This window comes from Erinaceus europaeus, chromosome 1, assembly GCF_950295315.1.
Source record: "Erinaceus europaeus chromosome 1, mEriEur2.1, whole genome shotgun sequence".
Taxonomy (NCBI): domain Eukaryota; kingdom Metazoa; phylum Chordata; class Mammalia; order Eulipotyphla; family Erinaceidae; genus Erinaceus; species Erinaceus europaeus.
This window is the reverse complement of record NC_080162.1, coordinates 73,763,755-73,907,394: the sequence shown is the minus strand read 5'-3', so window position 1 is coordinate 73,907,394 and position 143,640 is coordinate 73,763,755. Positions and strand designations below refer to the sequence as shown.

Here is a 143,640-nt window from a genome sequence, read left to right as displayed (position 1 = left end):
AAAAAAAAATGCAAGTTTTGGGACCAGGAAGTGGTACACCTGGCACACACTATAACACACATGTTATAGTGCGCAAAGCCCCTGGTTCAAGCCCCTGGTCCCCTCCTGTAGGGTGGGATGGGGGGGAGCTTCTCAAGTAGTGAAACAGTGCTGCAGTTGTCTTGTTCTCTCTCTCTACCCCTACACTCTGAATTTCTCTCTGTTTCTATTCAATAAGTAAATAAATAATTTTTTTTTAAATACAAGCATCCAAACCATGAAAATAATTAGAAGTAGGACCGTGTGTCCTTGTCCTTTCGGTAACATGCCAGAGGTTTGTTTGTCAATCTGTCAACCCATGAGTTAACTAACTATAGGGAAACAGATCACACAACATAAAAGTGTAAGTGGAGGTAGGAGAGAGGAGGTATCAACCAGAGTTCTGTCTGGTGACTGGCTGTGCAGGAGCAGGGAGGAGAAGTCATCTCCCACCATAAGCCATGGGAGAACACTGGAGACTAGGTATCAAATTCAGTTCAAAACCCGTGCCTAGACACGACCAGAGCTCCTCTTGTAGAGGGACCTGGTAGAAATCATTGCTGCCAAGCTGTGGAGAACCAGCTTGCTGCTCCTGCCACACAATCCACCTTGACTGGGCGCTCTCTAGACAAGGACTCTCCCCACCATGGATGCGGCTCTCCACCAGGCTAGGACCCTGGCAGAATGCTTGGTGTATTCAGGACAGCAGCATTCCCCAGCCCTCCCCCTTGAAACACACACACCCCACTTCTGTTGGGCCTGTGGGGAATTTTGGTTCATTGGACTCCCAGGGTCCAGTTATCTGCCTCTGAAGTTAGAGGTGAGGCCATGTCCTGGCTTTGAGTTAATAAAAGGTGGTGGGGGTGGGGGGAGGAGACAGAATGAATGTGAATATGAGAATGAATGCATGAAAGAATGAGTGTCAGTGATTGTTGGAGAATGTGAGTGTGTGAGTGAATGAGTGTGAGTGTGTGAAGAGTGCAGACCATGAACATCCCTTCTGCCCAGTAGAGGCAGCTGCCCTAATGGTCCATTTCCCCCAGCCCATCATTCTTTTCCAGGGCCCAGCTGCCCTGGTGGGCCAGGTCAGACCCCCCCCCAACACAACACACCCCCACATAGGAGCCCCCAGCGGCTCCCCACTCAGCTTTCCTTGTATTGTGCACAGCCTGGTTCCTCGAGGAAATGGGGCGGCTGCTGGGTGCGGGGGTGGCCACCAGCTGCCCCACCCCCTTCCCCCCATTGTCACTCCTGGCTTTGGCAGGCCAGGCCTAGCCCCTGCTGCGGACACTGACACTAAAAATAGGCTTGTGCACAGGGAGACAGCCGCACCCTTGAGTGGGATTCCAGGACGTGTGTGTGGTGGGGCTTGCCAGACAGAGAGGTCCCTGAGGGGGGTGTGTGTGAGGCTCCCTCCAATGAGACCTGGGTCAAAGCAGTTTTAGGCTGTGTGACCTCAGGTCTCCTTTCTGAGCCTCAGTATCCTTATTGGTAAAATGGTGATAAGGATAGCTACATGTTAAGGTTGTTCTTGAAGGCAAACAGAAGCCTCACTGGAGCTATCAATTTCCCTCAAAGGAAGAAGCTGTTGGGCTGGAGAGGTGAATGTGTGAATCGAAAAGCATCTGCAGGTGGAGAGCTGGCAGGTGCCGCCTTTCTGCATCTGACATGGATGTGAACTCACACAATGACTTATGTGGTGGGGCTGGAACTCGAACTCATATCTCCTGCCTCTGAGGGCTGTGTTTTTTCCACTTCTAGGGTCTGCTTTCATGTTGATGATTCTAAGGACTTCCCGACTGGGATAATCCTGTCTTCTAGTCCACAAACACATGATTCATCATCACAAAGGAAGATGCTGGGCAGTAGGCACTGAGCTCTGACTTGGGAGCTGGGTTGGAGTTCACAAGGCTGGACAGCTGCCCTCAGATACCATTGTTGGTTCCTGAACTGGGCCCTGCAGAAAGGCAGTTACCTGCCTGTCTGTCAGTCTGTTGGGTACTTTCTGTTTCCCTTTATACTTTTTGTTAAAGATTTATTTGTTTGTTTTGTTATTTTGTATTTTTATTAGTGATTTAATAATAAGTCATAAGATTATAAGAGAATAGGGGTATCGTTTTTTTTTTACATGTTGTTACCTTTACTTTATTTTTTTTAAGTAGTGATTTAATAATTAACAAGATTGTAAGATAACAGGTACAATTCCACACAGTTCCCACCACCAGAGTTCTCTGTCCCATCTCTTCCATTGGAAACTTCCCTATTCTTTATCCCTCTCTGGGAATAGGGACCAGAATTCTTTATGGGGTGCAGAAGGTAGAAGGTCCGGCTTTTGTAATTGCTTCTCTGCTGGACATGGATGTTGGCAAGTCAATCTGGGTATAGTTTTTCTATTATGATATATTTCAAATGTGGATTCTTTTATTTCAAATATGGGTTCTTTAAAAGTTGTCATGATTTATTATTATTGTTTTTTCAGAGCACTAATCAGCTCTGGTTTATGGAGGTGCTAGGGATTGAATCTGGAACCTCTGGTGCCTCAGGCATTTAAGTTTTTCTTTTCTTGAGGTGGGGATAGATAGCATAATGGTTATGCAAAGAGACTCTCCTGCCTGTTTCAGGTCTCAGGTTCAACCCCCCGCACCACCAAAACCCCAAGCTGAGCAGTACTCTAGTAAAAGAAAAAAAAATTTTTTTTCTTTCCTTTTTCTTTTTTCTCTCTCAACATTGTGCTATATCTCTGAGCCACATGAGTTCTTTTATATGTTTTCTGAATTTCAATCTTTAAGACTTACTCTTGTCACACTTTCAATTTCATATGCATATTTGTGATTATCTGTCCCCACCCCTCACTATGCTGGGTCTTAGAACAGGTGCTAGAGGCTTTATTCTTAGTCCTCCTACTTTCTTTTTTTTTTTTTTAAATTTTTTATTTAAGAAAGGATTAATGAACAAAAACATAAGGTAGGAGGGCCACAACTCCACACAATTCCCACCACCCAATCCCCATAACGCACCCCCTCCCATGATAGCTTTCCCATTCTCTATCCCTCTGGGAGCATGGACCCAGGGTCGTTGAGGGTTGCAGAAGGTAGAAGGTCTGGCTTCTGTAATTGCTTCCCCGCTGAACATGGGCGTTGACTGGTCGGTCCATACTCCCAGTCTGCCTCTCTCTTTCCCTAGTAAGGTGTGTCTCTGGGGAAGCTGAGCTCCAGGACACATTGGTGGGGTCTTCAATCCAGGGAAGCCTGGCCAGCATCCTGGTGGCATCTGGAACCGTTTCCAGAAGAAGTGATCAGAGAACACGCTGTTAGCGGCTTCTCAGTCCACCATCTTCCCCTCCCTCCAGTCCTCCTACTTTCTAAGCAAATTTTCAGTGTGAGTGTTTGCCCACAGACCATGCAGAGTTGTATTTTGTGGGGGTACCTTTTTACCAATTTTGCTTTAGATCTTGTCATGGGGTTTTGGCTTGCTAAAACCAAAGATGCTTAATCTGTCTTTATGTGGGGATTTAGGGAGACTCAAAAGCTATGTTTCTACTGCAGCTGATTCCTTAAAAACACTTTCTCAATACTCATCTGTCTGAAAGGACTAAAAAAAAAAAAAAAGGCAGTACTCAAGTTGTTACATGATAAGTTTTCCTGAGACTCTAGAGAGGACCAGTTTGGGGATCCTTACAGGTATTTTATATGCATCAAACAAACTTAGGTATAAACAAACTTGGTTTTTTTACAAAGACATTCATGACTTCTGCTTTTTGGATTGCACTTAGCATTGCATTCTGACAACATTCCACGTCAGTATACTGTGTACTTACCCCCCTTTTGATATTTATTTATTTTCCTTTTTGTTGCCCTTGTTGTTTTATTGTTGTAGTTATTATTATTGTTGTTATTGATGTCGTTGTTGGATAGGACAGAGAGAAATGGAGCGAGGAAGGGAAGACAGAGGGGGAGAGAAAGACAGACACCTGGAGACCTGTTTCACCGGCTGTGAAGCGACTCCCCTACAGGTGGGGAGCTGGAGGCTCGAACCGGGATCCTTACACAAGTCTAGTAACGCTACCGCCTGATGCCCCACTTCCCCCTTTTAAAAGTAAAAATGGTTACATGTTAAACAGGGACTTTTAATTTTTTTGCCTCAAAGGTTATTTCTGGGACTTGGTGCCTGCATTATGAATCCACTGTTCCTGGTGGACATTTTTTCTTTTCTTTCTCTCTTTCTTTCTTTTTTTTAGTGGATAAGACAGAGAAATTGAGAGAGGAGAGGAGAGATAGAAAAGGAGAGAGAAAAAGATGACACCTGGAGAGCTGCTTCACTGTTTGTGAAATGACCACCCCACACAAATGGGTAGGCAGGGGCTTGAACCAGGATCTTTGTGCTGGTCCGTGTACTTAGTACTATGTGCGCTTAACCTGGTGCACCACCCTCCAGGACTTTTAGTTTTTTTTCTTTTTTTAAATATTTATTTATTCCCTTTTGTTGCTTTTGTTGTTTTATTGTTATAGTTATTATTGATGTCATTGTTGTTGGATAGGACAGAGAGAAATGGAGAGAGGAGGAGAAGACAGAGAGGGGGAGAGAAAGAGAGACACCGACAGACCTGCTTCACCAATTGTGAAGTGACTCCCCTGTAGGTGGGGAGCTGGGGGCTTGAACTGGGATCCTTGAGCTGGTCCTTGCACTTTGCGTCACCTGTGCTTAACCCACTGCGCTACCGACAGATTCCTAGGACTTTTAGTTTTTGTACCCCTTTTGTATCTGATGATGGGATGAAGTCCTTCGTATAGCCCTGTTTTAGAAGTGCATAAAGTGTTAAGTGTTCAGGATTGATTACAAAGGAAATCAATTACTAATGAATGTTCTTTTTGCAATAGTAATAGGATTCAAGATGGGATGATAAGTGAGCTTCTTTATTAGCACAGTGATTGAAGCAACTGTTGGAGGGAGGACTCAAGTCTCAATGAGTTTAAATAATGTAAAGTTGTATCTCCAATTGCTTTAATATCAGGCATCTTTTATTTTTTATATAAATTCTTATTTTTAAATTTTATTTATATAGTTTGGATTGAGAAGGAAGGGGAAGATAGAGCTTATGAAGCCCCCCCCACCCCCACAGGTGGGGATTAGGAGCTTGAACCAGGTCCTTGCACACTGTAATTTAAAAAAAATATATTTATTTATGGGTGAGTCAGGCAGTATTGCAGCTAGTTAAGCGCACGTGGCACAAAGCACAAGGACTGGTGTAAGGATCCCGGTTTGAGGCCCCGGCTCCCCACCTGCAGGGGAGTCCCTTCATAGGCAGTGAAGAAGGTCTGCAGGTGTCTCTCTTTCTCTCCCCCTCTCTGTCTTCCCCTCCTCTCTCCTTTTCTCTCTGTCCTATCCAACTATGACGACATCAACAACAATAATAATAACAACAATAAAAAACAACAAGGGCAACAAAAGGGGAATAAATAAATATTTTAAAAATATTTATTTATTTATTCCTCTTTTTGTTGCCCTTGTTGTTTTATTGTTGTAGTTATTGATGTTGTTGTTGTTGGACAGGACAGAGAGAAATGGAGAGAGGAGGAGAGAAAGATAGACACCTGCAGACCTGCTCCACCGCCTGTGAAGCGACTCCCCTGTAGGTGGGGAGCTGGGGGCTGGAACCCGGATCCTTACGCCAGTCTTTGCGCTTTGCGCCACCTGCGCTTAACCCGCTGAGCTACCGCCTAACTCCAGTATACTGTAATTTTTATGTTTAATCAGGTGCACTTCCAGCCGGCTCCCTGTCTTTGGCCTCTTTCTTTCCTTCCTTCCTTCCTTCCTTCCTTCCTTCCTTCCTTCCTTCCTTCCTTCCTTCCTTCCTTCCTTCCTTCCTTCCTTCCTTCCTTCTTTCTTTCTTTCTTTCCTCCAGGGTTATCACTGGGCCCTGTGCCAGCGCTAAGAATCCACTGCTCCTGGAGGCTATTTTTCCCATTTTGTTGCCCTTGTTGTGGTTGTTATTGCTATTGTTGTTATAGCTGTTGTTGTTAGGACAGAAAGAAATCGAGAGAGGTAGGGAAGACAGAGACACCTTAAGACCAGCTTCACCGCTTGTGAAGTGACCCCCTGCAGGTGGGGGGCGGGGGGCTCGAACTGAGATCCTTAGGCCGGTCCTTGCACTTTACGCCACGTGCGCTTAACCCACTGCGCTACCGCCCAGCCCCGTCTTTCTTTCTTTCTTTTTTGTTTAAAGAAACTTTTAAATTTTTTCCCTTTTGTTGCCTTTTTGTTATCATCGTTGTTGTTGTTGTTATTGCTGCCGTTGTTGCATAGAACAGAGAAAAATCGAGAGAGGAGAGAAGACGAGAGAGGTGGAGAGAAAGACACCGGCAGACCTGCTTCACCTTCTGTGAAGGGAACCCCCTGCAGATGGGGAGCCTGGGGCTCCCACCGTTGCGCTTAACCCACTGCACCACCGGGCTCCCTCTTTTTTTTTTTTTTGACTCCAGGGTTATCGCTGGGGCTCAGTGCCTGCACTACAAATCCACTGCTATTGGAGGCCATTTTTACCATTTTTGTTGTTGTTGCCCTTGTTATTGTTGCCATTATTGTTGTTGGATAAGACAGAGAGAAATCAAGAGAGGAGGGGAAGACAGAGGGAGAGAGAAAGATAGACACCTGCAGACCTTCTTCACTGCCTGTGAAGCGACATCCCCCGCAGGTGGGGAGGGGGTGGCTTGAACCCTGTGCACTTAATCCACTGCGCTGCTGCCTGACCCCCATCTTTGATTTCTTTTGTGACAAGATCGTTGCCAAACTTGTTTTGGTTCCTGACCCACATTTGTGCTTGAAGGAAATGCTGCATTTCAGTCATAGTCTAGTGACTATAAACCTGTTATTATTTTTTTTTCCCTATTCAAATGCAGAGTCCCTGAGATCTGTAACCCAGGTTAAAGAATCCTTGCTAGTGCTGGGGAGATAGCATAATGGTTAAGCAAAAAGACTTTCATGCTTGAGGTTCCAGAGTCCCAGCTTCTATCCCCAGCACACCATAAGCCAGAGCTGAACAGTGCCCTGGTAAAAAAAGGAATAGAAAACAGAGCCTTGTGGTGGTGTATTTCATAAAGCACACACATTACCTAATGTGTAAGGTCCTGGGTTTGAGCTCCCACTCCCTACCTGCAGGGGGAACAGTTCATGAGTGGTGAAGCAGGTCTGCAGGTGTCTCTCTCTCCCTCTCTACCTTCCCCTCTCTTCTCAATTTCTCTATGTCTTATAAAATAAAATAAAAAAAAAAAAGAGGGGAAAATGGCCACTGGGTGGATTTGTAGTGCCAGTACTGAGCCCCAGCCATAACGCTGGTGGCAAAAAACAAACAAACCAAACCCTCATTGAAAAGTGATTCTATCTCTTTTTTCTTTTTTTAATATTTTATTTATTTATTTATTTATTTATTTATTCATGAGAAGATAGGAGAAAGAACCAGACATCACGCTGGTACATGTGCTGCCGGGGATTGAACTCAGGACCTCATGCTTGAGAGTCCAATACTTTATCCACTGCGCCACCTCCCAGACCACATCCTTTTTAAATTTTCCTTTTTTAAAAAAATATTTTATTTATTTATTCATGAGAAAGATAGGAGGAGAGAAAAAGAACCAGACATCACTCTGGTACATGTGCTGCCGGGGACTGAACTCAGGACCTCATGCTTGAGAGACCAATACTTTATCCACTGTGTCACCTCCTGGACCATGATTCTATCTCTTTATTCAACTAATCTCTCTCTCTTTTTCTTTTTACTAGGTAGAGAGGGTGATAAACAGAGAGGGACAGACTAAAGGAGAGACACATCAGCACCTTTCTACCACTCATGAAGCTCCCACCCCATTTTTTAGGGATTTAAAAAATTTATTAGTGATTTAATATTAATTTACAAAACATGTCAACAGGGGTATAATTCCATACTGTTCCCACCACCAGAGTTCTGAATCACCACTCCCCCCATTGCAAGCCACAGGAGTTTTCCCAAGGTTGCAGTCTTGGGTTATCACCTCTACAACTATCTATCTGCGTAATTGCTCCCTTTTTCTTCCAGGTCCTGTCCTCTCTTCCCCTCTAAGCCACACATAACCCCATTACAGCCCTCCCAGCTTCCCCTTTGCATGGTGCTTCCACCTAGTAACTGAGGGCTCAAATCCAGGTCTTCTCACATGGTAAAGTGTGCATTCTACCAAGTAAATAATCTCCTGTCTTTCTTTCTTTTTTTTTTTTTTTCTTTAAAGAATTTATTTATTTATTCATGAGAAAGACAGGGAGGAAGAGAGAGAGAGAGAGAGAGAGAGAGAGAGAGATTGGTACATTAGTCTGGTACATGTACTACCGGGAATTGAATTTAGGACCTCATGGCTGAGAATCTCATGCTCTATCCACTGTGCCACCTCCCAGACCACTCTCCTGACTTTCTATTCAACTAATCTCTTACTGAAAATCTCTCTTTCCCAGCATTTTTCCAAATCTTGCTATCACATAGATGAGGAAACCCAAGCCCAGGCGAGTGAAGGAATCAGGGTGGCAGGTCCAGTGTTCTGATGACCAGTGCAGGCTGGTGGCAGGGAGCCAGTCTGCCTGCCAGGAGCAGGTTGGCAGCTGGTGTCCTGTCCTGAGAGTGACCCAGCCTTGCCTGCACCCTGCACCCCACCCTGACTAGCACAGCTGTGGATGTGATGAGGAGACTTGGCTCTGACTCACTCAGGCACATTCCTGGCCCAGTCACTATATATTTTTTTATTTGGTGACTCTTTCTCCCACCCCCCCACCCCCACCCCTTTTCCTTAAAAATGCTCCTTGTTTCCCCAGAGGGTCCCTTTGGGCGGAGGCTCCTGTAGGGGAATGTGGCCTGGATTTCCTGGAACATGTGGAGCTGGAGTCCCAGCACTGGGAGGAGGGAAGCTGCTGGCAGCAGAGCCCCATAAATTGAGGGGTTAGGGGTAGGGGTAGAGAGGGAGGAGGCTGATTTCTTAATATTCCCCTTTTTCCTGTGCCCTTTGATTAGGAGGGCTGTTGTAGAGGCTGGGGTGGGATGTCAAGAGATGCCCCTGAGGTCACTGGGTTCTGTGACTTTGAAAAGCCACATGCATTCATAAAGTGTTTGCTCACTCCTTGGAGTGGGTTTTGTAGTCAGGTACCTGCCAGAGCTGGTGTGTGTGATCAATTTCACTGAGCTGAGGTGTATATGAGTCTTCTTTCTAAGCCCGAAGAGAGGTGTTTGAAGAAGTAGGGGATGCGAATAGGCCTGGACTATCTCTGATCCTTCTTTCAGCTGACTAATATTTGCTGAGCACCTACCATTGGGCTATGGGACTCAGTGTGAAACAGACAACGAGTTTGCATTGTCCTCTTGGGGCTTGCAGACAAGGGCAGGCAGGGATGAGTCCTGTGAGGAATAAGCAGTAAAGCAATAAAGCATGGTGTGGGGATGTTGGAGTAAGCAGAGGCCTGAATGAACTACGAGAGCCTGTTGCACTGGAAACAGAAAGGGGCTTGGGGTCTTAGAGGCAAGGAAATGACATTGGCAAGAAAAGTTCTGATACTGTCAGATACAGATACTGTCCATTCAATGACCTTGCTGAGTGTTTGTGGGACACGAGCTTCGTACCTGGGCACAGTTCCTTCCTGAGTGTGTGGGCAGGATGCTTCTCTTCCTTGAATCCTATAAAATGGGACCATAGCACTTGGATGGTTGAGGACCATGAAGGATTTGGCCACTGTGCTTCATGGTGGAAGATTCCAAAGATGGAAGTCACTCACTTAAGGGCAGGTGCTAGCAGCTGAAGCAAAAACTGGTTATTTATTATTATTATTATTTAAGAAAGGAGACATTAACAAAACCGTAGGATAGGAGGGGTACAACTCAATTCCCACCACCCGATCTCCATATCCCCTCCCCTCCCCTGATAGCTTTCTCATTCTCTATCCCTGTGGGAGTATGGACCCAGGGTCATTGTGGGTTGCAGAAGGTGGAAGGTCTGGCTTCTGTAATTGCTTCCCCGCTGAACATGGGCGTTGATTGGTTGATCCATACTCCCAGTCTGCCTCTCTCTTTCCCTAGTAGGGTGGGTCTCTGGGGAAGCAGAGCTCCAGGACATATTGGTGGGGTCGTCAGTCCAGGGAAGTCTGGTCGTCATTATGCTGTCTTCCGGAACCTGGTGGCTGAAAAGAGAGTTAACATACAAAGTCAAACAAATTGTTGAACAACCATGGACCTAAAGGCTGGAATAGTGCAGATGAAGTGTTGGGGGGTACTCACTGCAGACTCTTGTGTACTTCTGCTTTCAGGTATATATGTTTCCCTGGTTTATGGACACGTGTGAACATATGCTCTATCTCGGGGGACCTGGTCTATATCTAGGTTTGAGGACTTTATTGGGGAGTGGACCACCTGGAATGGAATTAGAGAATACTATGAAAGGAAAGGTCTCACCCGAGTGATGAAGCTGAAGGGTTGTCGTTCCACACCTGAAGTCTCCAAAGACTGGTTTTGAACCTGAGTGTGAGTGTGGCTTTGACAGTGGTTGCTCAGATCTTAGAGGTCATGTGGGTCATGACCTGAGATGTTCATATCTCCAAGTCATCTGCAATCCTTTTCCTTTTGAGTATAGAGCTGGATTTAGAGGATCCCTGGTTAGCTGCAGTGAGCAGAAGTTAGTAGTGCTCCTGAGTTTCTTTGTGGTCTCAAGATGGCTTCCCAACCAATTCCCAATAGGGAATTGAGACCCATATAGTGTGCTCATTCCACTTACCTCTCTTCCTTTCCCTGAGCCTCAGTTTTCTCATTGTGAAGTGGGCACAGAAAGTCTCAACATTGGTGGTGATAGGGAGGTTTAGGGAAGTAATGGTTTGTTATACATGAGGACCTTAGATAGTACCCTATTTACTGAATACTATGCTGAGTGCTCCTATGCATTAATCACAAGCCCACAGGCTCATGTCACTCTACTTGGACCTTCAGTGACTTTCTTTTGTTCTCCATATAAAGAACAAACTCGGGGGTTGGGCAGAAGCACACTGAGTGAAGGGCACATAGTACAAAGTGCAAAGTCCTGCACAAGGATCCCTGTTTGAGCCCCCATTTCCCCACCTGCAGGGGTGTCACTTCACAAGCGGGTAAAGCAGGTCTGTAGGTATCTATCCTTCTTTCTCCTATCTCCCTCCTCTGTTAATTTCTTTCTGTACTATCCAATAAAAAAATTAAAACATTTAAAAAAAAGAAGAAATGTCCACCAGGAGCAGTGGATTTGTAGTGCAGGCACAGAGTCCCAGTGATAACCCTGGAGGCAAAAAAAACAAAAAAACAAAAAAGGAACAAACTCATATGCCTAGTTCTCCTGGATCTTCCTTATTAATGCCAACTTGATTCCAGCCTTTGGACCTTTTCAGAGCTCTCTACTCTTTCCCCTTGGCCTAATAAACTTCCACTTCCAGTCGAACTTCTTTTAACTGCCTCTTCCTAGAGGAAGCCCACCCTGACCTGCAGACAAGGTCGTTATTGCGCATGGCCTTACTGGTGCTGTCTCTTGTCCTGGTTACACCCACTACTGTTGTCATTGCAGGTATTGTTGTGATTCCCTGATTATTGACAGTCTCTTCCATGTAAAGATTGTATTCCAGGAAGGCAGGGACATTGTCTTATTGATGACCGTACCTCCAGCTTCCACATAGCAGATGCTCGGTAAGTGTCTATTAGATAAATGAAGAGAGGAAGTCATTTTATTCTCCCCTTTAACACGAGCCAGAGACACAGAAATATTAAGTAATACACCTACAGTCACACAACAAGTTCACAACCAGAATGAGATGGTGTCTGAGAACATCTCCCCACCAGCAAGGCTCTGAAGGTAGGCAGATGGGGTTATGCAAAGAGGAACTAGGACCATCTGGACAGGGAAGGGGTGTGGATATGAGCCCCACCCATCCGTGTTTTCACCAGGAGGATGGTAGACTGTGGCTGTTTTCCTCAAGAGCAACTCAGGTGACCTTCAGGTTGGGGCCTATGAGACTCCCAGGGGCAGGCTGGGTGGAGGGCCCAGTCTGGCTGGGGCTGCTTTTCTCGCCCCTTTGCTGGCCCGTTGGCTTCATGTACAGATTACAACTTCCCTTCCTTGCCTGTCTTACGCAGGCCACCTCCGGCTCACCATTGTCTCATTGTTTGCAGAGGGAAGCTCCAGGAGGAAATTAACCTGCTGCTCACCCCAAGCAGGGAGTTTCAAACCCCCCCCCCCACACACACCACAGTCCCCACTGGGAATGAATGGGGGCAGGGCAGGAGGAGGTGGGGCACAGAGCAGACAAGGCAGCCTTGTAAGGAATGAGCTCCCAGGGGGGGAATCTAAGCAAGCAGAGGCTACATTCACTGGCAAGTGTTTATTAGGTTCTGTCATGGGCCAGGTTGCATGTCAAGTAACTGGAGATAAAGTTATAAGAAAAGATCTTCTTAAGGACCCTGTACGGGGCTTCAAAGTCAAATGCCTCTGAGGCCCAGGCAGGTAATAGATCTGAAGGCATATGAGCAGTGGGGAATGACAACACATTTGGCAAAATAAAGACTTCATAAGCCTCCTAAAGGTGTTTGGATTCCAATTAAAATCGCTTTAATTGTAGTAATGCTTATTAACAGGGCTCTGTGTAGGTTTCAGGTGTACAGCATTGTAATTTGACATCTGTATATACTATGCTATGATCTCCACAAGTCTAGATTCTATCCATCATCTATAGCCCTTTATCTGAGTTGCCTACCCAATTCCAATTTTATTTTACTTATTTTATTATTTTTTTTCTTTCCTCCAGGGTTATTGCTGGGCTCGGTGCCTGCACCATGAATCCACTGCTCCTGGAGGCCATTTTTCCCCCTTTTTGTTGCCCTAGTTGTTGCATCCTCGTTGCGATTATTATTGTCATTGTTGACGTTGCTTTGTTGTTGGATAGGACAGAGAGAAATGGAGAGAGGAGGGGAAGACAGAGAGAGAGGGGGAGAGAAAGATAGACACCTGCAGACCCGCTTCACCACCTGTGAACCGACTCCCCTGCAGGTGGGGAGCCGGGGGCTTGAACTGGTATCCTTATGCCGGTCCCTGCACTTTGCACCACGTGCGCTTAACCCACTGCGCCACCGCCCGACCCCCTCCAATTTTATTTTAACAAGGTGCTAATGAAATAAAATAAGCCAGCCAGACTGATTCATGTTTTTGACTTCCAGTCTAGACCATTAAAATTTTTTTAAATTTAATTTTTAATTTTTATTTATTTGATAGAGATAAAAAGCAACTGAGAAGGGAGAGGAAGATAGGGAAAGAGACAGAGAGACACACCTGCAGGTGGGGACTAGGGGATTGAACCTGGGTCCTTGTGCACTGTAATGTGTGCACTTAGCCAAGTGCATCACCGCCTGCCCCCCTCCCCCACAGTCTAGACCTTTAGAAGAACATTCTTGTAGGGGGCCAGGGGGTAACACAGCGGGTTAAGTGCACATGACATGAAGCACAAGGACCGCAAAGCACAAGGACTAGCGTAAAGATTCCCGTTCGAGTCCCAGGCTCCCCACCTGCAGGGGGGTCGCTTCACAGGCGGTGAAGCAGGTCTGCAGGTGTCTATCTTTCTCTCCCCCTCTATGTCTCCCCTCCTCTCTTGATTTCTTTCTGTCTTATCCAACAACAACAGCAATGACAATAATAATAATGACAGTAACAAAGGCAACCAAATGGGAAAAATGGCCTCCAGGAGCAGTGGATTTGTAGTGCAGTCACCAAGTCCCAGCAATAAGCCTGGAGGCAAAAAAAAAAAATTCTTGTTCTGCTGTGAATTTAGGTTTGCTGTTATTGGTGCTCTATTACTGAATTTAACTGCAGCTGTGCTGGACATTTGGAGGTATATTGATTGCATTTCATATACAGCACCAGTCATGAACTTCTCTGAAACTCTGGGAGCTCTCCACCAGGGCCAGTTCATACCCACAGGGCTAACTCTTAACCACTGAGGAATGGGAGTTGGTAAACAGATGTATCAGCCTTTTGCTATTGGCAGCAAATCTCCTTGGTGGCTCAGAAAGTCTGTAGTGAGATAGGACAACAGTTACCCATACTGAAACTGATTTGATAAGTAATCATTTATTTATTGCCTTTCCTCCTTTCCCTGCCTTTCCCTTTCCAGCTTCTTGGGATATCGGCACCCATGTCCTTGTCTCAGGCTTTGTTTTTAGGGGAACCCCAACTATGATCTCTAATTGTTTGTTCTAAATACAGTTTATAATTCTTTTTTTTTTTTTTCCCTCCAGGGTTATTGCTGGGCTCGGTGCCTGCACCATGAATCCACCGCTCCTGGAGGCCATTTTTCCCCCTTTTTGTTGCCCTAGTTGTTGCAGCCTCGTTGCGGTTATTATTGCCATTGTTGACGTTGCTTTGTTGTTGGATAGGACAGAGAGAAATGGAGAGAAGAGGGGAAGACAGAGAGAGAGGGGGAGAGAAAGATAGACACCTGCAGACCTGCTTCACCGCCTGTGAAGCGACTCCCCTGCAGGTGGGGAGCCGGGGGCTCGAACGGGAATCTTTACACTAGTCCCTGCACTTTGTGCCACGTGCGCTTAACCCACTGCGCCACCGCCCGACCCCCATACAGTTTATAATTCTAACCTTTTGTGGGCTTTTTTTTTTTTCTTACCCGAGTACTGCTCAACTCTGGTTTCTGATGGTTCTGGGGACTGAACTTGGGACCTATGATGCCTTAGGCATGAAGGTCTTTTGCATATTTCCCCAACCCTAATCTTATGTCATTCTAAGACTGAATGACTTTAACTGAATAACTCTGTGACTAAACATTTTCATAAATTAACCCATGTGACTCTACATCGATATCATTCTGATAAGACCAAAATAATCTTATTTCTTCTTAAAAATTATTGTTTGATTGATTAATGAGAAACAGATTTGTGAGAAAAATTCTGGCACATGTGGTGCTAGGGATCAAATTCAAGACCTCATACTTGAGTATTCAGTGCTGAGTCCACTGTGCCAGCTCCTGGACCTCAAAATACCTATTAAATACTTTATTTATTTATTTATTCATTACCAGAGCACTGCTTACTTCTGGTTTATGGTGGTGCAAGAAATTGAACCTGGGACTTTGGAGCCTCAGATATGACAGTCTTTTGCATAATCACTATGCTATCCTCTCCCAAAGAAAACCTGACTTTTAAATCACATACTCAAATAAGCAAGAAATGTAACCTTCATTTCTGTAAATGAATTTTAATTTCCTAAGCTATTTTTCCTAGTACTATAAAAATGAAAACTTTGAACAAATCAAAACAAAATTGGTCATTTCAGTTTTGAATTCAGGTAAGTGAGGAAAGCTTGTCATTTCCTCACTGAGTTCTTGTAAGTTATGGACTGATGAGGGTATCTTGATACTATTGGATTGTCATAAAATTCACTATGTGTCTCCTCTCTCTCTCTACCAGATCACTGCTCAGCTCTGGTTTATGTTGGTGCGGAGGACTGAACCTGGGACTTTGGCACCTCAGACATGAAAATCTTTTACATAACCATTATACTATCTACCCCTACCTTCTAAGAAAATATTTGAACTTTTTGTTTTGTACTTCATAGGATCCTGGTATATGGATTCATCATTTGACCAAATGTGTGACAAATATGTATCTTCTGTGTGTCAGGCATTGTACCAGTCACTGGGGATACAAGATAAAAAGACAGATATGGTTGTTTCCCTCATGGTATTCACAAGTCAAATAAAGTGTATATATTTATATATCATAATGTCTGTTATGAAGAAATCAAAAAGGGTACCAAGAAAGTCTCGTTGATCAGTTGTCATTTAAGCCAAGACTAAGACTCTAAGAACTGGAAAGGGGGATATCTGAGTTGTATCTGTAGCTGTAAAACATTTGGTAGTATTGAAGTCATCCACTTTTCTCTGTACATTTTTTTAAAGATATTTTAATGCTTTATTTTTCTTATATTTGAAAGACAGAAATTGAGAGGGAAAGAGATATCTGCAGCGCTGCTTTGCTGCTCATGAAGTTTCCTCTCTGAATGCAGGGGCTTAAACCCAGATCCTTGCACATGGTAATGTGGGCTCAAATTGGGTATGCCACCTCTGGACCCCTCTTTGCATGGTTCACCTTTCCTCCATTTCTTAGGGGCCTCCAGCACCTTAGAGAGGAAGTAAAGAGGCAGAAATGGGAACAATTATTTTCTGAATTTCAAAATTCAATGCTTTTGGTTTGCAAATGTGATAGAAATTTAGTCGAAGTATGGGGGTAATTTGAAGGAGTACAATTTATACTACAGTTATTAGAGTGAAAAGATTAGATGAATCAAAATTAATTTTCATCTTTAAGAAATGAGATAAAGATTATATTGGAGGCAGGTTCAATTCCCCACACCACCATAAGTCAGAGCTGAACAGTACTCTGTTAAAAAAAAGGGGGGGGGGGGTGGCGAAAAGCGCAAGGACTGGCTTAAGGATCCGGGTTTGAGCCCCCGGCTCCCCACCTGCAGGGGAGTCGCTTCACAAACGGTGAAGCAGGTCTGCAGGTGTCTTTCTCTCTGTCTTTCCCTCCTCTCTCCATTTCTCTCTGTCCTATCCAACAACGACGACAACAATAGTAATTACAACAATAAAAAGAAGCAACAAAAGGGAATAGATAACTAAAAAAAAATTTAAAAAAAGGGGGGGTGTCGAGTCGGATGGTGTAGTTCAGCGGGTTAAGTGCACATGGCATAAGGATCCTAGTTCAGCCTCCAGCTCCCCACCTGCAGGGGAGTTGCTTCACAGGCAGTTGAAGCAGGTCTACAGGTCTATCTTTCTCTCTCTCTCACTGTCTTCCCCTCTTCTCTGTCCTATCCAACAATGACGACATCAATAACAACAATAATAACTACAACAATAAAACAAGGGCAACAAAGGGAAAATAAATAAATAAATAAATATTAAAAGCGGGGGGAGCTGGGCGGTAGCGCAGCGGGTTAAGCGCACATGGCACAAAGCACAAGGGCCAGCGTAAGGATCCCAGTTGGAGCCCCAGGTTGTCCACCTGCAGGGGGCTTCTTTGTAAGCGGTGAAGCAGGTCTGCAGGTGTCTATCTTTCTCTCCTCTTCTCTGTCTTCCCCTCCTTTCTTGATTTCTCTCTGTCCTATCCAACTACAACAACAGTTATGACAATAATAATAATAATTATTATAACAAAGGCAAAAAAATGGGAAAAATGGCCTCCAGGAGCAGTGGAGGCACCGAGCCACAGCGATAACCATGGAGGCAAAAAGAAAAAAAAAAGATAATGGCATTTTAGTTGGCATCTTAGATTCCAAGAGAGAAGCCACATATGAAGACTGTTAGAACAACAAAATGGGAGGGACAGTAGTTTCTGACTCCATATTAGCCTGGACTGCTTAATTTCCAATGGTCTCTGAGTGATACAAGTTCTTTCTTATTTAGAACACAACTGTAGTCTGAATCAGCATCCCAAAGGATGCAAAGGTTTGGATATAGGAAACTGTGGAATGTATAGATACTTGTGTGTGAATATGAAAAAGAAATGTAGAGTGAAATGTAGAAATGTAGAAAAAGAGTGTAGAAACACCAAGTAATATAGAAGAAGTGGAAACCAGGACCCAACTTTACTACTGTATTAATCTTAAGAAGCCAAGGTCAGGGTAGTTGTGCACCTGGTAGAATGTACACATTACCATGGACAAGGACCTGAGTTCAAACTTCCAGTCCATAAGTAGTGGAACAGTCCTGCAAATGTCTCCCCTCCTCAATTTCTCTCTGTCTCTATCAAAAAAAAAAAAAGAGAAAGAAAGAAAGAAAAAAGAATGGTCACCAGGAGCAGTGGATTAAACACAAACGCTGAGCCCTAGCAATAATCCTGTTGACAATAAGAATAAATACATACATACATACATACTTACTAAGAAACACATAAACCTAGATGCCAAGGTGGATGAGTGTGCAGGTTCTTTGGATCAGAATATATATATATTATTGCCACCAGGGTTATTATCATTGGGGCTGGATGCTTACACAACAAACCCACCACTCCCAATGATTTCCTTTTTTTTTTTTTTTAACTAGGATAGAGACAAATTGAGAGGGAAGGGGAGGATAGAGAGGGAGAGTGAAAGAGAGATATTTGCAGACCTGCTTCCCCCTGCAGGTGGGGACTGGGGACTCAAACCTGGGTCTTCAAGCAAGGTAATGTGTGCACTGGGTTCACCACCGCCTAAGTCATGGGGCAGTAGAAAGATGAGAGTCATATGTGAGTTAAGCACATATACATTTAACTAAAAAAAAATGCCCCATAATATTCTTTCTGCATTTCTAGACTTTTAATTTTGAGATTTATTTATTCATTTATTTGTTTATGAGAAATAACTTTGGTATATTCAGGGCCAAAAATCAAAATTGGAACTTCATGCATGTAAGTCTGGCATTCTAACCACTGCATCAGTTCCCTGGGCGTGCTACACCCCAAACATTTGTTTGTTTGTTTTTGTGCCCAAATATATAAATAGTAGCTACCACATAGAAAGTTTTCAATAAATATTTGTTCTTGTTTGAATTCTATTGTAAAGAAAATGGATGACTAATTAGGCTATAGATACTTAGTTTCCTTATCTGTACAATGGGGTTCAAATAATAACTATATCCATCGAGATTCTGGGGATGGATAGCAAAATGAGATAATGCATACAAAACCTGTAGCACTATACTAACAATAGTCTTTAATAAAATGCGTTTGCTAAATTATATCATTATTATCTTTGTAAATATTTTTCCCACCCAATTTATCTAAGAAGTTAATTCCTACGTATGTCTCACCTCACCTTCTCCCAGTTTTGTGTCCTCCCTGGCAGTACCATTGTTTGCTTTCTTTTGACAAATCCATGCTAGTTCCTGGGACTTGTTCCATTGCTTCCTGATGGAGAAATTTGGTCTAAGAAAATCCTCCTCTCCACCCTATCTGCAGTCACATCCTGAAAGAGCAGCCTTTTCCAAATCCTTTGAGGTGACTTTTATTTTCTTGCCTTCCCAGATTTAGGAAGTAGAAATTGCTAATATAGAAAAATGGAGACGAGGTTTTAGGTGACCTGTGACTCTCAGTAGCTTGTACACAGTCACTTTCTCTGCTTTAGGACTGAATGTTTCCTGCACAACACCAGATAAACTTCTACTCATTCTTCAAGACACAGATGAACTGACACCCACTTTATGAACCTTTCCTGAGTTCTTAGAAGTCTATATTTCTCTCCTCTGATTCCTTGAATCCTATGTTGCTCCGTACAATCACTCCCCTATTATAACAACCATCATGTTATGTGATGAAGTATGTCCTGAATTATCTGTCTTTTTCTACTTTACTCTGAAGCACTTGAAGACAGATTGTAGTTTATTTAGTCTGCATCTCTAGTGCTGGTTACCTGGCAGGCAGATGATATAGAAAATAAAACAGAGGACAGATAGACAGCAGATGGATGATGAAATGATTAGGTAAATTTTATGTCATTACAGAGATGTCAGATGAATAGCTGATGACTGATAAATAAATAGCTAATAAATGACAGGTATTTAGTGAAATCATAAATAAAGTATGAATGGTAGATGGAAAAGAAATGAATGAAGGGTAAATTGGTGAGTAGATGATTGACTTGTGAATGATTGATGTATATGATGAAATGAATCAGGAATGTTGTCTGAATACTTGATAGATGTGAAATGGTGGAAGGATAAAATGATGTTGACTGAATTAAAATGAAGTAAGTAAATAGATACATGAAGAATAGACAAACGAGGAACTAATAAATGCATGAAAGATGGTCTTTGACTATTAATGACTAATAAATAATGGACAAGTGAATGTAAATAGGTAGAATAGTGATGATTGACTAGGTGAATGGATGAAACTGGTAAATGATGGATTTAGAATGGATTATCAAGGTGGAAAGTGTTTTGGTGGTACACGCATGATAATGAATAAGGAAGGATGAATAGTCATTCAGCTAGATGAACCTGCATGGTAAATAAGCAATGAGTGAGTTACTGGTATTTTAACTGATGTATAGAAAATACATTAGTGATAGTTGGATAGATTTATGGCTAACATGTGGACAGTTAGTAAATAGATGTGTGTATTACCATGGATAGTCTTTGATATAGCTAGCCCTTCTAGTCTTGATATTTTGTGAATATTTTCTCTTGGGAAAGGCATGAAACTGAGATATGATGCATTTCCATGAACCAGTTCTTTTTTTTTTTTTTTTTTTTTTACCAGAGCACTTATCAGTGCTGGTTTCAGTTAGTGCAGAGGAGTCAACCTGGGACTTTGGAGCTTCAGGCATGAAGCTTGAATAACCATTATGCTCTCTACCCTCTTGAACAAGGCATCTTTATAGGCATTTGGACTTAGATTTTTTTTGTATTTATTTCTTTTTGTTGCCCTTGTTGTTATTATTGTTGTCATCATTGTTGGATAGGAAAAAGAGAAATGGAGAGAGGAAGGGAAGACAGAGAGGGGGAGAGAAAGAGAGACACCTGCAGACCTGCTTCACCGCTTGTGAAGCGACTCACCTGCCAGGTGGGGAGCCAGGGGCTCGAACCCAGATCCTTACTCCGGTCCTTGCGCCTTGTGCCACCTGCACTTAACCCGCTGCACTCCCTGGACTTAGATTTTTTTTTTTTTTTAAGATTTCATTTATTTATTAATGAGGAAGACAGGAGGCGAGAGAAAGAACCAGACATCACTCTGGCTCATGTGCTGCCAGGGATCGAACTCAGGACCTCATGTTTGAGAGTCCAAAGCTTTATCACTGTACCACCTCCCGGACCACAGATTTTTTTTTTTTTTAAAAGTAATCAATGCAACTACACTGCAAAGCATCTATTATTGTGTTCACTTTACAAATAAGAAAAATAAGACTCAGGGAAGAAGAAGAAATTTTCTCAAGCTTGGTTCCACCTGGCTCTTGATCTGCTTTGTCCTTTTCCCTCTAGTGGTACATTATCTCCTTGCTAACCATTCTGTATAACCTTGCATTGTCTACGGCTTATCTCCTCCAAAAATTCTCCCACACCTTGACCCTCAGAAATGTCTTTGTTTCCTATACCTAGCCCTGCCCTTCTCTACATTTCACTTGGATCTTACCATGACTCACAGCCCTCATCAAAAGAATCATTTTTAAAAATTTCTTTATTGAGGATTAATGTTTTACAGTCAACAGTAAATACAATAGTTTGTACATGCATAACATTTCTCAGTTTTCCACATAACAACACAACCCTCACTAGGTCCTCTGCCATCATGTTCCAGGATCTGAACCCCTACCCCTGTCATCTACCCCAGAGTCTTTTACTTTGGTGCAATACACCACAAAAACAATCATTTATGGTGTGCTCACCACGTGCTTGGCATTGAGCTTTGGCTCTACATACATTATCTAATTTTATTTCCATAAAATCCCTAAAAGTAGATATTACTATCCTAATTTAAAATGTTAAGAAGCCAAGGCTCAGAGAAGTACAGTCACTTAACCAGAGTTAGTTACTAGTTATGATGAAGATGTAGCTCTGATCTGTTCAGTCCCAAAGCCTGCCTCAAAACTTCATGTTATATTTTCCCTTGGCCACAGCAATGTTTGATTAATCTGCTTGTTGAAGTATTCAACATTTGTCATCCTATGAGTTGGAAGAGACATTTTATCACACTCTCTTCATAAACCCTGTCAGTATCAGACACAGAGAAGAACCATCTTGGACATCCTAGAATACAACACCTTTATAGTCTCAGAAAACACCAGGGTTCAAAGGAATGATGCAACATGTTCGAAATCACCCAATTGACAGCTGGACTGGGAGCTGAACTTGAGCTTTGGTGCTCAGCAAGATTCTAATGATGAAACAATCTGTTGGAACTGCTGAACTGAGTTCTTAGAATAATAACAATAATGCAAAGCAGGTATAACACTCAGTACACGCACAAAGTAGCTCCTATTCTACTGGGAAGTAGAAATTAATGTTGATCAATTGTGGATATCTTCTTTAATTCCCATCCTCACCTTTCCCCTAGGTCACCTCCTCTTTTACTTCCTTGTATGTGCAGAAAAAAATGTGTTTTTCTTCCTTCCTTCCTTCCTTCCTTCCTTCCTTCCTTCTTTCATTCCTTCCTTCTTTTTTTCCTTTTTCCCTCTCTCCCTCCCTCCCTTTTGAAGCCAGGGTCTCACACATGCATAATATATATATATATTCACATGACTTTTGGTCACATGCCACTGGTGAGAATTTAGCTGTGTAACTATAATAAGCTGCAAGTAGGAGGGGTGGGGAAGTAGTCTTTATTCTCTCTCTCACTCTTTTTCTTTTCTTTTTTTTTTTTTTTAAGATTTTACTTATTAATGATAAAGATAGGAGGAGGGAGAGAAAGAACTGGACATCACTCTGGTACATGTGTTGCTGAAGATTGAACTCAGGACCTCCATGCTTGAGAGCCCAGCACTTTAATTCACTGTGCCACCTCCCGGACCACAGTAGTAGTTTTTATTTTCTGTATCTAAGTGTTCAGTTAAAAGAGGATAGTACACCTCAAAGAAATAAAAAGTCAGAAGATTTATTTATTTAGAAGAAGGGGAGAATGGACATGAGAGGCAACTAGTGGTCCTGGGTACAGATGAAAAGAAGATCTGTGAACAGCATTATTCTTCATCATGTATAGATTCTGTAGTATCAGAAATCACCTCTCCCATCAGACTGCAATATTCCTGGGGGTAGGGGGCTGCATTTAGTCACCTGATGTCCCAGACAACTTCTTCTTAGACTTAGAAATGAAAATTTCTCAGATCCCAGATAGAGATTTTGATGATTTGATGGACTTGGAACGAGTGGGTTAGAGGGCTTCGGCCTGGTGGTGATGACAGTAAAGAAGACTGAAAGTCAGGCTGGGCGTCTGGGAGGCAGCCAGCAGCAGTGGAGAGACACAGGAAGGTGACTTACAAGAGGGCTGGATTGGGTAAAAGGGCAGAGAAGAGTCCGGAGAGGAGAAAGCAGCATGGAGGGAGGAAGGGATGGCTCCGTAACCACAGCTCTTGCCTCAGTAGAATGCTCAACAGACTACACAACACTATATAGCCTCTGTTATCTTTTTGGTGAAGATAGCTAGTACTTTTAGTTGGAAGTAGGGGGTAGGGGTAAGATGGAGTGGAAAGTGCTCCTTTTGTTTTTATATTTTTTGCCTCCAGGGTTATTGCTGGGTCTCTCTGCCGGCACTATGAATCCACTGTTCCTGGTGATCATATTTCCATTTTATTGGATAAGACACAGAGAAATTGAGAGAGGAGGGGAATAGAGAGGGAGAGAGAGAAAGATAGACACCTGCAGACCTGCTTCAGCACTCATGAAGTGTCCTCCTTGCAGGTGGGGAGCGGGAGCTTGAACCTGGACCCTTGTGCTTCATATTATGTGCACTTAACTGGGTGTGCCACCATTTGGCTCCTGAAAGTGTTCTTTAATACTACTCATTTTTTCATTGGTTCCCTTTATTCTAGGTCATCTCCCTCCACCTCTTCCTCTCCTGTCACCTTCTCTCTTTCTCCCTCCCTCCCTCCCTCCCTCCCTCCTTCCATTCCTTCCTTTTAGCCTTCCTTCCTTCTTCCCTCTCTCCCTCTCTCCCTTTTGAAGCCAGGGTCTCACACATGCATAATTTTTTACCACTTCCAGTCACTTTTATTTATTTTAAAAATTATGATAGACACAGAGAGGGACACTGAAGCATTGGAGACTCCCCTGTTACCATAGCACTTTCCACTGTGATACTGGGTTGTGTACATGACAATGCAGACACCCTACCGGGTGAGCTATTTCTCAGACCCTCCTTGTTCTTCTTTAAAAAAACAAAGCAAAACAAAAAAAGTATTTATTTCATGACACACAGAGAGAGGGAGTGAGTGAGTGGGTCCAGAACACTGTCCTGGCATGTAAGGTGTCAGGGATCAAACCCAGACATGCAAGTCCTGTACTCTGTCAGCTGAGACACTGCCCATTGACAGTTATTTATTGTTTATTTATTTATTTTTCCTTCCAGGGTTATTGATAGGGCTTAGTGCTTGCACTATGAATCCACTGCTCCTGTGACCATTATTTATTTATTTTATTTTTTTGGATAGGACATAGAGAAATTGAGAGGGGAGGGGAAGATAGAGAGGGAGAGGGAGAAAGACACCTGCAGACTTGCCTCACTGCTTGTAAAGTGACCCCCCCCTTGCAGGTGGGGAACCAGGATCCTTAATTGGTTCCTTATGCTTCTTACTATGTGCACTTAACCTTGTTTGCCACCGTCTGACCCCCTCCCATTGGCAGTTCTTATTCTTCTCTCTCTCTCTCTATATATATATATAGATGAAAATACCAGTGTATAGGTTAGTGTTATATATATATATAAAACAGTCGACTTTTGTTGTTGTTATACTGACATTAAGCTTAAATTACCAAACACCTACTCCAAAGAGGACTAATTGGAATAAGCACATTGTCAGCCATGGGTTATATAAGAACCAGGCTGTGGGAGTCAGGCAGTAGAGCAGTGGGTTAAGTGAATGTGGTGCAAAGCACAAGGACATACTTAAGGATCCCAGTTCAAGCCCCCAGCTCCCCACCTGCAGGGGAGTTGCTTCACAAGTGGTGAAGCAGGTCTGTAGGTGTCTCTCTTTCTCTCCCCTACTCTGTCTTCCCCTCCTCTCTCCATTTATCTCTGTCCTATCTAACAATGATGACATCAATAACTATAACAACAATAATAATAATTAAAAAAAAAGAACCAGGCTGCTCCCCCCTACTCCTTTGTTTTGCAGACTGGTTGATTTAGATAACTGACCAGTTGGCTGACTTATGTTTTTTTTCTTCCTTTTTTTTTTTTTAGGTGCAAGGGATCTTTTTTCTGTGTTTTAAATTCCCATTCTTATAAATTAAATTCACCACTTAAAAGTGAACCCCAGGCGGGGGCCCTCACAGGGATCCTTGCACAGGTCCTTGTGCTTTGCACCAAGTATGCTTAACCCACCTGGGCCACCACCTGGCCCACTATTTATTTATTTGTTTTGTTTTGTTTTTTGGTAGGGGCCTGGGCTTTGCAACTGCATGATTCAACCACTCCCAATGAACTCTTTTTTTTTTTCCACTTTAAATTTCATACAGAGAAAGATATATAGAGAGACATACATGCTGAAATCAATTTGCTGAAGATGCAAAACAATTTTCTCCCAATAGTGTAGGGGAATCAGTTATACCCAGGCCAGACAAAATGTATTTGCATCTTTATGAACAAGGATTATTTATTTCTATTAATATTGGTATTGGTTATAACTTGCAGATGTTACTACAGCACAAAGATAATGTAAGGCATAACTTCCCATATAATCAGTTCACTGGAAACAAAGTGAAGACAATACATAGCATTCCACAGAACATCTAATTATGCTCTTTTTCTTTTGTTTTTCCATTTTAATGTCTCTTATAATTTTTCCTGATATAAGTCAGATCTGTGCAAGGTACTGATAACACCGATGTAATGTGAGCCATCACCAGCACAGCATCCCCCCTCAGGGCAGATGTTATGTTACATTATATTTTAAAAGGGGGTGGAGATTGGAAAACAGACAGTTTTTGGAATCCAGACCAAGTCTTTGACATTTTTGTGTAATATATTACAAAGGCACTTTGTACCCTGAGAAAAACCAGGGCTACTCCATCTTCCTGTAAGTCCCCAAGCAAATGAAGCCTTGAGCCTTTCCTGTAAGCTATTCTCTAACAAAAAACTATTTTCTTTCTTACTTCTGTAGAGCTATGCTTGGAAACCTTTGCACTTTTAATGATCAGGTGAGAAAAAAATTCTGTTTTTTCTGCTTTGCATAAACTAACTTGTTATTTTTTCACTTGAGACATTTGTTGTGTTTTTAGTTACTGATTTAGCATAATAAAATCTGGATCCACTTATAAACTTCTTTTCAGGTTAATTTTGTGTAATTTCTAAATGCTATTGCCTCTGAATTTCTCTACCTACATTTTTTTTTACAAGAGCATGTGCTCAAGTCTGGCTGTAATTGAGGCAACAGAATTATTTCAGAAAGAGGAAGTGATTGCTTTAAATTCAGGGTCAAGAAACTTTTCTTAAGGGACCAGTTAGTAAATATATTCAGCACTGAAGGACATCCAAGTTCTGTCAGAACCTTCAGCTTTGCTAGTGTAGTGGAGAAATAGTCATTGACAATATGTAAATGTACAGATATGTCTATGTTAGAATAGATTTTACTTATAAAAATAGTGGGAAAAATTGTAGAGGGCTAAATTTGAAATATATTTGTTGATTCTGGTTCTTAATAAAAAGCTCATACCATACTTTCTTAAGAAGTATTAAGCTGAAAACTAAAGAATGAGAGGAAGACAATATTACCAGCAGAGAGAAAAGATGCCTGGGGAACTGTACAGGCACTGAAGACTGAAGCACCAAGACTGAGGAAGAGTGTGGGAGAAAATGAGATCAGTAATGCTGGCAGGGACTGGGTGATACAACACGTGAATCATGGCAAGAAGTCTGCGTTTTAGGAAACTATTGTAGAAATTTTCAGCTATGGATTGACTATCAACTTTTAAATAAATATAAAAGGGGTGGCTTCTGTGAACTGGAGGGTACAAACTAGACTAGCAAGGAGATTTGTGTAGTCATTAGGGCAAGAGAAAAAGCAAACAAGAGATGGCACTGGAAATGGAGAGAAAGGTTGCACTTCAGAGGAATTTTGTAGATCACAGATGGTTTGGGATTCATCTCACTGTCAAAGACACCCCTTTTGTCCCATTTCCTGCTACATGGTGTCTAAACTCATCTTCCTGGTGGCCAGACCTTTATCCTGTCGTCCCCATGACTTGTTCACCCTTACCCTTTCTACTCCTGCCTTTTGCCTCTTCCCCACCTCCAACCCCCAGGAGAATGTATGAAGTTCTACTGTAGAACTTGGGAAATCTTCTGTCATCTGCCCTTGCACAGTTGTGCTTGCTGTCTGCTCTTATGACTCACTAGTCTGTCTGTCCAGTAGCCCTCTTTACCCTTTGACATGAACTCCTGAGGGAGCTTATTCACCTCACCATAAATAAACAAAACAGAAGATAAATGTTAGTTGACTGACTGAACAGACAAACCCATAGTGTTTAACATAAGACCCATCCATGGTTCATGTTAATGTTTACTAAATGTTTTCATCTGAAAGTGAATAAATGAATGAATAAATTTGTGATACCTAACATCAGATCTGCTTACCTTACAGGAGCTAATAAATACTTTTTATTATTTAAAATTTGAGCAATTTGGGGGCTAGATAGCATAATGGTTATACAAAGATACTCTGATGGCTGAGGGTACAAAGTCCCAGATTCAACCCATCCCCAACCCCCACTCCCTTCATAAGCCAGAGCTCAGCAGTGCTCTGGTGAAAAAAAAAAAAGAGCAATTAGTATATTCACATGATTCAAAAATCTTAAAAGTGACATTATGAAGACTCTCATTCTCACTCCACCTGGTTCTTACCAACTTTACTAGTTTCTTATCTTTTCAGAGTTTCTTCCTGCAGATTTAAGCAGCAGCTGGAACTGAGCAGACAAGGCTGGCAGACTACCCTGCCTCATCCTGGATGGAGGTCTGACCACCCACCTGACCTGGTTGTGGAGGGGTCAAACCAAGTAGGCCAAGAGACTAGTTCAGCACTTCCTATGAGTGCCCTTTGGTCTCACCTGAGCTACTGCTAGGTGGAGCCACAACTCACTGAAGAACAAATCTCAGAGGAAGAACCTTTCTCCCTTTCCAATTTTCCTTCCACTTCTGTTAAGGAGAAAGTCTCCATTGAATGATGATGTGTTTTTAACACCTTGCCTAACACTTACTTCCCATTTCAACAGAGAGCAGGCCTCCACCTCAGAGCCTTCAGCTGGCAGCCAGATCTGGCAGGAATTTAATGACATTGTTTTGTTTTCATTGTATTTATTTTTATGGCTACTTTCTATTTATGGCATGAGATACTGATTTTCCATTTGTGGAGGGATTTAAGGTATCTTCTAGAAATGAATATGTTTATGCTTTTAAAAGAGGACCAATTGAAGGGGGAAAATATTATGTAACTGACAGCACAGGTGGTACCCAGACATGGAAGTTTTTCTTCTTCTTTAAAAAAATTATTTATTTATTTTAATGAGAGAGATACAGATACACAGACATCAGAACACTGTTCAGTTTTGGCTTTTGTGGTACTGGGGGTTGAACTTGGGTTCTTAGAGCCTCAGGCATGAAAGTCTCTTTTCATAACCATTATGCTGTCTCCCTAGACCCATGGAAATTTTTCTGAAGAGAAACATGATAACCTGAAAATTGGAAAAGGCCATCTATCCTCTATTTAACCAAAGGGAGTGCCTTGGCTTAATGAGGGGGAAGGACTTTCTCAAGATCACATAATAAAAACATAGACAGAGAACTGGTGCTCCTGTCGTGGTGGTGTCCTGTGCCAAAGGTGGAGGACAGTGGTCAAAGAGCACATACACTTCTGCAGTCTTTACTACTGCACAGGTCAGAGCCCTCTGAAGCTGGCTGGGTCACAGAAAGTGAATGCAACAACCTGTTGTTGTTTTGTTGTTGTTGTTGTTGTTGTTGCTAAAAGAGTAGGGGCTTTCTGAGACTGAAGAGGATATTGATGAGCAAAACAGAATTCGAAAGATATAAAGTCACCCAGTTTCTATCATATAATCAGAACTCTGAATGCAGTTCTGAAAGCCAATAACTTATCTTTTTTTCATTTCATTTTATTTATTTTGGATAGAGATAGAGAGAAATTGAGAGAAAAGGAAAGATAGAGAAAGAGAGAGAAAGAGAGAGAAAGTCACCTGTAGCACTGCTTCACCACTTGTGAAGCTGCCCCCCTGTAGGTGGGGCCGGGGACTTGAATTGGGTTCCTTATGCATATTAACATGTGTGCTCTATTAGATGCACCATCATCCAGCCCCCCCTTTCTTTCCTTCTTTCTTCATTTCTTCCTCCCTTCCTCTCTCCTTCCTTCCTTCTTTCCTCCCTCCCTCCCTCCCTCCCTCCCTTCCTTCCTTCCTTCCTTCCTTCCTTGCTTTCTTTCCTCAATTTCTGTCACAACAAAAGGGACATGGTTGATTATAGGCAGAAACAATGTCCTGGGAAAGTTGGAAAAGGAGAGTGGTTGGGGAAATGAAGATTTGTCTGGGAATCCTTCCTTGTGAAGGTGGGATCTGAGAAGGGTTTTGAAAAATGAATTTTCTTTTTATTTTTTAATGCCTGATTTTTAATAGGTCTCTCTCTTTTATCTTCCTGAACCTCCAATTCCCTGCCCATCGTGTGTTCTTAAAGGTATTTTTTAGGGAGTTGGGCAGTAGCGCATGTGGTGTGAAGCGCAAGGACCGGCATAAGGATCCAGGTTCGAACCACCGGCTCCCCACCTGCAGGGGAGTCGCGTCACAAGCGGTGAAGCAGGTCTCCAGGTGTCTATCTTTCTCTCCCCATCTCTGTCTTCCCCTCCTCTCTCCATTTCTCTCTGTCCTATCCAACAATGATGAAATCAATAATAATAATAACTACAACAATAAAACAACAAGTGCAACAAATAAATAAATATTAGTAAAAGAAGAAAAAAAATTTAAAAAAAGAAAAAATGTATTTTTAAAAAATAAATGAGTGATTTTGGAGTTTATCTTACAGTGACAATAACCTTATCACCACCTAGTAGTCAACCTGAGCTGGAGAATTGCTGTGTACTAGGTTAAGCACTTCCAAGTCTATATTTAAATTATTTTTCACAATCCTAAGAGAAAGTTGTCATATTTAAGAAATTTAAGATCTATCTTTATATGAGAGAGAGAGAGAGACAGAGACTAGAGTACCACTCAAGTCTGGTATATGGCAGTGCAGGGGATTCAACCTAGGGCCTTAGGCATATGAATCCTATGATGCTCTACAGCCTTGCTAAGTCCCCAGGTCTAACCCCATTTTAGAGATGGAAAAACAGGTTTGATGAGATTAGGTAATTTTTCCAAGATCATGTAACTCCAGTGCAAAGTTGGCAGTACAATGTGCTTGGTTCAAAGTTGTGAACACATCACACAGGTGGGGAAGGTATACTAGTAATATTGTATCCATAGTTAAGTTTTCAGGAGTCTGTGTAGCTTCCATGAATCTCAATTAGTCAAGAGATTCATGAATATTCTCAGTTATTTAGGAGGTTGGGGGGGCAGGTTCCATGCTTACATCAGAATCTCAGAATGGATTTAACTGAACTCTTAAATTTAAGATGCTCTTCTGCACACTAGGGAGAAATAGTGTTTGATTTTTTTTTTTTTTTTTTTACCAGAGCACTGCTTAGCCCTGGCTTATGGTGGTGCGGGGGATTGAACACCTGGAACCTTGAAGCCCTGAGCATGAGAGTCTGTTTGCATATGCTAGCTACCCTCACCTGTGTTTGAATTTTGAATTGATGAGTCTAAGCTATGCTTTTGACAGCTCATTGCTGCATTATTCAGAAAAGATCGAAAACTAGTTTACTACCCACCAAGAATGTATATATTCATTAAGTTATGGAACACCCTCCCATAGAAGAGGATGATATGGAATTCATCTTATAGATGAATGAGAAATCTCCTTATGCACAAATATGTAATTATTCCAAGATACACTTATTTATTTATTTAGGTCATCTCCAGAGCTTTACTACTCTTGGCTGACTTTTTTCAGATAGAGACAGGGGAAAGGAGAAAGAGAAAGAAACTGCAGCACCAAAATTTCCTTCAGTGCAGCAGGAGCCGTGTCTGAACCTTGGTTGTGAACATGACAAAGCGGCACACTACCCAAGTGAATTATTTTGGCAGATCACAAGTTGTATTGGGTTGTCAAAAAAGTGATGATGTATTTTTGCCTAGAAAAATGCATCATGACTTTTCTTTTTATCTTTTAATATATTTTTGATATTTAAAATTTTATTTTTATTATCTTTATTTATTGGATAGAAACAGCCTGAAATTGAGAGAGAAGGGGAGTTAAAGAGGGAAAGAAACAGAAAGGCACCTGCAGCCCTGCTTCACCACTGTAAAGCTTTCTCCCTGCAGGTGGGGATCAAGGACTTGAACCTGGGTCTTTATACATTGTAACATGTGCACTCAACCAGGTGTGCCAAAACCGGCCCCCATCATGACTTTTCTGACAACCCAATATTTTAAGTAAATGTAGCAAAGTGTTGATTAAGGGCTACAGTCAATTTTTATTTGTATTTTTTTAAGGGAGAGGAAATAGACATAGATTTAGTTCTATAAGCAGAGAGTATCTTTGGCAATATTCCCAAGAAAATAGCTATTTGGGAAGCTCACCGTATAAGGGTTTTATGAAGATTAAGTTAATATTAGATAATTGTTTAGAACAGTGTCTGGGATATAGCAAACACTAAAGGAGGTTTTGAATAAAAGGTTGCTTTTCTTTTGTAAAAAAAATCTTTATTGGGGGATTAATAGTTTATAGTTGATGGTAAAAAGATAGGTTTCTACAAATATCCAAAATGGAATGTTTTTATTTGGTGTGGTCTAGATTATTTTTTTGGGTCTGGGAATGTGCAGATATTTTTCCATGTACCTTAATGGTAATAGAATGTCCACCATAAAATAAAATAAAATAAAATAAAATAAATAAAAACCTCCTAAATCACACCAAATGGGAAAATTCTATTTTTGGATTTTGAGGAAACCTGAAAAGAAGGGACTGCCTCAGGGGACCAGACTGGAGGAGAGACTTTCTTTTTACTAGATGCTCTTTCTCAGGTACCTTCTCTCTCTCTCTCTTTCTTTTTTTCTTTCTGGTTTACGAGGGTACTGGGGACTGACCAGCTGGGAACTTTTTTTTTTTTTAGGTGATTTTTTAAAAAAATTTATTTATTGGGAGTCGGGCTGTAGTGCAGTGGGTTAAGCGCAGGTGGCGCAAAGCACAAGGACCGGCATAAGGATCCCGGTTCAAACCCCGGCTCCCCACCTGCAGGGGAGTCGCTTCACAGGCGGTGAAGCAGGTCTGCAGGTGTCTATCTTTCTCTCCTCCTCTCTGTCTTCCCCTCCTCTCTCCATTTCTCTCTGTCCTATCCAACAATGACGATAACAACAATAATAACTACAACAATAAAACAACAAGGGCAATAAAAGGGAATAAATAAATAAAATAAAATAAATTTAAAAAAAGAAAGAAAAAAATTTATTTATTGGGAATTAATGTTTTACATTCAACAGTAAATACAATAGTTTGTACATGCATAATATTTTTCAGTTTTCCATATAACACTACAACCCCCACTAGGTCCTCTGTCATCCTTCTTGGATCTGTATTCTCCCCTCCTACCCTCCCCAGAGTCTTTTACTTTGGTGCAATACGCCATGCTGGAAACTTTTTTATGTAAGCATTATGCAACCTTCCTCATCCTCTCAGATACCTATTCAGTTGGATATCACATGAAATTTTGAATTGAAAGAAATTTTCGATTTTCTTAAAGTGAAAAGTAAATGCATATGACCATATGTCTTGTAAATCAATATTTCTTCAATAAAGTAATTTGGCCGAGGAAAAACCAAAAGTAAATGTATCCAGGCATATAAAAGATAATCCGAGGGGGGTCGGAGACTGGAAGGGAAGCCCATCCAGAATTCCCGGAGAATTTACTGGAGTTGGTCAAAAGCTACATTGTATGGTGTAAAAAAATCAGAATATGAGAAAAAAGGAAGAGGGGCGACCCCCAAACACCCATGCCCCAGGGTCCACTATAAAAAGCACATTAAAAAACATCAGACTGGAAAGATTTCACCATTACTATTATTATTATTTTTAAATAGCCAAAGCGCGTCCCCCCAGGAGGCGTGTTGCAGCTGCAGCGAGCCTGTTCCCAGGTGATGTCAGCCCTGGCCCCACGCCAGCCCTGGCCCCTTGGAGACGGTCTTGGTGGGTTCAGCTTGACTGTTTTTCCTTCCTGAGACTTGAGGACACCTTCCTGTCTCAAAGAAAGTAGCCTTTCCAGGGCTTTCTGAGAGCCCAGGGCAGGGGAGGCGGTGGGCAAGGGTGGAGAGAGGAGGAGAGGCTGGGCTAGGTGGGTAAGAAGATAGGGGTGGGGTGGGATGGGGAGGGGAGGGGAGGGCGGAGAAAGGCAGTATCAAACAAAGTAAAAGCCCAGCTCTATGTGGTTTCTTAACCATCCCATAGTGGGCAGGAAGGGGTGTGCTGCTTGCATTCCAAGGCCCGCCTCTCTGACCCCATACTAGACTGGTTGTTGCCTGGGGGCTCACTGGGATGGGGTGGGGCTGGGGGGGCGCTAGAGAGATGTTCCCACGGAGTTCCCAGCTGGTCAGCGCCTTCTCCCCTCCCTAAGCTCTGGGCCCACCCCTCTCTCTTCTCTGGTTGGAGGCCTGTTACCAGTATCTTCTGAGCTTCCAGACAGTGTGGGCTTTCTGCAGATGGACAGCAGAGCCAGGTTTCAAGTTCTAACTACACTCCTAAGTCATGGGACTTCAGGCAGGTCAATACTTCTCCTGGAGCTTGGTCTGTGGAATGAGTAAAATCCACCTTGTGGGGGTGACCCGCAGACTCAGCACCGTGCCTTTTGGTTTATCAGCAAGCAGCTGCTAAGTGCCCACTATGTACTGGCACCAACTGGGGCCAGTGAGGGAGCTGCAGAAGGTGTGGTGATTAGGGACTCTGGACTGACTCTGTGGCTTAGGGAGAGTTGTCGCCTGCCTCAGCACCCGGGCAAAGGAAAGAGGTGACAAGGTGGGCTCTGGACCTCACATGTCTGGATCCAAATACTGATCAATCATCCAGTGTCAGTGTGACCTTGGGGAGCCAGGATCATAAGAACTCTCCTTGTCTCACTGCGTTGGGGAGAAGCAGGGGAGTTACAGTTTAAGAGTGCCTGGTGCAGAGGTGGTGTTTGGTAAGCCTCAGCTATTATTCTCCTTGGCCCACTTATGCTTATCTTGCTCTATCTATTTCTAGAGCTCTTTGGGAACTCAGAGGAAATGTGTTTGGGATTATTAGGTTACCTTTAGGGGAAGATCCAAGGACCTGTATCCTTGCAGGGGTGAAGTGGGTAGTTTTGCACATTTTTATTATTATTTTTTATACTATTAAGTTGCCAAGTGGGTGAAATTCAATTGGGTAAGATTAAAGTCACCTGACTCCCCTAAGACCCAATTTGAGAGAAGAACAGCTTCACATCAATTACATGGATTGAGGATGGTCCTTGTCTATAGGAGGAATCATGGACAAACAAAAATGTACACTTTTAATTAAACTAATTCCTGCTTTTTGACTTGTTCTGATTCTGATCTGGACCCACTCACCATTTCCTAGGCAATATGGTGATTCCCCACTCCTGGGAGACCATCATATTGATAGTGAATTTAGAGTGAACCCCAGATTAGCACAGTGCATTATAGCCCAAATCCTCTTTCCTCAGTCTCTGGAATAGTTGGAACTATAGGCAGGCAGGCAGGCAGGCAGGCAGGCAGGCAGGCACCACAACACCTGGGTAAACTCCTTTTACTGTTATTGTGGCTATCATTATTATTACTACTGGAGAACTGCCTAGCTCTAGCTATTGGTAATGCCAAGAAGAGAACCTGGGACCTCCTGAATGCAAATGCTGTGCACTACTGATGCTCATCTTCCCTGACCCTCTTTTTATTTTAAATTGAATCTTTTTTTCTTTTTTAATACTATCCCAAGCACTATTTTAGTACTCCCCCCTCCCCAACTCCCATATCACTTTATTGAGGAAATGCTGATTTACGGGATTGTTGTCACAAGGGTACAATTTCCACATTTCCCCAAGAGGTATTTCAGATTCTCTTATCTTGGAAGCATCATCCCTGTTTCCTCTACTCATGTGCAGTCCAACATCCTCACATACCTTGGAAGCATTGTTACATTTTTATCATTTGCTTCAAGATCTCTGTTTTAATAAACTATAACCTTCATGAAGTCAGGTCCCACACTGATATATTTTCTTGTCATTCCTTGAGCTTTCTTTTTTTTAATATTTATTTTATTTATTTATTCCCTTTTGTTGCCCTTGTTGTTTTATTGTTGTAGTTATTATTGTTGTTGTCGTTGTTGGATAGGACAGAGAGAAATGGAGAGAGGAGGGGAAGACAGAGAGGAGGAGAGAAAGATAGACACCTGCAGACCTGCTTCAACCGCCTGTGAAGCAACTCCCCTGCAGGTGGGGAGCCGGGGTTCGAACCGGGATCCTTATGCCGATCCTTGTGCTTTGCGCCACCTGCGCTTAACCCGCTGCGCTACAGCCCGACTCCCGAGCTTTCTTTATATGGCCCACAATGCAATTCAGGACATGTTTGTCAACTGGCTGACAGATAAATTAAGTTGAGCTACCTGCTATAACTTGGTCTATAATGTTAAACATTATCCTATGCCTCTTGCTGTATTTTACCTCTACTGTGTCTCAGGCTTTGAGGTTGGGAATTATATCAAGTCCTAGTTATGTTGTTGCTAAACTAAATGACTTTGGGTTTGGCTTTTCTAGTCTCAATGGGGATGACAACAGTACCTATCTGTGGGAGCTGTTGCTGATTAGGTGAGGTCATCTGTTTAAGTCACTGAATGATGTTTTCAATTCTAACATTTGTTTGTCTTGAGGGGGATATGAGATTGAAGAGGTTATCTCTGGGTGATGCAAATAAAGACCAGGATACATGGAATCTGACTCTGGTCCATCTCAGATATGCTGTGTTTGGGGGTATATACCTGGTCTGTGCCATAGTGGCCTGAAGGGCTCAGAGGAGATGAGCTCCAGAGGCCCTTTCACTAGATGTTCTAAGAGTCTTGAGTCTGAGTCTGATCTCTAACAGCACCTTGGAGATTGTGAGAGATGCTCACAGAGCTCCTGGACCCACCAGGCTCAGACTCCCTCAGTGCAGGCTGGGGGCTGGGCTCTTGTGGGTCCACTGGGCAGGGCAAAGACCTAGCTAGAAGAATGCAGTTCTCTATCATGTTCTGGAAGCTCAAGTTCAGTCACCCCTCACAGGACTAGGCAGACAGTTGGTGAGGCCGTATGTGGTTCTACAGCTAGAATGACTGGTTGAAATCTACTCACCAGCCAGTGTGAGTTCTTGAATCTTATGCCTCTACAAAATGGGGGGAATATTACAAATTTGTTGAGTAGATGTTAATATATGTATGTGAAGTAGAGGTCAAAGACTGACACTTAAGGTGTCACCCCCCCCCCTTCCCCATGTCAGATGTTTTTCCAAGCTTAGAGGATTTGGGCATTCAGGAATACAAGCAAAACAAAACAACAACAAAAAAATCAGCCTCTTAATTATACCATAATTTCCTCCCACAAAGCTAATCTGTCCCAGTTTAGAAAGGTTTTTAAACCCACCACATTCATTCTGTACTGAGATGAAGAAACTTAAGGTCCAGAGAGAGGACACCCAGCCTAGGTCACAGAGGTGCAGTAGCCAAGCTAGACCCAGTCAGGGTCCTGTATCCCACTCAGTTCACCCTTATTGCCTTTCCAGTTTCCAGGCTCTGTCGGCCTGCCCTCTGACCTGGACTCCTGGGAGCCTGATTCCAGACCCATGGGGTCTGCAAGTCTGGTTTGGATTAGACACGCTGAGAAGCAAATGCTGCCTCCCACCCCCTAACAGGCTGCCTGTCGGGACCCATGCTTACAGCTGCTGGGGCTCACAGGGATATAAATCATGGTGGCAGGAGGGGGTGGTCAGGGACCACCTGAGTCTCCTGAGGAGCACAAGGGTTTAGGAGTCACAGCCAGGGAAACTTAGGTCCACTGGGACTACTTTTCCTCCTTTGTTGAAGCAGAAGAAGTGAAGGCAGGTTGGAACAGGTAGAAGGCTCCTTGTCTTAGTGGGCCAAGATCCTGACTTTAAATTTTTAATTATACAATCATTTATAAACATACAGAGAAGTGATTAGAGTAATGCACTTATACCCTTTACTTAGAGTTACCAAGTTGTGACCTATTATTACTTTATCCTTCTCTTGCTCACATGATTTTTTAGTTTTAGTCATTTGAGATTATGTCACCTACCACTCATCCCCCTGCCTTTTAAAATGCTTTTGGGTATACTTAGTTATGTGCAAAGATATCACCTTACATAATTATACTATTGGCAAATTCAGAAAATTTGACATTGACACAACAGTTCCTATCTATTCTATTGTTCTTATTCCAGTTGTGTTAGCTGTTTAGTAGTGTTCTCTTTATAATATTTCCTATGTCCTCTCCTCTGTTTTCCTCCATCTCTCAACATAAAAAAAAGCCCACTGAAAGCAGTAGAGTTATGCAGGTGTGGAGATGCAGTGATAACCCTGGTGGCAAAAAGAGAAAAGTTCATTGTGGTCTGGGAGGTGGCACAGTGGATAAAGCATTGGATTCTCTAGCATGAGGTCCTGAGTTCAATCCTCAGTAGCACATGTACCAGAGTGATGTCTGGTTCTCGTTCTCTCTCTCTTCCTCTTCCTCCTCCTATTGTTCTCAATAAATCAAATTTTTTAAAGAAAACCCAATTTGTTAAATATACCATAGTTTTCAGAATTCTATATTGTCATTCTATTTTTTTATTATTTATTTATTCCCTTTTGTTGCCCTTGCTGTTTCATTGTTGTAGTCACCATTGATGTCATTGTTGTTGGATAGGACAGAGAGAAATGGAGAGAGGAGGGGAAGACAGAGAGGGGGAGAGAAAGATAGATACCTGCAGACCTGCTTCACCGCTTGGCTTGTGAAGCGACTCCCCTGCAGGTGGGGAGCTGGGGGCTTGAACCGGGATCCTTACACCGGTCCTTGCGCTTTGCGCCACCTGCGCTTAACCTGCTGTGCTACAGCCCGACTCCCGTCATTCTATTTTTTTAAGCCCATAGGAACATCATCAAATGGCATCAAATGGAAGTGGCTTGTACAACAATGGTCTACCACCATCCCTTTCTCAACTTTGATTTTACTACTGCCATGGGCAACTCCTAAGGCACTTTCACTTGCAATTGCAGAATTAGGAAAGAAAGTCCTGAGTGGCAAGGAGGGCCCCTTGGCAGCCCAGCCCAGCAGAGTCAGGGACTCACTGGAGCTGTTAGGCAGGTTGTTTCCTCTGTATTGATTGGCTTGATCTCTTCTTTGTGAAATGATAGACTATGAATATTAATTTTTATGCTGATAGTCCTTTTGTCTATGAGGGCTTGGTGCAAAGTATACTTGAAATTTCAGCTTCCTATTCAGGGTCCCAAGTTCTTTGGCTTAAGTTGGTGACTATAATTTCCTCAGTCCTGGGTGTCTTCTCCTGAGCCCCTTTACTTTTCTGGCTCAGGTTGCCCATTAGGGGACCTCCTGAAGTCTGGGTGGGCTGAGTCACCCGAAGGCAGAAAGTGTGTGTGTGTGTGTGTGTGTGTGTGTGTGTGTAAAACATTAGGCAAATAACCCCCAGAAGCACTAGTCTACAGCTGTGCTTTTCCCAAATCAGGTATGTTAGGTTGACCTTTCCGTTTGCAAATGCTCATAGGCATTACCTATCTATTACCCAGAGTGAGACTCAAGGAAGATAGCAAGTTGTAACATGTGCAGAAAGGAGAACTAGGTAGCTATGAAAAAGTATGAAGTGAGGCTGAGTAGTGGCTTACCCAGTAGAGTTCACATGTTAACATACAAGAGGACCTGGGTTCAAGCCCCTGGCCTCCACCTGCAGGGAGGAAGCTTCACAAGTGGCATAGCAGTGCTGCAGATGTCTCTCTTCTCTATCTCTGTCTCTCACCCTCTATTAAAAAGAAGGAGGAGGAGGAGAGAAAATGGCCATCAGAAACAGTACTCTAATTGCATCTAAGAATTGGAACTGACTAGCTGGGAGGGGAGGAGACTTATTATCAGTTTGTGCTCTTCTGTCTTTCAAACTGTGAACTCTGTTTGTGGTTATGTGTAGAGGAAATATAATCCAAAGAACCCAGAATGGGGCTAGGTAGTCGAGCACACACATTACTAGGTGCAAGGATCTAGTCTTTCTTCTTATCCCCCGTTCCCTCTCAATTTCTCTTTATCCTACCTAATGAAAAACAAAACGACAAAACTAGGATGAGAAGCGGTACAGGCAAGTCTCCCAGAATGCTGCCTACTATATCTTGACCTACATACTGGGTACACAGTTGTGTTCAGTTTGTGAAAACTCATCAAGCTGTATAATTCGTAGCACATACACTTATATCTAGAGTCAGGGCTTCATGCATGTGTGACTTCTGTGCTCTGGGGTCCCTTTCAGATAGAGAGAGGGAGGGAGAGAGAGACAGACATAGCCCCTCCTATGTGGTGCTATGGAAGGCAAGATATGTGGGAGGAGCTACAGTATGGGTCACACACACACACACACACACACACACACACACACACACACACACACACACCCTACCTGATAAGCTATCTCTGTTCCCTTCATGCACTTTTATATGTGTATGTCATACAGCCATCAATAATTCTGACCTCGTATACTGTGTGCTCTACAAAAACTTTGCAGAACTGCAATGTTAAGCATTAACAGGGATGGGTGGTCTTTCTAGGCTCTTGTATTTTTATAGTTTATTTTTATGCATGTATGTATGTACATATGCACATATTTATTTTTTACCAGAGCACTGATCAGCTCTGGCTCATGGTGGTGCAGGGGATTGAACCTGCTACTTCAGAGTCTCAGGCTTGAGAGTCTCCTTGCATAATCATTATGCTATCTACTCCCCCCGCTTACAATTTATTTATTACCATAGCACAGCTCATCTCTGGCTTATGGTGGTGATGGGGACTGAACCTGGAACTTTTGGTGCCTCAAGTATTAAATTCTTTTTGCATAACCATTATTGCTACCTCCCTTGGCTATACTTTATTTTTTACAATAAAAGTATAAGCAGAAAAACCTATACTCCCCCCCAAAAAACAAAACTGTCTAATTACTATAGGACATTCTGGAAGAGCACGTAGGAAACTGCTAATAGTAGTTGCCTTTGGGGAGGAGGCTGAGGGAGGTATGCATTTTTCACTGAATACTAGTCTGTGCAAATGGAATTACTTACCAAGTGTGCAAATACTTCTCATTCTACCCAAGATATTATGGCTAGGAGACCCAGAGGGGTCAAGCAATTTTTTTGGGGTCACCCAGAAAACCTGGTGGCATAAATGGGTCTCCTGCCCCAAGCACCCAACAATCTGCTCCAGTCCTGCTCCCAGGTTTCCTGCCATTGACCATGTTACAGTTCTTTTCCTGTGGCTTTTCCAGGGGCTGCTTGGACTAGGGAGGTGCAGAGAGCACAATGTGCTTTCCTAATTAGTTCTAAGGGGGGATGTGCTGCTGCACTGGGACACAGGATAGGCACGACCAGTGTCCCTGGACACAGGGAGGCAAGACAGACAGTGCTTTGGAAAGCTCTCCTGGGCGGCACCCCTTCCTCCATGTCTCAGACCAAAGGGATAAGTATAGTGGCTTCATGGTTGCTCCTTACCTGGGCTGGAAGTTCTGGGACTCCCTATTCTCCCTGGGTGCTGTTTTCTTCACTGAGGTGAACAGGCAGGCCTCTCTCATCCCTGAGGTGCCTGACCCAGAGTAATCTGTTTGTTGGTCTGCAACACCTCCTTCCAGGCTATCAGAAAGCCAGATGCAGGGGAAGCAGAGAATGACTGCAACTCTGGTCATGCTTCAGTCAGTAAACACTAAATTAATAGTCCGGGATGTGGCACAGTGGCTTCTCAACCATGAGGTCCTGAGTTCAATCCCTGGCAACACATGATGTCTGGTTCTTTCTCTCATTCCTATCTTTCTCATGATTAAATATTCTTTTTTTAAAAAAACACTAAATTGTCATTTGAAATTAAAAACACGGGGCCAGGTGGTGGTGCACTTGGCTAAGTGCACACATTACAGTGCACAAGGACCCAGGTTCAAGCCCCTGGTCCCTACCTGCAGGGGTAAAGCTTCACCAAGCAGGACTGCAGGTATCTTTCTGCCCCTCTCCCTCTCTACTTCTCTCTCCCCTCCCAATTTCTCTCTGTCTCTATCTAATAAGTAAAAATAATTTAGAAAATGAATAAAATCACAAACATTTCTGGGTCCAGGTAGTGGCTCACAGTATAGAGCACTTGTGTTATCATGCACCATGACTTAAGTTCAAGACCCTGGCCTCTAACTGCACAGGGGGAGCTTCATGAGTAGTGAAGCAATGGTGTAGGCATCTTGCCTTATCTCTGTTAACCTCTACTGAAAGAAAAAGGGGAAAAATGGCCACTGGGAATAGTGGAGTTGTATAGGCACCAAGCCCAAGTGATAACTCTGGTGGAATAAAATTTAAACATTTTTAGATAGGCATGTGAATGCACTTTGGTGAGAAAAATGGTGACTGACTGGCTCTAGGGCCTCTCTTGGCCCATTGCCTGCCTTCTCTTCTCTCCAGTCTTCTGACTGTTTCTGATGTTGGCCTTACAAGAGCAGAAGCCCAGCTGGAGAACCAAGAACTACAGGCTGTATTGGACAGCTGTCTTCCTTTCTCTTTCTCTTTCCCTCCCACTCCCATCTCTTGCTCTACCACCAGGATTGCTGCCGGCATGACTTCATTACTCCTGGCACCTATTTTTTGACAGAGGGTAAGAGACAGAGAGGAGAGACATCTGCAGCACTACTCTCCTTCAGCAGGTAGTAACAGGGGGCTTGAATTCATGTCCTCATGTATGGTAATATGTATACTCTACCAGGTAAGCCACCACCTAGCCATCCATAACCATCTTGGCTGGATCTGTGAAACAGGGAAACAGCAGCCTCCACCCCCCAGCACTATTTTAAAACTAATTGGGATCATGAAATCTAACATTCAATCTGAGGCATCTGAAGGCCAAAGGAAAAAGTTGGCTTGAGGTCTTAAGGGGGACAGCCCTTTACAATGTCCTTCTGCCATGTGTAGGCTACATACCTTTTAGGTGTTACAATTCCTCCAAATCATCTCAGCTACAACAGGGGTAAGATATCTTGGTATCATATGCTCATTAGCACAATTAGGAGGCTTCATGCCTACACAAGCTGGTTGTGAAGACATGCATAAGGGATGGATTAAAGTACGATCAACTCATAAAATGGAATGTGCAGCTCAAGACATATGCCTAACCTTTACCTTCATATACAGACTTGGGATGGGGTACCTGAAATTGAGTAAACCAAAATAGAAGGAGGAGAGGGTAAAATGTACTACCATCTGTGTAAAGAGTGGGTTAAAGCTTGCATACATATATACATATAGAGTATCTGCTTGCTCAGTCATCGGGAATGGGACTCTCACAGAAAATTGGTTGCTGACTCTGCCTACTGGTGTCTGGAGTGCATGAAGGAGCGGGGCTTTGCGGCATACATCCTCTTTGTACCTTCTGAATTCTGAACTATGTGAATAAACATACCATAAATGAAAATAAATATGACAAATATTTCTTTACTGATGACATTAGACAACTAAAACTGAGAGGAATGTTTGGCTAGCTCTGCTTCTAAGAGCGGAGGTTCTTAGCCCCTCCACAGCCAGGGCATAGGCCAGCTCCTGTGACATCTGTGCTTTTCCCACAGTCCAGGAGAGCAGCCACCTCTGACCTCTGATGTCCTCAGGCACTTCCCTTCTTCACCTGGGAACATCTTTTATTTAAAAATATCTTTTATTTTAAACTCACCAATTCTCTTACACACACACACACACACACACACACACACATACACACACACAGACACACACACACACACACACACACACTTACATACAGTCATGTACATATCCTCTATCACCAATAGCCTTCGTTTTCCTGAAAGTTCTGCCTTGTCTGACCAGCCAGGGCTGGGGCCAGCTGGATGGGTCCTCACAGCTCTCCAGGATGGGGTGGAGATGTCCCAGTAGGCCTGCCCAGAGGGTCATGGGGCCAGGCCATTGTCCTCTGGTCTCTACACAAAAGAAGGCTGAGTTCAGTTCTTTGGGTCTTCTCTTGTTTTCAACCAGTGGCTGGTCTCTTGACTTCCTTCTCCAGGGTCCTGCTTGGAGCAAGTGACACAGAGGTCCAGGCTCATCTTCTCGACACTCGTAGGGGGGCCACCCCTCTCACTTTCAAGCAACTACCCCCCAGGTCACGACGGCCACCCTGCAGGAAAAGAGAAAGGTATAAGGTGGTCTGACCAGTTACATGAGCAATGAGTTTCACTTCTATGTACAGCAACTGGGAACTTGGTAAAAATGACAGCCACACAATAAAGTTATCTGCATCAGAAGACATAAGAAACTATGTGGAACTGACAGGGAATTGCATCAAAGTAACACATTTAAGGACAAAAACAAGGTGCAGAACTGAATGGTTGGCCCTACATGCTGAAACCGAGGAAGAGATGCACATGGGAAACTATAATGGGCTTCCTCTGAGGAGAGGAATTTGATGATGGGGAGACAGGATGGATATGTACATGTTTTTATCTTTTTTTTTCTGCCCCATGTAAGTTGTTGCTTTAGGAAATCCAATGCATTGGGGCCAGGAGGTGGCACACCTGGCTGAGTACACATGTTATCATGCTCAAGGATCCAGGTTCAAGCCCCTGGCCCCCACCTGCAGAGGGAAAGCTTCACGAGTGGTGAAGCAGGTCTGCAGGTGTCTCATTCTCTTCTTCTCTCCCTGCTTTCCTCTGCTCCCATTCCTGGGTCCAGGTTGGGGCACATCCATCCAGATGTGAACTCAGCCTCCCTCGAGGATCTCTGAGCCCCAGAACAACATGTTCACTCCCTCTGGATTTCTCTCTGTCGCTAGCCAATAATAAAAATTAAAAAAAAAATCCAACACATTTTAAGTAGCAATATTTTATTTTAGAGAGTAGAAAAAACATGCCACAGTAGCTCTGTCCATAACTGCACAGTATACTGCATGCCCAGGGACTTGCTCATTGCCATCAAAAACAGATCATGGATTTCTGGCCTCCTTGACTTTATCCAGGGTCTCCTCTCTGCCAGGAATACACTCTGGTCCTGTCTCCCTAGAAAGGTTTCTCTATTTCTGCAATTGCTTAGCACGTTGTATCATTCTGGGAACTTAATACCAGGACAAAACTCAGAAGGAGGACATAGGCTGTCTCTCTTTTATGAATTCATCAGTGAATGATAGGGAAACATTTTCATTTAGGCCAGGGACTTGCTCAGAAGAGATGCCAGTCCATGCTGCTTGAACAACCGGTACCCATGGAATATGAGCTAATGGCAGAAGCCCCTGAAGTGTCCTGTTCTTCATCCCACAGAGACTATTTATTCTCAATATTCTGAGGTCTGATGTGTGGGTGTCATACTCACTGTAATCTAAAGAGGTCAGAGATTTTAGAGTACCCTTTTCGAGCCTCTTTTGAGGCCTCCAGCTGTTCAATGTCTGGCCTAGAGGCACCAAGCCAACTGGTAAAAGTGCTGGGTGAAAAATCCGTGGTCTAATAGTCTGTGCTGCTTCCAGGACTTGATGGTGTCTGAAATTCCACTGTAAATGCTCATTCCCCCGCCCCCAGCCTGGCTGGGAGAAGATGAAACAGGCATCTAGAAAAATGGCTGACCATCTGGGAGCTCTGCCCCCTGCTCTCCTCTGCTCCAATTCCTGGGTCCAGGTTGGGGCAGATCCATCCAGATGTGAGCCCAGCCTCCCTTGAGGCTCTCCAAGCCCCAGGACAGCATGTTCATTCACAGGCAAGGCTATTTTGAGGGTTGAGGCCAAAGTCCCAGCAGAGCCTGGGGCTTGGGCTTCTCAGACAAACTCTGGCAGAATGACTGAGAAAGAGGGGGAAGGGTAGAGTGTTGCAGCTGGAGGGGGTTATAGAAAACTAGCCTCGAATCTTTTCACTCAAAGTCCTGGGGGAGAGTAAGTGCCACCTCCACCTCTAATTTGGCAGGCACTGGGAGATCTGGTTCCCATGAAGAGGCTGGAATTTCTTACCTTCCTGAAACTCAGCTTCTTCCTCTTTGAAATGGGATAAATGACTCTATCTGCCATCTCAAAAAGCAATCACTTGAAAATGCAGCTATGAAAGAGGTTTTCAAAGTGTCAAAAGTTCATAGAAGGAGCTCTGTGAGACCCTGACATCTCTGTGTTTTAGGAACTCTGGGCCACAGGTTCTGGCAAGCACTATGGTTAGGAGTTGGGCTCGAGTGAGACAGAACTAGGATTCAACTCCTGCTCTACCTTAGACTACCTGTTGTACCTTACTTAGACAGTGACGTCACCTTGACTGAGCCTTAGTTTTCCTATGTGCAAAATGGAGTTACAGTGAAGAGTATACATGTTGACACTGGGCAAGGCCTTAACACAGTGTCAGTAAGTGTTCAACAAATGTGTGCAGGTATTTTTATTAGCATCATCTGGTAACAGTACCTCTCTGCCCTATTATTCTCTTCTGTGCTGCTATTTCTGATCTGGGTATACCAACTGGAGGTCTTACAGGATGACTGTATCTGAATACTACTTCCAGGTGGACAAAAGGGAATATAGGGCACAGATAATGAGCCTCTTTTTTTTTTGCCTCCAGAGTTATTGCTGGGGCTCAGTGCCTACACTACAAATCCACTGCTCCTGGTGACTATTTTTTTTCCACTGTTGCTACTGCTTCTGCTGTTGTTGGATAGGACAAAAAGAAATTGAGAGAGGAGGGGAAGACAGAGAGGGGGAGAGAAAGATAGACACCTGCAGACCTGCTTCACCACTTATGAAGCGACTCCCCTGCAGGTGGGGAGCCAAGGGCTCGAACTTGGATCCTTGCATTGGTCTTTGCACTTCGCACTGTGTGCTCTTAATCAGGCATACTGCTGCTTGACCCCGACAATGAACCTCTTTCCATCTCCCATTTACTAGTTTTTTTTTGGTTTGTTTGTTTTTTTGCCTCCAGTTATTGCCGGGACTCGGTGCCTACACCAGGAATCCACTGCTCCTGGAGACCATTTTTTCCCCTTTTGTTGCCCTTGTTGTTTTATCATTGTTGTGGTTATTATTATTGATGTTGTTGTTGCTGTCGTTGGATAGGACAGAGAGAAATGGAGAGAGGAGGGGAAGACAGAGAGGGAGAGAGAAAGAGACACCTGCAGACCTGCTTTACCACCTGTGAAACGACTCCCCTGTAGGTAGGGAGCCGGGGGCTGGAACCGGGATCCTTACTCCGGTCCTTGTGCTTTGTGCCACGTGCACTCAACCTGCTGCGCTACCACTTGACTCTCCATTTGCTAGTTTTTATCCCCATTTTATTTATTTTATTTAAAAAATATTTATTTATAATATTTTCTTGCCCTTGTTGTTTTATGGTTGTAGTTATTATTGTTGTTATTGATGTCGTCATTGTTGGATAGGACAGAGAGAAATGGAGAGAGGAGGGGAAGACAGAGAGGGGGAGAGAAAGAGAGACACCTGCAGACCTGCTTCATCGCTTGTGAAGCGACTCCCCTGCAGGAGGGGAGCTGGAAACTTGAACCGGGATCCTTCTGCCGGTTCTTGAGCTTTGCCATACCTACACTTAACCTGCTGCGCTACCACCAGACTCCCCCCATTTTACGATTATTTTTGTTTAGACAGGGACAGAGAAGTAGAGGAAGAGAAAGAGTTAAAGACACCACAACACTGAAGTTTCCCTCAGTGTAGTGGGAACTGGGCTGGAACTTGGGTTGTACAGAATGGCAAAGCAATGCTCTATTCAAGTGAGCTATTTTGCCAGCCCATAATCTCTTCTTAAACAGGAAGATGCTACAGGGAGCTGTTTCCATAGTAACCCTCAACTCTAGAACAGCTAGATGAGAGGATGGTGGCAGCTTAGAGTAATGAGGCAAGGCCTGGGGTCTTAGAATTTTTTGGGCCCCACAGTTTAGAAAGGGAGACTCTCTGGAGGTTCCCCAAGACAGTCAGTTTTCTTCCAACCAAGGATTTGAGGGGCCACAGTTGGCCAGGATCTCCCTATTCACCTATTCCCAGAGGAGTCTGTGAGGTTGAGAGTGTAGAACCAAAATTTGCAACCAAATTTGGTTGGGTTTTTTAGTCTATACACAGATCCCAAGGAAGTAGCCAGATCCAGGCAAGGGCCCCTGATCTGTGGGACAGGCCTAAGCCAGCAGGGAACCCCAGGCCCCCCCAGCCAACCTGCTATAGGCAGACAGTGATAGACACCCTCCTGCACTAAACTTTCCCAACTTCTCAGGTGGGTCTGAGAATTCTGGCTCCATCAGGGGCTGTGTCTCTGAACGAGTAACAACACCTGGAAGCAGGTGCAGAAAATTACACCATTGTCTCCCTGGTTGTTGAGGGATTTATACCAATAATGCTTGAAGAGATGTCTCACAGGTTGTCACCAGTCTCTGTTCTCCCTGTGTTCCACTGCCTTCAAAGTCTCCCCTTTTCCTTCCCTAGCTTATGCTTTCTGACTCCAATCCTTGCTCTGTTCTGCTCTAAGAGCACCTTTCCCTACCCTTTCACCCACTGGTTTCTATTCCCAAGCATAAGGAATTTAGCCCTAGATTGGGGGCCTCCTATAGGCTCTTAAGGTCCCTTTGCATTCCTTAACTCCGCTCTCAGATCACAGCACCCTTGTCTTCATCTCCTTGTCCTGGTCCTGCCGCTGCTCTGGCAGTTGCTGATCTACCACCTGCATTGGCAATTTTCTCAGAATTCACAGCCAGCAGCTGCTGGGTGGTTAAGGCTTGCCGAACTGAATGAATGGCTGAAAGCAGTCAAGGAGGATCACCGAGGGTCCAAAGCAGCCTTTCACATCCCAAGAAGGATGACTGATGGCCCCTGGCCTCCCAGTCTAGCAGGGAGCACTGGGAACAGCAGACACTCTTGAGAGTACAAGTTTGAGTCTAAGAAGATGAACTCTTTTAGGAAAACGGAGGCAGTCAGAGGGTTGTAAGGCCAGGTCTGGAGTCTGATGAGTCATAAGGGGATAATCTGAGTTGAGGACACAGAGGTTTCCCTAGAACAGAATGAAGCAGGGGATGCAGGGCATCCCTAAGAACCAATGACAGAGGGCTCAAAGGCCCAACTCTAATGCTCCATGCCCTTTCACTTCCCAAAAGGCTGTGGGTAAGACTGGGACACTCTCAACCTTTATTTCCTCAAATACAAATGATAACTGCTGGGATTCAAAGATGTCACACAGCCAAACTTCCTTACCATATGAAAAGGCCAGAACAAAAAGGGAAAAAGCTGGGGGGTGCAACAGCCTCCTTCATGAAGCAGACTCTTACCGGGAGACCCTCTCCCCCTAATACCTTGGAAGCTGGCAGTGTCATCCACCCCCTACGAGCCTGGTTGGCATCTACACCTAGCACATACCACAGGAGATGAGCTCCAGCTCTGCTCAGTCAACTCCACAGTGCCTCTGCCAACACTGCAGCACTTTTCATCTGGATGCCTTCAGGGGGCCATGTTCTTTTCTCTTACTGTTCATCTAACTCAAGCTCTTGGCCAGTAGTCAAGTGAGTCCCCTTTTCTTCTCAGCATCTTACTCTTGGGTCATGTCTTAGGAATGGGGACAATATTTTATGGTGGGCTAATTTGGGGCAAAATACATCCTGAAAACCTGGAGTGACTGAGTAAACGTGTGACCACAGCTTTCTGAGCCTCAGGGGTGCACCAGTGACAAAACAGAAGAATAACTACTCCCCCCCACCTGCTTCCCTTGACGGAAAACAAAGGACATGGAACACATCGCACACATAGGAAGAGTTCAATAAACGCAGGCCTTTGGTGCTATTTCGTCATGCCTTCTTCCCAACACGCCTGTAGTTAGAGGGGGCGTCTCTTGAGCACTCTCTATCCTCTAAATCAGTCCTGTTCTGGGCTTCCCTGCACCACCACCCACCTTTTAAATTTTACTTATTATTGGATAGAGACCGTGAGAAATTGAGAGGAGAGACAGACGCCTGCAGCCCTGCTTCACCACTGGTGAAACTTTGCCCCCGCAGGTGGGGACTAGGGGCTTGAACCGCGGACCTTGCTCAGTGTAAGGGGAGCGCTTGGCCAGATGCCCCCTGTACCCCTTCTGTTCGGAGAACACGGCAGTTCCTTTTCGCAAACCCTGGGCTCTGCACGATGACCTCCACGTGGTGCATCCTGTCTGTCTGTCTTCAGGCGGGTGTCTGCCCCGCTTTTGCCCTAAGGGGCCCCACCCCGCCGCCCCTGACACGCCAGGCCCCGCGCACTCACCCCCTTGCGCTGGTTGCTGAGGCAGAAGGTGCAGATGGAGCGCGGCTGGCGGCCGTCGGGGCCGGTGGGGGCGGCGCTCTTGGCGCTGCCGGCCGCGCGGAAGCAGGGCTGCCCGTCGTCGGCCGCGTCGCCCAGCAGCAACACGTTGGCCAGGTGCGCGATGTAGCTGGACGCCAGGCGCAGGGTCTCGATCTTGGACAGCTTGCGGTCCACCGGCTCGGTGGGGATGAGCGTGCGCAGCGCCGTGAAGGCCGTGTTGACGCTCTGCGTGCGGTCCCGCTCGCGCGCGTTGGCCGCCTGCCGCTGTCGCACCACCACCACCGGGCCCGCGCCGCCGCCCGCCCGCCGCCCGCCCCCGGGGCCCGGCCCGCGCCGCGCCGTCTCCAGGCCCTCGCAGCAACCAAACGACTGGTCCGACGCGTCGCTCTCACTGCGGTTCTCCTCGTCCTCGCTCAGCAGCCGCACGTCCGGGTACAGCACGTGCGCGCCGACGGGGCGCAGCAAAGCAAACGCCATGGACGCCGGTCCCTCGGTGCGCGCCGCTGCCAGGCCTCCACCCCGCCCCGCTGTGCGCACCCGAGCGCTCCCACGGCCCCACGGGCCGACACTTTATAGCTGGGGGCGGGGCCAATCATGAGGCCGCCCTAGTCGGGGCGGGTGGGGCTGCGCCGCGACCAATGAAGAGGCGCACGCCCTGCCCTGGCCAATGGGGACCCACCCGCTGCCCTGAACCTCCAGGTTGAAAGCATCCCGGGAGCTGGCGCTCAGTGCAGAGGGAATCCGTGTCAGCGGATTCCCTCTGCTTCGCGGTGGAATCCGGCAAATGCTGGGTTGAATAGTGAGTTCGGATGCACCCAAATCCGAATTCCTGGTCTTCGGCCTCGGTGCTCAGGGAGACTGAGAGCAGGTCCTCTCTCTTGGCTTCTGTTTCCTCGGAAGATGGGTTTTAGAGAAACTAGTTCGGGTTTTATTCAAGCGCCCGCCCCCACGCCCCCGCCATGTGCTTACACTGTTATTTTGCAACTTTCAGTGTGTGTAAAAGTCGAGGTAGAAACGCTTTTGACATTACAGCGTCCTGGATCTCCGTCTCTAATCCAGAAAGTCTGAGATGTGACCAGGAATCTGTATTATGTACAGAGATGTTGATGTCTGCGGCACTAGGATCCTTCCTAATAGGAAAGACTCGATAATCTTTCCAAATAAGGGCTCAACAGCGTCACAGCCTTGATGACAAACTTAGAAAAGAAAAAGCAACACAAAACCAAAGTAGGAATGCCAGTAGCTCCATTTATTTGTTTGACAAAGATTTGTTGGTCCCTATTATGTGTCAGCCATGGTGTTTGGTCTTAGGATTGACATGTCAACAGAACTAATTTTTTGCTCTCACGGGGCTGACATTTTGGTTGAGGTCCGACCTACTCTCTGCCAGACACAATACTGAGTACTACTAATCTTTATGGCTTCTCACTGAGCTTGTAGGGAATACCCCTGGTTTAGATAAAGGAACTTTGACTTTCACTCTTTCTTGTAAGTGGTGAGGGGGTCACTAGCCCCAGCCTGTTTGGTTTCATTATCATGTCCTGAATTGTTCCCTCCCCACTATCAAAATGCAAGTTTTTTATTCTTACTTCTCACAATCTTACCCTAAACTGCAGCTTCCCTGTCTCAGGATGCCTGTTCCCACCCCCATCTCTCTGCTTAGAACTCCCCCCCCCACATACACACAGAGCCTTCACTTCGTAGCTTCCTTCCTTTAGGAAACCTTAGATGGTTCCATCTGACATATCCACCTCCTCCTCCTTAGAGGCCCTGGAAAGAATTACTGAGCTGATGATAATGGCTGTGGAGGACCTAGTACTGTTTATGCCCGCTTTCCAGTTCCATTCTAGGGACGGGCTAAACCTGCATCCACTTAGCCTTGGAAATAACTCTTCAGTCTGAATGGCAGCCTGTGTGGCAGAGAGAGCACAGGGAGTGAGTCAAAGGGTACATTTTGACTCCACCTTCCTCTCTGGGGCATCAGAAAGATGCTTCCCATCTTGCCACGCTGTTTTCCTGCCTTTGCTGACCCAGGTCAGATCAGGGGAGGGCATGGATTGGAGGATTTCCCTTGGCTGCTGATAGAGCAGCTACTGAAGTCTTTCTGGGCCCCAGTCTGCAGGCAAGTTGGTTCCCACACCTGGCTCCCCCCTCCCCTCCATTTCACCATTTGACTGTGACCGGGCCAGGCTGGGCTTTGGGGAAGAGAAGAAAGAGCCTGCAGGCCAGCCCCACACACAGCTCCAGGCCAGGCTGCTGCTTCCTGAACTGATGAATTATTACCCGGGGATTTCCTTCCCTGTCTGCGCCTCTTCACAGGGGCTCCTGGCTCCCCTTCACTTTCACTTTCTCCCCCTTCCTCCCCTCTTTTTGGCTCTCAACCCTCAGGTGGCTTGAAATTCCTGTCTAGCCTCCTCCCCTTTCCAGCTCCATCAGAAGTCTAATGATATGAACTGGGCCCAGAAGACAGAAGGGGCTTACTTGGTAGACTCACTCATTCATTCAGACATTCCTCAGGCAGGTTTTGACCCAGGGGACCCTGGGAGGAAAACAAAATCATGAATGAGTCTGAGACAAGCCTTCTGCAACTGAGAGGGGAAGGCTAGCCATAAACAAGAGAATTCCAGTGGTAAGAGCAAGTCAGGGTCTGGCATGAGAAATACTCTGTTCAGGTCCAAGGTTAGCTAGTTTCCTTAGAGTCTCTGTTTCTGGCTCTGAATCCCAAGGTTAATAATAGGACTTATTCATTGGGCTGGTGATGGTTCTGTGAATTTGTGACAGTCGAACTGGTACAGAGAGTGTGTGCTATTGTGGTTAGGGACTGGTCCCTGGCCCAGAAGCCTAGAAAAGGACTGAGAACTTTTGCTTCATTTCTAGACTTTGTTCCCAAAGATGGAAAGGGGAATCCTGCTACATTTTCAGTCCACTCACATAAGAGGCTTCAGCCCATCGTCCTGTGTGCCTCACTCTGCTCTAGCTACACTGACCTTCTTACTACCCCCAAACCTACCCAGATAACTGTCCCCAGATGCTCCCTAGCTTATTCCCTTACGTGCATCCAATCTTTCTTCAGATCTCATCTCCTCAGGGAGGCTTTTTCTGATATCTGGAACTTAAATAGCAGCTACCTGTCACTCTCCCAACACCCCTACTTCTATCCCCCTTAACCTGCTTTACTTCTTTCCATAACACTTGTCACTGCTTCCATTTATTCACTTATCTACAAATATTAATTGAACATCTACTATATGCCTGGATACTGAGTTGTACAACAGTGAACATACTATATATTCATCTGTCTACCTGCTATCTCCCTCCATTGCATCATGGGCCAGTGACTTTGTATTTTATTTATCGTACTTCCTCTCCATCACAACCTTCCCAGGTAGCTACTATTATTATCGCCATCTTACAGATAAAGAAACAGGCTCCCAGAGGGGAAAGTGATTTGCCTGAGGTCACACAATGGATAACTAGAGGAACTAAGGTCATTGGAACTCCTTCTTGGAGGGAAGAGTAGGAAGGAGTCTGCTAAGTAAGTGGAAGAAGGTCTTACAGACCAAGACAAGTGCTACTGACCCTGTTTTCCTGACCAGGACACCCTGGGCTTTAGTTCTGCTGAAACACTTGGAGTTCCTCTGAGACATTGGCTTAGAACATCTCTGTGCCTTTACCTCAGCTGTCTGCCCCTCCATCCCCATAAATATTTGTCCCTTTGAGTCTGACCAGGCCACTATATTCTGCCAAAATTCAGTGTACTTCTCAGTGAAGCCTTCGGTGCCACTCCTCCCCTATTCTGGCGCAAACTCTTATAGTTCTGATTACTTCCTATTTTGAATTCTCTTCTTTCACTCCCAACCCCCCATTCCCTTTACCACTCTCCCATTCTATGGTAGGGTATCCAGCTTCCAAGCTAGCCCAAAATTTCCTTATCTCTTGGTATTTCCTCCCTTATGTGGATTCCTTCTTCACTGAATCAGATCTGATGTCCAACCTGAAAAACAAATCTATACAAATTAATAGCTCACACAAATCAGTATCATGTATCTCTGTAGGAATATATACATATTGGAGATAGGTGGTGGTGTACCTGGCTAAGTGCACATGTTAATGTGCACAAGGACCCAGTTTCAAGCCCCTGCCCTCTACCTGTAGGGGAAAACTACATGAGTGGTGAAGCAGAGCTGCAGGTGTCTCTGTCTCACTCTATCCCCCTTCCCTCTCAATTCCTCTCTGTCCTATTAATCAATCAATAAAATGATAAAAGTAAATCTTAAAAGAGAATATATACATATTAAAGACATATATTAAAATGCATCCAGAAGAGGTAGTGCAATATTGAACAAAACACTATCTGGCTTTAAGATTTACTATAAAGTTACAGTAATGGATACAGTATAATATTGTTGAAATGGATACAATATAATATTGTTGAAATAATAGACAGATCAATGGGTCACATGTGACTAAAAAGGTATGGCAAAAATGGCAGCTGATAAAGACATTAAGAGTCTGTTCTCTGGGGTGGGTGGGTGGGGAGAATACAGGCCCATGAAGGATGATAGAGGACCTAGTGGGGGTTGTATTGTTATATGGGAAACTGGGGAATGTTATGCATGTATAAACTATTGTATTTACTGTTGAATGTAAAACATTAATTCCACAATAAAGAAATAAAAAAAAAGAGTCTGTTCTTTTTTTTTTCATTGTTGTTATTACTGTTGTTGTTATTGATGCCGTCCTTGTTGGATAGGACAGAGAGAAATAGAGAGTGGCGGGGAAGACAGAGAGGAGGAGAGAAAGACACCTGCAGGCCTGCTTCACCGCCTGTAAAGTGACTCCTCTGCAGGTGGGGAGCGGGGGCTTGAACTGGGATACTTATGCAGGTCCTTGCGCTTTGCGCCATGTGTGCTTAACCCGCTGTGCCACCACCTGACTTCCTTTATTTTAAAAAGAGTCTGTTCTATTGAATAATTCACTTTGGAGGTGGTAGCCACCGCACTGTGAGGACATTCAGGTCTTTATATGGAATCAAAGTCCCCACTTGCCAAATGTGTGGATGAATCTTTTCAGGTGTGGATTCTGACTTCCTGATCCACTGGAGTTGTGGGAAACAAAGATAGGGCTAGGTGGTGGTGCATTTGGTAAAGCACACACATTACAGTGTACAAGGATATGGGTTCAAACCATGGTCTCATCTGCAAGAGAGAAGCTTCATGAGTGTTGAAACCGTGCTGTAGGCATTTTTCTCTACCTCCCCTTTTTCTCTCAGTTTCTCTTTGTCTTTATTTTTAAAAAATTGGGTTGCTGGGAAAGTCATGACATGTATTTCCATGCAAAAATCTGTCATGACTTTCCCACCAACCCAAATAAATAAATAAATAAAATAAACTCTCTTTAAAAAAAAAAAAGAAAGAAAAACAAAGATAATGAAAAACAATGAGGAGAAACTAAAGGTCATAAGTAGTCATTGGTGTCAGAGGGTATTTTGTTATGCAATATTAGATAATTAAAGCAGAGTGGCAGGGACCCCGGCCCTGCTTTTTTACTCCACTACCCAAGGCTTCCATTCCCTACTAGGCTGTCTCACAAACACCACTGGCTGCACAAGCCAATCTGTCTGTGTCCCAACTGGCAAAACAGAAAGAGGCAGAAGAAGGGAGGGAACACTTGACCTATGACAATACTTGTGTAGGAATTATAACCTCATTCCTGCTTGTATAATTTGGCCATACTTAGGTGAAAAGTTATTGAGAAATATAGTCTTTATAGCTGGCTTCAGACCCACCTGGGTTCTAGGTTTTTATTAGTAAAGAGGAAGTAAAGAGTAGATACCAGGAAATCATGACACTGAAGTCTGCAAGGGGTGCTATTACTGGAGAGAATGCTGTGTCACATGGTAGAACTTACAGATTCTGAATCCTGACTGCCTGATTTAAGCTCTGCCACTTAACAACCACATGCTTTTGGAAAATTTACCAAGTCTCAGTGGGTCTCACTTTCCTCATCTGTAACACCACAGCCTGTCTACATAGGGTTGCTGTAAGATTAAATGAGTTAGAATATGTAGTGTTTACAATGGTCTCAGTCCATTGTATGTATTGTGTAAATGTTAAATGTTATGATTTCTTAATTCCAGGAAGGGATTTTCTCAAAGTCTCACCCCCCCCCCCATAAGTGATGGGAGCATAATTTGGCCTAATGGAAATTTTTCCTGCTAGCCTTATCTCATTTAAATTCTTAAAGAATAAGATCTGAAATATCTGTTGAATCAGTGTGTTAAATAAATATTTATACTGTCCTTCTGTGGAGAATCCAGGTTTGGTTTTCTTATTTTCCAGTTAATGAGAAAGCTCCACTGGCCCCATATTGTTCCTTCTCCACAGAACTGGTGCCTCTGATTTCAGTGCAACAATGCCAGTCGAGGTAGAGTCACTAACATGATGCAGTAAATCAAAATGCTGCTAAATAAAATAACTGTTTAACGAATACTATGAAAATTTCAGTTGAAAGTTGTCAATATTGAGTGTTGGGGTGAGGGCATCCTGAGCACAGTTTTTAAGATTTTATTTATCTATTCATAAGAAAGATAGGAGGAGAGGGAGAAAGAACAAGGCATCACATTGGTACATGTGCTGCCAGGGACTGAACTCAGGACCTCATGCTTGAAAATTCAGTGCTATAGCTACTGCACCAACTCCAAGACCACAATAATAATAAATTTATAATTACTTGAAAAAAAAAAAAAACAGAACCCTGCTCAGCTCTGGCTTATGGTGGTGTAGGGGATTGTCCCTGGGACCTTGTGGCCTCAGGCATGAGAGTCTGTTTGAATAACCATTATGCTATCTTCCTCACTTTCTGAACACAGTTGTTCATTGTGCCTGCATGCATTTCTCCTCCTCTCTGCAGCTAGACAGTGTTGGGGTGCAAGTTAAAGAGTGAGCCCTAGAGAAGTCAGACATCAGTAGACTATACTCCCTCCTGTCCAGGTCTGGCCTCCCGACCTGGACAATAGAATTTCAGAAGCAGGAGTCAGGCGGTAGGGCAGTGGGTTAAGCACACGTGGTGCAAAGAACAAGAACCAGCATAAGGATCTCAGTTAGAGCCCTAGGCTCCCCACATACAGGGGCGTTGCTTCACAAGAGGTGAAGCAGGTCTGCAGGTGACTATCTTTCTCTCCCCGTCTCTGTCTTCCCTTCCTCTCTCCATTTCTCTCTGTCCTATCCAACAACGAAGACATCAATGACAACAACAATAACTACAATAACAATAAAAAAACAAGGGCAACAAAAGGGAAAATAAATACTAAAAAAAATTTCAGAAGCATGAAATCAAAGACCTAGAACAGTCTGGAAATTTTCTAGAGGGAGGTGATCTGGGTCCAGTGAAGAAGGTTTTAATTACCTTAAGTGAAGAAAACCCATGATGAAACTGTGTGTTAGTCTATCTTCAGTGAGCAATGGTGATGCTGGTATAACAGGTATATTTGTGGGACATTTTTCTGGATTTGGTATGTAAGCAGTGTTATCTGCATATACAACATATCCCTCTATATCCACACATATCAACAGGACCCCAATTTGTCTAGGGCAGCAGTGAGTCTAGTTATAAATACTCCCATTTTTTACTTTTGTTGCAGCTAAAAATGGCCTATGGCTCATTCTGGCCAATAAGATGAAGATAGAAGTCCTCAGGGAAGGTCTACTGTCTCAAATAAATTGGTACCAGTCTTCTGAAAGGCATTACTGTCTTTATTTCTGGAATGGAGATGCAATTCCTAGAAGCATAGCATTCAACTTTGTACCATGAAGACAGAAACTACATGCAAAAGGTGACAGAAGTGAAAGTTAGAGTAGTTGGGTCCTTGATGATGCCTTCAAGTGGTTACCCTAATCCCTCACCTAATTGGGAGGGGAAGGAAGGAAGGAAGGAAGGAAGGGAGAAAAGAGAGGGAAATGGAGACAGAATCTGCTATTTGGTGACATCACTCTATTGGATCTTTGAGACATGCAGCTATATGTAAACTGTTATCAACATATTCAGTGAATCATATTTGTATCATTATCAGTATGGTACTGTGTGCCAGGCACTGAACTTAGCAGTTTATACCTATTGCCTTATTTCATCATCACTCTCTTAGAAGCTGGGGGATGTAATTACTATTGTGCTGCAGAGAGGAAAATTAGGGTTCGAAAGAATTAAAAAACTTGCCTTGTCTGTCCAGGAGAGGAACTGAATCAAGAACTGGACCTGGCCTTCTGATTAGCTGAAGATTGTGCTAATAGCTGTGGTGATTTGAAAACATGAGCTTAGCTCTTGGCAATAAGATCTTGGGTCTATATCCCCTCTTGTTTAATCTAAGCAAACTTGTAGTAGCTTTGATCAACTGAACTTGGCAAGAGCAACCCTGTGTGACTGCTGAAGCTGGGTCATAAAAGTTGACACAGCTTCTGCTTTGTTTTTGGGAATACTTTTACTTAGAACTCAATCACCCCATTGCACGTTCAAATGCTCAGACACTGCCATGAGGTGCAGATGCCATGTCACCTGGAGCAGCCAAGTGAAGGTGGTCTGACTGGGAGTATAATTCTTGTGCTCTCAGCTCAGGTGACAGATGCATGAATGAAGATATGCTCCAGCTGTTGAGTCTCTCCATCTCTGAGTCTTTCTAGTGAAAGCTTCAGATCTCATGGAGCAACTACAAGCCTTCCCTGCTGTGCCTATTATGAATTTTGGATTACAGAATCTGTGAGCAATGGAAAATGGTTGTTTTTAAGACACCAACTTGTGGGGGTAATCTGTCCCACAGCAATACTAGGTGTAATTGTAATGTACTGGAATGCTTCCCAAATACTATTCTCACATCTGAAAGTATCCCAAGGCTGAAAGTTTAATTGATTTTCTTATTATTCATGGTAATCATATTTTGTAAAGTCATGATAAATACTGAATTAGCAGACACTGAGCTATCACACCTAATGGAAAATATAAGGCTGGGCTCTTATGAGCCTCTGGTTCCAACAGGTTTTTCTTTTTTTAATTTTTAAGACTTTTTCTAATATTTGTTCATTTTCCCTTTTTGTTGCCCTTGTTTTTTTTATTGCTGTAATTATTATTGTTGTTGTTATTGATGTCTTCATTGTTGGATATGACAGAGAGAAATGGAAAGAGGAGGGGAAAACAGAGAGGAGGAGAGAAAGACATCTGCAGACCTGCTTCACTGCTTGTGAAGTGATGCCCCTGCAGATGGGGAGCCCAGGGCTTGAACCGGGATCCTTATGCCGGTCCTTGCGCTTTGCGCCAGGAGCACTTAACCTGCTGCACTACCACCCAACTCCCGGTTCCAACAGTTTTATCATATAGCCTTGTTTACATGTATGCTTTTGTTTAAAGATGCCTTACTTGATAGACACTCTAGATTCATTTATGTTGACTTTGTGGATGATAACACTGTCTCTCACGTCTGAACAAAGCTTATCTGACATTTATATTTTCCCTGTATGGTACATCTTAGCCTCCTTGGGCTTAGAGAAATTAGCCAACACGTCAGTTCTGCCCTTTGAACCACTTTAAACAGTTTGACCACCAACAGAAAAACAAACAAAACCTTTCAGAATCTATAAAGCATGACACTAAATATGACACCTAAAGGACTTGTCCTTAGAATGACAGCGGTAAGAAGGAAGAAGATACCTTCCACCTTCTGCACCCCATAATGACCTTGGGGTCCATACTCCAATGGGGTTAAAGTATAGGAAAGCTATCAGGGGAGGGGATGGGATACGGAGCTCTGATGGTAGGAACTGTACCCCTCTTATACTATGGTCTTGTCAGTGTTTCCATCTTATAAATAAATACATTTTTAAAAAGGGGGGGTTGGGCGGTAGCACAGTGGGTTAAGCGTAGGTGGCGCTAAACTCATGGACTGACTAAGGATTCAGGTTCTAGCCCCTGGCTTCCCACCTGCAGGGGAATCAATTCACAGGCGGTGAAGCAGGTCTGCAGGTGTCTGTCTTTCTCTCCTCCTCTCTGTCTTCCCCTCCTCTCTCCATTTCTTTCTGTCCTATACGACAGCGACGACATCAATAACAACAGCAGTAACTACAACAATAATAAAAAAAAAACAAGGTCAACAAAAAGGAAAATAAATAAATAAATATTTTTTAAAAATTTTTTAAAAAGAAGGAAGAACATTAGCTTGACCCATCTTAGCTGAACGTGTGTCTATCACTTTGCATATACCTGTGAATGGTCATGAAAGCACCAGAGATTCAAGTAAGTATTCATTCTTGGGTGACAAACAGAAACTTTAGTGAGTAGGTGAATTCACAAATACACAATCTTTTAATAATTTGGACTACCTATATTTATAAGTCCAGGTTTTGCAGTCCTGGTTAAGAATTGGGGACTCTTTAGTTACCACCAGGCCACCCCATCACCGGGGACCCTACTCAGGAGTCCTGGGATTCCCACACAGGCATGATGGGCCTAGACCTCTAATAGATTCCTCGTACCACTGTCACTGGTCATCTCCATCAAGAACAACATAATGGACCCCTTTGTGGGCCCCTATAGGACTTTGCCTTTAATGTGGATCAACAATGGTAGGGTTCCATTCTCTGAAGTGAGGTTGGACAACATACTCTACCTACCACCTGAAGAAGATAGGCCTTGAAATTAGTGCAGCCTGGAATGTTCCTAGCCATGACCATAAATGCGAACTCAGACCTGTAGAGATGCAGAGGTTACATCGGCTCCTGTGCTGAATATGAGCCCCAGATCAAATCGATGGGGTTTACAGTCAACAATATTTATACACCTTTCCCAAATTTGGGAGCTACTCTCTTCCCTGATCTAGTTTTCTAGTCCTTTTTCCAATTATTACACCATCTTCCCGGACAATAACCTGGATCCACCTGCATATTAGATGTCAGGCTCAGGCAAAAACTAGTAAAGTCATGGACCCCTTGGGATATACCTAAAATAAACTTACTAGCTTTTTCCAAAATGGACACTCCAAATCTTCATCTGCAGTATTCTTGCCTTTAGGTTCATGATTAGTCAACAATTTGCTCTGCTTTCTATTTTAGCTCTTTTTCAGCCACCAGGTTCCAGATGCTACCATGATGCCAACCTGACTTCCCTGGGCAGATGATCCCACCATGAGTCCTGGAGCCCCACCTCCCCAGAGCCCTGCCCCACTAGGGAAAGAGCAGGCTGGGAGTATGGATCAACCTGCCAATGCCCATGTTCAACAGAGAAGCAACTACAGAAGCCAGACCTTCCACCTTCTGCACCCCACAGTAATCCTGGGTCCATACTCCCAGAGGGATAAAGAACAGGAAAGCTATCAAGGGAGGGGACTGGATACAGAGTTCTGGTGGTGAGAAATGTGTGGAAATGTACCCCTCTTATCCTATGGTCGTGTCAATATTTCCATTTTATAAATAAAAGTTAAAAAAAAGAACTGGGGAAAAAAGAAGGAAAAGACAAAAAATGAGGATAAGAAATGTCCCAAGCTCCAGAATTTTTCCCACTTGTAAAACATGGGAGATAGTGGGAGGGGGAATGGGGTGGACAGTGGTGCACTGGGTTAAGTGCACATAATACGAAGCACAAGGACCAGCAAAAATCCCAGTTCTAGCCCCCACCTCCTCACCTGCAGCAGGGGTCTTTTCACAAGTAGTGAAGAAGATCTGCAAGTGTCTGTATTTCTCTTCCCTTCTCTGTCTTCCCCTCCTCTCTCAATTTCTCTTTGTCCTATCCAAACAGTAACAGCAACAATGGAAAAAAGATGTCCTCCAGGAGCGTAAGATTGCTAGTGCAGGCACCAAGCCCCAGTGATAACCCTGGAGGCAAAATAAATAAATAAATAAAACATAGGAGATGATGCCTATCCAGTTAGGTCATGGGTAAAAGGAAGATTAGCAAGAACAGTTCTACTATTTACCTAGGGTTATGTCTCCAAACATTTAATATATCTGATTTTATTGATTCCTCACAATAATCCTGAGAGATAGAATCTAGTTTTTAAACCCATTTTACAGATGAAGGAACCTAGCAAGCTCGAAGGACTCAGTCTAAGATTTTTTTTTTTTAATTTGGAGTAGGGCACCAAAGTAAAAACCCTGGGTTGAGGGTGAGGTTGGATGTTCAGCTTCATGGGGCGGGGGTGCAGGGGATGGGATGGGACACAGTCTTTTGGTGGTGGGAATGGTGTTTATGTACACTCCTATTAATTTCTAGTCATATAACTCACTATTTAATTAATATGAGAGGGGGGAAATTATTGAATGTCTCAAACTTTTTAAAGCAGACTGAGTCTTTTTAATACATAGGTTGAATCTTTGATATGTTGACTCTCTTAACAGCTTAGACCAGGAGGAACAGAAGCAACCAGTGACACAGCTATATACAAATAATGTCAAAGGACATAAATTACTGTGATCTTGTGTATGATATAGCAAATGCTAACAAAGGGATTTTTCAAACCCAATTGCCAAATAATGTGATTATAGCAATAACTACCTATTGCCTTCTTAAACCCTAAGATAGCAGGAACCTCCCGCTTCTTCTATAGAGCCTATATTTTCCCCAGTCCTGGAACCTCTAGGGTGGGGCTCACTTTCCTCCATGCTCCTCTCAATTCATACCAAATGAAATTGCATCCGCCGATCCCAACCTAATCAACACAACAAGTACCACCTCAGTATGCTTCACTTCAGACTGTGTCCAGAAACGTCAGACATGGAATGGCAACCCTTCAGCCTCATTACTCGGGTGAGATCTTTTCTTTCATAGTATTCTATAATTCCATTCCAGGTGGTTCACTTCCTAACAAAGTCCCAAAACCTAGATATAGACCAGGTCCCATGAGATAGAGCATATGTTCACATGTATCCATAAATTAGGGCAAAATATATACCTGAAAGCAAAAGTACACAATAGTCTGCAGTGAGTATAAAGTTCATAAAGCTAGTATAAAGTTCATAAAGTTGGTATAAAGTTCATAATGAAATAGTGTTTACTTAGACTTAGTTGCACTCCTTACCTACTTCCTATTACAATTCTTTCACTCACTCCAAAGCAAACCTTATCAAAGCAAGGACTGGAAAAGCTGAATAAGGGCGAGAGACCGGCATACTTTAACGATGACTCTTTAGTCACTGTCTGGCCACCCCATCAGCTGGGGCCCTATTCAGGGAGTCCTGAGATTCCCAAACTGACATGATGGGCCTACACCTCAAATAAATCCCTCTCTCCATTGTTACCGGTCATCTCTATCAGGAAAAACAAAATAGACCCCTTTGTGGGCCCCCCATAGTACCTTGCCCTCAACTTGGACCAACAACCGTAGAGAATGTTCCATTGTCTGAAAGGAGGATGGACAACATACTCTATGCTACACCTGAGGAAGATGGGTCGATATTGGGGCAGCTTGGAATGTTCCTACTCATGACCACAGAATGTGAGCTCAGATCTACAGGGATCTAGAGGCCACATAGGCTCCTAAGCTGAATATGGGCCCCAGATCACATCAAATTGATAGGGTTTACAGTCAATAATATTTATACCCCCTTCCCATATTAGGGAGCTACTCTCTTCCCTGATCCAGCTTTCTGCTCCTTTTTCCAGGCATGACATCATCTCCCCAGACAATAACTTGGATCCACCTGCATATCAGATATCAAGCTCAGGGGGAAAAAAAAACAAAAACAAAAAATAAAAAAACCTACTATGGCCACAGGCCCTTTGGAATATAACTAAAATTTGCCTACTAGCTATCTACAAAATGGAGGACACCCCTCCCCCAACTCTTCATTTGCACTATTCCAGCCTTTAGGTTCATGATTAGTCAACAATTTGTTTGACTTTGTATGTTAACTCTCTTTTCAGCCACCAGGTTCCAGATGCTAGCATCATGTTGACCAGACTCCCCTGGACAGACAACCCCACCAATGTGTCCTGGAGCTCTCATTCCCCAGAACCCCACCCCACTAGGGAAAGAGAGAGGTAGGTTGGGAGTATGAATTGACCTGTCAACATCCACGTTCAGCGGGGAAGCAATAACAGAAGCCAGACCTTCCACCTTCTGCATCCCACAATGACCCTGGGTCTATACACCCAGAGGGTTAAAGAATAGGAAAGCTATCAAGGGAGGGAATGTGATACAGAGTTCTGGTGGTGGAAATTGTGTGGAGTTGTACCCCTCTTAGCCTATGTTTTTTTTTTCCCAATGTTTCCTTTTTATAAATAAAAAGAAGAAAATTATTGTTTTAGGTGTTGTTATAAGCTTTAAGCTTTCCATATATCAAGGCAGATTTAGTTTTTTACTTTTGTTTAAATACATAGTATGTATATATTTAATTTATTACTTTACTTCATTTTATATACTTATTTTGGTAACAAATTTCTATTTCTAGACTGTTTTGATTTGGGGTAAATTTTAAAAATTATTTTATTATTTTAAATATTTTTTAATATTTTAATATTTAAAAAAATTAAATATTTATTTTCCTTTTGTTGCCCTTGTTTTATTGTTGTAGTTATTATTGTTGTTATTGATGTCGTTTAGTTGGATAGAACAGAGAGAAATGGAGAGAGGAGGGGAAGACAGAGAGGGGGAGAGAAAGATAGACACCTGCAGACCTGCTTTAGCACTTGTGAAATGACCCCCTGCAGGTGGGAATTTTTTTTTTTTTTTTTTGCCTCCAGGGTTATTGCTGGGGCTGGGTGCCTGCACCAGGAATCCACTGCTCCTTTTGTTTGCGCCCTTTTGTTGCCCTTGTTGTTTTATCATTGTAGTTATTATGGTTGCTGTTGTTGCTGCCGTCGCTGGATAGGACAGAGAGAAATCGAGAGAGGAGGAGAGACAGAGAGGGGGAGAGAAAGATAGACACCTGCAGACCTGCTCCACCGCCTGTGAAGCGACTTCCCTGAAGGTGGGGAACCGGAGGCTAGAACTGGGATCTCTACGCGGGTCCTTGTACTTCGCGCCACGTGCGCTTAACCGGCTGCGCTACCGCCCGACTCCCTGATTTGGGGTACATTTAATAAATTATTTTAATAGCCTAACCAGTTACTTTGTAATTTCATTGTTGTTGTTTTTTTGCATACATTGTAAACTAAAGGACAAGAATTATCAAGAGATGGTGAAATTGGATCATCAGGAAAGCTCACTTGTGTAGTGTGCTAATTTACATATATGAAACCCAGGTTCTAGCCTGATGCTCACTGTATTGAAGGAAGCTTTGGTGCTGTAGTCTCTTCACTCTCCTCTGCCATTCTTATTTTTATTTTATTTTTTGTAATTATTTATTATTTATTTTCCCTTTTGTTGCCCTTGTTGCTTTTTATTGTTGTAGTTATTATTGCTGTTGTTGTTGTCATTGTTGTTGGATAGGACAGAGAGAAATGGAGAGAGGAGGGGAAGACAGAGAGGGGGGAGAGAAAGACAGACACCTACAGACCTGCTTCACCGCTTGTGAAGCGACTCCCCTGCAGATGGGGAGTCGGGGGCTCGAACCCGGATACTTAACTCCCGTCCTTGTGCTTCATGCCATGTGCGCTTAACCCACTGCGCTACCACCTGACTCCCTCCTCTGCCATTCTAATTTCCTGTTTATTTGGGCTCCATGGTTAAGACAGAACATTTGTGGGATAGGGAAGCCTATACTTTATTATTATCCAATACTAAATAAAGGGTTATTCAAAAAGACTTACATGTCCGAGACTCCAAGGTTTCCAATGATCCTTGCACCATTCCACCATAAGGTGTTACAAAAAAAAAACATAAAACATATATATAGAGTTTTAGGTGTTGTTATAAACTTTAAGCTTTCCATATATAAGATCTTACAAACAAGAACGCACAAAGCCAGATCAATTTTTGGCTGAAGGCCAGACGGTGGTGCACCTGGTTAAGTATACACATTACAGTGAGCAAGGACCCATGTTCAAGCCTCCTGGTCCCCATCTGCAGGAAGAAAGCTTCAAAAGTGTTGAAACAGGGCTGCAGGTGTCTCTCTATCTCTTTTTCTCTCTATCTCCCCCTCCTCTCTCAGTTTCTCTCTATCTAATAAATAAATAAATAAATTCTGGCTCATGTCCATGATCATTCCCACCTTGCTCTCTAGACTTCCCAGGAGCCCATGTTTTTAAGATATATGCAGTGTGTGCGGTGTAAGTGGACATTTGATAATTATTTTAAATGTAATCTCAGGCTTTGAAGCAGTTGTGCAAAGGGAGTAGGGGCTGCGGCTTGGGGGTGGGATAGAGCTTTACTCTGGACAGCGTAGGGACCAGAGAATCAGCCAGTGTGGAGGAAAGGCAGGCAGGCAGGCAGCTAGGAGGATCTTGAATTAGACCTCGTGGCCCCCTCCCACAGAGGGTTAAAGCAGCCGGGCCTCCTTCCGGCTGAGCGGAAATCAGATTTTGAGAGCTGAGTGGGGCTCCAGAGGGATGTTTTTCTTCTCCATTTGTCTGCTGTGGCTGGCTCATAAAATCCACCGGAACTCCATGCTGGACTGAGGAATTCCTGCTGAATAGGGACATGGAGGATGCAGGCGGAGGGAACTCCCCCGCCCTCCCAACTTCCAAGACCCATGTCTTAGTCAGAGAACCCCTTCTGGAGGTCTCACAAGATTCTATGGATGGTGGCACCTATAAGGAAAGAGCGACACACTGTCACTTAAGTGGATTTGGGTGGGTGGGGGTGGCACATGAGGAGTGAGAACAGACAGAGGAGTCAGGCCTGGCAGACCATTGGGGTATGATTCAGGTCCCCTCTTCATTATTCGGCAGTATTGGGTTAGTTTGGCCATTTCCTCATTTGAGTGCCCAGGGGCCTGGAGAAATGACTACTGTCTGTAACTTCCTTGCCAAAGCTGGCAGCTTGAGGCTCTTTCAATAGAACAGACACCTTGAATACATTTCCTCCCCTGAAGATAGTGCCACTATTATTCTACTGTACATGACAAGATGGAGCATAGGCAGGCGATTTTCACGATGTCACCTATTTAGCAGGGCTAGGGCAGAATTCAAACTCAGATCGTTAATACCAGAACTCACTTCTCAAACATTTCCTTTGCTGCCCCATGTGAGTGCTACTAATTATACTTGTCCTGGGATGGCCTTTCTCATTGTTTTGTCTGACCCCTCATTGTAAATCTTAGCTGATGCATTACCTCCTTCAGGATGCCTACTCTGATTAGCCAGACTGGACTGGGATTCTTTTTTGCCCTCCCAAACCCCAGGAGATAACAGTTTTAGTCACTGGACTGTAAGTACCAATAAGCAGAACCTCTTTGATTCTTTCCCTGTGCCTCCTGTATCACCCAACACAAGAAATTTCACTTTAGCTTAAAGATATTAAGTGCTTGTGATGACTTAAAACATGGTCCCATGGAGAAGGGAAGTCCCTTACTGCTTGAGTCTGGTGTGTTTGTGTCTATTTTAACCATTAATGAATGGCCGAAATGACTTTGTATCATAGGCTGAGTCATAAAAGGTGTTCTACTTTTTCACTGGAGGCCTGAGCTGATGTGTAAGTAGTCCTAATGTTCCAAGACTGCCATATTAGGAGGATACCAGGCCATGTGGGAAGGTCATGTATAGGCACTCCTGATAGCAGTCCTAGTCTCGAGGTCATCCCAATCCAGGAACTTTTACGTCATCCAGGTGTCAGATCTTGGTTTTCATTCAGTGTTGAAGTTTTCCTATTTGAGATTCAAGACAGCATGTAGGAGGCAAGCCATCCCTGCCATGCCTGGGCTGAGTTTATCAGCATAATAAAATAGTTGTTGCTTTAAGCTACTGAGTTTTGGAGCAATCTGTCAAGTAGTATCAGTAACTGGAAAAGTCTACCACCTGGGAAAGTCACCTTCATGTCTTGCCATGATTATTGAAATGGTCTCCTTAGAGGACTTCTTAGTTCCTCCTTTTCTCTCCTACAATACATTCTTGATATAGCAGCCAGAGATGTCCCATAACACACACAAAATCAGACCTCCTCTACTCAAACTTCTTGGTTCCCAGCTCACTTAGAGGTTCCATGTGATCTATCTACTTTTTTTTTCTTTATCTTTTCTCTTTATTCCTTTCTTTTTCTCTCTTTCTTTCTTCTTTTTTATATTAAGAAAATTTATTAGAAAAAGAAATGAGTGTAAAAAGAATTAAGGATAAGTTTATTTAAGAAATAGTATGTTACTACCCTCCAGAGGGGAGTTTTTCTGTAAAGCAGCAGAGGAACCTTATCTCCCCCTCTTCCATTATACTGTCCTCTTATTTTATTTTCTACTCTCTCCCCTCACTATCTTCTTTCCAGACACACTGGTCTCCATGATACTCCAGACACCAGGCCCTCTGCCTCAGGACTTAATACTAGCTGTGGATAGAGGTCACTGCTTGGAGCACTTGACCTCTAGATGTTATCTGATTCACTTTCTATCTTGTTCATATCTCTGCTCAGTGTTACCTTCTCAGTGATGCCTGCTCTGTTTCCTTTTTTTTTTTTTCCTCCTCCAGGGTTATTGCTGGGCTTGGTGCCTGCACTATGAATCCACCGCTCCTGGAGGCCATTTTTTCCCCCCTTTTGTTGCCCTTGTTGTAGCTTCGTTGTGGTTATTATTATTGTCCTTGTTGACGCAATTCGTTGTTGGATAGGACAGAGAGAAATGGAGAGAGGAGGGGAAGACAGAGAAGGGGAGAGAAAGATAGACACCTGCAGACCTGCTTCACCGCCTGTGAAGCGACTCCCCTGCAGGTGGGGAGCCGGGGGCTCAAACCGGGATCCTTACGCCGGTCCCTGCGCTTTGCGCCACATGCGCTTAACCCACTGCGCCACTGCCCGACCCCCTCTGTTTCCTTTATTTAACATTCTGTACCCACTTGCAAACCACTTCCCTTTTTCAGTTTTTAATTTTGCCACACACTGTATAACTGTCTAATATACTATTTTCTTTCTTTGTTGTGTCTATCATTTTTGTCTCTACCTTTCCCCAGAATATCAACACTACAGGTCAAGGATCACTGTTTATTCCTAAAAGTATCCCCAGTCCCTAAAACAGTATTTTATATGCAATAGTGAATTATTAAATGAATGAATGAGCCCACATAGGGGGCTGTCTGTGTGGGGAAGTAGAAGGGAGGTCAGGAAAGGGCAGAACTGAGGATGCTGAGTTGAGCCAGGGAGGCCAGGGATGGAGGACATTCCATAGAAGTGACAGCTTGCTGCCCCTCTGGGGAGTCCTGAGGATGGGAAAGAACAGGGCAAGGCTTTGAAGAGGCAAATGTGGGGGCATCTCCCTCCTTCCTGATCTGGTGTGTCTCCGGCCTGCTAGTAAACAGGATCTCTGGGCAACTGCATGAGAGTCCTGCCCAGCAGCCCAGTGGCTTGACTTGCTCTTTCCTGCACTATAAATCGGGTCCCTTCCAGCTGTGATATCCTGCATGCTGCTGGGGGAGGTGAGGCAGGGCAGTCTTGTTGCAAATAGTTGTGTGTGGCCTTGAACAGGACTCTACCCATATCTTCTTGTCAGTAAACTGGGAATGATAGGAGCAAGGACTTAAGGCTGTGGTTGCGAAGTTGAGTAAGATGATGGCATACAAATTATTGGTAAATGGAGGTGCTCCATGCAGCCATTAGCAGTAGGTAGTCAGAGGGACAGGGAGGGGCCAAATACCAGATCCACGGGCCTATTAAATAGGGCCAATGTGAGTCAATCACTAACATTCTAGGCATACTGAGAGATTCAAAATGCAAAGGGTACACTCAGCACCTCAGTAAACATGCTAGTTGTTCACAATAATTATTTTAATATTGCTATAGAAGAAAATGCAGTTGAGAAGCCATTTGAGGGTGGGGAAGACAGCATAATGGTTATGAAAAAGGCCTTTCATGCCTGAGGCTTCAACCACCTACCACCACTATAAGCCAGGACTAAGTAGTGCTCTGGTCTCTTTCTCTGTATCTTTGTATTTCTCTTTCATTAAAATAATTAAAATATATTTTAACTTTGGTCCACACTCCCAGTGGGGGAGAAATGTTATGGGAGGATGACTAAGAGGGCTTTGAAACTCAATTCTATCAGGACCCAAAGAGAGAAGAGGAAAAAAAGAAAGATATTCAGAATTAGTAATAGGTGTAGGTATGACTTAAAAAGGAAGAGAAGGCAGGACCATAGGAAAAAATGGGCAAAAATATAGATAGACAGAGAGTTATAGAAATAGATGATAGTTATAGAAATTATAGTAAAACTATATGTGACCTTGAGAGAATCTCTGGGGGTGGGAACAGCATAGAATTGTACCCCTGTTATTTTGTAAATTGGTAATAAAAAATAGAAAAAAATTAAGTGGAGAGAAAGAAGACATTTGAGAGCCCAGTACACTTGGTTCTTGTTCAGTGAATTCATTTTCACCCCAGAGTGAACCACCAGAATTGACAGAGTACAACTTTAATCCTGTCCCTTTTTTGTACATTTCAAGTTAGTCATAGAGATGATCTACCATAAACATAGTCACCTCCTTCTATTGCCTCACAAGTCATATCTGTGAGCACAGTACTTCCCTAAAATTTTCTGCAGAAGGAGATATCTAGATGAGGAGTTGTGGAGAGTTCAGATTCAAGCCCCAACACTCTCTAGCTGTAGAAACTTAGACCTGTTGCCTAATTGCTCTATGCTGCAGCCTCTCTCTCTCTCTTGTATGGGGGGGGGGGGAACTAATGGTTTAAAGTCAACAGTAAAATACAGTAGTTTGTACATGTGTAACATTTCTCAGTTTAAAACATAATTCAACCCCCTCTAGGTCTTCCTCTGCCATCATGTTCTAGAACCTGAACCCTTCCCCCCACTCCCAGAGTCTTTTACTTTGGTGCAATAAACCAAACCAGTCTAAGTTCCATTTTGTTTTCTTATTTTTAAGCTTCTCTCTTTTTATTATTATTAATGATTTGATACTGATAGACAAGATTGTGGGATAAGAGGGGCATAATTCACACAATTCCCGCCATCAGCATCCCCTCCACTGGAAGCTTCCCCATTCTTTATCCCTTTGGGAGCATGGACCAGAAATATTTATAGGGTGCGGAAGGTTGGAGGTCTGGTTTCTGTAATTGCTTCTCCACTGGACATGGACATTGACAGGTTGATCCACTGATTCATACCTCCAGCCTGTCTCTCCCTTTACCTAGTAAGTTAGAGCTCCAGGGAGGTGGGATTCCAGGACACATTGGTGAGGTCCTCTTCCCAGGGGAAGCAGCTTGGCATCATGGTAGTATTTTTCAACAATCTATGAGTAAGATCATCCCATATTCATCCTTCTTTTTCTGACTTACATCACTTAACATGATTTCTTCAAGCTCCATCCAAGATGAGGTGAAGAAATTGAAATCACCATTTTTTAATAGCTGAGCAGTATTCCATTGTGTATATAGACCACAGATTGCTCAGCCACTCATCTGTTGTTGGACACCTGGGTTGCTTCCAGGTTTTGGTTATTACAAATTGTGCTTCTATTAACATAAATGTATATAAATCTTTTTCGATTGGTGTATTTGACTCCTTAGGATATATCCACAGAAGAGGAATTGCAGGGTTAAAGGGTATGTCCACTTTTAGCCTCCTGAGAGTTTTCCAGACTGCTTTCCATAGGGGTTGGACTAATCTACATTCCCACTAGCAGTGTAGGAGGGTTCCTTTGTCCCCACAACCTCTCCAGCACTTGTTGTTGCTACCTTTTCTGATGTATGACATTCTCACAGGAGTAAAGTGGTATTACATTGTTGTCTTTATTTGCATTTCTCTGACAGTCAATAACTTGGAGTATTTTTTAATGTGTTTGTTGGCCTTTTGGATCTCTTTTGTGGTGAATAGTCTGCTCATATCCTTTCCCTATTTTTGGATAGGATCATTTGTTTTCTTGTTGCTGAGTTTGATGAGCTCTTTATATATTTTTGTTATTAGCCTCTTGTCTGATGTATGGCATAAAAAGATCTTCTCCTGGGAGTCGGGCTGTAGCTCAGCGGGTTAAGCGCAGGTGGCGCAAAGCACAAGGTCGGCATAAGGATCCCGGTTCGAGCCCCCGGCTCCCTACCTGCAGGGGAGTCGCTTCACAGACGGTGAAGCAGGTCTGCAGGTGTCTCTTTCTCTGCCCCTCTCTGTCTTCCCCTCCTCTCTCCATTTCTCTCTGTCCTATCTAACAACAACATCAATAACAATAATAACTCCAACAACAACGAAAAACAACAAGGACAACAAAAGAGAAAATAAATAAATAAAATATTTAAAAAAAAATTAAAAAGATCTTCTCCCATCCTGTAAGGAGTCTCTTTGTTTGGGTGGTGGTTTCTTTTGCTGTGCAGAATCTTTTTAATTTTGTGTAGTCCCATTGGTTTATATTTGCCTTAGTCTTCTTTGTAATAGGATTTGCTTTATTAAAGATGCTTTTAAAATTTAGATGGAAAAGAGTTCTGCTAATATTTTCCTCTAAGTATTTGATAGTTTCTGGTCTAACATCCAAGTCTTTGATCCATTTGGAATTTTCTTTTTATTTTGAATTTACTTTTGCTTTTGGTGAAATATAGTGGTTCAGTTTCATTTTTCTGCAGCAGTTTCTCTTTTGAACAAGGATACTAATAATAGTGCCCATCTCTTACGATTACTATGAGGATTAAGTGAGTTAGAATATGCCCATTACCTGGCACTTGGAAATCAGCAAACATACCATACTGAACAGTGTTGTGGTCTTGGTGCAAATTATCAGTTATGATGTTTATTAGCCTTGAGCTGAGAAAAGTTTCATGACTTTGCTAAAAGCCCCAGCCAGTTAATTCACTGTTTGTGACACGTCCTCTTTTCCCTTAATGCTTTATTTAACCCTTAGTTAAGTGAAAGCCTATGCAAATAACATTAGAAAAATGGATATGGGAGGGGCCGGTTGTGGCACACCTGGTTGAACACACATGTTACAGTGCACAAAGACTCAGGTTCAAGTCCCTTGTCCCCATCTGCAGGGGGAAAGCTTCACAAGTGGTGAAGCAGTGCTGCAAGTGTCTCTCTCTCTCTCTGTGTTTCTCTCTATCTCCTCTCCTGTCCTCTCTGTGTCTCTCTCTATCTCCCCCAATCTCTCAATTTCTGGCTGTCACTATCCAATAAATAAAGATAATTTAAAAAATTTTTAAAAATACAGGTCCAAAAAGGATGACAGAAGACCTAGTAGGAGTTGTTTTGTTATGTGGAAAACTGGAAAATGTTATGCATGTACAAACTATTGTATGTACTGTTTAATGTAAAACATTAATTCCCTAACAAATAAATTAAAAAATTAAAAGTGAAATAAATTTTTAAAAAATTAAAAAAAGAAAAATAGATATGGAGAAATCTTAACATTGAGAAAGTGCTGTATATGAACTTCTTTCCAGAGACTTGGTCCTGTATGAAGTTTTTGGCTTCCATTCTGAGATGTATCAAGCAAGGTATTAAATAGGGACTCCTTGAAGGTTCTTGAGCAAGGGAAGCATAAACTTAATGGATATGAATTTAGAAGTGTTTGGGGCGGGGGGGGGGGTCAGTTCAACTTGCTGAGGTTTAAATATTGCTGGTAAAAGGCAATTTGGCACAACCTTTACAGAGAATGACTGAATTCCAAGAAAATTCATGATATATTTATAGAATCAATATCAGGTGATATACAAGTCTGAGTATTTGCTGCAAACTCAATCAAGTCCCTCTATCCTGTGCTTGTGCTCTGGAGAGGAGACAGACAAGAAGTGAATATGCAGCTCACTATGCCGCAAATCTAGGATACAAATACTATGAAGAATCCAGGTTTAGGAATAGAGTGTGGTGGTCTGGGAGGTGGTGCAGTGGATAAGACTTTGCACTCTCAAGCATGAGGTCCCAGCAGCACATGTACCAGAGTGATGTCTGGTTCTTTCTCTCTCTATCATTTCTCATGAATAAATAAAATCTTTAAAAAAAAAGGAGTAGAGTGTGAATGGGAAAAGTGGTGCTTGACTTGGGACACAGCTTGAAGTTAGCCACGGAGACCCTGAGGGAGAGAGCATTTTGGGCAGAGTGCAAAGGACCTGAGATGGGAGTCTGCCAGGAGCCCAGGCTGGGGCAGAGGAAAGACCTGAGACAGGCCACAGGGTCAGAATCACCAGAGCAGTTTGACCTAGGCGATATGGGAAGTCCTCAGAGGTTTCTGAGCAGAGAAGTGATAGAATCTGACTTAGATTTTAAGGAATTCCCCCAGGCTACATACAGAACATGGTCTACAGAAGCCAGGGTAGCAACTGGGAACCTGGGAGGGAGGGTGGCTTCTGCCAGAGTAGTGTGTGTTGAGGTGGCAAGAAGAGTTCAGTTTCTGGGTCTGCTAAGAAAAGATATGATTTAGGGTTTATTAAAAGGCTGGTAGGTGGGAATTGGGCAGTAGCGCAGTGAGTTAAGCGAACATGGCACGAAGCGCAACGATTGATGTAAGGATGCCAGTTACAGCCCCAGGCTTCCCACCTGCAGGAGTGTCGCTTCACAGGTGGTAAAACAGGTCTGCAGGTGTCTATCTTTCTCTCCCCCTCTCTGTTTTCCCCATTTCTCTCTGTCTTATCTAACAATGATGACATCAATAACAACAACAATAACTACAACAATAAAAAACAACAAGGGTAACAAAAAGGAAAATGAATAAATAAATATAAAAATAAAAAAGATAAATATTAAAAAATTTAAAAGGCTGGTAAGTGATACCTGTCAAAGCCACACACCTTTTGACCTTCTCTATCTGATTTGGAGAATATCTATCTATCTATCTATCTATCTATCTATCTATCTATCTATCTACCTATCTATCTATGCATCTTCCACCAGGGTATTACTGGGGCTTGATGCCTGCATGATGACTCTACAGCTCCCTTCCCACACCCTTTTTATTTCCTTTATTCTGATAAAGGCAGAGAGAAACAGAAAGGGAGAGAAAGAGAGACAGCTGTAGAACTACCCTAATATTCATGAAGCTCCCTCCTACCCCCCACAGGTAGGACTGGGCTCTTGAACCTGATTCCTCATGCATGGTAACTTGTGTACTCTACTGGATACACCACAACCCAGGCCTTGTCAGAGACTTTATTTGACATTTATGTGCACATGAGTGAAATGACCCATGTGCAAGAAAGCTTACACCTTACTGTGTAAAGGAGGCGCTGAACAGGCTGGAGAGTCGCGTGGGTTGGGATGTGTAGATAGTATTAGTGAGTGGGAACTGACTGTGCTATCTATCTGGAGAGCAATCTGACATGTTGAATATATATATGAAAGATGGGGACTGGGCAGTTATGGACCTGGTTAAGTGCACATAGTGCTAAATGCAAGGACCTATGCAAGGATCCAGGTTCGAGTCTCCAGCTCCCTATCTTCAGGGGGGAAGCTTCACAAGCAGCAAAGCAGGTCTGCAGGTCTCTCTCACTCTCTCTCTCCTTCTTATCTCCCCTTCCTCCTCCTCTCAATTTCTCCCTATTTTATCCAATAAAATGAAAAAACAAACAAACAAACAAACAAAACGGCTACCAGGAGCAGTGGATTTTTATTGCTGGCATTGAGCTCTAGTGATAACCTTGGAAGAAAAAAATATATATTTTTTTTCTTGGAAAGATTGTGGAGTCACCTGCTCCCATGAACGAAGTCCAATTACCCCCAAATTACCAGGCTGTGTGGGAGTCCTTGTAGCCTCAGAGAGGTGTCCTCTAGGATGAATTGCAGCGTGGGTGATAAGAAGATCAAGGCTGCAGTCAAGTATGTAGAAGCCATCTTGGAAGGAAACTTCCAACTCTAAAAATTCAACTTGGTTTAAAAACCAGCTACCCAGCACAACTCTGCCTAAATTCCTGACTCACCAAAATCACTGTTTGTTTTAAGCCTTTAAGATGAGAGACATTTTATTGTGATACAAAAGATAACCAGAATATATATGACTCAGCAATTGCACTTAAAAAATATTTATTAAAAGGAAACACTGACAAAACCATAGGATAAGAGGGGAACAACTCCACACAATTTCCACCACCAGAACTCTGTATCACATTCCCTTCCTTCATAGCTTTCCTATTCTTTAACCCTCTGGGAGTATGGACCCAAGGTCATTGAGGAATGCAGAAGGTGGAAGGTCTGGCTTCTGTAATTGCTTCCCCGCTGAACATCGATGTTGACAGGTCAATCCAAACTCACAGCCTGCCTCTCTCTTCCCCTAGTGGGGTGGGGTTCTGGGGAATGAGAGCTCCAGGACACATTGGTGGGGTTGTCTGTCCAGGGAAGTCTGGTCAGCATGATGCTAGCATCTGGAACCTGGTGACTGAAAAGAGAGTTAACATATAAAGCCAAACAAGTTGTTAACTAATCATGAACCTAAAGGCTGGAATAGTGCAGGTGAAGAGTTGGGGGGGGGGGTCCTCCATTTTGTAGATAGCTAGTAGGAATATTTTAGTTATATTCCAAAGGGCCTGTGCAATTGCACTTTTGACAAGAGTGCTATTGTTCAGACAGTTTCATTCAAAGACATACATATCAGTGCTGTTGTGGTGGCAGAGACGTAGAGACCACCTAGTGTCCATTATTGGAACAGTAGAGATAAAAGCATGATGGAAACCAACCAGATATCTAGTTAGCAGTTTGAAGCCATAGATGGAGTCATAACATGGATTTATATTAAACATGGAATGAGAACTAAAGAAAAATTAAAATTTTAGTGAGGATAGATAACATAATGGCTATGCAAGGAGATTCTCATGCCTGAGGCTCCAAAGTCTCGGGCTAGAGCTGAGCAGTGCTCTGGTAAAAATAAATAAAATAAAATAAAATAAAATTTGAAAGGTGAGAGATAGGGCAAAGGAGGTGACTCAGCTGTTGAGCACCTGCCTTGCATGTCCCCAAGTTTGACCCCTGATACCATATGAGAGTATTAAAGACATTAAATAAAACACAAGTACAAATAGATTATTCACTTAATGAGTGTGCAAAAAAACTCATACCTGAGGCTCTCAGGTCCCAAGTTCAATCCCCTGCATCACCAAAACCAGAGCTGTGCAGTGCTCTAGGGAAAAAAATAAAGTAAGAAAGAGAGGAAGAAATAAAGAGGCAGAAAGAAAGCAAGGAAGAAAGGAAGAAAGAAAGAAAGAAAAGGAAGGAAGAAAGGGAATCTTCATGCATGGCTGCATGTGCATCTTTGTAAAACAAAACAAAACATAGAAAAGAACATGCATACAACCCATCAGAATGAATCTATGAAAGTGCAGAAAATGAGAAGAGGGCATGGTATAAAAAGGGAGAGATAAAGAGCAGAAGTGAAACAAAGAAGAGTCATTCACCACTCAGTTTAAGAAATAAAATGTTTCAACTTTTATAACTGAGGGTGTAGTGATTTTAAAACATGTTCACAAATTCTTCTCTTTAAAAGGTGATGTCTAATTTCTTCCTTTTGAGTGTGGGCTGAACTTAGTGACTCCTTTCTCTCTCTCTCTCTTTCTCCCTCCCTCCCTTCCTTCCTTCCTTCCTTTCTATCTTTAAAAAATTTTTATATGTATTTATTTATTCCTTTTTTGTTGCCCTTGTTGTTTTATTGTTGTAGTTATTATTGATGTCATTATTGTTGGATAGGACAGAGAGAAATGGAGAGAGGAGGGGAAAACAGAGATGGGGAGAGAAAGACAGACACCTGCAGACTTGCTTCACTGCCTGTGAAGTGACTCCCCTGCAGGTGGGGAGCCAGGGGTTAGAACCGGGATCCTTAAGCCAGTCCTTGAGCTTTGTGCCACCTGTGCTTAACCTGCTGCGCTACCGCCTGACTCCCCCTTTCTATCTTTCTTTCTCTTTTTTTTCTATCTTTCTTTCTCTTTCTCTCTCTCTTTCCCTCTTTTTTTTCTTTTTAAAATACAATTAATACTGAAGAATATTGTGGGTAATATCACTATATCTCTTTTTTAGTTCTCACCACTTCCACCACCAAAGGTCTGTGTTCCCATCCCATCCTGTAGATAACGACTGTAGTTCTCCCACAGTCTTAGATATAGGTTGACATGTATGTTCAATGTTCGTATGCTCAATTCTCTATATTATGTATATGAGTGAAACCATTCTGTAGTTTTTTTTACCTTCTTGCTTGCCTCACTAAGCACACACTTCTCCAATTCCATCCACTTTATCCCAAAGAAGACAATATCATATTTTTTTATTGCTGAGTAGTATCCCATTGAGTATATGTCCCATAACTTTTTTTTGTAATTTTATTTATTTATCTTCCTTTTTGTTGCCCTTGTTGTCTTTTTATTGTTGTTGTAGTTTATGTCGTTGTCGTTGGATAGGACAGAGAGAAATGGAGAGAGGAGGGGAAGACAGAGAGGAGGAGAGAAAGACAGACACCTGCAGATCTGCTTCACCGCCTGTGAAGAGACTCCCCTGCAGGTGGGGAGCCGGGGGCTCGAACCGGGATCCTCATGCTGGTCCTTGTGCTTAGCGCCACCTGCGCTTAACCCGCTGCGCTACCACCCGGCTCCCGTCCCATAACTTTTTTTTTTTTTTTTTTCCTCCAGCGTTATTGCTGGGCTCGGTGCCTGCACCATGAATCCACCGCTCCTGGAGGCCATTTTTTCCCCCTTTTTGTTGCCCTAGTTGTTGCAGCCTCGTTGCGGTTATTATTGCCATTGTTGACGTTGCTTTGTTGTTGGATAGGACAGAGAGAAATGGAGATTGGAGGGGAAGACAGAGAGAGAGGGGAGAGAAAGATAGACACCTGCAGACCTGCTTCACCGCCTGTGAAGCGATTCCCCTGCAGGTGGGGAGCCGGGGCCCATAACTTTTTTATTCAGTCTTCAGTCAAAGGACATTTTGGTTGTGTCCAAGTTTTTGCTGTTGTGAATAAAGCCACTATGAACATGAGGGTGCATATATCTCTTCAAATTAGTCTTATATCTTTTGAGTAAATGCTTAATAGTGGAATTGCTGGACCATATGATATTTCCATTTGTATTTGTTTAAGGATTCTCCATACTGTTCTCCATAGTGGCTGAACAAGTTTGCACTTGTATAGTAGAGTTCTTCTCTCTCTCCAACACTTATCTTCTCTTGTTTTATTGTTGGAGCCCATTCTTACAGGTATGAAGTAGGTAGGAATCTCAATGTGGTTTAATTTGCATTTCTTTAATGACGAGTGAACTGAGGCATTTCTGCATATGTCTATGGGTCATGTGCTTCTCTTCTTTAGTGAACCTAGAGAACCATCTATTCATATCTTATGCCCACTTTTTTTTATTGGGCTATTCTTTTTTTGTTGTGCTTTATGAGTTTTTTATAGTTGTTTGATATCAATCACTTGTCTGAAGTGCAGCATACACATATATTTCCCCATTTGGTGGGCTTCTTGTTTATCCTTATGGAATTTTCTTTCATGTGTAGCAGCTTTTCAATTTGATATAGTCCTATTTGTTCTTTTTTTGTTTGTTTGTTTGTTTCCCTTGCCCATGGTGTGGAGTTTACAAATAAATCTTTAATGTTTAAGGTCCTGAAATGTTTCAGTGATTCATTTCTGATGAAGAGAATATTTTAAAGAAACATTTTTAGTCAAAGTCATGAAAAAGAACATAGTTGATCTCACTCATAGATAGAAGTTGAAAAATACTACCATGACACTAACCTGCCTTCTCTGGGAAGACGACCTCACCATTGTGTCCTAGAATCCCACCTCCCTGGAGCCCTACTCTACTAGGGAAAGAGAGAGACAGGCCGGGGTTATGGATCAACCTGTCAATGCCCATATCCTGCAGAGAAGCAACTGCAGAAACCAGACTTCCAACCTTCTGCACCCTATAGAGATCTCTGGTCCATACTCCCAAAGGGATAAAGAATGGGGAAGCTTCTAGTGGAGGGATGATATATGGCATGTTGTTGGTGGGAACTGTGTGAATTATGCTCCACTTATCCCACAGTCTTGTCTATCAGTATCAAATCACTAATAATAATAAAAAGAGAGAAGGTGAAAAGTAAGAAAACAGAAAAGAACTTGGACTGGGTTTAGTGTATTGCACCAAAGCAAAAGACTCTGGGGTTGGGGGAAGGGTTCAGGTTCTGGAACATGATGGCAGAGGAGGACCTAGAGGGGGTTGAATTGTTATGTTGAAAACTGAGAAATGTTATACATGTACAAACTACCGTATTTTACTGTTGACTATAAACCATTTATCCCCCCATAAAGAAAAAAGAATAACATAGGTTTTGTTTGTCTGACTGTTAATATTTACTTCTGAATTCAGCCACAATGTGGCCATGGAACCCAGGTAACATATAGAGGTCCATGTGGAGAAAAATCAAGTTCTTCACCATTATCTACCCTTGCCCAATTTACCAGATTAGCCCTCCTCCTCCTCCCTCCTCCCTCCTCCTCCTCCTCTTCTCCTTCTCCTTCTCCTTCTCCTTCTCCTTCTTCTTCTTCTTTCCCTTCCCCTTCCCCTCCCCCTTCCCCCTCCTCTGCTTCACTGCTTGTGAGGTGACCCCTGCTTGTGAGGTGACCCCTGCTTGTGAGGTGACACCTGCTTCACTGCTTGTGAGGTGACCCATTCTTGCAGATGGGGAGCCAGGGGCTCAAACTAAGATCCTTGAGTGGGTCCTTACATTTTGTGCTATATGTGCTTAGCCCTGTGTGCCTGAAAACTGCCCCCCCATAAGCTTTTCACATGAGAATTTCTTGCTCTTCAAATGTTCCCATGAGTCTCCCCAAAGTTGGTCTCCATTGGTACTCCCTACTATGTTCTGTTAATATTTCGTGCATTGTTCTTTTCCTTGAGGTGGAGAGTGAGCACCCCAATGACAGGAATAGTAGTGGGCTTTTTTCCCAGTGTCTCTCAATTCCCAACACACACACCACTGGAGCACAGTAGGTCCACAACAGAAATCACTGCATTAGAAATGGTTTGAGAATGGCTTCCTCACGTTGTCCTCATTTTTCCCCATCTGCATGGTAAAATCTTAATTTTTCAAAGATTTATTTATGGGGAGAGGGGAACCAGAGCATGCTGGAGCAACTCAGGACTTCATGCTTGGTAATCCAAGTCTGTATCTATTGTTCTACTTGCCTGGTCAAATATATGGTAAAATTTTAAGATTAATTTTGGGGTAAAGTGACTTTATTTAAATTTAACTTCTGAGAATTATCTCAGTGATTCCTAGAAGGTATAGGGGAGATAGGACCTTACATTTTTAGCAGAAATTAAGTTCTTTTGATATGACTTAGATTTATCTCCATGAGCTATTTTGTTAAAAAAAAAAAAAAAGTTACCACTAGCATGTGTGTGTGTCTGTGTAGCTAAGGCCTTGTGTGTGTATAATTTCACTGTTTTAGGCTGCTTTTTTTACTCAGGCATAAATAGAAACAGAAAGGGAGAGATACCTCAGTACCAGAGCTTCCTTCAGTGTCATAGAACCTCTTGAGGGGGAGAGAAAGACAGACACCTGCAGACCTGCTTCACAACCTGTGAAGCGACTCCCCTGCAGATGGGGGGCTCGAACCGGGATCCTTCCGCTGGTCCTTGTTCTTTGTGCCACGTGCACTTAACCCATTGCGCTACCACCCGACTCCCTCAAAGCAATGTTCTATCCAATGAGCTATGCCTACCATTTATTGAACTTTATGTGATAGGAGTGTTTGAAGTTGGCATATGTATTTCTCATGTCAGTAACTTACTAGCCCTCAGAAGTAGTTTTTATTTTAGTTTTGGAGAGAGAGAGAGAGAAAGAGAGAGAAAGTTTATAGCACAGAAGCTTCCTTCAATACGGTGGTCTTCTTCTTTTTTTTTTTTTACTGTATAATACACACCCTTCCCATATTTCATGTCCTTTGACATTGTTTGCATATAGCTATGCCACCAGTTACTTTTGTTCTCCCTGGATTAAGCTTTTAAGAGAGTCAACAAATCAAAGACTCAGCCTATGTATTAAAAAGACTCAGTCTGTGCTTTAAAAATTTTGAGATATTCAATCAATTTTTTCAATACAGTGATCTTCTAATGGTCTTTCTTATTGGTTATTGAGCTCCTGGAAGGCAGGAATGGGCACATCTCATCTTTTTATTTCCCACCTTGAGCTCAGAGCCTGGCACCCAATAGAGCAGGGAGCATCTCATTTCATTGTCCTTTATAACTCCTGTGACTAACTAAGCATGGGTGCTCAATATATGTGGTTGGAGAGAGGAATGAATGACGATATGACAAATATGATTTCATCATAATGAACCAATTTTTGCCTACTTTTCTGAGAGTAGCAAAATCTTAGTACTGAGAAATCAGCTCTAGCCTTCAATTTATATCATAGGATTCTGAATCATAAACTTCATTTCTAGAACTAGAAAGTATTGTTGAAGCAAAAAGTTCCTGATCATTCCTTCTAGTTGTGTGACCCTTGGAAAATTTCTTAGCCACTCTGCTTTAATGTCCTAATTTATGCACAAAGAAAGAGTTGCATGTTTCTTATGGGCTTATTATGAGGATGAAATCTGAGTGGGTAGCAAATACTTAGCACAACACCTAAATGTCACACATGCTAAATAAACATTAACTATGCCAATGACCTGCATATATACTTGACTTTTTATTTTGCACATAGTAAAACTTACAAAAAGTTTGCAAAAAAATAGTACAAGAAATTCCTGCATTCCTTTCACCCGGACTCCTCAGATATTAATATTTTACTGTCCTTGTTTTATCATTCTTTCTGCCTACATTTTTGAACTACTGTGACTACTGCCACTCTAACTCTAAATTAATCCTTATATATGTTTGTGAAACAGGAACATTCTCTTGTAAAACAATAGTACAGATAAAAAGAAAAAAACAGAACATTAGTACTGGTACAATACTATTGTGCATTATGGACCTATTAAAAAGTTGTTAATTGTATCACTAATGTCCTTTATAGAAAAGAAAAAAGTGTTTTTTTTTAATTTTTTATTTAAGAAAGGATTAATGAACAAAAACATAAGGTAGGAGGGGTACAACTCCACACAATTCCCACTACCCAATCCCCATAACCCACCCCCTCCCATGGTAGCTTTCCCATTTTCTAGCCCTCTGGGAGCATGGACCCAGGGTCGTTGAGGGTTGCAGAAGGTAGAAGGTCTGGCTTCTGTAATTGCTTCCCCAAAAAGTGTTTTTCTTTTAAAACACTTTTTCTTTTAAAAAGTGTTTTAGTATCCAATCCAGGATACACGTTGCATTTACTTTTTATGACTCTTTGGTTTCGTTTTTATCTGGCATAGCTACTCAGGTTTTGTGTGGTTTTTTTTTAACTTTCTTTATTGGGGGGGGGGGGTTAATGTTCTATAGTCAACAGTAAATACAATAGTTTGCACATGCATAATGTTACTCAGATTTTATTTGACCTCAATAGCTTTTTTTTTTTTTTTTTGATGTGTGTAGATCAGTTGTGTGAACTGTTCCTACTCTTGAATTTTCCTGATACTTCCTTGTGGTGAGATTCAGATCATGCATTTTTGGCAAGGATACCACTTTGGTAAGTCCTCACTTATTATTACCAATGATTCTTGAAAATTGTGACTTTAAGCAAAAGGAAATTTGAAAGAAATAGCCCCTTGAGTAACATCATCATGTTCAATGTTGGCTGTGATTGTGTTTTTTTGGTGGTGTTATAGTGAAATGTTATTTAACAAAGCAATCTTGTCTGAGTACCTGCTTAATGTACTTCACAGGGCATCCTATTAGAGGCTACATGATTTTGATTTGCTCAGTTTCTCTTGATGTTCACTTTAATCACTTGGTTGAGGTAGTTTTTGCCAGTTTTCTTTGAAAGGTAACTATAAACTAACCATTCCTCTCCTACCCCCTTCCAATCATTCTATTGCTCCCAGACTGGCTTTTTAATTCTTTTTATTTCAGACAGAAAGACAGTGAGAGAAGGATAGACACAACAGTACTGGAAATTCCATAGGTACCATGATACTCCCATGTTATACTTGGGCTCAAACTTGTGCTGTGTTTGTGGCAAGACACCAGGTGACCTCTCTTCTGACACTGCTACTTTTCTCCATTAAATTAATATCTGTGGGGAGATACTCCATATCTATGTGCTTATCGTGAAACTTTCTTCCTACATCCTTCCTAGCAGGAGGACACATTTTATATTAAGTGTGATTACTATTTGACCACAGAACACAAGTGTAAGATCAGCTGTCCCACATAGAAAGGTGTAAGGCCAGAGTACTTCCTGCTCATCCCCCAGCACCCAAGCCCTTTCTAGGAGCACTCCCCATCCCTGCTGTTTTCTCATGATTTTCCAGAATTAGTCTATGCATAAGTGAGTTAATACAGACACAGGTTCTCTCAGTGTTATATGCGCACACAGAAGGTAGCTCTGTGTCCATAGTGTTTTGCATCTGGCTTTCTTTCACTTAGCATTTTGGAGAACATTTTCTGTTTGCACACAGAGACAATTCTTGCTGATTTTAGAATCTGTCTACCTGAAATGCATGGACTTCAGATTTTAGAACCTGTCTACCTTCATGTTCACCAGTAAGAAAACTGAGGCCTGGAGTAGGGAAAAGATAAGTCCCTGAAGCTTAAAGGCAAAGCAGAGACTCACACAAGAGAGCCAACATTGGGAAATCAGGCCTTCCAGGGTTCTATTCCCACAAATGCCAGATCCATGATCATGCCCCTGGCCTAAGCCTGGCTTCTCTTCACCAACACCCCCCAACCCCCTTCCAGTCTCGTTAGGGACTTTCCTCTTGCTCCCTGCTGGGCTGGGCCTTGGGAGTCCCATTGATCCTCTGACAGCCCAAGACAGATTGTCAGGGAGTGTGTATTCAGGTGCAGGACGAGCACATGGAGGCCAGATGAGACTGGGGCTGTTGTGTGTGTGTGTGTGGGGGGGAGGGTGAGCAGCCCAAAGAGTGGGGAAACAGAGGACCAGGGAGGGGGAGGATAGAGGATCCCACAGACACCTGCCTCTTTTCTCCCTAACCTGATTCCTACTAGTCTTCCCCTGGGCTTCCGCTGCCCTGCAACCTCTCCCCAGGCAAGGGTGGCCCAGAGATTTGGGGGCAGGGCTGGCCCTGTCCACTTTTACTATCCTGGCCTGTGAGGTCTATGGTATAGGGAAGTTGGGATATACAGTGTGCCCTGCTTGTTTTAATGCCAGCTCAGGCTTTCCTGTGAGATTCAGATAGATTATAGCTTTCCTGAGCTTCAGTTTCTTTCAGATGCATCTGGTAGACAGTGAGACATGGCTGGTAGATGTGCCCATGGTCCTTCACTGGCCTGGAAACACCCCCACTGCCTGCCTCCCCACTGCTTATGAGCCCTGAGTGTCCCCCAAGTGTTTCCTTCTCCACCGGGAGAAACAAGGTGGTCAGACTTAATGACTCAATGGGCTTCTGCCCACTAGTGCTGCCAGGAACCAGAAGGACTGTGATGCTAGGAGGGGCTGAATGCAGCCAGAGGCTCTGATAGATATTACCTGCTCTGGGTAACTCTAGTTTTGCCTTTTGGCAAGTTCTTTGTTCCCCTTTGCAGAAATCTGCACCCCTTACCCCATCTCCCACTCCCACCCCCCACTACCCTATGGCTTGGCAGGGTAAAGTGTTCACCATAATGAAGGGGTCTGCCTAGATGGCATATGACACCCTTCCCAAAGACCATTAGATGGTACACCAAATATTGTATAGTATGCAAGGGAGTAAAGGCTGGGGGATTAGAGGGACTCACAGAGGGATGGGGGCTCAGTGAAGGAAGATGCTTAAAGGGGATATTAGCACAGAGACGGTAACAAGGATTCAGCGAAATAATCAGCAACTTGGTGAAGGTGACAAAATCTCAGAGACATTGGTGGGAGGGTACAGAAGGAGGGGCTCCATGGGAGGTTGTAGGGACAGATGTGGGGATGGGGAGGGGGAGGCCAATTTGAGGAAGGGTGAATACAGCTCTGAGTGGAGGAGGCTGTGCCTTGGTGGGGGGGGTGACCCAAACAAAGCCCTGGGGAGCAGTCTCCCCCTCCCAACTCTCCCCCAGCTGACAGACCCAGAGCTAATTATCATTAATGAACAGCTGGGCCAGTTCCCTGGGATTTGCATTCGCAGTGATAATCAGCATATCAGCACTTCTGCCTGCCAGCCAGTGCTAGCCTTCCATGGGGTGCCAAGTCCTGAGGTCCTGAGGTAAGAGAGTAGAAAGGGCTTCAAGGGGCTGGTGAAGGTATTGTTTTTCTTTCCCTGTAGATTAGGAGATTGTTGGAAGCAGGGGGCTTGCATCAATTACCAGTCCTAGGTCACATCCTGGAGTGAGGGTCCTGGGGAGGAAGAGGACAGAAATAGTAAGTATCTCTTGCACATCCTGGGGGCATTAGGCTCAGAGCTCTTTAGACTGTGTGGCTAGCTGCCCATGGCTGAGATGAGAGGATAGGCTAGAGAAGGGTGATGTGCTGACCAAGGTCACTCAATACTACAGAAATACTGTCTGTGCAGACACATCCCAGGCATTTTATTGACTTCTCACTGTCAATGCAATGACTATCATCAACCCCATTTTACAGATAAGGAGAAAGAGGCACAGAGAGGTCATACCATAGTTGGGGTTTGAAGCCAGTCATTCTGGCTGGTGCCTACAGTGGGAATGAGGTTGAAGAGCTTGCTTCCTCTGGCCCATGGGGGCTGACAGTGCCTCTCTCCCCCTTCTCCCCTTCTCCACAGGGATGCCAGTATGTTTGGTGCCCCCAGCAGGGTTGGGAGGTGAGACTTAAGTATAAATAAATAAACATGAAGCAGATGGTGGGAAGGGGGTACAGAGAGGGGCAGGGCCTGGGCCTCCCACTTCTCCCTGGGAAAACATTGCTGGGCTGGAGCAAATGGATTCCAGCCTCAAGGCCTAGGAGCCCTCTCTCTAGATCAGCTCTTGTATCTTCTGGTCTGTGATTTGATTCTGCCCTTAGGAGAAATGGTGGTCTGGGACCCTGAGTCCTAGGTTCTACGTCTTCCTTTTATTGCCCTCTCTTCTTTCTGTGTGACCTTGAGCAAGTCACTTAACCTTTCTGTACCCAACTGTCAAATTTCCCTAACTGTCAAATGAGTGGAAGGAGATGGTTATGTTTCTGTTTAAGGACTACCTTTTCAGGGAAATCTTCCTTGATTACTCTAAACAAAACTTGTTAGAGCAGGTCAGGGGAGATGACTTAATATTAGAGCATAGCACTTGCATGCCTGAGACTACAAAGGCTACAGAAGTCCCAGGTTCAGTTCCCACCTAGCAGCACCATGTACCAGAGCTAGGAAGTACGCTGGTTTGTCTCTCATATAAATAAATAAATAAATAAATAAAATTTCAAAAATTGCTTTGGCCAGTGGTTTAGCGTATCAAGGAGGACATAGGTATTTGTGTATTTCACTTCACTACAACTTATACAACAGATACTTGCTCAGGGTTTTCTGTGTCAGGCAGTATGTCATCCTTAAGGCTGACAATGTACAGAAAAATGTTTTTTTCTTTTTTATTATTTTTTAAAATATTTATTTATTCCCTTTTTGTTGCCGTTATTGTTTTTATTGTAGTTATTACTGTTGTTGTCGCTGTTGGATAGGACAGAGAGAAATGGAGAGGGGAGGGGAAGACAGAGAGGGGGAGAGAAAGATAGACACCTGCAGACCTGCTTCACCGCCTGTGAAGGGACTCCCTGGCAGGTGGGGAGCCGGGGGCTCGAACCGGGATCCTTATGCCGGTCCTTGCACTTTGCGCCACCAGCACCACAAGTGTTTAACCTGCTGCGCTATAGCCAGACTCCCATTAATTTTTTTTTTTTTTTTTTTTTTTTTTTTTTGCCTCCAGAGTTATTGCAGGGGCTTGGCCTGCACCATGAATCCACTGCTCCTGGAGTGGATTTTTTTTTCCCTTTTGTTGCAGTTGTTGTTTTATTATTGTTGTGGTTATTATTATTGTTGTTATTGATGCCATTGTTTTTGGATAGGACAGAGAGAAATGGAGAGAAGAGGGGAAGACAGAGAGTGGGAGAGAAAGACAGACACCTGCAGACCTGCTTCACCGCTTGTGGAACGACCCCCCTGCAGGTGGGGGACCCAGGGGCTCGAACCGGGATCTTTACTCCAGTCTTTGCGCTTCGGGCCATGTGCCCTTAACCCACTGCACACTGCCCAACACCCAGAAAATGTGTTTTTCTCTGCAGCTCCAGAAGACAGCCCAGACTAGCTAATTGTCACATGAAAGAAAGAATGAATGAGTAGATGGATAAAAGTAGATGAATGAAAGCTGCCATACTCCCCCAAATGCAGACCTTTCACCACTTGAATGAGGATGAGAGTGGATAAAAGATGATATAGGTAAGCAGCAACAAGGTTTTAAAAAACAAATGCACAGTGAGAAAATCATTCTTTTTTCATTATCTCCTGGTTCCTCCAATAGGCCAAGGATAAATCTCTAAGAATGCCAGTAATGACTTTCTGACAATCTGTGGCTCTCTCTTTCTCATAACCTGGAGAAGGTTGGTCTTGGCTCATTACTTCTGTGGGCAATGAGTTCAGCTTGAATTTGAAGATACAGCTTTGTTTTCTAGTTCAATAATTTTGGTTTGGTACTTTTAATTTGTGGCAAAGGATTCTGATTTTACATCTATGTTTGGGTATTGTTGGTGGGAATGCAAACTGGCTTGCACAAAGTCTGAAGTGTTTGACATTTTCTAATCAAGTGATTGTCGGGGATCATCAATCAATGGAGACTTGGATGGCAAAGAGGCGTGAGGCAACTCATAGAGTGATGGGAATGTTCTATGTCTTTATCATGGTGGCAGTTATGTTGGGTGCATACACTTATCAAGATTTGTTCCATTATACACTTTAAGCAGGTGCATTTTATTGTATGCAAATGACACTTCCGTAAAGTTGATCTAAAAAACATGTATTTAAATATATCAGCCTCCCAAGATTGACTTAAGACATTCTGTATGTAAGATAAATATATTTAAAATATGAATTACAGATGTTGTGTGACTACATCAGGAAAGTTGTCCACCACACAGGAAAGTTGAGGAAACATGGAACCAATGAACAAATGGACAGGAGGCAGAAAGAATAGTGAGTATTTGCAGTTAGGAGAGGTGGGCACTCATTCTACACAAATCTAGCACATCAGGTGGTCTTGGTCAAGGGCTGTCCTACCTCAACTTGCATAATTCTTGTGATGGACACTTATCACCCCATGGCATTGTCTGAGCCACTGTGTGGAAGAGTTGAAATTATTAATGACTCTGCCCTCTGGTGCTCCATATACATATATAATTCTCTGCCTAGGGAGAGTCTCAGTGTCCTTTACCTTGGATGATCTTCCTCCCACGTGATGGTACATGCCTTTCCCACCTTATCACCTGCCCAGACCAGTCCTTGTCTCATCCAGGTTGCTGTAGTCACATGACCTTTTTCTTGTTTCTTGCACATTCCAAAAGGGTTCACACCTCAGAACTTTTGCACATGCTGTTCCTTGGGACACAGTATAAGTCTGACACTCACAGTTTCTCTTTCTTCTCTGGTGGTCAATCAATGTCCCTTGCTTGGAGTAGTCCAACCACTTTAAAACAAGACAGATATTATCTTTCTCTTGCTTCTCCTTCAGAGCACTCACCAATACCAGATAATTCTGTTTACATTTTTCCTTCCTTTTTTCCTTTTCCCCCACCAGGGTTATGCCTGCATGGTTCCACTGTTCCTGGTGGCTTTTTTTTTTTTTTTTAGAGAATGAGAAGTGGAGAGGGGAGGGAGAGACACACACAGAGCCACCTACAGCTCTGCTCCATCTCTCCTGAAGCTTCTTTCCTGCAGGTGGGCCCTTAGTCCCCTCTCTGGGTATGACTTCTTTCTCTTTCTGCCTCCATCCCCTTATTCCTCAAGGAATAGGGCAGCAAAGGTTGTTCCTCTGGGGAAAGATGTCCCACTGGAGGGCAGGCCTCCCTCTCTCCTCCCTTCCTGAAGGGTGGCCTGAGGGGCACTATAGCCAGAGAAGCTGTATCCTCTGGATACTCTAACACAGAGTGTCTGGGTCAGCAAGTTAGCTCACCTAGATAGTGCTCCTGCTTTGTCATGCACAAGACCCAGCTTCTAGCCTAACCTCCAACACACTGGAGGAAGCTTTGGTGTGGTATCTTTCCCTCTTTTCTTCTGTCTCTGTCACTTTTTATCTTAAAATTGGAACAATGAAGCCTCAGCAAAGAAAAATGATAATAATGGCAGAGCATCCTAAGTGCAGACCCGTGCTGGGTTTCCTTGGGTAAGCCAGGGGTCTGCACCTAAGCCTTTGCTTTCCTAATTCTCAAAGTAGTAAAACTGGAGCCAGGAAAAAAAACAAAAACTGGAGTCAGGTGCTGGTGCACCCAGTTGAGCACATATATTATGATGTGAAGGGACCTCAGTTCAAGTCTCCAGTTTCCACTTGCAGAGGAGAAGAGTTTCCACTTTTCATGAGTGGTGAAGAAGGTCTGCAGATGTCTCCCTTTCTCTCTCTCTCCTTCCTCTCTCAAGTTCTTTTTGGCCCATCAGATAAAGAAAGGTGGAAAAGGAAAAAATGGTGACAGGGAGCAATTTGTTTTGCAGCCCCAGAGATAACCCTGGTGACAAAATAAAATGAAATTAAAATTAACTTAAAAAAAGAAGTAAAATTGAAAGAGAACAGTATCTGGGGAGTCCGTTTTACAAAGAGACAGAGACCAGGGAGGTTAATTTGTTTCAGGGTCAGCTGGAACCTCCTCATAAAATGAGGACAAGAGCTCTACCCTCTGGAGGTGGTTGTAAGGGTTAAACGAATTAAACAGCGTCTTACTCAGTAGTCTGTCACAAAGTAGGTGTTCAAGAAATACTGTCTACCACTGCTGCTGAGTCCAAAAGTGTCTGAGTCCAAAACTTACCAAAGTCCCGCATCTGGTTGGTGACAAAGTCAAGATGCAAACCCAGGTTTTTATGACTCTACTGTATCTCCCCATGCACCACAAAATAACAGTGACAGAAACAACCACCACAGCAGTAACAGTAACACCAGTGCCAACAGCTATAGCAGTTTTCACCTCATATGGTAGCTCTAAGGGTTCTGGCATGAGTGGCCAGGTGGCAGCACTTGTCCAGTCAGGTCCTGCACTCTGCCCCCCTCCGCGGGGACAGGTGGGGGACCTGAGCAACCTCCTGCTGAAGCTGCCTCCCAACCCAACCGCCTGGAGGGGCGAGTGGGGCCCAGGACAGCCTGGGGCGCCCCCGGGGAAGGCAGTGAGGCTCCTGGCTCTAGGAGGAGCGGCCTGGAAGACATTACACGGCTGTCGGCCAGGGGGGTGTCGTTCGGAGTTCCGGAGGGGGTCCCGGAGGCGGACGCACCGGGTTAGGGGGACGGCCCCACCACAAAGCGCGCTTTGTTCTGCGCAACCCCCGGGAGCTGGAACCAATGGATTGGCGGCAGCTGAGGTCATCTGTCAGGCAGAGCTGGGGGTCAGGCCCCAGGAAGGGGCAGTGGGGGGCGGGCGGTGCGGAGGGCTTCAGGGGTCCGTGTGTGGGCGGTTAGCTACGCAAGCATGCTGTGGGCTGTGCTGCTTGCAGCACTCTTTCGGGCCTTAGTTTATCCATCTGCTCACTTGGAAAATTATTTAACCCCCCTCTCAGGACTACTGCATCAAGTATGGAAGCCAGGATGACAGTCATTCTGCAATATGCACTCTTTTAAAAAAAAACCAAAAACTTCATTCTGAGTCCCACCCTTTTTTGGAATTTTTTAAATTTTTTGTATTATTTTTAATTGTTTATTTATTGGATAGCAACATCCAGAAATCAAGAGGGAAGGGGTGGTAGGAAAAGAAGCAGAGAGGTACTTGCAGCACTGCTTCACCACTCACAAAGCTTTCCCCCTGCAGGTGGGGGCCAGGGGCTCCAACTTGGGTCCTTGCTCATTTTAACATGTGTGCTCAGCCAGGTGCGCTACCAATAAGCACTCTTTACCTTCCTTTTCTACAGAAGTACTAGAGGCAGGGTCCTCACAAGCTGGGGGAGCCCCGGAGAGGGGGTAAGGAGACAAATGTGGTTTGTGACACACAGCTAAGGCCAGGATGGAAGCATCCTTTTCTGGGGCAGTGTACGTAGGGCCACATCCTGGTTCTCTGCTTTGATGTTGGACGCCAGACTTGGTCTTCTGTTAGCCAGGGGTGACAGATAGACCTGCCCAGATCTCAATCTTTCCTTTATGTCGCCTGGTGCAGAGTAAACTAGGCTGCCCTTCCTTCCCTGTATTTTTCAATTGGAGGCAGGTCAGGCTCTGCACATTTTACTCCCATAAAACTAGACTTCATTCATTCATTCACTCATTCATTCACACACCCCCCTCTGTGTGACCGCCATTCTGTGACAGTTTCCCTTATAAATGTGTATGGGCAGGCCATCAAGTCTTGGGAGTCCCAGAAGTTACATAAACTATGTGTATATGTTTCTTGAGAATTGGTTCATAACATCCTTTAGATGATCAAACATGTTCAAGGTCACCCTCTCCCCCTCGACCCCCATTATCCCACTCCCCTGAAAGAAAGAAAAAAAAAAAAAGAAGCATCAGGTTGAAGAAATGGTTCAGTTGACAGAGTGGTGAACTTTTATGCCTGAGGTTCCTGGTTCAGTTCGGCACTCATGTGTGGGAGTGGTGCTCTAGTTTCTGTCTCATATGAAGTAAAGAAAAAAAAATTCAAGAAGCACCAGTTGGAGTACAGGACAGTAACATGGCCTCCCAAATTCTGCTGGAGGCTGTCAGCTTGCCCTTTATATTTTACTTTGTTAATATTTAATTACACTTGTCCCTCGGTATCCAAGGGGGAGTAGTTCCAGGTCACACTCGAGAATATAAAAATCTGAGGATGCTAAAGTTCCTTATATTAAATTTTATAGAGAGCAGGAGATGGTGCACTCAGTTAAGTGCCCACACAAGCATGTGCAAAGACCTGGGTTCAAGCCCCTGTTCTCCACTTGAAGAAGCTTCAAGCATGGTGAAATAGTGCTGCAGGTATCTCTTTCTCCCTATCTTCCTTCCCCTCTCAACCTCTCTCTATCAAAATAAATAAATAAATAATTTCAATTATATTAATTATATTAAGGTAGTGCACACTCTTCCATATGTTCAATATTTTAATACAACACAGTTCTTCATTTTTTAAAGTTTATTACATATGAGGGTTTCACATGAGATGGAGGGGTGGCTGGGTAGAGATAGAGGGGGAGATAGATGCCAGAGCAACAAACTGTTTTGGTCCTCTTAGCACTGAGGATGGGACTGGGAACTTTAGGCATGCAAGTCTGGTGCTCTACCAGTTGAGCCATTTCCCCAGTTCTGCAGTACTATTTTTGCTGCAGTTAGGTGAATCCATGTATGTGGAACCCTTGGATAAAGGTCAACTCTGTTTAACATTTAAATGTATGTAGCAGAGCTGGGGGCACATGCATGTGTAGTTTCACCAGCCCAGGTTGCTCTTTCCTTCAGACAGAGACATCACAGCATTAGTGCTTCCTCTAGTGCCATAGCATCTCATGTGGTGCCAGGGATTGAGCCTGGGTTGAGTGCATGGTAAATAAAGCACACATTTTAGTGTGTGCACTTAACCAGGGGCGCCACCACCTGGCCCCCTAAAGCACACATCTTAGCAGGTGAACTCTCCAGCCTGTAGTTAACATTTTAATATTTGAATGTTTTAAAGGTGAAATATTCACATAGAATTTGTGAAATTAAACACACATTTAAAAATCTACCATGGGGGCTGGGAGGTGGCACACCTGGTAGAGTGCACACACTACCATGCATGAAGAGCCAGGTTCTAGTTCTCAGTCTCTGCCCGCAGAGGGTAAGCTTCATGAGAGATAGAGCAGTGTTGCAAGTGTCTCTCTTTCTCTCCCTCACTCTCATCCCCCCTCTATTTCTCTCTATCTCTGTATAAGAAAGAAAGGAAAAAAGGAAAGAAAGGGCAAGCTGCTGGGAGTAGAGGAGTCATCATGCAGGCACTGAACCCCAGCAATAATTCTGGTGGCAAAAATAAATAAATAAATACCATGATGAAGGACGTCAGTTCGAGGGCAGTGAGGGGACTAAGAGGTCACCACACACTGCCTTTCACAGGACCCAGATTTCTTGGAGCACTGGTTGGCTGGAGGACTGTATACACAGTTGGAGAAGGGAAACCCAGAGGCATCTGACAACTTCTTGGAGGAGGTCCCACTTTTGCAGAGTTTCAGCATCCCCAGCATAGAGACTGGCAGGCAAGCCTGGAGACACCATACTATATGCTAGTCTACAGAACTGGCGTGAACAGCCAGGTCTCTCAGCTCATGCCTTTCTACAGGCCTTCTCTGGGTAACAAGACTCCCTCACAGGCAGAGGGTTCCTTCTCCCACAGGAATTATTCTGCAGACCTGTGAGACAGATCAGGAAGCATTGCCACCTGCTGGTGAAAGAAGGAAAGTGCACCTCAGTCTTAACTGATAGCAACCTACAAGTTTCATTCAAATTCCAGCTCCTTTCTAGAAGGACCAATCCCTACTCCTTCAAATTTCTTCTGTCTCCCCTTCCCACTGTCTAGGAATAACACTAGTGGCATCTGCTTTGGTCTTATCTACAAGGTAAAGAAAAGTCCTTTTAGCAAGGGTTAGTTACTCTTACATGAGGCCTCATAGTATGGACTCTTAGTTACTCTTACATGAGGACCTCATAGTATGAGTTTACAAAGTATGTCCTCAGCTTTCCTGGCTTTCATTCCAAATCTGGTAAACATTTGAAAGCTTGAAGAATGCACCAGGGAAAAGGCTTATCAAATAGCATATGACGAATGGGTGCATAAGCACCAGAACATGGATCTCCTGTGGCTACATCATTGGAGTAATGTTACTGTACTTTAAAATATTGGGCTGCTGGAAAAGTCTTAACAGGAGCCGGCTGGTAGTGCAGTGGGTTAAGCACATGTGGCATGAAGCACAAGGACAAACATGAGGATCCTGGTTCGAGCTCCTGGCTCCCCAACTGCAGGGGGCTTGTTTCACAACCGGTGAAGCAGGGATGCAGGTGTCTATCTTTCTCTCCCTGTCTTCCCCTCCTCTCTTGATTTCTCTCTGTCCTACCCAACAACAGCAATAACAACAACAAGGGAAACAAAAATGGGGGGAAGGGGAATGGCCTCCAGGAACAGTGGATTCATAGTACAGGCATTGAACCCCAGCGATAACCCTGGAGGCAAAAAATAAATAAAATTTAAAAACTTATTTAAAAAAGAAAAGTTGGGCGGGGGGTAGATAGCATAATGGTTATGCAAAGATACTCTCATGCCTGAGGCTTCAAAGTCCCAGGTTCAATCCCCTCCACCACCATAAGCCAGAGCTTAGTAGTCCTTTGGTAATAAAATAAAATTAAATAAAAAAATCATCCGGTTTGAGTCCCAGACTCTCCACCTGTAGGGGAATTGCTTCACAGGTGGTGAAGCAGGACTGCAGGTGCCTATCTTTCTCTCCCCTTCTCTTTCAATTTCTCTCTGTCCTATCCAACAACAAGGACAACAATAATAGTAACAACACCACCAATAAACAAGGGCAACAAACAGGGAAAAAAATGCCCTCCAGGAGCAGTGGATTCATAGTGTAGGCACCGAGCCCCAGCAATAACCCTGAAGGCAAAAAAAAAAAAAGTCATATTTTTCTATGTTTTCCTATGAAAAAATGTGTCATGACTTTTTTCTGACAACACAGTAATTGATGAAATCTAGATTAGTGGTTTTCAGATTATGGCCCTGTACAGTAGCACCAGCAATTACTTGGAAACATGTTAAAAAACAAACTCTTAGGATTCACTCCAGAATTGAATCTGGAAGTCTGGGGGGTATTAAGTCCAGCCACCTGTGTTTTACCATCTGAGAATCTGAGTCACTGATATAAAGTAATTATACCATCCTCCTAAATAAATAAACTTTTATTTGGGAATGAATTTCCCTTTACAGTAAAGTTACAGACTATAGAGTGTTCCTACATACTCTGCATCTAATACCTCACCCAGTGATAATACTGATAATAAAAATCCAGTCCTTATTCAAGTCTCTAGTTTATCCACTAATGTCCTGTTCTTGTTGTTCCAAAATCCAATCCTAGAAATTACACTGCATTTAGGAATACATTCCTTTGAAATGTCACTGGTTACTCATTTATTTTTCTCTGGGATAAAGAACAGGTGGGAAAGCTGTTTTCATTCATGAGCTGGGGAGACTGAGACTTGAAAATGTCAAGTGATTGTGTTCCCTTAGGAGGGCAGGAGAACAAGGTCTGCTTCATTCTGCAGACTCTTCCTCTATCTCTTCTCTTTCTTCTGGATTCTTGGTTAGCAGAAACTGTACTGGAATGTCCCTACTGGACTTTCATGCCCCATCCACACAGACAGAGATGTCCTCATTACAGCCAACCCAGCCTTAGGAGAGATCATCCCCTTCTGTCACCTTTTCTACTTTATAGGGTTGGGACAATATTGCAGTGACTTCAATCTGGGTATAGCAAGTTCATGTGTGTGTGAGTGAAAGAGAATGTGTTATCTGCTTATTCCAAATCATTTCTGATAGATGAAAACTGCCACATTTTCTTGTAGTTTCTTCAGTGGATATTATTTGTTTTTTCATCCTTGAATCTGGGCCAACCTTCTAATTTGCTCTGGCTAAAAGACCTTGTCAGAAGTGATATGTCAATCCTGGGTGCAGAACTAGAAAAGCTCTACTCTTACTCTTGGCACCTAAGGTCAGCATGTAAGCTGAAACTGCTAGAAAGGTGACCTGCCACCATTCCAAATCACCCAGGCAACTGCTGGATAAATAAGTAAGGCTATTTCTAGATATCCCTGCATGTTCTGAGGTGGAAGTTATTGTATGTAGCTCCATGAGTGGCCCCAGACAAGGTCTGTTTAACTGTTCAGGAGGGATGACAATGGTAGTTGATTGTGCCAAGGAAATAAATAGGGGTGGGGAGTGGGAGGGTGGACAGGAAAGAGTTCCCCTTCTAAAGGTTTGAATTTATAATAAGTTTACAGATACTGCTGGCTTGGCCTTTTCCCTCCCCCATTACTTTCTTCTTTGAACACAGACATAAGTCTAATAAGAGTTCCAGAACTCACTTGTCACTTTGCAACAGCAAGCAATGAAAGAAAGGTCTAAAGGATTAGAGGTGTGAGCTCTACTTTGCTAAGTTGTTGAGTCAATACAATTAGCCATCTGTCTCCAGAATTCATGTGATGTGGAAAAACAGACTTTAAGCCCCTGTAACCTAGGCCTTTTCTTTACTTGCAGCTGAATATATTCTACATAATAGAATATGTAAAGGCAAAAATGCAAAAGAATCCTTGTTCTTGGGAATCTGGAGCAAACAGCTTGTGACTCTAAACCTATGTCCTTTCTCATTTCATCTTCTCAGTACTCAAGAGCAAGGCCATGACCCTGTTTTCACAGAGGTGGAAACTAAGACTCCCATAATGTTCAGTAGTGAGTCTGAGGAATGCTCCCCCATAAGCCCTAGAAAAAGGAGAAGGTTCCCCTGCTACGTTTTCTGCATCATCCAGTCTTTTGGAGGTCATTATTTTGAGCTTTTGGGAGTGGTGACAGATGCCAAGGAGGCTGCTATTGCAAGTCTGGTGTGGAAGCACCCAGGTACACCCTGAGGTCTGAGAGGGTGGACTGGACAAGCTTGGCAGGGATGGTCTCTCGCTGAAGCTGCTGGTAGGCGGCATAGCGGTGGCATCCCCCAAAGGAGTAAAAGTAGTCACCACCCTGAGCCCCTTTGATCCAGAGGACGTCAATGGGAGGCACACTGTCAGGGTCCGTCTGAAGAGAAGAAAGCACAGGATGAGTAAGCATGGCATAATACTTGGTAGTTTGCAAAGTAGGCTGTCCCTTTGTGCTAAGATCCTACAGGGTACTCACTGGCTCCTATGAACCTATAAGGGATAACTATTAGATTTCTAGGAATTTCAGATCTCGTTAGTTTGAAAATCAGTGATGATGATATTTACACCAGGGAAATGGGCAGCTGGTACAAACCTCCCCTACAGAGGCAGCTTGTTAGACACTTGTCAGCATACTGAAACGTGTGTACTAGATGCATGGCACTGTTTCAAACTCAGGAAATAAGGCATGGCCAGAATGAGACAGACACAGCCCCCAACTTTGTGGAGTTTCAGTCTAGCAGAGCAGAGGGCATGAAGGGAGGGATGTTAATAAATGCAATGAAGACGAAAACATAGGCTGGCATGACAATGATGGAATCCACAAGACCTCTCTGTGGTGACAGTGGAGCAGGAACTTGTACATAAAGCTGGGATTGCTTAGAGTAAGTCTGACTGCCTGGTTCAAATCTCAGCTCTGTGACTCTCTTTCCTTATGTTTCAGTTGCCCCATCTATCAAAGGGGGATAAAAATAACAGACCCATCCCACAGAGCCATGGGCCTAAATGAGCTACTATGTAGAAAGTACTCTCTTCAACCCAGAGAGTATGCACCCGAGAAGAGGCACCCCCACACTAGCTGGGCACACAGGTGTTCAGAGGAAGATATTGTCTGAATGAGGTTGGAGGCAACAGGAAGTAGGTAAGTTTACATAGCTCTGAGAGGATGGGCAGAAAGGGCAAATGCAAGAAGAAAGAGGAAGCTCGGAGCTAACTTCCTATTGGGGGTCTGAGTAGTTCTCTAAGGAGGAAAAGCCTGGGGTAGGTGAGGTATGGGGAAACAGCCTACAAGGAGACCCATTGACTGTGAATGGCGAGGAGACTTCCTGCACTGGCTCACAGGTTTGCTCTTACAATGATACTTTGATAGATTCATACATATCTATGTAGTCCAAAAATGATGTTTTAAAAAGATATTTTATTTACTGGAGAGAGACAGAGAGAAATTGAGATGGATGAGGTAGATAGGGAGAAAGAAGAACATCTACAACACTGCTTCACCACTTGCAAAGCTTCCCCTCTACAGGCAGGGGCTTGAACCTGGGTCTTTGCACATTGTAATATGTGCACTCAACTGGGTGGGCCACCACCTGGTTCCTAGAAATGATTTTAAAAAATATTTGATAATATTAAAGAGAGAGGGGAAAAGAGAGATCAGAGCAGGGGAACACACACACACACAGACACACACAGACACACACAGACACACACACACACACACACGCTCTGTACTCTAGCTACCGATCATTCAAAAATAAGGCACAACAGTTATAAGCTGGGCTCTGGAACCTATTAAATTCATATTTGATCTCAGTTCCTCTACAGAGCAGCTGGAGAAGCCTGGGCCAATGACTTTACTTATTTGAGCATCACTCCTCCCCAATAAAATAGAAATAAGACAACTTGGAGAGAGGTAGATGAAGATTAAAAGTGCTGACACATATAAGGCCCTGGAGTACAGCCAACCCAATAGTGAAGAGCTGTTGAGGACCACTTGGTCCAGGCAAGCCTTGTGCTGGGTGGCCAGAATAAGAGTTTCAAAGGTGCTCGCTATCTTCCTGGAACTGGTGCATATGTAACTTTACTTGGCATAAGGCAGTTTGTAGAATGAATTAAATTAAGGATCTTGAGATGTAGAGATTATCTCAGGTTGTTTAGATGCGCCAACTTTTAGGATTTAGGGTCCTTAAAAGTGTGGGGGGGAAGGTAGAGGCAGAAGAGAGGTTTGCTGTTGCTGGATTTGAAGATGGGAGAAAGAAGCCATGAGCAAAGAATGTGGGAGGCCCCTAGAAGGTGGCAAAGGAGGGGAAGTGGATTCTTTCCTGGAAACCACAAGGGGAAAGAGAAGTCCTAAAACCCTGCTGACACCTTGATTTTTAGCCTACAGAAAACCATTTTGGACTTCCAAACTATAGAATTGTGAAAGCCATAATCTGTATTGTTCTAAGCCAGCAAGTTTCTAGAGTATCACAGTAGCCACAGAAAGTGAATGCATGTGCTTACACATGCTCTGTTTACAGGTGAGCAAAGACAGGACTACAGGCCTATAGACCTGGCTCTTGCCCTTAAAGAGTGTCTGGGTTTGGTGTGGAAGACAGGTTTCTAACTAAATAGGTCATTAAAAGCCAGTGGGCTAAGAGCTAACACATTGGATCCTGTCAGGGAAGATACTAGGACAGGAAGAAACAAAGAGGAGATAGGAGAGTTCTGGGGAGAAGCCCATGCAAGGACAGGTGTAAGGCAGGAGAGAGAATGCACTACTACATCCCTCTATAAACAACAGGCACATGACTAACTTCCTGTTTCTGTGGAGTTCATGAGAAGTGGGGAAGACAACCAATAGAATACAACTACTGGGTTCAGGTGGTGTACCTGGTTGAGTGCACATGTTACAGTGCACAAGGACCCAGGTTCAAGATCCCAGTCCCCACCAGCAAGGGGAAAGTTTCACAAGTGGTGAAGCAGGACTACAGGTGTCTTTCTGTCTCTCCCCCTCTCTGTCACCCCCTCCCCTCTCGATTTCTGGCTGTCTCTATCCAATAAATAAAGATAATAATTTTTAAAAATAGGAAAAAGAGACCAATTACCCCCCCAAAAAAAAGAAAGAAAAGAAAAGAAAGAAAGAAAGAAAATAGTACAACTACTTAGTTCATACTAACACTTAAGTGCTTCCTGGTTAATGGGAGAACTAGTGAAATCAGGGCTCCATTAATGAGGGTGCTCAAACAGGAGGCCTGGATAAGGAGAAGCAGGTCTGGTGGCCATCCTGGGAGGTGTGGGAACAGCACTGTAAACACAAGGTCTGAAAACCATCTCAGAGCTGGAGAGGTTTTCCTGGAGCTTCAGGGTTTCAGTAGCTACATCCCAAGGGTCAGAGGAAGGGGATGAGATGCTAAGTACTGAAGTTTAGCCTTATGTCCCCTCCCGCTCCCAAAATTCCTATGGAAATCACTTCAACATTCCTGAAGAACCTGTCCTCTCAGGGATGAGGCTGACCCTTGTGCTCTGCCAGTCCCACTTCCACAAGGCCTGCCCAGCAGACAATGGCACACCCAGTCCCATCACCACTGAAAGCACCATCAGCTCATCTCTTCAGAGTGTGATGGTCATGAAGTGAGCACCGAGACCCAGAATGCCCACTTGGTAACTGTCTAAACTTGAACAAATGTCTTGTACTCTCTTGGGCTCCAGCTTCCTCCTCTGTAAAAAAAAAAAAAAAGAAAAAGAAAAAGAAAAAAAGAGCAGAACTAGTGTAGGCAGCTCACAGAGTTGATGTGAAGAAGTTAAATCACTCTGCTTATTAGAGTTAGTAATCGTTCTTCTAATATTCGTGTCCATTTCCCACATAGTTTAAATGAGGAAACAGACCCAGAGAGGCCCAGGCATTTGGTCAAGATCACACAGCAGACTGAACTCCGGTGGAGTTTGGAACCACTCAGGCCCAGTGATCAGCTCGACTTTGCCCCTCTGCAGCCCACCCTCCAATCGGGCTGCCCCGGGGGTCTCACCCGAATGGTGTCCACCAGGCTCTGAACCTTGGCGGGGTCAAGCACGGACGGCAAGGGCCGAATGAGCACGCTCAGAGGCACGTAGTGCACCGTGGCGATGCAGCCCGAGTGAATGCTGCCGCCCTGCGCGCCTCCGCTGGGCCCGGGTCCCTCAGTCGCCCCTTGCCTCGCCCCTGCCGCCACCCCCGGCCGGCCCAACGCCCCTCCGGCGCGTAACCCCATCGCGCCGCAGCTACGGGCTGCAGCGCCTCCCCCTGGGCTTTAACCTCCACTGGGCTGTACCATTCCGTGAGGGCTAGGGGGAGCCTTGCACCCCCAGGGTGCTTCTCCCCAGTCCGGCTCCGCGGTGGTCCCGCCCCAGGCCACGCTGGACACCTAGACTTGGGGTCTGTTTGCTGGGCACAGGTAGGCGGGCGTGGGACTCTCTTACCCGCTGGCGCCGCCTCCCCTCTGCCGCGCGGTGTCCGGAAAGTGGAAGAGCCGGGGCGGGCTGATTCAGGGTGAGTTTGCAGATCTTGGGGCAGGAGGGCCGCGGGTGACGCACTGTCGGGGTGACTCAGCCCCGCGGGGGTGGCGGGACCTGCAGAACCAGGATGAGTTGGCAAAACCCACAGTGCTTGGCCGCCTCCAGCCCAGGATACCCGGCGAACGTTTACAGGCCCTGTTATTCTACTTACAGCAGTAAAGCTTCTAATCTTGGTGCTGACTGTGCCAGGCACCCGCACTTTGCATCTGTGCTGCCCTATTTAGACTTTCAAAACAACCCTGTAAACTAGATATGATAATCATTCCCATTAAAAACTTGTCTATTCTAATTCTAGCCAGAGCAGTGCTCAGTCCTGCTAATGGTGGTGCTGGGCGTTGAGCCTGGGATCTCAGAGATTCCGACACAAAAGTCCTTTATAACCATTATGCCATCTCCTCTGCCGTTTTACTTTAAAATTTACCAGTGAACTGATCTGACGTCGTATTGGTGCTACTGACAAGCATTCTGGCCCTTGTTTCCATTTTACAGATGAGAGAACTGAAGCACAGCAAGGTTAAAGTGTTTTGGCCAAGGTCAAATCCAGGCAGTCTGGTCCCCGGATGTACTCTCTAGCTCATATCTGGCTGCTGCCAAACAGCATAAATAACTGTCACAAGGAGGCATTGGAGTCCTGCTGCTGGTCTGTGGGCACTACCCTGAAGTTCCATTCTGTCTTCTGGCATCCTCACAGCATCACTAGGAAGTTGTATGGTTGTCCACTCACCTAAGGTAGAGCTGCTGAAAAATGAAAAATCATCTTAGGTCAGAGCCCCAGGTCATGTAAATACTATGGCTTGCTTAAAGATGTGGATACCTAGGCTGCAAGGGTGTGTTGATGACAGCTTCAGAAATGCTAGCTGCCATCCTGACTCTTCAGTTCAACATCATCTATTTCCTCTTTTTTTCCCTCTATTCTTTTGAGTCCAGGTTTAGCTTCCAATGACCTCTGGAGCCAGAGGAAGGCAGGCAGAGGTTCCTGGTTTAAATTCTAAGAGTTCATCAGTACCTATGGCAACATGCGGACTTGGACAGATTTTGACCTGGGTTGAGATCCCATCTGACCACTCCCTAGCTGTGTAGTTACAATTGAATTGCTTAACTTCTGTGAGACTCAGTCTTCCTTTCTGTAAAATGGTTGCTGGGAGATTGCAGGAACACTGGGAGATGACGACTGATGGAAGGTAGGATGGGGTACTTACTTAGATAGTGATAATCAAGGAAGATGACCAGTTTTATCATGAATACTTGTAGTACAGAAGTCACACTTGACTAAAAGCACCAGGAAAGGCTTCTCAGAGGAAGGCATTCAAACTGGAATATAGCTTGGTCCAAGAGAGTTAAGACACACCAAAGTAAAGGACTCTGGGTTGGGGGTGGGGGGATTTCATGTCCTGGAACATGATGGCAGAGGAGGACCTGGGGGGGTTAATTTTTTTTTTCCTCCAGGGTTATTGCTGGGGCTAGGTGCCTGCACCACAAATCCACTGCTCCTGGAGGTTATTTTTTCCCCTTTTGTTGCCCTTGTTGTTGTTGTTATTGATGAATATGCCACTGATGTCATTGCCGCTGGATAGGACAGAGAGAAATTGAGAGAGAAGGGGAAGACAGAGAGGGGGAGAGGACAGACACCTGCAGATCTGCTTCACTGCTCGTGAAGTGACTAAATTATTATGTGGAAAAATGAGAAAAGTGAAAAGGGGTAGATGGCATAATAGTTACACAAAGAGACTCTTGTTCCTGAGGCTCCAAGGTCGCAGGTTCATGGTGAATTCACCCTCTTCACCCCATCTTGAATGGAGCTTGAAGATATCATGATAAGTGAGATAAGTCAGAAACAGACGGATGAATATGGCATGATCTCACTCACAGGCAGAAGTTGAAAAACAAGATCAGAAGGGAAAACTCTAAGCAGAACTTGGACTGGAGTTGGTGTATTCCACCAAAGTAAAAGACTTGGGTGGCAGAGAGGGTTCAGGTCCTGAAACATGATGGCAGAGGAGGACTTAGTGGGGGTTGTATTGTTATATGGCAATGTAAAAACTATTGTATTTTACTGTTGACTGTAAACCATTAATCTCTCAATAAAGAAATTAAAGAGAGAGAGAATAAGCAGGTGATAGTTTAGGTATAAAGCTTTGGAGGCACTTGAATGACATGAATTTGAATCCTGAGTTCACCACTTGTTGGCTCTGTGATGTAGTTGGGCTGAGGAGCAGTGTATTCAGCTTCTCTGTGCCTTGGTTTCTTCTCTGGGTTGCTATGGAGAGTTTATGAAAATAGCACATTACATGTTTGGGAAGGTACCTGACACACAGAAAGTGCTGAACCAATGGTAGGTATGAAGGCTATTCCAACCACAGGAGAAACTTGAGAGCAAAAGAAGAGAGTCCCAGGCTGGATTGAAGACAGACATGTTGGGCTTGTGGTCCTCCTTCTTACCCTGGTTGGCATGTGCATGGGAAATGTATACTTACCAGGAAAATTTAGGGTGGTACCAGTAAAGGGCAAGGAAGAAATGGCTGCATTGCCATTTCTGATCCTTTCCAAACCCTTTGTAAAAAAAAAAAAAAAAAAAGATAGTGCCCATCACTCAAAATTGTTGAGAGTGAACTAGAAGAAAAACATAACTGGTCTATGACTACTGTGTGACTCTCCCACTTTGCTGTTGAAGCTCATTTGTTTTGGGTTCTTTCTCTCATGCAAAACTTAGAATGCTGAAGCCATTATGAATTTAACTTAAACCATTCCTTTTGTCAGATCTAAAATAAAACTCCAGTAAGCATCTAAATTGTACTTTGTTTCAGGGTGTAGAACTGCTATCTGTACCTCCACTTTGGAATTATTGAGAATTAAGAGAGCTGCATCACACCAAGAGTGAGCTTGTTCTTTCTTACTATTTCCTTATTACGGAAAGTAAGAAGAGACAGAAGATTAGTTTCTGGAATGGAAATGCAGAGAGTTGACCTGAATCTTTCATGATGATATAACAAGTAAGGCCCCTGTTCCTGGTAGCAAATTTTATGTTAGTCACCTGTGGTTCAATTTGTCCAAAAATTGGGGCCAGGTGGTGATGCACCTGCTTAAGTGCACGCTACAATTTGTCCAAAAATCATAGAAACAACTGGATAGAAAAGAAGGACTTTGGGGCAAGATAACTATAAGTTGATAAACAAGCTTGGCCAGAAAAGGCTGTAGAGCAAGCTTCAGAGAGGGGAAGGGGTCTGGGTTTTGCCATGTAGAATTAGGGTGACATAACCATCTATACATGTTTAGGAATGTTCCAGGGAAAATCAAGCATATTGATGCAGGAATTATGGGTATGTGTAGCTGAGGAAGATAAACTCAATAATATAATAACACATTGCACATACAGAAAATAGCGGAGAAATATTAGCAGGGTATGCTTTCTAATATGGCAATAAAGAAATAGTTCAAGAAGGCCGCTTTAGTGCAGTCTCTAAGTACTTCCGTCTAGCCGAGAACCTGGAGTTCTTATCAGTATGCAGGTATTTGAAAGATTCTGTCTAGGTTCAAGAAAAGCCAAAGAATGTAACAGGAGAGGTTGTCACATCATCCAAACTATATAGGCCTCAGGCCAGTCTGTTTTTTTTAAATTTTAGTTTTCTTTCTTCTTTCTTTCTTCCTTTCTTTCTCTCTTTCTTTTCTTTATTTTTCCCAGAGCACTGCTCAGCTCTGGCTTTTGGTGGTGTGGAGAATTGAACCTAGGATTCCATTAATTCCACACATGAAAATATTTTGGGTTGGGGGTTGGGTAGTCGTGTACCTGGTTAAGCGCACATATCACTATGAGCTCAAACTCCAGCCCTCAGGTTTGGTAAGTTATGAGCCCTAGCAGGTAAACTATCTCTGGGTCTCTCTCTTCACTCAGAAGAAGAAGGAGAAAGAGGAGGAGGAAGAGGAGGAGGACCTCAGTGTGTCCTAACTTCCATCTTTGAAAATAGTTAAATAGTAATGTGTGACGTGTGGAGCTCTAGCAGCCATCCTGATGCTATGAGAGACAAGACCGAGAATAAAAACCAGAAAGTGGATGATGATGGTACAAAACAATAGAAAGAATCTGGATCTTTGGTAATATTGTCCAACAATCTCTTTCTCACCCTTGAATATACCTACCTCTAAACTTCCTATTTTGGAAAAAAAAAAATCTCCAGATTCAAGTTATTTGAATTTGTAGCCAAATAACAATTGAAATTTTGCAGCCCCACTTCTCTTTAAAACTGAGATGGACACTCTGAACTTCTGAAAACAAAAACAGAGAAGATGGGGAAATATCTATGTTTTTCTATGCGAAAATGCATTACGACTTTTCTAACAATATATTTTTTAACTTTTTTTTTAATTGTCACCCAGGTTATCACTGGGAACCCACTGCTCCTGGAGGCCATTTTTGGAGTTTGAGCTTCCCCCTCAAGACCACATGAGAGCACATACTACTTGGGGAAGCTCCATGGATGGTATAGCAGTACTGTGGTATCTGTCCCTCTCATTATGTCTCTCTCTACCTGGAATAATAAAGAAAAGAGTGGGGGAAAAATAGTCAGAAAGTGGTAGGATCATGCATGTGTGCAAGATCCCATTAGGGCTAACACTGAGAGAGAGAGAGAGAGAGAGAGAGAAGCTCTTTTATTAACCACTTCCTACAACCACCAATCTTTTCTTCACATCTTATTGGCATCTTATTTCTTACATGTCCATCCCAAAACCAATCCTTGGCAATGGGAGTAGAATTATCACAATTGGTTGAGGGTTTTTATTTTATTTTATTTTATTTTATTTTATTTTATTTTATTTTATTTTATTTTACTTTTGGAGATGGGTGGTGGCACACATGTTATCATGTACAAGGACCCAGTTTCAAGCCCATCGCCACCTGCAGAGGGGAAGCCTCAATAAACAGTGGAGCAGTGGTGCAGGGAGTCTCTTCTTTCTCTCTCTCTCCTATTTAATCCTCTATCAAAAGAAAAAATATTCATTGAATATCAGAGAAGGGGGTTTACATGACACACACACACACAGAGGAGAGAAAAGCCATAGCACGTCTGTGATACATGAGGTGCCAGGAACCTCATGCAAGTCTGGTGCTCTATAAGTTGAGCTATTTCTCCAGTAGCAGTATCAGCCAAGCTTAACAGGCACACACCTCTGGGTTGAGGGACATTTATCTACCCTTGAAGTTCATTGCCTCCTGATCCCTGAACAGAATTGGCAAGACCTGGTTTCTGCAAACTAGTTTCCTTGTGGGGAATCTCCATTCCCCCACTCTCAGGACTGTGTGGTTGGTGGAGCACTACTTTAGGAGTAGTGGTAGCTGTGGTAGCAGATAATGGAGGAACAGTTGCCTAATCAGCAATTCCATTGTATAAACCCATCTTTACCTAAACTAATGAGACCATTAAAAGGCTTAAGTCTCAGGGGCTGGGTGGTGGTGTACCGGGTTTAGCACACATAATACAAAGTGCAAGGACCCACACAAGTCTTCTGGCTCCCCACCTGCAGGGATGTCACTCCACAAGCCCTGAAGCAGGTCTGCAGGTGTCTTTCTCTCCCCCTCTGTCTTCCCCTCCTCTCTCCATTTCTCTCTCCTATCCAACAGTAGCAGCAACGATAACATTGGGGAAAAAATGGCCACCAAGAGCAGTGAATTCATGAGGGAGGGAGGGAGGGAGGGAGGAAGTAAGAGAGAGGGAGAGAGAGAGAGAGAGAGAGGAAGGGAAGGGAAGAGAGAGATTTAAGCCTGTTGTGGTGATTAAGCTGAGGTATCTTCCACCAGAACTGAAATAAACCTAGAATAGGGAAATGGAGAAGTTCTGTGAATCTAAATCTGTTTTGGTCTTGAATTCTCTCCTATACAAGATTTATGTGCAGGTGGTTTATTTGGGATGTGGTCTAGTTACTATTTATATAAAAATAAAAAGCCACTCCAAAATTTATCCACAGAAAATAATCATTTTCTTATCCTCACAGATTCTGTGGTGTGGCCCAGGAGGTGGTGCAGTGGATAGAACTGGATTTCCAAGCAGGAGGTCCTAAATTTGATCCTTAACATTGCATATGCCAGAGAGTTACTCTGATTTTCTCTCCTCCTCTCTAAGATTAATAAAAAGCAAAACAAAACAAAAAATCACTTTAAATAAATAAATAAACTCACTGGGAGGGGGAGGTGGCATGATGTTTATGTAAAGAGACTCTTATGCCTGAGGCTTCAAAATTTCAGGTTTAATCCCTTGCATCACCATAAACCAGAGTTGAGCAGTGTTCTAAAAAAAAAAATTACAGGAAACAAACAAAAAATTTAGCAGGGCACAGTGGGAACTGTATGTCTCTGGTCATCAGCTGGGAGGTAACTCAACTGCTGGGTCTGAAATCAACCAGAAATAATGCTACATAACCAGCACATGATACTGCCTGTGAGTCAGATTACCAGCATGTGGCCTCCCACAGTGGTCTGGGCTTCCTCATAGCATAGCATTTGCCTTCTGAGAGTATCCCAAGAGAACCTAGCAGAAACTTCACTGCCTTTTCCAGTCTAGTCTTAGAAGTCAGAGAGCATTGGTTTTATGTTGTCTCATTTGCAAGAGCTGTCACATGCCCCCTAGGCTGGAGGGGCAGAAAAGAGATCTTCTTTTTCTTTTTCTCATTTTTTTTTTCTTCATCATATAGGCTTCAATGCTTCAGGCCAATTTTGTTCATAGAGGATGGGGAAGAGGGAGGAAGGGAGGGAGGGAGGGGCTGACTGACAGACAAACACACTGTGGCACTGAAGTTTTCTCCAGAGTGGTGGGGGCTGGGTTTGAACCTGGGTTCTATACATGACAAAGCAGGTGCACTATCCAGGTGAGCTACTTTGTAGCCCCAAGAGGAGAAAGAAGGAAGGAAGGAAGGAAGGAAGGTAAAGCAGGTGTGCAGGTGTCTATCTTTCTCTCCCCCCCTGTCTTCCCCTCCTCTTTCTATTTCTCTCTGTCCTATCCAACAATGACATCAATAACAATGATAATAACTACAATAATAAAACAACAAGGGCAACCAAAGGGAATAAATAAATAAATATATATTTTTAAATCATTCCTACCACCATAAGCCAGAGCTAAGCAGTGCTTTCTCTGGTCTGTGTGTGTCTGTATCTCTGCCACTCTCTGTATCTCTTTCTCTCTTTCTTACTAAAATAAAATAAAGTATTAAAAGATTCTAAAAGAACTTGTGGGGTGGGAGGTATTATGGCCATCATCTGTAGGAGGTGACCCTGGAAAGAATAGGGAAGACAGAAATGCCAGCAAAAGGTCTGCTAGTGAGCAGTTTCGCTACATGGCCACCTGGAACTCACTCCTGCTTGGGCCAAGAAGTCCAAGATTCCTTTATCAGAATTGCTTTAAGGAGGGGCCTGGGGGGGTAGTGAGGGATGTGGAGGAATATGTATTATTCACTGATTTCTCTTTCTTCCTGGATAAGGGAGGCCCAAGGATATTAAATCTCTGCCAGTTTTGGATTGTTCTGACTGAGCAAGTGTCTGAGGACCCAAAGAATGAAGCTCTCTGCTTGGGATGACCCAAGGGAATAAAGGGCAGGACATCAATAAATTCCTTTTCTGGCCAGACCAGCTGAAATTCATGCTTCTAGTCTGTAAGCAAAGGCTACTGCTACTTGCTTCCCCTTCTTGCTCCCGAGCTCCCTGCTTCTTCCTTAACAGTTTGACCCAGATGTAATACCTACCTGTTCTCTTTCATTTTTGATAAAGAATCTTACACATATAGCACTCAGGTGTGCAAACGACTTTCTTGATGTTTGTGATAACAAAGATTTCTGTGTCACAAAAAGAACATTAGATCTTACTTTTCCCCATCCCTAAAATATTCTTGTTCAGCTTTACAGCTAGAATTACAGGATTCTGCTGTTTTTCTGGATACTGTTCTATCTTTCTGTTTTCTTCTCTACCTCTTTGTAACTTCTACTGACCCCCTAAGTACATGTTGTTAATTTAGGAAAAAGAGTTTTTTCTTCTTTGGCAATCTTGGGGCCTTATGTTAACTGGGGCAGCCTCCTTCTTTGTCCATTTCTTTATCAGCTTCAACTTCTACAGCAAAATACCATAGGCTGAGGGGCTTGTAGACAAGAATTTAGAGGGACAGAGAGCTCACTGGATAGGGTGTGCGCTTTTCCATGTGCTTGACCCCATTGGAGCCCAGGCACCACGTGGGAGGTGCAGTGGCAGTAAAGGGAGTACCTGTGCTCTGGTCTCTCTCCCTGTGTGTGTGTGTGTGTGTGTGTGTGTGTGTGTGTGTGCCTCTATCTAAATGAAAATATAGCCCATAGAACTAGAGTCATGCATACATGAATTCCTGACTCTGCAAAAGTAAATAAACAAAAATCTATTTCTTACAGTTTGGGAGGAAACCAGAAGTGTAGGTGGTGCTGGACGATACCGTGTCTGGTGAGAGCCTGCTTCCATGTTCATAGATGGCCATCTTCTTGTCCTCGCCTGATGGAGGGGACAGGAGAGCTCTCTGGGGTCTATTCTTATAATGGCACTAAACCCATCCATGAAGGCTCTGATCTTATAATTTAATCATCCTCCCCAAAGTTCCACCTCTGATACTATTATGTAGGAGATTAGATTTCAACACAAGAATTTTAGGAAAACATAAACATTTAGTTCATGCCCAGGAAAATATAGAGAGCCTCTCCCAAGCAGTGATGGAATAAAAGCTGTTCTCATCAGACTTGGCTGACTTAAATGATGCTCTCCAGAGGACTGGAGAGGTGGTTCCACGGGCAGAGTGCAGGACTTGCATGTGTGAGCCCCAGGCTTGACCCCTAGCACCACATGCACCATAGTATTTTTCTGCCCTTCTCTTCTCTTGTAAAATAAATCTTTAAAAATGTTTTCCAGGGGACCAGGCAGTAGTGCAGTGGGTTAAGCGCATGTGGCGCCAAGTGCAAGGATCCTGGTTGAGCCTGTGGCTACCCACATGTAGGGGGGTCGCTTCACAAGTGGTGAAGCAGGTCTGCAAGTGTCTATCTTTCTCTCCCCCTCTCTGTCTTCCCCTCCTCTCTCCATTTCTCTGTCCTATCCAACAGCAATAACAACAACAACAAGGGCAACAAAATGGGGAAAATAGCCTCTAGGAGCAGTGGATTCATAATGCAGGCACTGAGCCCCAGTGATATCCTGGAGGAATAAAAAAGTTTTCCAGAGTGTGGGAACCTGTCATCTGCTGGGATACCTGTGATTGACTTAGAGGAGACCAAGGAGACCAATCAGTCACACTCCTAGGCTCAGTCTCCTCTGAGCCTCCTAAATATGTTAAGTATTGGGTGCATATCTGAATAGATGTGGCATTTGTTGATTAGGAAGCGGTGGAGCAAAGGCCTTGACATTAATACTGCCCATTTGCCCACCTCTCACTTCTGCTGAAGTTGTAATGGGAAATTTTGTGCAAGTTTAGACCCACCAAGAACTATCAGCTTCCCAGCCCATGCTTCCTGTGTTATTGGCGTTTCTCATCCCTGCAGGAGCTCTGCCCCCATCTTGGCACTTAGGTGAACAGTTGTGAGAAGCATTCTAGATCACTCAGCCCATTGTTTCTGTACCTTTCTCAAAGAGCAGCTATTTAAGCCTATTGCAATAGCAGTGATCTTACTCATACACTTTCTGTCTCATCTTCTTGTCTTTTCACTTCTGCTTCCTAAGATTACTTCTCAGATAAACAGCCTGCACAGTGTCAGATTTTGCTATTGGAGACCAGCACAGGTCAGGAGGAGAATGCAAAAATCATTCCTGATAGTTGTGTATTTTGCCTGGGTTACAGTTACATATCTCTTATTAGGTGTATGGCCGGGAGATATTTACCTGTCTGTGCCTTAGCTTCCTAATCTTCAAAATGGCCATGATGATGGTACCTAATTTGTAGGGTTGTAGGAACAATGGCAAGAGATAGTGTAGGTAAAGTCCTTAGAATAGTGCTCAGTAAACATAAGTTGTTTGATTACATTTTAAACTGAGGAAAGATCTTGAAGTCCTTTCTGTATCTGTACTTCCAGACTACATACTGCCAAACTCTTACCTGCAAGTGAAGGAAGCCAATGTGAATTAGCTTAATGAAAATATGAACACTTGACTACTCCTGTGACTGTGGGGTGAAGTTGAGCCTCAGGAAAAACATGGGTTTATAAGTCTTATTTCTCTGTCTCTCACTGTCAGAGGAAAGTATTCTCTCTTATGAAAAAAAAATTTGGGAGTAAGAAGACAGGGGCTGGGTGACTGTTGGCAAAGGCCATTGCTATTTGACAACTCCATCATTTTAGAAGAGTGTTTTTATGGGAGCTGGGTGGTTAAGCACAGGTGGCGCAAAGCGCAAGGATCTGCGTGAGGATCCGGGTTTGAGCCCCCAGCTCCCCACCTGCAGGGGAGTCGCTTCACGAGCGGTAAAGCAGGTCTGCAGGTGTCTATCTTTCTCTCCCCCTCTCTGTCTTCCCCTCCTCTCTCCATTTCTCTCTGTCCTGTCCAACAATGACGGCATCAGTAACAACAACAAGAAAACAACAAGGGTAACAAAAGGGAATAAATAAATATTAAAAAAAAAGAAATGTAAAAAAAAAAAGAAGAAGAAGAGTGTTTTTATTTTCAAGGTTGCCTCCTGGCTCAAGATTGCTGCTGAAGTGCCATCCTGGGAAGAAGTGAAGAAATGGAAAGATGAAAGGCTATAACCTGCTCCTTGTTTGGGTCTTATCTCAGAAGTGACATAGAACACATGTCTTTGTATGTCATTGATTTGATTTCTTTGTATATCATTGATCTGAACTGCCCCAGGATCAGCTGGGATATGTAGTTTTCACCCAATGTGGCAATGTACTCTGCTAAAATTGGAGTTCTTTTACTGAGGAAGGAGAGATTGGAAGTCGCTAAGTAGTCAGCAGTCTGAGCCACCACAGCTCTCAGGTTGCAAGTCCTCTGACTCAGGGAGAAAAGAAATGTCCAAGTTCTAGTCAGATGTTCACATTTGAACCAATCAGTATAGCCACAAATGGCAGAGTTTTGATTTTTTTAAAGCATATGCTACATTATTGATTACGATTTAAATGTACATAGCCCATTAAAAATAATCACTAGTTATCTGCTATTGGCTAGACACTGTCCTAAACCAAGGGAACTTAATGATGAGCAAAAGGACATTTTAATCTCCATCTCAGGAAGCTTGTATAATTTAGTGATAGAGACAGTAATCACAGTGATGAATGGGAAAATGTACGTTGCTGGTGAGTATTGGAACAAATAACGTGGTCTCTGAGGAAGTGATCACCCCACCAGGAGATGGAGAATGAAGAGGCATGAACTAGTAAAGGGTACTGTTGCTGGAGGTACAGATGGAATGTGCTACTGGTAGAACAGCTCGTGCAAATGTCTCATGGCTACAAGATCTCATTCGTAGAAGTGGGAAACCCTGAGGGAGAACGAAAATCTGGTCTCTACCCTGGGCTGGCTTGTGGTGCTTTGGGAATAGCCAAGTGGAGGTAGCCTGTAGACAGATAAGGAAACATAGCTCAGAAAGAATGTTGGAATTTTTTTGAAAATGTAAATTCATGACTCATGTATATGTGGGTGAAAATTGAAGCCATGGTATAATGTATCATTATCATTGAGGTTGTATCACTGAGAATGTACAGTGGGAAGAAGAGGAAATCAAGACAAGAACCTTGAGGAACACAAATAAACAGGAAATGGGTTCCTTCTTTGGATCCAGGAGGGTAAGATTAAAAGTTGCTAGGTTGGGGGCAGTCAGAGAGGTAAAGGGGGAAACAGAAAATTGTGTCATAGAAGTATTTCTTGGCAGTCAGGCGGTAGCACAGAGGGTTAAGTGCAGGTGGTGCAAAGCGCAAGGACGGGCGTAAGGATCCCAGTTCGAGACCCCGGCTCCCCACCTGCAGGGAAGTCGCTTCACAATCAGTAAAGCAGGCCTGCAGGTGTCTGTCTTTCTTTTCCCCTCTCTGTCTTCCCCTCCTCTCTCCATTTCTCTCTGTCCTATCCAACAACAATGACATCAATAATAACTACAACAATAAAACAACAAGGGCAACAAAAGGGAATAAATAAATATAGAAAAATATTTTTAAAATATTCATGCCTGCGACCCCATAGGCCCCATATTCAATCCCCAGCAACAACAAAAGCCAGAGGTGAACAGTGCTTGTGTAATACATAAATAAAATAAACAAAAAAATAAATGTAAAAAAAAAGAAGTATTTCTTTAAGAGAATTGTGAAAAGCAGAATGAATAGTTACCGTAGCTGAGATGCTCTGGGATATAGGTAATAGAGACTTGGTTTGATTGACTTAAACAATAAAGACATTTATACTACATACTATGAAGACCAGAGACATTCCACTGAGTGGGTGTCAGGGTGGACTTTCCATGATGTCATCAGACATGGGCTTTTTCTGTTCCTGTGTTCTGCCACCCATGGTGTGGTCTTTATTTCTTTTCCTGGTGACAATATGACATGTCTCTTTGTTTACATCCATGGGGAAGAACTTTTTTTTTTTCAAATAAAAATAAAGAGGAAAGTTTTCCATTAATTTTCAGGTGGTCTAAGAGGTAGAGCAATGGATAAAATGTTGGTCTCTCAAGAAGAAGGTACTGAGTTCAGTTCCCAGCAGCACATGTACCAGAATGTTGTCTGGTTCTCTTTCTCTCTCTCCTTCTGTATCTTTCATTAATAAATAAAAATCTTTATGAAATAAAACTCTTTTTTTCCTGATAACCTCTTATGTCTCATTGGCCTAAATTGAGACATAAGCCTATTTCTCAACCCTTGGGGGAATGGGATTACTCTTCGATCTATCAAGACTACCCCTCTCACCCCCTTTTAAGTTGATGTGCAGTCCCCCAGTTACATGGCTTCTAATCAAGGAGGGAGGACTGCATTGGATGATACACCTCTACAACTGGTCTGGGTGGGGCACCCAGAAACCATTCCCATCACCCTTGAGAGGTAAAAACTACATTCCTCAGACTTCCTTGCAGTAAGAATTCTGAGTTTTGAATTAGGTTCTGCTAGTTAGATGCAGTTCTGTGAGATCTGGATGACAGAAGTGAGCAGGGGGACATCTTATTGCCTTGTCTCTTGCTACTAGCAAGATGACTATGATGGTACTTAGTTTTTACTTCTCTCTCAAAAACATTTATTTACTTATTTATGAGAAGGAGAGAGAGAGAGAGAACTAGAGCATCATTCTGGCACATATAATGTTGGGGAGTGAACTCAGAACCTCATGCTTGAGGGTCCAACACTTTATCAACTGTGCCACCAGTGAGAATGAGGGTAGTGGGAGAGGTAGGGGCTGAGCTCAAAACCAGGGCCTCATGTGTGAATTGTGCACTCTACCACTGAGATACATTCTTGCCCCTGCACTAAGGTTTTCTGTCATAGTGTTCCAGTGTTGGACCACCACTAGTGTAGTCTGAGATGGGAAACAGCTATAGAGGCAGTGAAAGGGGCCTCTTGGCCCCTGAGTTGCACCTTATAGTGCTGTTTTGTTTTATTGCCACCAGGGTTATTGCTGGGGCTTAGTTCCTGCAGGATGAATCCACCACTTTTAGTGGTTTTTTTGTTTGTTTTGTTTTGACATTTTCTCCTTTTATTTGATAAAACAGAGAGAAAACTGAGAACAGAGGAGGAGATAAGGAGGAAAAAAGACACTTGCAGCACTGCTTCACTGCTGCTGATTATTTCCCCCTGCAGGTGGCTTGAACCCAGATTCTTGCGCATGTTAATGTGTGTTCTCTACCAGATATACCACCACCCAGCACCAAGTGGAACTAAGTAGTTCCAATGAGCCTCCTGACTCCCTAGTGTCTGGCTTTGCAAGTGGGAGTTGCTCTCTTGATGGGTCAGTTGTGTGGTGATATTCTGAAGGTCCAGCTGAGGATCCATCTCTTGAGTCCTTCCCATAATATCATCAGTAGTCAAGTTTCGTGTTAAATACTTTATACTTCAAAGTGATTTAATAGAGGGCATTGGATGCTGGTAAAATGCTTTTCTAGAGTGGGTTCTGTTCTTTGGACCTGAGACAGATGCATCTGTCATACACTGGTTAGTCAGAAGCAGTTTGTAGCCACAGAGGACCATGTGTGGATGGCTAGGGAAGGCATCAGGTGCCTGAGGTGCCCACTGAAGACTGTATGTGTTTTGGCAGGAGAGATCAGATGGAGGGAGCCACACATTTTTGTCATTGTTGGAGATAGTCTATATACAGTTCAGGATATAGCTGCTTGTTCAAAGATGTGCAAATGGAAAGGCTGACAGGCACTAGGATCTAACAGTTGAATGTATAGCCTATAAAAAGGATATTTGAAAGATGGTCTTAATGGAAACACCTAACAGTCCCTACTGTCCAGCCTGGAAGATATCTAGTCCTCATAGCACATGGGCCTGATCTCTTGGTAAATCTTTGTTTGGATCTGGAGTAAAGTGACATGGTGTTGGGCATCACCAGTGAAGTTAATAAGATTGGTTGGAAACTCACCCAGAACTGTAGGGGATGAAGTGGGAATTGACATAGAGGTTACAAACTAGCTGCTAAGGGACAATTCTGGTCCATGATTGTATATATTTGGCAGGTATAGTTCTCTTGAGTTGCAATAATTTATGTTAGGAAACATTCTTTCCTGTTGGTCACAGGCTTCACCACCCCTACTGTCTTAGGGCAGCTTGCTTCATTCATTTATACTATTAGCCTTGTTCCTGAACCAGTTTAAAATCCAGTACTTGAGGAACAGTTAGAACAGGATGCCTGGCATCAAAAGGGACTTTGTGGATGTCAAGGGACTCTTGGAAGCTCTATGCCCTTTGGTGGAAGCTACAAAATGAATGGCAAAGGCCCATTGCCTTTCCTGTTTTCTTATTATCCTGTTCCCCACCACAAAATCTAGAGGCGCTGGTGAGTGGCCAAAGTCCCTTTAATATCCCTGAATTGCATTACAAGTAATACTGCTGGAGGTGAGTAAGGGTTCTGGAACTCTGGGTTTGGGAGTTGGGGGAGGAGGAGGAAGGGGAGCGCCAAACGCTCATACAAAATATGGCCAAAAGGCTTAGCATGCATGGAAAATTATTGCTGTCGGAAGTTCCTATTTACAGGGTCAACATCCTCCTAATTGCTTCTGCGACCCCTCTTCTGCTTCTCCCTCCCACACTTGCACCCTCTTCCCTGGTGGACCTGGAGCTGAAAACCCCTAGAGAAGTGAGTGTCCTTGCTCCAGGGGTCCCTATGATCTCCACCCTTCTTTGTAGCCAGGGGGAGAGAAAAAGGGTGGGAAAGTCCAGGACTCTTGCCCCAGAGCTGGGCATCAAGCAATGGAGGCAGAAGCATGTGCTTAAAGCAGAGGAGGCCAAGGCCCGTGAGCATGGAAGTGTGTGCTTTAAACCTCGCCCTGGGCATGCGAAAGCGCGGTGGGGGAGGTAGTGATGGCCAATGGGAGCTCGGCTGGCAGCCCCAGCCCCTCTGCCCAGGAGAGTTGCATAGACATGGCTGGGAGGGAGCAATCCTCCCAGACCAGAGCAGGCCTGAGGCCCCAGTCCGGGGCTCAGTCGGTCCCTGGAACCTGGAGTCCCTGGAGAAGAGGAATACACAGGAAAGAAATTGGGAGACTCCTCTCTCCCATCTCCCTGGAGTGGGAGTGGAAGGTTCAGGAGGAGGGGGGCCTGCCCCATGACTGGACCTCCTGGAGCCCCCCGCCCCTCATGTCCTAGTTGGGGGCCAGCAGGCTAGTATTCCCATACTCAAGCTCCTTGAGTTCAGGCTCTGATTAAGGTAGGCTTTTCCCTCACTTCCCCAAAAAGAGGGGAGATGGGCATAGGGGGAGGAGCCCTCTGTGGCCTTTGCTATCTTTCTCCTTGCCTGCTCCCTGACCTCCCAGTCCAGCTGGGGAAGCCAGGCCATCCCTGGGTGAGACCAAGTGATTAAATATAATAAATAAATAAATAAATAATAAATGTACAAATAAATAACTGGAGAGGCCAGGAAAGGGGCATTTGTGAGGTGCCCCAGACCTCCCTCCAACAAATAAAAGAGGAAATACCTGTAGTCCTGGGGGGTGGGGGAAAAGTGCTCAGAGAATCTGGGAAGAGGGCAATTTAAGGGTGGGATCCCAGGGAGGGGCTGCCCCGGGCTGAGAGAGGGATTATATTAGGGGGTAGGACCCTGAACTGCCCCTCAAGTCTGCGCCAGGTCAGGGGGATTCAGAGAGATGCAAGATGCAAGAGAACAGAGGAGTTTGGATGAAGTAGGACATGGAAGTGAGTGAGAAGGCCCCCGCGGTTAGAGTAGGAAATGTGATTGTGGAGATTGGGAGTGATGGAAATAGCTGGAACTAAGGCCCAGGGGTGGGGTAGGGCTCGTGGAGGGGACCAGGGACAGACTGGAGATTCCAGAGAGTGAACATTAGATCTACTAGGAGACTCAGCAGGGGCCAGTGAGATGGTTTGGGGTTGGAATGTGATTGTGTTTGAGAAAGCTATGGCAGGTTCAAGGCTGTCAAAGATGGGCTTGGGCGGGCTACAATAGAGGAATAGTCGGACCAACACAACCAAATGAGAGGCGTGAAGATTAGGTGAGTGGTACAGGGTTTGGGTGGGAGAAATTAGGCCTCTGGGGGAGGGAGAGACGCGAACCTGGTGCCTGAGTTGGGAGTCTTGAGGGCATGGACGGAGGGTCAAGGTTCGCGAGTCTGTGGATGGGGTAGGTTGGGGAAGGCAGTGCAGGAAGTGAGCTAAGGGTTAAGGGTTGGGGAGAAAGGCTGCAGGCAGGGCGCGGTTGCCGGGAGGGGTGTGGGCGGAGGCGGCGCAGCTGGGGGCCGGAGAGGGCGCTGGTGGGGGGCGGGGCGCTCAGCTGGCGGGGCCGGCGGAGGCGGGCGGGGGCGGCTCGGCTCCCTTTACGCAGGCGGCCTCGCAGTGCTTGTGGAGGTAGGACTTGAGCGCGAAGCTCTTGTCGCACTGACGGCAGCGGTAGTGCTTGAAGGCCGAGTGCGTCTGCATGTGCGCACGCAGGTTGGAGCGGTCGGCGAAAGCCTTCCCGCAGTGCGCGCAGCCGAAGGGCTTCTCGCCGGTGTGCGAGCGCATGTGGCCCTGCAGCAGCCAGGGCCGCGAGAAGGCCTTGCCGCACACGCCGCACTTGTGGCGCAGGTTGTGCGTGAGCACGTGCATGGCCAGCGCGGGCATGGACACGTACGCCTTGCCGCACGTCGGGCACTTGCGCGCCAGCTGGCTGTCCAGGCTGCGGTGCGTCTGCTTGTGGCGGCTCAGGTTCGACGACGTGGCGTAGGTCTTGCCGCACTCGGCGCACGCGTGCCGGTGCCCGCCGCCCGCGGGCGCCCCCGCGCGCCCCGCGGGGCTCCCGGCATCCCCCGCGCCCCCCGCGTCCCCGCCGCCCCCGCCTCGGCGTCGCCGCGAGCGCCCATCCGAGATGAAGAAGGCGTCCATGGAGTAGCTGTCGGTCACGGCCGCCTCCCCGCGAAAGTAGCGCGCCGACAGGCTGGACTGTGGGCTCTCGGGGTCGCTGTACTCCTCCGGCGCCGCCGGCGGGTAGGCGGGCTCGGCTGGCGCCAGCTCCAGGCCGGACTTCTGGTCCGCATCGTAGCTGCTGGGGGGTAGGCAGTAACCTGGGGACAGAGGAGCGGGGAGGAAGGTGAGGAGGCGGCGTGGCTCCTGCGCCCTCCAGCGGACGGCCCGTGACTACATGGCTGCTTGTAAGACCACAGCGGCTAATCCCAGGCTGTCTAAGTTCGAATCCCTCCTCCTCGGGTCACAGCAGAAACGCTGCTCCCCCCTCACCCCACCGTCCTTCTGGAGCTGCCCTGCGCCCTATCCCTGTTCGCCGTGTTTTATGGTCAGTGTCTTCTTACACACAGTGACGGTCTCACTACTCCATCCACTTGACAGAGAACCTGAGACACACAGTGTCCGCTCAGAGAGTGTTAGCGGTGGAGCCAGGATTTATACCTTGGCAATCTGATGTCCAACACCATTCAGACATCCCAGTCTTTATCCGAATTTTAGCTTCCTTACCGACAAAATGGAACTTGTAATTTGGCTACTCCTCCCTAGGGTCTTTGGAAGGACTGAGTAAGGTGGTGAAAAGATCCATGTATTAAGTGCTTATTGTGCTCCAGGCTCTGCCGAGGTGCTTTGTGCATTAAACTCATTTAATCATCACAGAACTCACAAAGTAGGTACTGTTATAATCCCCATTTTAGGTGTAAGGAAATTGAGAGAGGGAACACACAGTAATGGTTATATAAATGTTAGCTATTGTAATTATCCTTTTTTACTTGCCTGAAAAAGTGACTTCTCTGAAGATTACTTGTCTGCCTCCCCCACCACACTATGCATTTCCTAGGGTGGATGTGTGTGCCCAGTATGTGTCCTGCCCAGAGGAGGTGTGTGATGAATAGATGTTGCATTAACCAAATCATAATCCTGTTAGACCCCCCCCCCTTCCAGGATTGCTGGAGGATTCAAAGAGGTCTTGTGTGTAGTATGTAATAGGTGTTTCAGGAAAGGAATTTCCTTGTATTTGCTTCCAAGCCTATTTTGCTCCCTCTTCCTCTGTTAGCCTTTTGGAGTAGCCCTGTGAGAATTCACCTCGCCTTCCACCTTCCTGCTCTAGTATTGACCCAGAAATCCTGACTTTCTTGGATATGAGTGATTGGTGAGCGAGAAGGCTGGGGCTCTCTCAGAGCATTTCACCATTTTTGCAACGGCAACTTCTCAGATATGTCTGGGCCTAATATGGTTCTAGCACCCTCCCTATGTACCTGGGACCCAAGTTCCCCAGTGTTTCTGGTGCAAGTGTAAACTTCTCAACCTGGTACAAAACTACTCAGGTTTCCTAAACTACCATGTGTTGTTTATACTTTGGTAGAAACTTTCTGAGATTTCACAGCTGGGGAGGGGGAAAGCTGAAAAATTAACCTGCCCCACTTGTCCACCTAAGTGAGACCTAACGTGGAAGAGGACATTGAAAGCAGGGAACTGGATATGGGCAGTGTTCACACTTACTGCTGAGCTCTCTGATGAGCTTTCATTCCCTCAAACAGCCTGCCTGATTCAGCCTTTACCTCTCATCTGGCACTTGGGATGACCAAAGGGTGAAGTTTCTGCTGATCATTCCTCAACCCTGAAAGGGTGGGTGTGTCCTTATTTTTTCCTCTGTCCCTTCAGCTGCCCACAGAGTTCTCTGCACACATAAGTGATTGGGGACTGTGCGGGTGGATGACTCAATGGAGAGAGTTCTGTGGTCAGAAACAGAACAGTGGCAGCTTTTATTTTATTTTTTAATTTTTATGGGAGGGGGACTTTCCTAGTCTCTCTGTACCCCATTCCTTTCAATGCCAGGAATTATTCCTGGGACCCAAATCCCAGATAATTCAAGGAGAATTGTTTCAGACTGTTAAAATACCCCCTGGGCATCCCCAGAAGCTTCCTTTCCTATATATCTTCCCAGTGTATTTCCTGATAATGATTGCCAAAGCTAATATTCACTGAGCATTAGTCATGTGCCATGCTTTGCACTAAGAGATTCACTCTCATCACCTTTTGAATTGTCACTTTTTTTGCATGACTAAGGAAAATGGGGTACAGAGTGGTGATGATACTTGCTTATGGTATGGAGCAAGGATTAGATCCCACTACATTGCTCCCTGTCTTCCTTCCACTGGGAGGTTTCAGAGGAAGGGGTTATGATTGGGTTATACACTTCTTATCTCTGGTACCCATGCTAGTGAGTACTCAAGGAGCATTTGTGGAATAAGTAGATCACTGAGATTTGCCAGACAAGACTCTCTCTTCAGCATAGTGAGATTTGCTTTAGTTTTGTCAACTTCAGATTGACTTCATTCTCCAGCACAGATTCTAGTAGGTGACCTTGAACAAGTTATGCAGATTGCTTTGTCCCAGGCCCCTCTTCAAGATACAGGAACCCATATGGAATCCATTTGGAGGGGGTCACCAATCATTTGCCCAGTGCTTTGCATGTTCTGTTGTTATTCAGGAAGGAAGCATACTGGTGAAGAGCTTTGGTCCCAGACTGCCTGCATTGAGTTCCAGTGTTATCATTCCCAGCTGTATGACCTTGGACTAACTACTTGACCTCTCTGTGCTTGTTTCCCCAACTGTAAAATGTAGGTTAATAAAATACTTTACTCACAGAGTTGCTGTAAGGAGTCTCTGAGTAAATAGACAACAAGGGAAAATGAACAAACGCAAACCAGCACATCTAGAGCACATGTCGTGTGTGTGTGTGTGTGTGTGTGTGTGTGTGTGTGTGTGTGTGTATGTAAGTGTTTTAAGGGATTTACAAACATGAGTGCATTCTACCCATGTAACTGCAAGGCTTGTATCATCATACAAGTGACAAGATTGAGGTAGTTAAGTAATGACTAGTATTCTATACCTAATGACTTAAAGCCAGTTTCCAACTAGTACCTGGCACATTGTAAACCCACCATACATATTGGCTGTTATTATTAGTAATAATAACAGTCTCTATAGATATGTTTCTGTGTAGTTTTCTTGACTTCCACCAAGACATAACTTGCTGATCTTTCTGATCCTAGTTTCCAGGATGTTTAATTTCTACTTCATGCTCTGGTGAGAACATAGTAGGAACTTAATAAATCTGACAAAACTCTGCCCATGGTGCCATCTGGTGGCAGCCTCCACACCATACTCTCATTGCTATATAGAGGGAGGGGATCTTTATGAAGAAACAGGGACATCTCAGACAAAGGCGGCTCATCTGCCTGGGGTTGGATGTGGAATTGCCTTTAGGATAGAATTCTTGAGGCCAGATCTAATGCCTAGCAGTTGTAGAGCTGGCATGGCTTGAGGGTGAGGGGAGGGTCATATGACAATTTGCAAGGTACTGTTTTAATTTGCTTTGTGACCTTAGGCAAAATGTTGAACCTCTCTGAACTCTGAACAGGAAAACATTGACTGGGGTTCTTTAAGGCTTTTTGCATTGTAACAGAATAGATCCCTCAGTGATGCCCATTGTCCTGCCTCCCAGGCCCCCCTCCACACTTCACATTAGCTTCATTTCATTCTCCTCAGATTCATAGACCTTTCCTCTCCCTAGCTATGTGACCTTTGGCAAGTTATTTAATCTTTTTGTGCCATGTCTGTATACAGGATCTCATAATAGCCTTGAAGGAGGTAATGCATGTAAAGTGCTTAGTACAATGCCTGGTGCTCAGTAGCCTTTCTAGCTGTTGTTATTATTGTCATTAATATTAGCCCTGCAGTTTTGTGGTGATATCCTTATCTGTCAGAGACTAGAAGGAGACACAGAATGGTGTCTCAGGATGCGTTACCTTGGGCAAGCCACCTCAGCCTCTCTGGGCCTCAGCCCTGGAGAATCTTTTTTAAAAATTTTATTTATTCATTCCCTTTCATTGCCCTTGTTGTTTTATTGTTGTAGTTGTTATTGATGACGTTGTTGTTGGATAGGACGGAGAGAAATGGAGAGAGGAGGTGAAGACACCCCTCTCAATTGATCTCTAATGAAGGAAAAAGAAAAGAGGAGGAAGAGGAAGAGGAGGAAGAAGAAGAAAACGAAAAATGGTTGCTGTGAACAGTGGATTCATTGTGCAGGCACTGAGCCCCAGTTATAACCCTAGTGCAATTAAAAAAGAAAAAGGTGAAAGACTCTTAACTTTGTATGTGGAACCCATATGGACTTTGGTTGCTTCTGTCTGCCTGACAGGTGACTGTAGAAGCCTGAGTTGCTTCTCCCCCTCTTCCCCTCTCCCCACAACAGCTAACAAGGGGAGTCAGGGCTTTCTATTTGAGTTTCAGTAGTAGCAGGAAAGGCAGGGACCCTAGAGAGGAGACCTGACCTTCACCCTGACCCTTGTTCTCATAGTCTAGCTGTGTGACCTTGGCAAGTCATGTATTCTTTTTAGCTTTACCCCATCTCCTTACTTACTCCTATTTAGGAGGTAGGAGTAAAGCAAGCTCTGCCACATGGGACTATGAGAAAGGCCCAGAAACACTTTAGGGATATAAATTACTTTTAGTCTTTTCAAGAGTCCTAATGTTTTAGACTGAAAGTCCTGAATTGACATTCCAAAACAAACAAAAATCTACGCCCAAATGAGTGGTGGTGGGGCGTGGATGTTATGAGAGTGAAGGTGCTATGCTCTGTGCAGACACTGTTTCATCCAACTGTCTAACCTCTGTGGTGAGTGAGGGTGGACAAGGATCTCCCAGAGTCCTATTATCATAACTATTACTAATGCTTCCCACTGCCATTGGTGCCAGGCACCACAGAAGCCCAAGGACTTGCCCAAGGTCACTGCAGGGAAATCAGGTTTGAAACTCTCTGTACCCCATGTTTTCCCCCAAACATCTAAGTGAGTATGCAGACTTGCAGAGGGAGGAAAGATTTTCAGTTGGTGGGGGAAAGGGAGGGTAGTTTCTTCAAATAACATCATACTGATGGCTTATATCTCATTGCGGTGGTGGAGATGGGGAGAAGCTGCTTTTCTAGAATGCCTAGGCTAGCCTTGTGTAGGCTTTTGAAATAACAACAATAAAATTAACAGCTAATTTGTATTTAATATTTACTATGGCATCATGCTTAGTGTTGTACATACATAGCTTGCATCTAAGGGAACATGATAGTCATTTCTTCTGGTCCCCTAATTTTAATAAGTTGAGGCTCAGAGAGGGCCCTGACCCATCTAAGGTTATAGAGCAAGTTCACCTCTGATCTAGACCAGTCTTCTACCACCTATTCCAGGACTCCTTTCTCCCAGTCTTCAGATTCTCAGGGTCCCACACTTCCTCTAGGCAATTTCCAGTGCCAATCCTGCTTCCCTGTCTCAGACAGATAGAAGCTGGTGGGCCAGCTTTCCAGGTGGCCCAGTTTCCTAAGGAGGGCCCAGCCCTGCTTGGTGGAGGGGGCTGGAGGGGCTGCTGCGTGGTATATTTAGAGCTGCTTCTTGCTGTGCCAGGGCCTCGGGCCTCGAGAATCAGCTCCAGCCAGCTGAGCAGAAAGCCAGGTCTGTCAGCAGCAAAGCAGGATAAAAATAGTTTCTCCTGTCTGCTCAAAGAGCTGGGCAAAGGGTCTGGTACCTCCCCCTACCCTTATTATAGCATCTTTGTTAGTGGTTCCCTAGGCACTGGACCAGAAATGACACCCACCTCCTCCAAGGGTCTGGTAGCTGGTATACCTGCCCACTGGGGAGGGGGTCCCTGGGGGTAGATGAACAGGGGGCACAGTGAGGTCTGTCCCAGCATGACCAGGGCTGTAGGGTGTGGGGCTGATGTCCACTGACCCAGGCCTGTAGGGTGTATCAAAATTGACAGGGTGCTTTCCCATCAAACCCACCTAAAATTCTACTTTTTTTCCCCCCATGACTGTGACCCAATTCCTGTGGCCCATAGGGAGGTCCAGAGCTCTGTAGGAATCAACAGGAAAGCTTTTTCAAAGGTTTATGAGATAGGAGTGGGTGGCTGAGGGGCTAGAATTGCCCAGCACTGGTTGGTAGAGCAATATTCAGCTCCCAGAGGGCAGGGTAGGGGAAGATCTCTGGCAGACCCTTTCTAGGGATCCTCCTGAAAACATGGTATCTTGCATAATTCCCACCTCTTCTCCAGGACTCCTGCTTTCTACCCTACCCTGTTTTTGCCCAAGAGTACCATCAAAGGGCCTATTCCAACCTCCCTCCCTCCCAGAGGCTGGTAGCAGATCCTCCACTCAAGGAGACAGTACAGATGGGAAGGAGGCCAAGAATGGGGGGGGGGGGCATCAGTTCTCCTTCCAAGAAGAGCTATGGCTATGAGGCATATATATAAGGCTACTATGGAGGCATGACAGAGTCCTCCATTTATGACACTGTGACCTCAGGCAATTCACAGCCTTCCCTGGCCTCAGGTTTGTGCCTGCAGCTTGGCAGTAATCCTTGCACTTGCTGTCCTTTGCCTGCAGTGTGCAAATGCGTGAGCATGTGTGCATCTTTGGGATATAGAAATGGCTCCATTGACATAGAGACTTGGTGCACTCCTCTGTCCTCCCTCATTTATAACAAAGTGAGACTGTTCAAAGAGTAGACTGTCAGCTTGGGTTTCTTATCTTCTTCCTTTTAGGCTTTTGGGGGTGGGAAGTAGAGGGTGGGACATGAGACCTAAATTTTTTTTTATTATTTTTATTTATTGGATAGAGACAGCCAGAAATCAAGAGGGAGGGGGGTGATAGAGAGGGAGAGAGACAGAGAGATACCTGCATCCCTGCTTCACCACTTGTAAAGCTTTCCCCCTAGAGGTGGGGAATGGGGGCTCAACCAGGTGCGCCACCACCCGGCCCCATGAGACCTAAATTTTGTACCACATGGGTATTGTTATTCTATACCCACACTATTTAATTTTTTTTTTTTTTACCACAACACTGTTTACCTCTCTCTTGGTAACTTTCTTAGTAATTTCGGCTATTGGTGCTATAGGATCTCTTGCACCGGGTTCTTTTGCACCAACTCATTCTTAGTAAATTCAGATTTCTGGGTTCTAGAAGTTCAGAGTTAAATCAAGTCGAACTTCATTGTAGCATGAGAAGGAACTGAGGCTGAGGTAGAGGAAGACTAGTCCCAGGTTACAGAGAAAGTTCATGGTGGGTGTAAGACTTGAACTTGGCCAGGGCTTGTCTGAATTGAGGGACTAGAAAATAATCTTGGAAATTAAGACTTTAAGTTAGGCATAGATATTGGACCAAACCTCTGGCATCTTTCTAATCTGGACCTTAGACCTGAACCAAGAGCAAAATGCAAGGGGAATTTGGGGATATAGAAGACCCAGATAGTCTTGAGTGTCCTTGAGAAATTCCCCAGCCTTGTCTTTGCTTCCTCTGCAAAGGAATGGGGTTGACCATTTACACCTCTACTCCTCAAATGGACTTTCTAAGGTGCGGCAGTTGGAAACTTTCAGCCAGGTTCACATCCTGACCGGGAGCAACTCCCCCAGGACCATCAGGTGGAGAGAGTGAAAGTGGGTACTAGTGTAATGAAGCCCCCAGGAGGGCAGAAGAGTGTCCTCAGTCTGCTGGGGAAGTTTAATGTAACTGTGAGTGGGCAATGACTGGGTTGGTTGGCATTGATCCCTCACCTGCCTGGATTGCAGGTACTTTGAAAGAATGTGAGAGTTTCAGAGGAAGGGGAGCCTGGCCCCCACCTGGAGTTCAGAGCTAGTGTGTGAGGGGAGGTTGACTCTCAAGGAACAGTAAAGATGTCCTTGACAGGGGTCTTCAGAAGCCACTGCCATGCAGATCAATGAGCAAAACCCTTCTCTGAGATGACTGAAGCTTCCAGTACCCCCAGGATAGGAGTCAGGGTCTATGAAGGGTGGGATTGGTGGAACTGGAGGATGTGAGTTGACATCTCACTGAGGACTGAGTCTGTGGTTAGAATCGCCAAGAGAAGAGAGGAAGGGAAGATTCTATAAAGGCAGAAAACAGTGAAGTAAGAGATGTATAAGGGGAGAGGAGAAGCAGCACACTGAAGAGGATGGTGAAATTAGATCTGGTCTTCCTTCTTTGAGGGGCTTTACAGAGATACCTGGAGCTTTCCTTATTTGAGGGACTTTCCTGTTTTTATGTAGGAGTCCTGTGGGTCTTGGGGGAGTCTGGTGCCCACATACACCTGCTGCATTCTCTGCCCAGACCATGGAGTCTAAAAAGGAAGGGAATGGGGAGGTAAAGAAGGACAATATATGTGTGTGGAGGAGGAGGAGGAGTCCTCCAGAAATTCTCCAATACTTTCAGGCATTCCCTGAGCTGAGTTAATTTGGGGTCTTGAATTTTCATCAGTTAGGAGACTATAGTTTCCCTAACCTCTACATTGTCAGGCACTCTCTCTACACCCCCAGATTACCCTCCCACCAACCTCACCCTGACCCTGTAGCCCTTGCTGTAGGAATGGCTTGTAAGAGGATCTTTCTAATAACTGGAACTATCTCCAGCCCCAGGCCCTCCTCCTCCCTCACCCTTCCCTCCTCCTCTCTCCCTCATTCTCCTCACCTCCCCCCTCCTCTCTTTCTCCTTGTTTACCCAGCACACTTACACACGCTGGGAGAGAAAAACGTCAGCTCAGCAATTTTTCACACTTCCCTCAAACGCTCAGCAAGGTTATTTCCGGCAGAGCGGAGACAACGGGCACTAGGAGCTGGCAGGCTCTTCAAAGACCCCCAGCACCTCTACCCTCCTCTGGAGTGAGGGACCCATCTCACTCAAGGGAAGAGAGAGGCCCTTGACCACACCCAAGAGAAGAGAAAGGCCCTTGGAACAGACCCTGTGTTTCTTGGCTTTTCAGGACACTTGCAGGTTTGAAGGGTCACCCTCTGGTCTCTAGCTTTAACCATCCACTGAAGACACTGTCATGGGAGCCAGCCCAGGATGCTGTTCTCACTATGGGCAGTCTGCAAAGACTAAAGCCAAGAAAAATGCCTCCACTAGCCAAGCATTTTATGTTAAAAGGATCCTGACACAAACTCTTAACAATGCCCCCCTTGCATTGTATTATACCTGTATCTATTCATGACCAGTGCCTCCTACCTCATAGTTGACCTTCATAGAAGCTGAACATGTTGAGTTTGGAAGGATACTTAGTTCATGCCATCCAAAGTCTTTCACTCAAGGAAAGGTGGGAGAGGGCCAGAGAAGGGAAAGCACTTGCCCAAGGTCACACAGTAAGTCAAAGATCAAGAGCCCAGGCCTCCCAGAGTTTCACACCAGATAACAGGCTATCAAGAGGCTCCCAGAGATTGGGGAGCTGGTCTGGAACTCTTTGGGGGAAATGACCAATGACAGGAGTGGTTCTAGGGGGTCAAACTTGGTGCAGTCTCCATAGGAGCACCCCTCTGGTAAATTTGTTCTGACCCTGCTTCCCACCATTTACTCAGGCACCTTTTCCAATGCTTTCTTGGATTAAATTCAAGGCAAGGCACTCCAGCCTCTCTCCTAAGGAGCAGCCTGCAGTTGTGACTGTGCATGAGAAATTCTCTGGTCTTCCTCAGCTGGTTTGGGGACAGGACCAAGAGCCTTTAGGGGATGGGAGCCCAGAACTTTGTGCCAGTCCCCTAATGGATCCATATCCCAGCCTTGCAGACATTTCAGTTTTTACCCAGCTCTCAGAACATTTACTCCCTAGATGCACCCTTGATCTTGCCAGCTCTCAGCTAAGCCCAGTCATTTCTTTGGGCTTCTGACCCTGGGATCAAGAAAAGAGGACAACAGAATAAGAGACATGTGAGAAAGAAGGGAGTTGTTTCTGCTGAGAATATGGAGGAAGCCAGGGGTTGAGGGGCTGTAATTGTACCCCTGATCACTTCCTAATTTTTTGACCTTGATGAGGTCACAAAGCCCTCTGCCCAGCATCCTCTTACTACCTGGCTTGGCAGAGTGATGGAATGTGGGTGAAGTGCTTGGTAATCCCCCCAGTGGTAATTCCCAACCCTCCAGGGCCTTTGCCATTTTAGTTCCCCTCACACCCCCAGCCCTTTCTTTTCTTCTCTTCCCTCCCCCCTCCTCCCCACATACCAAAGCTGATGCCACATTTCTTAGTACCAAACACCTGCCTTGGTGGGGGCTTTCAGAGAAAAACCCTTTTGTGTTTCCTGGTATCCACAGAAACAGGGTCTGATTATTTTCTATAACCTACAGTAGGTGATCAACTCCTTCCAGGCTTCAGTGACCTCTCTTGTCCCCCAAATTCTTGTCCCTGTAGGAACTAGCTTTGAGAAGAGACTGAGTATGTTGTGGGTAAGGAACTTACAAGGAGCATCAGGGATGTCTCTGGAGGTGGGTAAAATGCTGAATGTGAGAGGGAGTGTAGCATAGGGGGCCAAGAGCCACTTTGGGGAAACCCCTTCAAGAAATTCCTTTTTCATATCATTCCCCAGGACAGGCCCAGCCTTTGCCAGGCATGTGGCTGAGGGTAACAAAAGAGTTGCTGAGAAAGAGGAGAACCCTTGTCTGGCACAGCCAGGACTAACAGGTTAGAAAGGAAGGAGGGTGTCCTAGTGGCCCCTGGAGAGCCAGCCCTCCTTCCCCAGACTACTAGGAGTACAGGCCCACTTACCTTCCCCATAAGGGAAGCACACCCAGGCAGCTAGCCTCCTTCCCTCATCCAAAGTGAAGGGACCTTCATGCTGCCTTGTGTGTGAATGCCCAGCCTTAACCCTTCATGGGTATCCTTCTCTCTCCATTCTCTCACTGCCCCTCACTCCAGCCCCGGTCTATGGCCACAACTTTCAAAGTCCAGGCTGGTGCTTGTCTATCGGATGGGCTGACCCTGTGACTTACCCTTTGTGGAGACCAAGCCGCAGCCCCTCCCGCCAAGCCCTCCGGAAGCCGGGGAGGCTCACACAGCCAGGGAAATCTCCTCCCGGGGTTCCCTGGGGCGCGCACCTCTCCTCATGGTCCGAGTTAGGAAAGGCCCAAACTCCCCCTTCCCACTATCCCGCTGGGTCCCACTCACCGTTGTCCCCAGGCGGCCCCCGAGCTCCAGGTAGCACGTAGGCGGTCTCCAAAGGGTGGTAGGTGGGGGCCGACACCCCGCTACACTGGAAGCCGTCCCCTTTGATCTTCTTTACCAGAAAGGAGCGCGGCATGGTGCGACTAGCTACGGGCTCGGTGGGGGCACTTGCGTGGGGCCCCGGCGGGGGGGAGGAGGCCAGCCAGGCGCGATTGGCTGCCGGCGCGGTGTTTCAGCACTGGACAGCTCCCAGCGGGCGGGAGGCCGGGAGGCGGTGGCGCGGAGCCGGCACCGGTGCGGACCTCCCCGGCTCAGGCTCGGGCTCCTGTTCCGGCTCCCGCTTGGGCTCCCGCTGGGGCTTGGCGGTGGCGGCGCTCAGACAGGCAATCGCTGGAGCTGTGCTCAGCACTCCGGCTGCCGGCTTTATATGGGACGCAGGCTGGTGGAGATCAGGTGGTCCCCTAGCAATGGAACTGTTCAGCGCTCTAATCCATCAAATGTCCCCCAGGACAATCGCTCCGCACACGTTCCCCTGAACCGGCGGCGGTGGGGGCAGGCCAAGAGCAGAGAGCAGCGGGTAGGCAGGAGGGGAGAAAGTGAGGGCGAGAATGGCTCAGAGACAGCGAGAGACGGAGAAAGGGAGGGTGAAGTGAAAGAAAGAAAGAAAGAAAGAAAGAAAGAAAGGAGATACACAGAAAGACAGAACGATACACATTGAAAAGGGTAGAAATAGAAACAGAGACCTAGATAAGGACAAAAAGAGGTGAGAGAAACGGAGAAGAAAGAGATAGAGAGAAGTAATGACACACTCACATACCCACGAGAAGAGAGATCCAGACATACAAAAAGAAAACCCCCCAGGGGTGCAAAGAAGAGAAAAGTGCAAGATAGAGGGAGGAAGCCAAAAAGAGGGGAGGGGAGGCGGGGTTCAGGCATATGGGAGATGGGGGGTGGGCACAGGGAAAAGGATGCAAAGAAAAGAGTGTGAGCAAAGGCCGGAGCTCCCTCCTCCAGTCCTATCCCTATACCCAATTCTAAAGTGGCCAGTTTGGACTCTTAGCTTTAAGTAGGGGAAGTCACCGCCTCTCCCTAGACTGGCTTTCCACTGAAGCCTCCTTTTTGGTTTGTGGTCCAACTTTCTTCTCTTAGAACTGGCGGGGGAGCAAGTCCCCCATACCCAGCCTCCTCAGTCAGTCCTGTTACAGTGCCTAGCTCAGCCAGGAGCTGCAAGAGGAAGTGAAAATCGTCCAGTAATTAATTTCCCTGCTGCCGGGGGGGTGGTGGTTTTGACACATCCGAGGCTGTGTTTTTCCCTGAAGCGGGGAGCAGACAATAGAGACACGTGGACTGGGAAGGGAGAAGGGGGAAGGGAGGGGGAGCAGGGCTCCCGCTGGAACTCTTTGCAGGTCAGTTCCTTTGTCTCTAGGAGGATCTGAACAAACCCTCCCACCCCACCCCCTACCCCCCAGTTCTACTACTGAGGGAGCTCCTGTTATCTTGCTTGGCAGGAACTAGAAGCAGGGGAACCCAGTCCCCTGCCCCCTACCCAGATGCTGCTTGGGAGAGTGCTATGGTGGTGGATAGTCTTCAGCAAGTATGGATGACCAGTTCATGGACCCAGAATAAAGCACTGGGAATGCCAAGATCTCATTGGTCAAATGCATTCTTTTTATGGGATGCAAGAATGATGGAGCCTAGGTGTGCTTTTGGGACTTGACCATCCAATATCACTTGGGACACTAAGACCCAGAAAGGGTATGGAGGTGCCCCAGGTGTCTGTGAGTCAGCAGAAGTTTCCAGAGACTACCATGACCTTTGAGTACCACTAGGTTAGGGGCTCACAGTCAATGAGCTGTGGTCTAGAAACCTGTAATAAAATTTGGACACCCTCCCCACTCTTGCCAAGGCCTTGACTGGTCTTTCTAATCATATAGCCTTATGTTCTGTTCTCTAAGATTTTTTAAAAACCTCAGTCACTGAGAGTTGAAGTGTCCACATCCCCTGATTCATACATAGCTTATCCCAGCATTTCTTAGTCCAACCACATACTTATAGCTCCTCAGGTTTCTACTTCTTGCTTGTCTCTTGGCCTCTATACTGTTTTGAAGTGTTTATCTAACCACTTCACCCTAGAAAGTGTTTATCTAACCACTTCACCTACTTTTCCTTAGAGATTAACTGAGGCACCATTTCCTCGGAAGTGTACCTGACTTTCTGTATTGTAGATGAAACCAGCTTTTTCATTATCCCCAAAGTTTCGTAATGACAGGGATTCTGTCCTGGATGGTTCAGTGTGCAGTAAGGTATCCCACCTCCCATACTATAGAGTCTTGAGCACCTTATTTAACTGCTCCATGCCTTGGTTTCCCCATTCACTAAATGGGAATGATAACTGTTGCTAGTTCAGGAATTGTTGGGAGCATCATAAGGGTTGGTCTATGCAAAAGGCTTGGTATGCTGTCTAGCAGATAGTAGAGGCTCAATTTATATGGGCCCTATATGTACAGTTAAGTTTGGAGCACTCATGACTCACCTATCACATATTTATGTGTGTGTGTGTGGGGTCTGAGGAGTAATTATGACTTAGATAGCCCTAATCCTTGCTCCCTTGGAGTTGATATTCAAGAAAGAATGAATGGACATGGATTAGGGAAACATGAATGTTAACAATTTCCTTTCAGATAGTTGTTCAGTGTTGTAATGTAAATGAATGACTGGTGGTAAGATTCAGGCTTGAAAGGTAGACCTATAGGGGCTGGGGATGTATCTCAGTGCTAGAGTGCATACTGTTCATATGTGAGACTCAGGGTTTGTTCCCTGACAACCCCTCCCTATCACCAGAGAATAACTTTTTGCTATTTACACAGAAGAAGAGTTGATAGTTACTTGTGACACAGCTATATTTTTTAGTTTGTCTTGGGGTCCTCTTGGGATGTTAAGCTACCAGAGTGAATAAGCTCACCTGTCTGCCTGATGGTGTCTCCGGGGTTTGAATTGACTGTGAACCTGAGCACAGAGCTCGTATTAAATTCATACTTTTCATGTCTTCTCACCAGGCAAGATAGAAAGGCCACCTACCCTGGAATTGACAGAAGGAAGCCCTGTAAAAGTGGCTGTGGCCTTGTGGTCTGCTAGTGTCAGGTGGAGGTTAAGATCCAGGTAAGGAAGGTGATATGGGAGGTGGTGGGGGGGAAGGGGCTGGGGGGAGCCAACCTTTTTCAGAGAAGAGGAAACTTTCAGTCCAGAGTGTGATGCTCAAAAATACAAGAAGTGAAGACTTAAGCATGAATAAACTACACAGTGGGTGACACAGTTTCTTCACCAACACACTGAAAAAGAACTTCATTCTTTTAAACTTCCCCAACACCAACTTCCTAGTCCCAAAACATTCATGGTTAGGGACTCATTTCTCCAAGTCACATCAAATAAGGGAAGAACTTTACCCCTCGAATAAAGTACTTTATTCTCCAGCATCAGAGACTGAAATAAAAACCACTAAGTTGGAGAAAATGTGGAGGGGAGTGTAAAGGAGTCATTTCCTTGATGGAATATCTTAGAATCATTAAAATTGTCATATGGGGAAAATGATTATTGAATTATGTTCAGTGAAAGATGCAGAATCCAGAAATCTCTCACAGCATGTTCACAACTATGAACCAAAATTAAAAAATTTATGTACAGGAAAGTGAAGGGAGGGTGGCAGGACTCTGGGTTCCCCTCACCTTGACTTGTGTTTTCTAAGAACGACAGATGTTTTAGTTCAGCAAATGTCTAGCTTGAACATTTGTTAATTACTACATCTAAAAAGGAAAAATAAGGATTGAAGAGGTAGATCACCTGGGAGGTACCTGCTTGCCACACACAGCATCCAGGTTTGAGCCTGGTTGTCACCATACTAGAAGAAGCCTTAATATGGTATCTTTCCCCTTTCTTTTTTATCTCTCTATATTAAAAAAAAAAGTTTTGTAAAACATTTTTCTTCTGACTTTGGAGAAGATAACTTTGCTAGTAGCAAATCTCACTAGTAGAAGCACTAATAACTATCATTGTATCAACAACTTTCCTGAGCTCCCAGCTATGTTCTAAACATGTGTCCTTCATAGAAGCTGACCTCGCCAGGGGTTTTAGATAAAGGACTTTAGACAAAATGTGGAGTCAGCTGGTCTTCAGTTCACATTCACATTCTTTGTCGTTTTCCATTGTGTGATCTGTGCCTCCATTTCCTCATTTGTCAAATGGGGATGTTAATAAGACCTGTCTCACAAAGTTGCAGTGATGACTAAATGATGATTCACCTGTAAAGTGTTGAGAGTAGTGTCTGGTATGCGGTAACTGGATTTAATAAATGTTGACTGTTTTTTCACTTCTTTCATTTTTTTTTTTTTTAATCAGAGCACTGCAGCTCTGGCTTATGGTGGTACAAAGATTGAACCTGGGATTTTGGAGTCTCAGGCATGAATGTCTTTTTCATAACCATTATGCTATCTCCTCAGCTAGTGGCTGTTTTTAAAACTACATATATTTTATTTATTTTAACTAGGTGTATATAGAGAGACCAGAGCACTGTTGAGTTCTGGCTTATGGTGGGATTGAACCTGGGAACTCAGAGCCTCAGACATGCAAGGCTTTTGCATAACTGTTATGCTATCTCCTGTGGCTATTTTTATTTACATATCTTTCCTGTATCTAAGCTTCACCTTTATTTTATGAGAGAAGGGTCGAAGCTAGGTCCTTTGACAATTGGGGTAAAATGACAAGGTTGAGGTCACATAGTTCCTGTACAGAGGAGAGGGGGAGGGTCCCATATTCATGTTGTCTGCTGCTTGTCTCTGCAGGAACCCCAGGCTTGGTAGCATGGATTTTATTGGTGGGGTGTGTGTGTGTGCAGATTTGAACCTCCCTGGTTTACTCTGATGTCTTCTAGATGTCAACTGTTCTTAGCCTAGCTCACAGGAGGCCACAACTGGGTGGAAATCTCAATGCAGTATCATCCTGTATGGTTGGCAGAGTTGCCTAGGTCTTACTTTGTACACCTTAGAGAGGGACAAAGGTGTTATATTTGCAGACTTTACTCCACTGTGATGGTAAGGAGCATTAATATGCAAGTGTCATTCTAGTGTTCCCTCTAATCTCTCATCTCTCTTCACCCCCTTCTGGGCTCTAGCTTTCTCATCTGTCAAATGGGCATGGAACAAAATGTTCCCTGAGCTTCTGTCCAAAGCCCATTATGGAATTCTGTATGAATCCCAAGGAGGAAATTGGCCACAAATGTACCCACTCCTCATTGATGGCATTCTTTCTTAGATAAGTTGTTCTTCCTCTGCCCATTTTCTCCAAAGGCCTTACCCCTCTGAGCTGGAGAGAAAAGCAGGTGAAGTTGGAAGCAGACATTATTTCACAGTTGTGAAATAATGTATTTCAAGACTTATGGAGGTGACTTGGCCAAGGGCATGCTGTAGGTCTGGTATTTGATACTTACTATGTTCTCTTTGGAGTCACTTTAGCCCTCTGGTAAACAGGCATGGGATTGGAGGTGCAAGCACTTTACTGTGGATAAAGCATATGGAAAGAAAAAAAAATAAGATGACACTTTGAAGTGACCTTTGAAGCAGCATGCAGTTGTGATACCAGTGGCAGGAGAGTTGAGAGAAAGGAAGATTGGATAAGAAAGCCAGATTCTAAGGACATATGACCAACCAATAGGGAGCCCCAACACAGAGATTTCTACAGAAGTTTCCTACGCACGATTGCTATGCCCTTGTCCCCTGCAGTGCTTGGCCATTGGTCTGGACTGTCCTGGAAGAGTGTAGCTTAGCTGATACACTGTGGCAGGCTGAGAAGGTGGCACAGCTGGTAGCTCTCAGTTACTGCAGGCCACAGGAGAGCTGAGTGGTGGGAATAGACATGACTGCTGCATGTTTTTCTTTATTTTATTCATTTAATATACACAGCTCTGGGCTATGTGCCAAGTAGTGATGGACACACTTTACAAATATCACCCAAGTTAAACATGCCCTTTGAGGCAGATAGTATTGTTAGTTCCTTTTAAAATTTTTATTATTTATTTATTTCCCCTTTTGTTGCCCTTGTTGTCTTTTTTTTTTTTTAAAGATTTTATTTATTCATTAATGAGAAAGATAGGAGAGAGAGAAAGAACCAGACATCACTCTGGTATATGTGCTGCCGGGGATTGAACTCAGGATCTCATGCTTGAGAGCCTAGTGCTTTAGCCACTGTACCACCTCCTGGCCCACTGTCTTTTTTTTTTTTTTTTTTTTAGTATTTATTTATTTCCTTTTTGTTGCCCTTGTTGTTTCCATTGTTGTTGTAGTTATTATTGTTGTTGTTGCTGTTGGATAAGACAGAGAAAAATGGAGAGAGGAGGGAAATACAGAGAGGAAGAGAGAAGACAGACACCTGCAGACCTGCTTCACCTGCCTGTGAAGGGACTCCCCTGCAGGTGGGGAGCCGGGGGCTGGAACCGGGATCCTTAAGCTGGTCCTTGTGCATTGCACCACGTGCGTTTAACCCACTGCTCTACCACCCGACTCCCGCCCTTGTTGTCTTTTTATTGTTGTTGTAGTTATTATTGTTGTTTTTGTTGATGTCATCATTGTTAGATAGGACAGAGAGAAATGGAGAGAGGAGGGGAAGACAGAGAAGGAGAGAGAAAGACAGACACGTGCAGACCTACCTGCTTCACCGCCTGTGAAGGGACTACCCTGCAGGTGGGGAACCGGGGCTCGAACCAAGATCCTTATGCCAGTCCTTGCGCTTTGTGTCACGTGCGCTTAACCCGCTGAGCTACCACCCAACTCCCTGTTAGTTCCTTTTTATAGAGAAGCAGATTGAGCCCAGAGAGGCTAAATAACTTTTTCAAGCTTTCTCAGCCAGCAGGTGGTGAACCATGGGTACTACCCAGGCAGTTGCTTTGGGGACTTGCTCTGACTGTTCCTCCATATTTCCTTTTCCTCTGCTGGAGTATTGGGAACCTTTCTATTTTCATATATATGTTTCATCTATATATATAATTTATTTATTTTCCCTTTCTTGTTGCCTTTGTTGTTTTTATCATTGTTGTGGTTACCAGATAGGACAGAAAAATGGAGAAAGAAGGGGAAGACAGAGAAGGGGAGAGAAAGATAGACACCTGCAGACCTGCTTCACCGCTTGTGAAGCGACCCCCCCCCTGCAGGTGGAGAGCCAGGGGCTTGAACCAGGATCCTTACGCTGGTCCTCGAGTTTCGCACCATGTGTGCTTAACCTGCTGTGCTACAGCCCAACCCCCACCTTTCCATTTTCCTTCCTCATTGGCTCAGGACCTCAGTCTTAATAGTCTTTAGGAAGGTACTGAGGTGTTGGCTGTGTAGTGTAGCTGTTCTCAAATCCTCCTGAAACCTCTACTCTGTTTTCTCAAAGCTTCCCACCTCCACTTATAGGCCTCTGTGTATACTGTTCTTGCTACACTAATACTCTTCTCTCCCCTCTTTGCCTACTTAACCTATACCCTTACCCCAAGGGTTTATCCCAGAACAGGGATGATATGTAGTGATAAGATTATATTTCACAGTTCCAGGTAATATGCATGCTAACTGACATTTATTGAATCTTTGTAATGTGCTGGCATGCAAATCCAATATTTCATGTGGATTGCCTCATTTAGGCATCATAACAACCTGCAAAGTGGAGCTTACTGCTATGAGCATTTTACAGAGGAAGAAACCAAGGATTAAAGAGATATGGTGACTTGCCCAAGAGGACCCCAGATTGAATGTCAGGATCCAGACTAGATGATTTGGCTACAAAATCCTAAAAACCACAAAGTCACAAAGCAAGACAGTCAAAAGTACCCGTGCTGTGGAGAGTAGGAGACACCTATTAGATACAAAATTGTACTGCTTATCAACAACTGTACTATAAACCATTATCCCCCTCATAAAATGATTTGAAAAATTAAAAAAAAAAAAACAGTTTCCAGTAAAAAAAAAAAAAAAGGAATCTCCTACCACTCCTACCATACCCTCCCATCATGGCTGAATGTTCCTAATGTTCCTCAAGTGAGAGAATCAGTTTTGCCCCACTGACTGTCATACCCCAATTACCTATATAGTGCTGGGAAAATAATAAATACTCAGTAAATATATCTACTGAAAAAGAAAACTAACAGTTGGGTAGTGGCTCACCTGGTTGAGCACATATATTATAAGCCCCTTGATTCCCACCTGAAGGGGGAAACTTCATAAGCACTGAAGTAGTGCTGCAGGTGTCTCTCTGGGTCTTTCTATCTCCCCCTTCCCTCTCACTTTCTCTCTGTCTCTATCCAAAATGGGGGGAGGGGGAAGTAAACTACAAATGGAAAGTATAAAGGCTCTATGTTATTTCCACCGATCTTGATCTCCCTGGCCTGAACTTAGGTTTATTTTTCAACCTTAAGATTTCCCTCTGCTCTGGAGGCAACTGAATCCTAACTATCACAGTTCTCCTGTTGAAGTATCTTTCCTTCAAAACTTGAGCTGTTTCTCACACACTAACCTCTGCCCCTGAAAAGGTAATACCTTAAACAACTCCACAGAATCTCTGTAAAGGATTGGATGAGAAATCTGCACTGGGTACCCTGATGGGCCAGGGGACTTGGGACTTACATATGTCAGAAGTAGATGTAGTTAGAAGGTCCCTACATAAAACCCCCATATTGGAACAAGTGAGATGGTTTGGTGCTTGGAGCTGGGTCAGTTGATTCAGGTTTTAATCCCAGTTCTATCTCTTTAAGCTGTGTTACCTTGAGCAGTCACTTTGCTTCTCTATGCCTCTATAAGCTGAGACAAGTGACAGTATGTACCAAAAATTATATAAGGTATATATAGCACAGCTGGCCCTCAGTAGGTGGAAACTACTTGAACAGTCTTTGGGATATCTGCATCATCCTCTCCCTGCTCTTACTTGACATTTGGGGAAACTGAGGCACAGAACAGGGAAATACCTTTTCTAGGGCTTTCAGGTGCCTGCCTGCCAGACTAGAGCTAGCTCCCTCACCCCATGGTGGTCCTCCTGCTTCCCTCTCTTCCCCACCAGCAGAGAACCCAGAACAATCCCTGGCAGATGCTCTGCTGGCTGTTGGAGGTGCAGAGTTGGCATTCCTGGGCTCTCAGAGTTCCTGGCACAAAGGAACCAGTCCCTCTTAGCACCCTAGATCTCCCTCTTGTTCCCTGTCTCTGCTCATATACCAGCTGGGACCCATCAACTTCTAGAGGAAGCCAGGAGGTGGCCCAGGTATGGGCAGACAGGAGACTGACAAAATTGACTTGTGCCTGACCCCAGTCTTGGTAGATGGACATACTCCTAAGGCCTCAGAGTGTCCACAAGTCCCAGTATACACACTTCCAGTCTCCCTTTCACCTCATCTGAGTTGCAGAGGGGTAAGAGAGTATAGGATTAAAAGCATGGGTGGTCACTTTTCAAATTCTGCCTCTGAAAATTACTAGTATGTATGTAGCCTGGGCAAGTTGCATCTCTGTGTATCAGTTTCTTTGTTAACTGAGATGTTGGAACCTACCTCACAGAGCAGGAAAGTGAGTGATGTATGGAGGATGTTGATTTGCACCTAGTTAGTGTTCAATAATGCTTGTTGCTGTTAACTCTGAGTCACCTTCTCCCAGATTGTTGTATGCTTTACATTGGGTTGTTCTAGCTCTCCCCCTGCCAAGAAAATTGGTTCAGTCCTGCTAGTTTCACGGGCCCGCTTGTCCCCGCCCCAAGGAACCCCGAGAGAGTTCCAGAGTTCCAGAGTTGGAGAGTTCTTGGCGCCGCCGCGGGGGAAGGAGGCAGGAGAGTTCTGTTTGGTGATTAGTTTGGGTTAGTTTATGAATCGTTGTTCCTGAATAAAGAAATATAGCTTCCCTGCCCAGCCGTGTGTCCGCGAGTCTCTGTCTACTGCCGCGACGCTAGCCCGGTCTGCTGGAGCTCTGAATTTTAACAACACCAGATTACTTCTTTTATCCCCACAGTGTTCATCCTTTTGAATTCCTATGATTCATTAAGACATGCAGTGCAGGGGTCTGGTCCATGGTGCACTGGATTAAATGCACATAGTATGCAAGGACCCACTCAAGGATCCCAGTTTGAGCCCCTGGCTCCCCACCTGCAGGGGGGTTGCTTCACAAGTGGTGAAGCAGATCTGCAGGTTTACCTCTTTCTCTATCTTCCCCTCCTCTCTCAATTTCTCTCTGTCCTATCCAATAATAATAATTAAAAAAAACCCACCAGAAGCAGTGGACTCATAGTGCTGGCACCAAGCCCCAGTGATAACCCTGGAGGCTAAAAAACAAAAAAATAAACAAAAAAGGACATGAAGTGAAATCTTGCTGGTGTGGCACATAGTGGCACCCATCAAAAAGTTTTGGTTATAAAACTTGGAAGCAACCCAGTTGTCCAACAACAGATAAGAGGCTAAACAAGTTGTGGTATTTATACACAATGGAATACTACTCAGCTGTGTGGCCTAATGTATGGTAATTTCATCATTTTCAGCCCATCTTGGATGGAGCTTGAAGGAATCTTGTTAAGTGAGATAAGTCAGAAACGGAAGGATGAATATGGGATGATCTCACTCATAGGCAGAAGCTGAAAAAAAAAGATCAGAAGAGAAAACACTAAGCAAAACTTGGTCTGGAGTTGGTGTATTGCACCAAAGTAAAAGACTCTGGGCTGGGTAGGAGGAGAGTTCAGGTCTTGGAACATGATGGCAGAGGAGGACCTAGTGGGGGTTGTACTATTATGTGGAAAACTGGGAAATGTTATGCATGTACAAACTATTGTATTTACTGTCGACTGTAAAACATTAATCCCCTAATAAAGAAATTTTTAAAAAGCTTAGGTTGTGATAATGCATGAGCTTATGGAAATCTCAGAAACACTTTTGGAGATAAAGAGGATGACAATACCCACTTAATGATGGAACACTTAGCACAGAGAAGTTAACAAATTTCCCAAGGACTTACAGCCAGGAAGTCTACAGAGGTTTGCCGAACATCTGTTATGTGCCAGTAATAGCGCCAAGGGCTGGGGACACAGCAGTGAGCCAGTACATCCTGTTGTGGTGAGGAATAATAGTAGACATGTAACTTCGTATTGTAAAAAGTACTAAGACAAATTATCTGGAGCAGAGAGATTGTGTGGGTGTTTAATGTGGGGTGGTCAAGGAAGACCTCTCTGGAGAGATGACATCTGGGTAGAATCCAGGAGGCAGCAGATGCTTAGTCTGAATGTGAGGAATCACTGCTCACATTGCTGTGGTAAATTCTTTAGTCCTAGAGATTCCAGAACAGGTGGCACTATAGAACTTTGCTTTCCTTGGTGGACTTTAAAGGTGATGATTCCTCCGTCCCAGCTGGCCCATCTCTGTGGTATAGTTAAATTAATAGGATAGGGCTGAGGAGATAGCATAATGGTTATGCAAAAAGATCTTCATGCTTGAGGCTCTGATGTCCCAGGTTCAACTCCTGGCACCACCATAAGCCAGAACCGAGCAGTGCTCTAATTAAACACTAGGACAGTGCAGACTGGGAGGTCACACAGTGGTTAGTATTGAGTCTGTGTGCGTGAGGCCCCAAGTTTGATCTCCAGTGTTGCGTTTACCAGAGTGATATTGCAGTTCTTTCTCTCTTGTAATAAGTAAATAAGTAGTAAATCTTCAAAAAATTTTAAAAGAACAAATTAAGTGACTCAAGATATCTGAAAGTCAGTTTTCTCATCTGTAAAATGGGTGTTGGTCAGTGTAGCACACGGTCCAGAGAGTGCTCATGAAAGAATGCACAGATTTGTGTCATGTGCTGAGCACAGAGCCAGGCACACCAGAAGCTCTTGATCCTTATTTTCTGTGGTGGACAGGTGACCTTCCTTTTAGCTGTCCAGAGCCTTTCAACACTTTTGCTTTGTAAGTCCTATCTTCTCAGTAGTGGTGTTCATACTGGTCTTCCTGCTTCCTCTGTAACCAGGAGTGGTCATGTGGTTCATGTTAGCCCCCTGCCATTCTGGATAGAGTGTCGCAGCTGTTACAGAGATGTTCAAAGGCAGTGGGGACAACAGGGTGGCTGCTTAGCATTTAGCATAGTTGTCAGTAGTTTCAGTGCTGTCTTCTCAGTAGCACCTGTAGTGCTAGCAGTAAAGTCTCTGACAGGCTAGAACTCTGGCCTAATACATGTTTTTATTTCTTGGACCTAATCTTGGTTTCTGACCTGTTTGGAGGTTCTTCAAGCATGTATGTGGCCATGGATCTACTCAATGATTCCATAGCTCATGTTTGGAAATTCCAGGGCTCACCTTTTTTATTGGATTGAGTAGAATCTTAAGAGACTCCATTCTGCTAAACTAGGAGACCACTGGAGGATTAGAGATGCCCCCCACCCCCTTTCTTCATTGTCCTCTCCTTAAAACCAAGGGCCTAGTGTTCTTTACACTTATATTCCTAACTACTAGCTTAGTATGGCTCATAGAAGTCTCAATATATATTGATAAAAGTTAATTGTATGAACAAGTGCAATTTTTCAATGTTGTTTAATTTTCTAATTTTATTTATTTTAATGAGAGAGGTATGGGAGAGAGAGAGAGAAAGAGAGAGAGAGAAACAGACACAGACAGACACACCCACCAAAGCACTGCTTTACTCTGGCTTATGGTGGTGCTGTGGATTGAACCTGGGACCTCAGAGCCTCAGGCATTAAAGCCTTTTGCATAACCATTATGCTGTCTCCCCAGCCTGAGGATGTTCTTTAGAAGGTCAGGGCCCCCAGCTGACCACAGAACTCCTAGGAATCAATGAGCAGAGCAGACTAGAGAAAGATAGTAACCTCCCTCATGGATACTAGACTTATAACACAACCAGACATCTATTTATTTTTCTTTATGGGGTGACTTTAATGTTTTACAGATGACAGTAAAGTACAGTAGTTTGTACGTGTATGACATTTCTTAGTTTTCCACATAACAATCTAACCACCTCTTCTGGTCCTCCTCTGTCATTATCATATTTCAGGACCTGAACACTCCTCTCACCCCAGAGTCTTTTACTTTGGTGCCATACACCAAACCCAGTCCAACTTCTGCTTTTTGTTTTTCCTTCTGTTCTTATTTTTCAACTTCTGTCTATGAGTGGGGTCATCTCATATTCATCCTACTCTTTCTGGCTTATCTCACTAAACATGCCTCCTTTAAGTTCCATCCAAGATGAGGTGAAGAAACAATCAGATATCTCATAAGTTTTTTGATAATTGTTTGCCCCAATGCCCACATGAAGCATTTTGTATTTGTGCCTCCTTTCATACTTTCACTATCTCATTATCCTGTCTTTTCTCCTTAATCTCACTCTCACAATGTCATTGTCCTCATTTCTATACACTTCTGGGATTAGCAAGTTGATTACAGGTCAAGAGCCCACTTTGATCAGTTGGTAGCAGTTGCCTGGAGCATGGTGTTGAGATGGAATCTGGAACTGAGCTAGGACTTAGTGACAAAGACTGATGCAGTTGATGAATGATGTCTGCAAAGATGCAGGAAGGGAAGTGTAGTGTATTCTCAATGCACTTGTCATTCTCTATCACAGGGCCTCCTAGTGTGGGGGTCATAAAAAATTTTCAGGATGTCGTCCATCATTAACTTGGGCAGGAAAAGTATGTCTTTAATTTCA

The 143,640-nt window shown here is 44.3% G+C and overlaps 3 protein-coding genes and 2 long non-coding RNA genes across 6 annotated transcripts; 2 read left to right on the top strand and 3 right to left on the bottom strand.

Annotated features, from left to right (window-relative positions):
- Window positions 1-42,572: 42,572 nt before the first annotated feature.
- On the bottom strand, window positions 42,573-49,919 carry TCF15 (transcription factor 15). The gene is made up of 2 exons (XM_060203184.1): window positions 49,347-49,919; window positions 42,573-43,289 (listed from the first exon to the last, which is right to left on the bottom strand). Exons 1-2 carry the CDS (start codon window positions 49,860-49,862, stop codon window positions 43,215-43,217), a joined length of 591 nt encoding a protein of 196 aa, XP_060059167.1. The 5' UTR covers window positions 49,863-49,919; the 3' UTR covers window positions 42,573-43,214.
- Window positions 49,920-95,593: 45,674 nt separating this feature from the next.
- SRXN1 (sulfiredoxin 1) lies at window positions 95,594-101,149 on the bottom strand. Of its 2 annotated transcripts, XM_060187855.1 has the most exons (3): window positions 100,902-101,149; window positions 100,534-100,593; window positions 95,594-97,273 (listed from the first exon to the last, which is right to left on the bottom strand). In XM_060187855.1, exons 1-3 carry the CDS (start codon window positions 101,121-101,123, stop codon window positions 97,070-97,072), a joined length of 486 nt encoding a protein of 161 aa, XP_060043838.1. In that variant the 5' UTR covers window positions 101,124-101,149; the 3' UTR covers window positions 95,594-97,069. The 2 variants fall into 2 exon arrangements, with proteins under 2 accessions (XP_060043838.1, XP_007523104.1); XM_007523042.3 differs by lacking the exon at window positions 100,534-100,593 and having other exon boundaries at window positions 100,902-101,144.
- A 39-nt stretch (window positions 101,150-101,188) lies between these two features.
- LOC132537536 (uncharacterized) lies at window positions 101,189-102,046 on the top strand. The gene is made up of 2 exons (XR_009549002.1): window positions 101,189-101,401; window positions 101,917-102,046. It is a non-coding gene; the product is annotated as an uncharacterized LOC132537536 (long non-coding RNA).
- A 16,272-nt stretch (window positions 102,047-118,318) lies between these two features.
- Window positions 118,319-130,830, bottom strand: SCRT2 (scratch family transcriptional repressor 2). The gene is made up of 2 exons (XM_060187841.1): window positions 129,963-130,830; window positions 118,319-119,096 (listed from the first exon to the last, which is right to left on the bottom strand). The coding sequence occupies exons 1-2, from the start codon at window positions 130,093-130,095 to the stop codon at window positions 118,324-118,326; spliced, it is 906 nt and encodes a 301-aa protein (XP_060043824.1). The 5' UTR covers window positions 130,096-130,830; the 3' UTR covers window positions 118,319-118,323.
- On the top strand, window positions 118,949-121,694 carry LOC132537534 (uncharacterized). Its single transcript, XR_009549000.1, has 3 exons — window positions 118,949-119,084; window positions 120,534-120,621; window positions 121,487-121,694. It is a non-coding gene; the product is annotated as an uncharacterized LOC132537534 (long non-coding RNA).
- Window positions 130,831-143,640: the final 12,810 nt, after the last annotated feature.

What these genes read in the sequence shown, in the direction of transcription:
- SCRT2 (XM_060187841.1), bottom strand. Translation starts at nt 130,095, where the DNA reads ATGCCGCGCTCCTTTCTGGTAAAGAAGATCAAAGGGGACGGCTTCCAG. An exon ending in GGGGCCGCCTGGGGACAACG is followed by an intron (nt 119,097 to 129,962) that starts GTGAGTGGGACC and finishes CTCTGTCCCCAG; the next exon opens with GTTACTGCCTACCCCCCAGC.
- TCF15 (XM_060203184.1), bottom strand. Translation starts at nt 49,862, where the DNA reads ATGGCGTTTGCTTTGCTGCGCCCCGTCGGCGCGCACGTGCTGTACCCG. An exon ending in TCAGCAACCAGCGCAAGGGG is followed by an intron (nt 43,290 to 49,346) that starts GTGAGTGCGCGG and finishes CTTTTCCTGCAG; the next exon opens with GGTGGCCGTCGTGACCTGGG.
- SRXN1 (XM_060187855.1), bottom strand. Translation starts at nt 101,123, where the DNA reads ATGGGGTTACGCGCCGGAGGGGCGTTGGGCCGGCCGGGGGTGGCGGCA. An exon ending in GCCTGGTGGACACCATTCGG is followed by an intron (nt 100,594 to 100,901) that starts GTGAGACCCCCG and finishes TTTTTTTTACAG; the next exon opens with AGGAGGAAGCTGGAGCCCAA. An exon ending in CAAGTTTAGACAGTTACCAA is followed by an intron (nt 97,274 to 100,533) that starts GTGGGCATTCTG and finishes TCTTCTCTTCAG; the next exon opens with ACGGACCCTGACAGTGTGCC.